Genomic DNA, 136,182 nt, shown 5'->3' on the forward strand with positions numbered 1-136,182 from the left:
CAAAATTTTGAATTGATGCGCGCTATAATTCAATTGAAGAGAGCAATAATTGATATAATGCGTGCATTAATGTAGGTCACGGGTTTACAGACCTTTTTTTTCTCACTCGAAAACCTCATCTGAAAATTTGACCGATGCATCTTCACAATGTAAAAAATTATTTTTCATTCAACAACAGAATTTCTTTTTTTAGTAATTACGTCTTCAACATACCACTGTTTTAACGGTAACGACACTGTTTTTCATTGAATTATATAGAAAATAATAGTGATAGACTTTATTCATTGCATAATTCAACTTAAAATGGACAGAATTTGGTGCTGTTCATCTTGATAATATTAATATCAAAGCGAAACAAAAACAGTTTGAAAATTATTTATGAAAAAAAAAAAATTATGGGGTATTCGAGTTCGTTTTTTAAAGAAAAAGATGCCAAAATTTGATAAAAACCATCAAAGCAACAGTTTTTAGCAAATAACGTTACAAATATTCGCGACGTCATTCAACAACGTTATTCATTTACTTTTCATGCATCGCTTAATTAAAAAAGAACTCAAAACAACGTTATTTACTCCTGGTTTTGAAGGGGAAATCAAATATGTATAGACAAAATAATCAATTATTTACAAAATGTATATCGCAAAATTTCTTACTATATATAAATGTGGACTTATATTGCGCTGTATATCTAAATTGTGTTGCGCGGCTAATAATTGAAATGCTTTTCTTCTTTTGCGATCGTATGCTCGCAGTAACAATGAATAAACTAATATAGCCTACATGTAATAGTATAATTTAATTTTGAATTCCATTGAGGTTAAATTTTTAATTTAAGATACATGTAGGTTAATCATGTCTTAATATTCTAACCAGAAATACAACTAAAGTTGTTTCTATTTTACGATGTATTTATGTGTATCTAACAACCCCCCCCCCCCCCCCCCCCCCCCCGCTCACAAATAGAAATGGTCACTTTCCCAAGCCAAACAACCCCTCTAAAACATGAACTCGGTTTAAAACTATAATTATTTTAACTTGTATTGCTGATTCAATTGAAACGTCAGCTACTTTTTCTAATTTTCGATCAACTTCACATTCTTCTTCTTCTTGAGCCCGTTGCAGTGTTTGAAATAACCGTACGCCCGACCGCCCGAGACGCATGTATTTTACCACGGGCGAATAAATTTCTTGGTATAGTCACCCGATCGGGCGTGATAAAATTTCCGCTAAATAAAATTTAGATGAATCAACTTCATTATTGTACCTGTAACTAAATGGACAGACCTCGTCAATTTAGTACATTTTACTGCATATTCTACCGTATATCAGAGTTTCAATAAGATATAATGTACTAGAAACGAATTAGGTCCATCGTATTTCATTAGAAGACAGATACATGTAGTAACACATGTAAAAGTAATTTTAAAATATGTAGGGCAAGTAGGTCTTTGGCAGGGCTAACAATTTTTACAAGAAGTCGGCAGCCCCGCATGTCTAGCTGTGTAAAACACTCCTTGATGTGGGCATTTGTAACGTTCAACTTTGCTAGAATACATGTATTGTTAGTTTGCTGTTCCCCAATACAGGCATTCATTTGTAAATATGATCAACTCTCTCTCTCTCTCTCTCTCTCTCTCTCTCTCTCGTATAGGCAACTCCTGCTCAATTTTTTCCAGGGGTTCTGGAAATGTTATCAGAGACACTTGCAGCAGGATACATTGAAACATTCCTTTATAGAATATCCCTGCCCAACGCTTTTAATCATTCAATGTTGTCCGATCTTCACGTATGATGGGGTAGGAATAAAATTGATAACTCGCCATTTTCAATAAAACTTTCATGAACTGGTAAACTCCCGTCCGGTTTTTCCTGGGTTCTAAAAACGCTTATAAAAGCATTCCCAACATCGCCAGCTGTCTTACATGTACCTCCCAAAGTTGTCCCTGCTAAACTTTATACAGCAACAGGATAAAACATATTACTAGCCGAAATTTTGCACCGGAAACGAAAGGAAGACAACAAAATCAAACGAAGCATGTTCTACTTCGATAATAACTGTTGGTAATATTTATGTGATATCGGTAAAGTATTATATGTTCTTTATATTCAGTAAATGACCCATGTATACTTTATTCAGACAACTGCATTACGTCACAATTGAATGTGCACGTAAAAAGACGTTGAGTCGTAGGATTTGCGTACCCGAAAACGATGACGTAAGGAAACCCGCGACCTACGTTAAATCAATTGATGGGAGCAATATAATTGAATTGATGCGCGCATTAATTCATTTGATGAGAGCAATGATTGTTTTCAAGCCAAAGGACCTTGATATTCAAGTTTTATTACAAATGCTGTCCTGATTAATTGAGCATAAACACTGGCTGCATAAGTTCGGGTTTCTTCTGATGCATGCACATTAGTTGTCATTTCTGTCATATACTTTAAAAATGCATTTAAAATGATCGTCTTAATTTATCATTATAATTTTCATTTTACATAATAGCACCGATATAGATACAAGTACATACTGGCATGAAAATAAAAGTAATCGGATTAATAAAAAAAAAAATTAAAACAATTTTCTCAGTCCTTTCCTTGAAACACAATTGAGGGCTGGGTATCTGATATGGGTTAGTTTTAAATATCAAACATAATCAGTACATTACTAAAACATGCCACTATATATAAATCTTGAAGAATCTAAAATGGTTCAAATTTTAATGTTTTGACACGTTATAAATAGTACTGTGTAGGCTACAGAATATATTTGAATTGATGTTCGCCAAATATACATTTCACATATTCCATGCATATTTGACTGTCGTAAAACAGGTGCGTGGTATTCCTCGTATTTTATATAACTATCGTGTAGTTCTATCCAAAAACACATACACTTAAGGGATATAAAAGAGTTACTACCGCCTATATACTAACATTGTCGCTAGCCACGCTTAAATTACTGGGTCCGGTAGTACCTACATTTGTACCCTACCTCAATAACCGTAGTGTAAACGGAGACAATAGGCGTGGCTTGCGACAATGCTATACTAATAACCATATTTCCTTCATCCAGATATTCCCATATAAGCTTAGTGTTTGAAAACTGTTGGAAACAAGCCATGTCTTTCAGATTTTTTCAAATGAGTGAAAAAAGATATATTTTTAACTTTAAAAGTCGCCGATACCGACGAAAATATGTAGGCCTATTTCTTCAAGCTCGACATATTGTATCTATTCTATGTACATACCCTTGATCGAATGTTCTATCGTTAAAGTGATAATGTCCTACGGACCCGGTTTGTGGCGAGGACCAGCCCCGAGACACAATTAGATTATTCTAACTAGACATTCCCCATATCAACGTTTATAAAATGTTATGTACATACAAACTGTATATGCGTACAGTGTGGTCCTGTGACTAACAAATTAAACAAAATACACACACTTAACTAATTGTGGTTCACATCTGAATCCATCCTCAATGAATATTTAGTATATACAATATGTATATTTCTTAAAATCAACAAATCCACCACCACATATATTCGATACATAATACAAAAACAATAATCAAACCCCCACTCTCTAAAAAACTATAAAGATACACAAAAGGCGTCCTTGCTAGTTCGACATTTTTATCAACTTTTTTAATGGTAAAAATAGTTTATAGTCACTCTAATTTAGAATTATTGGAAAAAAAATATGCATTTTATTATATCGTTATTTCATTTTTTATTTTATACGCGTATTCTTTGATCAAGCATATTAACCTATCGCAATATCTGAATTTCCTCATGCAGTTGCGGATCCCGATAATTTTCAAACGGAGCAGGGGTACCCAGTTTGTACTTTTTCCGCCCAGGAAAGGGAAGGGGGTGTTGAAGACTCCAAAATGGCAAAAATTACCTTTTTGAACAAAAGTAATGTAATTGGGGGAGGGGGATAGCAATCCCACAACTCCTCTCAATAAATCCGACACTGTACGTGGCAGCTCAATCTAATTCAAATTAGATGTCAGATCCGCTCACATACTCGCTACATAAACTTAAAATTAGATGTTAGATCCGCTCACATACTCGCTACACAAACATCGATGTTTGAGTAGCGAGTATGTGAGTGGATCTAACATCTAATTTTAATTAGATTGGTGGCATCTTTACAATGTAGGGGGTACCTGCGTCTAATATAGGAAGAGCTCTAGCGACATTACTTCTAAATGACATGAAACTGATTAGCAAAAACGATTGGCTGGTAAAAATTATTTCCCATTTACTTTCGTCTACGATTTAATTTCCATTTTTAAAGATCAAATATATATATTTGTCTTTTTTAAAATGAATAATCGTATTATTCCGTTCCATATTGCACAAAGAAGGATGGAAAGTGGCGGTGGAAGGTGAAAGAAGGGGGACTGGAGAGAGAGAGAGAGAGAGAGAGAGAGAGAGAGAGGTGGACCATCCTCCACCCCCCCTCTAGATCGGCACATGATCGTGAATTCTAATGATGTACACCAACACTAACTTGTATTCGCCTCCAACAAATACTCCCGACATTCGCTACTACACATGTACATATTATCCATAGAACCAGACCCTTAGACATGGTGGTGTGCCTTTAATGTAAAATATGATATTACAATTAATGATACAATGGGCGGTCCTTTCACTGCAGGAGACCACCATAAATAGCAAGTAGTGACATGTTGACAAGAACACACACACCCCCCCCGCCATTGTTTTATTTATTTATCCCTTTTTTATGCTCGTCTACTAGTAACCCCCCCCCCCCCCCCCCCCCCATGCTACGTGCCTATTACACCAACTATAAAAAAGGCTACTATGACTTTAAATCCACATAATTAGATATTACCTGTATATTATATAAAATTGTATTTGGATAAACAGTAAATATGGAGTGCCAATTAAACGCAAATAATTGAGTATAGAGAAGATAAGATAAGATAAGAGGGCATAACAGTAAGACAGTTTATAAAGAAGGAAATTCAAAAAAGAAAGAAAGTTTACAACATTAACTACAGGTTACATAGACTGCAAACTGCATGTGGATGCAGCATGTTGGGGAAACAAGTACATACATATATGAATTGCTAATCATGTGTATACACAAGTAAATGGACAGTATATCATTAATCATTTCAAGATACCATTAATTCAATTATTGCGCACAATAATTCAGACGATGCGCGCATCAAATCAATTATTGCTCTCATCAGATATCAATTGATTTGATACGCGCATCAATTGAAATATCGCGCAATAATTGAATCGCGCACCAAATTACCACTCCCATTAATTAAAATTTGCGCATCAATGTGATGAAATTACTGCTCGCAAAATTTAATTTGGAGATCAGTAAAAGGGATTTGATGACCTTTTTAATTCACTTGAAGATATCTTTATTATTTACCACGATTTTGTATTAGAATATATTGCACGCATCAATTCTTTTTAAGAGAGCAATAATTCAATTAATTTCTTTAATTCAATTACAGATATGTTGAATTAAAGATATTTATTATCAAATAATTGCATAGGCGTAGCTTGCAATTGGGTTCGAATATTACCGAGGCAGGGGGTCTGTGCCCCCCAGAAGCTATCGACATTTTAACAACGTAAAAGGTGTTTTTTTTTTTTTGTTTTTTTTTACCGAGGCAGCTGCCTCGGTTGCCTCAATGGAAGCTACGCCACTGAATTGTTCTCTCTGGAAGCATTGCGCGCAAAAATTCAATTCAATAATAAAATTTGCGTGCATGAATTGAACTATTGCTCTCTTCAATTGAATTATAGTCCGTATCGATTCAATTGTTGACATCATCCATTCATTTGAAGAGAGCAACGATTTAATTATAGCGCGCATCAATTCAGCTGAATTCATGCCATCAATAATTCAGAATTGAAGATATCATTGTTTAATAGATCTTTAATAATAGCATTAATGCGCGAATCAAATGAATTAATGATATCTTCATATAATTAAATATATCCTCAATAATGCGAGTTTACATCAATTTGGCTCTAGACACGACTGAAAGAATGCCTGGAGGAGTTGGATAATTGAGGAGTTTGTCTAGAAACAGGTGGCATGATGGACCCTAACAACAGCTTATACAGAGAGAGAGAGAGAGAGAGAGAGAGAGAGAGGCCGCAGACATGAACAGCCACAAACAGGACCACTGGTAACTACAGAGGTTTTTTTTTATGCCACTGTTTTACGTCCCAATCAATAATTTTTCACTCGTGTAGAGAGATCACCAGACTTCAAAACTGACGAATTTTAACTCTTTTTGAAAGGGATTTTATTTTCGTCTTTCCTAGCCTTGTTCCTCTTCTTTATCGGAGTGGGAGTTGATCTTCATCTTGACACACACTTGAACAGATCACCTGTAAATAACCAAGTATTTACTGCAGAAACCGTTACTAATTTGAATCGTCCTTGCTTACATGGTGTGCTGGTAATCTATGTGCAAGTCATCAGATTCTCCAGAAAGCAGTACAATTTTTTTTTACTAGTGTCCTCTCTTTCCTTTCGGTATCATTACAGATGCACATTGTGCTTTTAATCTGTAGACATAAAATTGATTGGATACATGTGCTAAAATTCCATCTGTCTATTTGTCTGCACATATGAAACCAACAAAACGATAATAATTTTGTTAAATTCATTTAATAGGAATTCACAAATTACCATGACAACAAGATATCAAAACAGCCTGTATCATCTTCCATTCTCACACATACTATGGTAAAAAATATCTTTTCTTCCCCAAATCGTGGCAAATTTCTGCTTTAAAAACATGTACGGTATTAAAAGTCACACATGAATCCATGTATGAAAATTTAGTTCCATATTTGGAAAGAAAAACAAGTCGAGTACCTACAAGCAATAAAAAATTATAATCACTAAATTCTAATTTGATTTCCTTCAATCCTTAAAAATGGTCAACAACATTCAAAACAGAGATCTAAACACTGATCATTTGGACACTATTGCAGTTCGAGAACTGTTACATATTTTAAAAAATACATTTTATCATTTTTTCTTCTTTTTTTACCCCTCAAGATTTCAATTGAATTAAATCCCATTCTAATAACAATTTCATTAAACTTCCCAGTGAAATCCAAAAGTTTTTAACCTTGTATTTACGAGTATTAGAGAGTCAAAGTTCCCCTATATATAGATATGAGGACTAGCAAAAAGCTTTCCTCAATGTTCTTTAAAACAATATTTGTCTAGTTATTCTTAAGAATGAAGCAGTTGTCTTACAACATCACCATGTGGTTTGTTCCTGTTTTCTATAAAAACATTAACAAAATCAATATTCAAACCCAATCTAAACAATGGACGATGATAATTGATTAATTTCCCCCCTAATAAAGTAGCACTTCATTTAATTGGTCAAATGAAGTATTTTCACTCCATAACCAATGTCAATTTAAAAAGATTTTTTTAAATTTCTATGATGATAAAAAATGAGCACATGATGTGGATGTTATTATGCCTCCCCCATCTCATTCTTTAATGGAGTCCTGTTCACCCCATTGGGAATAAGATCCCCTCCCCCCAACCCTTTCTCACTTAGGTGATCCATTTCTGGAGTGCTGTCTGACTGGGGAGCATGTTTGTTTGATCCGTTTAAATCGTCTTTGGTTTGTGGGTAAGGACTGGACCAGCCGTCTTGTGAGCTCTCGTAGTCTGAACACTTGACTCCTCCCTCTGCTGGCTGAAGTCTGAGAGATATGTGATTAACCTCCGGCACATCCCGAGAATCCTGGTCCGTGTCCATCATCTCCTCTTGACTCGACCATCTATGTAGAGTTCGTTCTGAAGCCTCCTCAAACTCCGTTGTCCGTTCACACTTAATTTCCTGCGTGACAGGGTTTGTATCCATTTCTTGTTTGATGTTCTTGATGTCTAGAGAGGGACTGGTTGAAATAACACTATTAGAGGTCTGAGATAGAACACCTGCCTGTACAGAGGATTTCAGAGTGGAGTTTTCTTCCTCTAACTTAGTAATTTGTTCTTTACTCTCTTTAAGTTGCTGCTGTAATGTATAGATCATGCTTTGCATGCCTTCTACATCTTCTTCTAAATCTCCAAGAAACTCATCTAACTCTGCAAAAAGATGAATCAAAACTGTTATTTCCTTTCTGTATTAATACATATCTGCATTCTTGAAAGTGACAACACCAATTTTGCTTGTCAATAGCCTTAACTCCCTTATATACTGTATGCATATTCTATCATTCTTTTATTATCATTAGCACAAAACAACTATAGTTTAGAGGTGCATAAAAATAACTCAGGCATTCAATAAGGAGCGACAGGAGGCAATTTTTCTACATTTTAATAATCTGAATTCACCACTTCAAATTTCATGATATGCAAAAAATAAATTATTGGAAATTACCAATAAAAACAGCCTCTCCAATTCATCACTTTAAAATTATTGAAAGCCCTGAATCCTTGTTTGGATTCCTCTTAATTTTCATTGCTGCCCGAAATAACACAAAACTAAATCTGAACCCAATTTATACATCCATAATGCTACCAGAAATATTGATTCCTGCTTGAATTCTGGCAGTTTTCACCTCAGTCCTCTAAGTCCAAGGGACATAACTCTGCAAAATAATTTTTAACCTGACCTATATATTAACTTGTCTTGTGAATTCTGAAGACCTCTCTATATCCTTAACTTCAATTCAAAATGCCCAAGTATGATTGAGATTGTTCAAAAATTTCTTTAATCCAAGGGGCATAACTCTGTCAAGAATCATTCTACCACTCGACCTGGATATTCTAATTTATGTATCTATTTATCTGAATATATGAATCTGTAGCAGAGATAATGAACAAAAACTGAATTATGAATGCAAGGGTAGGGAAGTGCAACACCACATGTATTTACCCCAGCGAATTCAAGACTGGGGCATTAAAATAATACATGGGATTTAGGAAAGATAATATACTATGAATTATAATTTGATGGGTTCATGATTTAATTACAAGAACAACCCATTTTTAAGAAAAATTGTGACAAAATCGCTTTTTCCCTCTTGCCCTGTATACTGAGAAAATACTTTAAATTCCAGGACCTATTATTCAAATTTCCCTCAAATCAATCGTCTCTAAAGCAACATTGTGCTGCCTGAATCATCTTCATCTGTATCATGGTGAAATTTGTTAGTTTGAATTGTCTCCTTCAACAACTTATCATGTGTAGTGTTAAATCTAAAGCAAACTAGCATGGCGCCACGCCATGCCCTTTTTAATTGCACCATGCCCTTTTTTCTCTTTAATTTTTTTGAAAATATTTGTTAATATAAACAATTGTTCTTTATTTCACAAGGTTGATTGAAAAGTTTAAAATCAAGACAGCAGGTATTAACTTTCAAAGAGGCTAAATGATTATTCTATTACTATCATAATATGATACAATTAAAGTGCCCCGAAATTGTCTTGCCGCGACGAAAAGTGCCCTTTTGAACATATGATATGTGTGCCCTCTCTAGATCCTAGATTTAACACTACATGTGACTCCAAATGAAGGACAAAATAAGTGAGATGTCCCAAAGGCTTACCCAAATGGCAAGCTAGCTAGAAGATTTTTAAAACTAGGCACCACAGTCTGTATATTGGAAGAGAAAGAAGCACTACCTAGCTGCCAGACACTTTGCCCGATACATAGAGAACAATCCTTTTATAAACACTGATATGAACAAGACAATGCCAAATTGGAGTTTCCAGATCCTGATAATATTTTTATGATTATCATTGACCTACAATTACCTGATTGATTGCCTTTCATTTCCTGCACAAGCTGTTTCTGAACTGCAATCTCTCCTTCTAATTTAGCAGTCCTTCCCGAGGTAATAACTTTCCCTAGTTCCTCATTTTCCTGTAGAAGCATCCGACATTTTGCCATCAACCTCTTTCCTGTTTGGCTGTAAAAGAAAAGCAGGACATGCTCTAAAAATATTTGTGAATCAAAGATTGGAGGATTTTCTGCCATGACTTGTAACCAACCATCACCATTAATTATAAGTGTTCCAAGGGTTTCCCTTAACATGCAAAATAATCTCAAAACACGTCCCTTCTCTGTTCCCTGAAATTAAATCATGCATCAAAGTTGAAATGTCGACTGCAGCAATTGCAAGTCACGTGATTAATAAATCTTATCATCAATTTTGTCTTTAAACCATCTTGATCACATGTACGAATCCTGGTTATGACTTTTTCTGAATACAGTAATTATCTAGGAACATTATGTGCTAGAGTGCATTCTGGAGCAGGTGAAAGCTTTGCCAATATAAAAGGATCATTGGTTTGTGAGTAGGTGTCCTAGGCTTCATAAACATAATAAAGCAAAACAAACTTAATTTCAGTAAAGCAAAATCAAAAGATGACAAAGGATAAATCTCCACGCAGTAAAGAAAATTTGATATGGCATGTTATCATTGTGTGTGAAGTCTTTATGCTTTATTTAATTCCTTTCCCCACGGCAATACCTGCCCCTTTCATGTTTCAATTAGCTACAAAATCAGTAAAATATGATCATGCCATTATCTTTTTCTCAATAAATTTCTCTTGCCCATAAGAGATTCTGGAAGACTGGCTTCTGCACTGTTTTGGGATACGTATCTGCCATAATCTATCAATCCTTGATATAAGTGTTGGCATGATTTTGGATTTCAAAGTAGCATTACAAAATATAACAACATTCACTAATACTCTGTTCTGAACCATCTCTTCAGGAATTTTTCCAAACACAATTATATTATTTAGATTATTACAAGAAGATTGCAGAAATTATGTAATACTTCTAAATTGACACCCCCCCCCAAAAAAAAATCAAAAAAGAAAGAAAGAGAGAATTACAAATAAAGTAAAAGGATAATTCAAATTGAACATATATGGTGGGCATCCACATAGGAGAATTATAAATAAAGTATAATGGTAAGTAATTTAAATTTCAAATTCAAATAGGACATGGATGGGGTCTTTTCCAGCTGGGTTTCATTTCCACCTGCTCCAACACTGTCTGCTGCTAAATCCGTATTGCAACCATTTTTCCAACACCAACAACTCATCGCACCAACATTGACTAAATCATGTTTTGTCTTTATTAGTCAAAATATTGGTCAGTGAATCTTTCAATGAATCACTGATGTACCAAAAATATTCACTTCCCTTTTTTATTCTTAGTTTTCTTTTTTCTGCATAAACAGCAAATAAATACCTAAATGTCTGTCATACTATGAGATTCCATCAAATGCTTATGTTTTCACTCATTAAAATGCATGTATAATCAATCATGATTAAACTTACAACATCATCTGATCTAATTCTGTAACCCTCAACGTCAATTCATAACAGCACATTAATTAAAACTAGTATAATTAATTTTCTAACCAGTGACACAAAAATACAGCGACTGGACTTAATATTGGCGAGTGACATAAATCCTCCTGAAAATGAATTGCAACTATGGATACCGATTATCAAATTGCAATGCATATATTCTTTTTTAATAACATCAATCAAAACAACAGGAATAGCAGCATGTAGTTCAAATCTTATTAATTCTACATATGTAAAAGAAAATATATTAAAAATATCACAGAAAAATAAAACATGTCCAGATAAAAATGAGTAAAAGCAAACAGCTTGTAAATCTGCAAAAAAAAAAAAAAAAAAAAAAACCAAACTAACATTACATCTGAACTCTATTACTACAAATCATATTCAGCAAATTAACATCACACAAAACTTCTCTGATTTTGTTTTCAGAAAACTATTTGCTGGAAGTGCTGGCCTTAAAAAAAATTAATCCCAGTTCAAATGTTCACCACCGATGAAGACAACTTCACATGGTAATCGTAAACTACTCTAAGTAACCAAACCTAAAAATAATTTATATATTATCATAGCAATAAACTCTGAAAATCCTTTTTCTAGACTGCCTTTCTTTCCTCCGAAGACAAATTCTAAACAGTCCACCAAAACATAAAGAATAAGATTCTGAGATGCAAGAGCATAGTACAAGTTTGACAAAGCATCAACATTTAATATAGAATTACTATCAAAATACATGGACATATAAAATTACCAGAAATTGCTCTTAAACAATGTAAAACCTCACTTGTAAAATATTGTGGTTTATTTTACTAACGAATTTAAGTAATTCTGTATTCAATTTTAAATCAATTTCATGTTTATTTTTTCATAGAGATCAAATTTTAATTTTTCATCCAAACATACACTAACCAGGACCCAGTGGCAAAAAAGTTAGGAAAGTTTAATTGACAGTTAACATCACTTCTGTAAATATTGCAAGCAAACTGTCAGATAAATTTAACTAACCTCTGCACAACTGGGTCCTTCTATAACTCAGCATACAGTAAACTATGCCCAATCAAGTTCTAGAGTGGTCCATGAACTTTGGACATACACAATTGTTGTCTAATCTACCGAGTCTGAGGTATTTTTAATGAAGGTGTGAGCAACTCTCTCACTCTGACGAAATATGACAGTTCCAAGACTGCTAAACATTGATTAATCTCCCGTCCCCGCCAAACATACTAACATTCACACCGAAAGATTAATCTCCTGCCTAGCCCCCATCTGAACAAAAGATAAATCTTCTACAAAGAGCTGATAATAATGCAAGACATTTTGTATCAACATTCTAAGAGTGTTCAAAATGAATAATGCTCTCTATAACACAGTCCTGCACCTCGGGAATTTTGTATGACCTACTGAATTTTTGCTGAAACACCTACTAACACCCCCCCCCCCCCCCCCAATATAAGCAGATAAATGTTTTGCGTGGCAATTCGCTATTATGACTAAGCTGGTTCAGTAGAGTACTGCTGATGGAAATAAAAAGATATTAGCTTAATCACAACCTCAGAAAAAACACCTCAAATGTGTTACGACCATTGGAGATCAGCAACACAGAAATTTCCACGGAGTGTGAAGTCACCGATTGGTAATAATTAACATACTTACAAAGTTCTACTGTAAATGGAAATCTGATTATTTCTGATTTAAAATAATTGTGCAAAAGACAATATATCATATTCTATAGTTGTATTTTAATATCATCAAAAAATCTGGAGGATGTTTTTTTTCCCACTTGAAGAAAATGCACGAGTTGTGACACAATCAGACAAGTACCCCATATCAACGTCAAGTGTCACCGACCACTGCTTCCAAAGAGTTCAAAAACACTACAAAGCAGAGGTCTATGGACCACAATGCTCAACTGATCTAGGGATAGAGAACCACAAGTTTAAAACAGTAAGAGCAGGTCAGTCAGCACGATAATGGAAGGAAAGCATTTGAAGTATTAATGCATGAGGAAAATTCCATACCAATGAAGTCTTCTACTTTTTTGTGGTCCTTGAGAGGAAGATTTATGTCCATCTCTCTCTCTCTCTCTATATATATATATAATAATGATATATATATATATAAACTAAATCATTCCTTTGAAAACATTCAATCCCTACGGCAGTCATGTTCCAAGACCCATGTGAAATGGTTCGAACTAACTTGTATCAATGAAGTTTGTTCAATTGTACTACTCTAGTTCTCGAGATTTTTAAAATTGTTTCCAACAGTCCAATGATAAAACCCTTTAAACCCCTATTGCAGCCTTAAGGCATATGATGTGAACAAACAAACTTGAGTTTGCACTACATACCGCTTACAGAATGTATTCTATAAATAGTAACCTTGTTCTTGTGGTTGTTGAGAAGATAATTTCTACAATTTTTCTTCTAAATTTCTATATGAACATTGAACACCTGATGTGGCCTTGCCCTAGCTGCATCTACACTACGCAAGTTTGACCTTTTGTACACCTGTGGTTATTCAGAAGATTTTTCCTATACATACCATGAGTAAAATTCAAACACCTATTGCAGCCTCCTCCTGGCTTCAGAACCATAAAGCTGAGACAAGCTCACTTTTGATCTCAGTCCCATTATTTCTTCCCTGTATAGACTTCGATAAAGAAAACGAACCCATCTAAGTTATATGTCTCCAAGCCAGGTGTCACGATTCGAACCAACTTGTATCTAAATTTTGATTTTTCTGGTTCTGTCTCCTTTTAGAAAGTTCTTCACTTGAACAAACTTGAATCCCCTTAGCTAGAGATGCTTAAAACCAAGCTGGGCCCTTTGGTTCAGGAAAACACTTTGAAGATGTGTAATGTTTCCAATATAATCACACAGATGAACAAAATTTGATCAGAAAATCTCACCTTCAGCTCTGGTGAGCATAAATCAGTTGTACAAGTATGACATACATGTAGCTTGAACATTTTCAATGAGTATTAGGAATTGACACCATATTCTTTACAAGGCTTATAAAAATTCTGCTCCATCAGTCTAACAGTTTTCAGTATCTCTGTGAAAAATACATCAAATTGTATTGATGTTTTAATGCAATATCAAATGAATGCTTTAGATACATATCAAATATCACTCTTTAATTTCTTAAAACTCAAAACTTTGAAAACTTAAGATTTATTTTTTAAGTATTTGTGTTTGTTTCATCTTGACACTTTGAAAAAACTTCTGTGCATTTTATGTAATTTATATTTAAGTCTGCCTAAATACAGAAAAGGTGAATGGACAATACATGTAGCTGACACATGGGATTTTGCTGTGTTTCGAGTATATATGCATACCTGCATGTCAAATAAAACTTTCTTAAGACTTAAAAAAAGAAGCCTGAAACCTCTGTGCGTTCTCGAAGTCAGCAAATGTAAATCAAGCTCAAGTGGTGAATTGAAGTTGATGCAAAATAGATTACAGAAAAACAAAGCAAAGTGAAATTTGATTATAAGCAAAACGTATTTTCGTAGAAATTCTTGACTATCGCTTTCTGATTCATCTTTCCAATATGCTGCAATACGAGCACTAAACTGTCCTGAAAACATCAGACTTCAAACAATCGTTTATTCATTAACACAAATAAATAATTACCTGATATACATTGACTCAACTTCTCTGTGTACTAAGACAAAAGTTCACACAATGTCTATCTTCAGTCGGCAGTCGGTACTTACACTCGCCCGGTACATAGTCACTGTTTGTCTTAAGTAATAGTGTTAAACAAGAATGTTAGACAACCTGAAATAAAGTAATGTACAACAACGGTGACAGTTTGGATAGTCATGGCAGAAAAAAAAAAGCTCACACACAATTCATTAATCAACCAGATCTGTGTCCGAGTTCATATGGACAAACTCCAAACGATCCGACTTGATCAACACTTTTTATGGATCCCACCACTCAGTGGAGGTCTAGAGTTAAAGTGTTACAAGTCTAATCACATTGTCTCATCACAATGCAGAAAGTGTGGGGCAGTAAGAAATAAAGCAGGGTAACCTAAGATGTTTCCAAATGATCCCAACTTTCTTTTCTGACCAGCCTTAGGAAGCCAGGAATTTTAAATAACCGTTTCATGTTCTTACTCCCTTCTCCTTGGCCCCAAATAAATCAGCAAAGAATTTGAAAAACAACATCGCCTGAATGTCAATGTTCTTACTGACATCCAGCCCAGTATTTCAGATTTTGGTGAATGTCAAAACGGTCGACATCCAGGAGGGAGGAGATATTTTTGCCGGGATGGAAAAATATTGAGTCGCGTAAAGTGTTCAAGCCTTATGTGACTGCGGGATTGCATTGGACAATTGTTACCCATGAACGAAATAAGCACCTGTCCGGGGTGAACTTCCATGCACTGAGTTCATTTTGTGTTTGTTTCAGTTTCTCTTGACATTCTTCCATTTCCTTTGTCATTCTTTGAAATACTAAGTTGACTGCAGGATCCAATAGCATTGATTGAAGCTGTGCTTTGTTCTGTGTTTGTGACTGTTTAAATTCTTGAATTTGATTCTGAAAGAGAATTTCTCATTTTACTATCATTTGTAAGAAATTGATTTCACCTTCCTAGAAGATACACTGTTAAATTATTATACTCTGTGATTCTAAGCCAACGTCTATTAGCATGAAATGTAAAGTTTGATCTCATAAAATATATAATCTGTAATTTCGAACATATTAAATCTCCCATTAATCAAGAACTATATATATAATGATAATACCATTTACAATGTATTTCAGTTCAGGAAACCACAATCTTATTTACGATTTTCACTTACTATGTAGTCCTGTAGTTCTTGTTCTTTGGTTGTCAAACGATGAACAAGTGTATTTTCTCTCCGTGCAGCATCTCTTTGATGCTGTTTTAACTTCGCCTCTACTTCTTTTAAGTCTTTATCATCTACAACAGTGTAGGATATCCTTGTAAGATTACAATAAATTTCACTATACAACCTATCAAGCTAGAAATCACACCATCCTTTAAAATTGTTGATTTGCTGGACCAAGACTGACTGATCCCCCCTTTGTCCATTAAATCTATTTTCATGACCTAAATATCATGCTTTTTAAAAAACAAAAAACAAACATGCTATCGAAAGTTGCATTGGTATTAGTCGTTTTGTCAGTGTATAAAATTTTAATGCAAACATACTTGTTTTTCATAGATATTAATGTTCAATATTGAGTTGGACGAGAAAAAAAATGATGAGTCGCGTTATGGTAAATCAACAATTGATCAAAGATGGCCTCTGCCTCAGACCGAAATATTGCGCATTCCACTCATTTGTATTTCAATGTGCAAAACTAATGATAGACCAATACATGTATTCACACTTTGCACAAGTTACATCCCTTGTCCGCCATCTTTCGGGTAAAAATACATATCAAAAACTCTAGGTTAGAATTGTGACTTTTTCATCTGTAGTTTTGACATTTGATATTCTTTCAACTATTGCAGTCAATTACAATAATACCCTATGGTTGAACAACCCATAATCCGGTAACTTGTATGGAAACTTAATTAGCTTTAATTCCCAGAAGTAACCTCTTACATTTGGTAGGGTAAAGAAAGAAGTCTCGATTTTTCACTGATTGACCTTAGGTTGACATGGCAACACGGCAAAGTGTTGATACATGTATGGACAAAACAATAGAAAATTTGTATGGTCTGTAGCAAGTCGAATATTTGATGACCGATGGGTCTATAAAGTGAATGCAGCTTTCAAGTCACATTTACATAATACTTCTGTGAAGAACCATGATTAAATGGATGCTTACAAATGTCCATGTGATGTCCTAGAGTGTGCAGGTCATTTTCTTTAATTTTTATAAATCAAAATACATGGCAGATAATAATGGAAGATGCCCGAGAAAGAAACTTGAGGAAGAAACAGAGAGCGACAGGCTGATATTGTATAAAGTGTGAAGGAAAATGATACTATGTTGATGAAAGAAATGGAACTAGATATGGAATATGAAGAAAGTATACCATAAAACATTAAGAACATAAATGTTATGTTGTTGTTGGTCTAAAATAAATCAGTCTGGTCTATCCATTTTGAAAGATAAATTTCGCACACTGGTATTTTCTGCAGTACCTGATTTTAGGTTTCTCTGTTTGTCTTCCAATAGTCGAATAGTTTTTTCTTGTTCCTTAATTCTGAAATTAAAAATATCATCACAATACTGTAAGACAACATTCACAACACCAAAAACAAACAATCAGCATGAAATTTATCTCCCCTTACCTATTTATTAATTCTTCTTTAGAAAATTCACTCCAATCAGCATCTGACCTCGCCTGTTTGACAAAAGGAACAAAAATAATTTGAAATAGTTCATGCCATTTTAAATGTTCAAAAATAATTACGTAAATGACAATAGGCCTATATAAAATCTATCTATTTTCAGTTTTATTGAATTCTTACCCGTTTGGGTGAAGATGGCGACTCCATCTTAGAGCATATACTGCAATGTAAATAAAAAACAACATTAACAAAACTCGTTTTCTTGTATATAAAATCCTTTCTATTATCAATTATGACTATGCTAAGGTAACTTCGTTACATCTGATTAAATATGTGACCCAGGAAGTAAAATCGTGTACATTTCCAGAAAATCAAAGGATTTAGTTTCATTTTCGTTTCACTGAGGACGTTTCATTGAATAATGATGTACCAGTGGCGATCAACGCAGCACTGCATTGACAACGCCATTTTCGCAAGGAAATGAGATCGAAGCTCTCCATGTCTCCTTTCCAAACTCTTGTCGTCTGTCTTTGCAACGAGGCGCGAACCTCCAACAATACAGCGTAAAATGGCGTCCCAGCCACGCCTTGTGTTTTTCCAAAAGAATGCTAAATTTTAGCTCACCTTACACTATCTCACAATTATTTAGCATATATAACACTTTATCTTCATCAATAACACCATCAACAAGCCCGTCTACCTTATTTTCCTTAAAATATCTCCAATTCAAATCTTGCAATGTTCAATCACTTGGACGCAGGAGGCAGCCATATGTAATTACTAAAGCATTCTGGGAAATTGATTATTAGAAAAAAATCGAATACTTGTTGTTTGATTTTTAGTTTTGTAGCAAGTTCTGATTATCCTTTTTTCGCAGTTTGTATGAAGACGTGATGCAATTCGAAATTCAATTTCAATCGTTGCATAACACTAAAATTTATTTAATTTTTCTTCGAGAGTGTAATGTCAAGGTCAAACTTTCATAAAAAACGACACAGATTACAACAGACTCTAAGAAGCATGCTGTCATCAAAGTTTTCAGCGGTTAAATGGTAATGTCATGAGTAAAGGTTCTGTGTTTTATTACAGTGGCATATGTAGAGAATGCTCTACTAGTTTAATCTTTTTTTTACTTAAAGTTAAAAGAAAAAGAAGAAGAAAAATAAAATGGCCTTGGCAAATACTGAAATAGACCGCATATAATCTATGTTCTGCGTTCTACACGCCATGGCTGTTATATCTACAGTGCTAGACTCGTATTGTCCAAATACTTGAAGAATTTCAAGAAATCGTTCTTGTGTATCAGTGTGAAACTTTATTCAATATGACTTTCAGATTAAAACACTTGACAGATCCAGCACAATCTCTTGATTTAGCTATATACATGTAGCACTGTATAATGCTAATTGAAATAATTTGATTAACCTAGTTTACATTGAATCAGATTGAATTTCTTAAGTACAGCGGTGTAGCCAAAAAGTCGCATGATAATTTTTGAATGTGTTTATACTTTTAACAAACCACAATATTATTCTAATTAGGCTAGAGTTTAACAAAATGTTCTATACATGAAAAGATCATATTGTTGACTGTCCAGTACCCTGTGTGCGTGGAAGCATAGAATAGTATGATGACTTTACAATGTCACATGTGGAATCTGATTATTATTCCCTTGATTCTCTCGTTAGACACTCTACGAATTGATCTTGGCTGACCTGACAGAATAGAATGTAACTGTTTTAAATATCTGTATTACATAAATTTTAAGATATACGTAATCAAAATTTGACTTAAGTCTACTCTCAGTTTATTGTCTTGAGGCCAGGATATGAACCCAGAATCCCTGATTCTCTATCTCTAGTCCGGTGTTCTTATCTGGTCCACTAAATGGTCAGACTTCTGCAACACATTTTGGCCTGTAAGACAACCAGACGCTCCTCTGGCTGGCATTTATCTGTTAATTCTAAACACTAAAGCAGTTGACGTTGATATCATGATTGTAAATGTGGGTTCCTCTTTTCCATTAGTGCTCTTTCGAAGTCAGTCGGTGCCATGGGCAGCATGGCGGTGAGAACAAAGTACACTCTGCCTGACCTGCCATACGACTACAATGCTCTGGAGCCCTACATCTCAGCTGACATTATGAAACTTCATCATATGAAACATCACCAAACATATGTCAACAATCTAAATGTTGCAGAGGATAAACTTGAGGAGGCAATCCAGAAAGGTAACAAGATATTGAAGAGCTATAGAGGTGTTTATAAATTACATATAAGGGCTTGATAAATAACAAAACCGAATGGGTTTTTTTTTGGTTTGTGTTTTGTTGTTGTTGTTTTGTTGTTGTTGTTGCATTTTTGCACTCTTATCAACACTCTGACTTGGACAATCATGCATTACTTAATACCGACCTATTGAAATTTTTAATGGAAATATCAAAGACTTTGTGTTAAATTTTATTTCATGATAAAAGGTCATTTAAAAGTTTTTGAGGTAGAAAATGGATTATTATCATCAGATTAATGCACAAATGCATATATAGTATGTGTGCTCTTGTATCAAAATTGACTATTTCATTGACATAAGAAATCAGAAAGTGATAAAAATTCTGTGTACTCACAGAGGATGTAAATGCCATCATCCAGCTGCAATCAGCCATTAAATTTAATGGAGGAGGTCATCTGAATCACAGCATTTTCTGGGAAACACTCAGTCCAAAGGGAGGAGGAGAACCGGATGGAGCCCTTAAAGACATGATCCTGCAGGAGTTCGGCACATTTGATGCCCTGAAAAAAGCAATGACAGAAGCATCAGTGGGTGTCCAAGGGTCAGGCTGGGGCTGGCTTGGGTTTGACAAGGCAGCTCACTCTCTCAGAATAGTCACATGTGCCAATCAAGACCCCCTGCAAGCAACTACAGGTGAGATTCACTCATTGTGTACAACTACAGGTGAGATTCACTCATTGTGTACAACTACAGGTGAGATTCACTCATTATGTACAACTACAGGTGAGATTCACTCATTGTGTACAACTACAGGTGAGATTCACTCATTGTGTACAACTACAGGTGAGATTCACTCATTGTGTGACAGTGTACAACTACAGGTGAGATTCACTCATTATGTACAACTACAGGTGAGATTCACTCATTATGTACAACTACAGGTGAGATTCACTCATTGTGTGACAGTGTACAACTACAGGTGAGATTCACTCATTGTGTACAACTACAGGTGAGATTCACTCATTATGTACAACTACAGGTGAGATTCACTCATTGTGTGACAGTGTACAACTACAGGTGAGATTCACTCATTATGTACAACTACAGGTGAGATTCACTCATTGTGTACAACTACAGGTGAGATTCACTCATTGTGTACAACTACAGGTGAGATTCACTCATTGTGTACAACTACAGGTGAGATTCACTCATTGTGTACAACTACAGGTGAGATTCACTCATTGTGTACAACTACAGGTGAGATTCACTCATTGTGTACAACTACAGGTGAGATTCACTCATTGTGTACAACTACAGGTGAGATTCACTCATTGTGTACAACTACAGGTGAGATTCACTCATTGTGTACAACTACAGGTGAGATTCACTCATTGTGTGACAGTGTACAACTACAGGTGAGATTCACTCATTATGTACAACTACAGGTGAGATTCACTCATTGTGTGACAGTGTACAACTACAGGTGAGATTCACTCATTGTGTGACAGTGTACAACTACAGGTGAGATTCACTCATTATGTACAACTACAGGTGAGATTCACTCATTATGTACAACTACAGGTGAGATTCACTCATTGTGTGACAGTGTACAACTACAGGTGAGATTCACTCATTATGTACAACTACAGGTGAGATTCACTCATTGTGTGACAGTGTACAACTACAGGTGAGATTCACTCATTATGTACAACTACAGGTGAGATTCACTCATTATGTACAACTACAGGTGAGATTCACTCATTGTGTACAACTACAGGTGAGATTCACTCATTGTGTACAACTACAGGTGAGATTCACTCATTGTGTACAACTACAGGTGAGATTCACTCATTGTGTGACAGTGTACAACTACAGGTGAGATTCACTCATTATGTACAACTACAGGTGAGATTCACTCATTATGTACAACTACAGGTGAGATTCACTCATTATGTACAACTACAGGTGAGATTCACTCATTATGTACAACTACAGGTGAGATTCACTCATTATGTACAACTACAGGTGAGATTCACTCATTGTGTACAACTACAGGTGAGATTCACTCATTGTGTACAACTACAGGTGAGATTCACTCATTATGTACAACTACAGGTGAGATTCACTCATTGTGTGACAGTGTACAACTACAGGTGAGATTCACTCATTGTGTACAACTACAGGTGAGATTCACTCATTGTGTACAACTACAGGTGAGATTCACTCATTATGTACAACTACAGGTGAGATTCACTCATTATGTACAACTACAGGTGAGATTCACTCATTATGTACAACTACAGGTGAGATTCACTCATTGTGTACAACTACAGGTGAGATTCACTCATTATGTACAACTACAGGTGAGATTCACTCATTATGTACAACTACAGGTGAGATTCACTCATTGTGTACAACTACAGGTGAGATTCACTCATTGTGTACAACTACAGGTGAGATTCACTCATTGTGTACAACTACAGGTGAGATTCACTCATTGTGTACAACTACAGGTGAGATTCACTCATTGTGTGACAGTGTACAACTACAGGTGAGATTCACTCATTGTGTACAACTACAGGTGAGATTCACTCATTATGTACAACTACAGGTGAGATTCACTCATTGTGTACAACTACAGGTGAGATTCACTCATTGTGTACAACTACAGGTGAGTACAACTACAGGTGAGATTCACTCATTATGTACAACTACAGGTGAGATTCACTCATTATGTACAACTACAGGTGAGATTCACTCATTATGTACAACTACAGGTGAGATTCACTCATTGTGTACAACTACAGGTGAGATTCACTCATTGTGTACAACTACAGGTGAGATTCACTCATTATGTACAACTACAGGTGAGATTCACTCATTATGTACAACTACAGGTGAGATTCACTCATTGTGTACAACTACAGGTGAGATTCACTCATTGTGTGACAGTGTACAACTACAGGTGAGATTCACTCATTATGTACAACTACAGGTGAGATTCACTCATTGTGTACAACTACAGGTGAGATTCACTCATTGTGTACAACTACAGGTGAGATTCACTCATTGTGTACAACTACAGGTGAGATTCACTCATTGTGTGACAGTGTACAACTACAGGTGAGATTCACTCATTGTGTACAACTACAGGTGAGATTCACTCATTGTGTACAACTACAGGTGAGATTCACTCATTGTGTACAGTGATCAAACTTACATAATCGAGTATATGGAAAATTTCTTAATAAGAAATCCATTTTTTTTTTTTAAAATACATGAGGTTATGAATTGCGACACTTCCAATCTGATTAAAATCAGCTCCTCGATACGCTCCTTTATTTTTTTTGATTCAAAAGAAATAAAGGAGCGGATCGAGGAGCTGATTTTAATCAGATTGGCGACACTTCATGCTGTCGGCTCTTCATGTAAACTATGCTGGTGTGAAGCGTTGCAGTTCATACCCCCATGTATTTTTAAAAAAATAAAATTTGTTACTTATATTTACACTCTACTATTATTTAATTTTGAATTCATAACAGTTAAAATAGACATGCTATATTCATCAAGTAGTTCTTTATTGATATGCTCATTGTTTACAACTGCAGCGCATTCAAGAGGAAATGGCCATCATTACAATTTGTAAAGATATCAAAGACAAACATTGGAAATGTAATTATTTAAGAAATAAACAACATTATTCAGTGAACATGGCGTTATGAATAGCTATTGCTCTGATGGCACATTCCATGATACGCATTAGTGCATCATGGAAAACAGGCCAGCAGAGCAATTGCTGTTTTACATAGAAATATATAGGGAAAATCTTTAAAAAATCTTCTTCTCAAGAACCACTGAGCCAGAAGAGCTGAGATTTACATGACAGCTTCCTGACATGGTGCAGATTCAAGTTTGTTGAACTCATAGCCCCCAGGGGTGGGTTGGGGCCACAATAGGGGATCAAAGTTTTACATAGAAATGTATAGGGAAAATCTTCTTCTCAAGAACCACTGAGCCAGAAGAGCTGAGATTTGCCTGAAAGCTTCCTTACATAGTGCAGATTCAAGTTTGTTGAAATCATGGCCCTCGGGGGTGGTTTGGGGCCACAATAGGATATCAAAGTTTTATATAGAAATATATAGGGAAAATCTTTAAAAATCTACTTTTCAAGAACCACTGAACCAGAAGAGCCAAGATTTACATGAAAATTTCCTAACATATTGCAGATTTAAAATTGTTCAAACCATGGCCCCCAGAGGTAGGTTTGGGCCACAATAGGGGATCAAAGTTTGACTCCACTTTTTTGACACTCTGTTTTCCCCCAAAATAGCTCTAAAACTTCATTGTTATTTCGGATTTCAAACATTTCGGTTGAGTATCACTGAAGAGACATTATTTGTCGAAATGCGCATCTGGTGCATCAAAATTGGTACCATATAAGTTTTACATAGAAATATACAGGGAAAATCTTTAAAAATCGTCTTCTCAAGAACCACTGAGCCAGAAGATCTAAGATTTACCTGAAAGATTCCTGACATTGTGCAGATTTAAATTTTTTCAAATCATGGTTCCCGGGGGTAGGTTGGGGCCACAGTAGGGGATAAACTTTTACATGGGAATGAATAGAGAAAATCTTTAAAAATCTTCTTCTCAAGAACCAATGGGCTAGAAGAGTTGACATTTACATGAAAGCTTCCTAACATATTGCAGATTCAAGTTTGTACAAATCATGGCCTCCAGGGGTAGGTTGGGCCACAATAGGGACTAAGGTATCACATGCAAATAGATATTGAAAGGCTTCAGATATGGGCCAAGGTGACTCAGGTGAGCGATGTGGCCCATGGGCCTCTTGTTAAAATATGTGTGTTTGGGTTTATCTGTGGTAACATAAAAATTACAGTATGGAGTTCAACTCAATACAAAAGATAAAGTTGATGACTGGCAATAGCCGATTAAATTTTGGGAGCCATCTGTGCATGAAAAGAGTGCTGCTAGTCAGTTACGCAAGTGGATGATATTGATAATGCATGTTAATCAATTGTTATCTGATCAGTCCATGGCTGAGTGACTGCATCAGTCAGTCCAAGCTTTAGGAGAACCTTGGTGAACTTTTGCCGTCTTTGAATGTTGATGTATATTTTAATCTTTAGAAGTAACTGTGTGTTGCATATTTGCAAAAATACACATGAATATGTGAATCTGTTTGTTTGACTTCAACCCCACATTATGTACATGGTCCATTTAATTATCATACAAAGCTTTGATGAAAGTAGACGTGATTATACAAAAGGTTTTTATTTTTTTCAAACAGGTCTCGTCCCCCTCTTTGGAATTGATGTTTGGGAACATGCTTACTATTTACAATACAAAAATGTCCGACCAGATTATGTAAATGCCATTTGGAATATTGTGAACTGGAAGAATGTCACGGAGCGATTTAAGGCGGCACTATAGAGCAAATCTCTGGGAACATGCAGGGAGTTTGCACTCTGTTGTATTATATTTACACTCTGGTGTGTTTGCTTACGTGAATGTTTAACATTACTAGACAGTATACATATATAGGAACAGCATAATGCAAATGAGAGACTAAGAGAATGTTTAAAGCTGAGTGATGGCGTAATGATACAAAAGTTTACGGGGTTCAAGTTTTGGTTACACATTTTTTGACAGCATCATGTTTTTGAATTTATGAATGTGTGATTATTTCAGTGGCATTAAAATGTTTTTGAAATGTATGATTTTTTTAATGATTTTTAGCTCTTGCACCAGAGGTGAGCTTTTCTGATCACTTTTTGTCTGGCATTCATTTTTCTGTAACTTTAAACATAGGTAAAGAGATTCAGGTTTGTTCAAATGCAGTGTGATTAAAATCAAACCTCTCACTTTGTTTGATATACATGGGTGCTGCGATTGTCTGTATATCGAGTGAAGTGAGGTTTGATTTTAATAAGACTGATTCAAATGAGTGTCACTCTCTTTTGTCGAGTATTAAAGTACAAATTTTGTGGTATTTCATAAATTTTTTCTCAAAAATCACTTGTCCAATTTCAATCAAACTTGGCACAAATAATTCTTGCATAAAAGGGATTCAAGTTTGTTTAAATAAAGGGTCATGCTCCCTCTTAAAGGGAGATAATCAAGAAAAGACAAAAATTCGCTGGAGTCATTTAGAGATCTTTCTTAAGAACCACTGGGCCATAAAAGTTGAATTTTACATGAAAGCTTCCTGACATAGTTTAAATTCAAGTGTGTTCAAATAATGCCCCCTTGGGATAGGGTGGGGCCACCACAATAGAGGATCAAATTTCTACATGGTAATATATATAGTAGAAAATCTCAAAAACAACAGGGTCATGACTACTCATATTAATATCCAACCATGTTGAGAGAGGTTGGCATGACCTGGGGTGAAATTGAAAAGGCTGCAAAAGACAGGAGTGGAAGAAACTAGTCCTAGCCCTATGTGCCCACGGGCGCAACAAGGACTAGGTAGGTAGGTAGATGTTCAAGTAGTAGATATTTAAATTTGTTTAAATCATGACCCCCGGGGGTAGGGTGGGGGCCACAATACATGATCAAAGTATTATATGGGAATATATAGGGTAACATCTTTAAAATTCTTCTCAAGAACAACGGACAATGATTAGTCCTATTAAGTACTTAGATTCCTTATGGCAAGAAATATCATTTGATGCCATGATGTTTGACTTTGTGACCTTTACCTTGGACCAAAATTCAAAATTACCCTTGCTCATAACTTTTGAATGATGAGCGATACATCTTTTATATTTCATGTATGCATTCCTTGTGACAAAACTTTTTGGTTGGTACCAGAGTTTTTAATCTTATGACCTTGGATTTTGATTGACTTTTAAGAAAAGTTCACTTGAGCAACAGATCTCCTGAACTGTTTAATGTAGGGATTTCATATTTTGTAAATGATTCCTTATGACACGACCTTGTATCAGGTGATGTTTGGGGTTAGAGTGTGGTCAATTAAAAAATCTTTTAAAAATTGCAACAGCTTAACAACTGGTTCAAGCTCTCTGGCGACTCAGGTGAGTCGTATTGAAGTTCTCGGTAGAAGAAAGGCTGAACACAAAGAGTGGATATCTGTTGATACCAAGAGGAAACTGGAGGTGAGGAAGGAAAAGAAAGCGGCACTGAACACAAGCCGGACAAGAGCAGCAAAGGCAAAAGCTCAAGAGGACTACACAGCCACAGATAAAGAAGTCAAGGAAAGCATCAGGAAAGATAAATGGGATCACATAGACAATCTGGCCAAACAAGCCGAAGAAGCAGTGGGACAGGGAAACTTGAGAGAACTGTATATGATCACAAAGAAGTTCTCAAACAAGTTCCAGCAGACAGACAAGCCAGTGAAGGACAAGAACGGGAACCCTCTCACAACAACAGAAGAACGAGTGAAGAGATGGCTAGAACACTTTGGAGACCTATTAAATAGACCAACACCAGATACACCTCCACACATACAACCAGCCAATACAGACCTCCCGATCGACTGCGACAAGCCAACAAAGGCAGAGATCAGGAAAGCAATTGCCACACACAATGGAAAAGTGGCAGGGCCTGATGAGATACCAGCGGAAGCCATTAAAGCTGATACAGAGACAGCTGTTAACATCTTGCACAACCTCTTCAAGAAGATCTGGGAGGAAGAAATCGTCCCGGAGGAATGGAAAGAAGGCATCCTCATTAAACTACCAAAGAAGGGAGATCTGAGGGACTGCAGTAACTACCGGGGAATTATGCTCCTGTCAGTGCCTGGCAAGGTCCTCAACAGGATCCTTCTCGAGAGGATGAAAGAGGCAGTGGACCCAAAGCTCCGTGACCAGCAGGCTGGTTTTAGATGCAACAGATCATGTGCTGACCAGATAGCCAGTCTGCGCATCATCATCGAACAATCACTGGAGTGGAAGTCGCCCCTCTATGTCAACTTCATCGACTATGAGAAAACGTTCGACAGAGTGGACCGTGAGACACTGTGGAAGATACTGAGACACTATGGAGTACCTGAGAAGTTCGTCTCCCTGATTCGCAACACCTACCAAGGCATGACATGCAGGGTTACCCATGCTGGCCAGATGTCCGAGAGTTTTGAGATCAAGACAGGAGTTCGACAAGGATGTTTGCTGTCACCATTCCTCTTCCTCTTGGTTATTGACTGGATCATGAGGACTACCACATCAGGCAGGAACAATGCTATACAGTGGACACTCCTGACGCAACTCGTCGATCTCGACTTTGCCAATGACCTGGCTCTCCATTCACACAACCACAGTCAGATGCAGGACAAAACAACTCACCTTGTAACAACATCAGTAGGAACGGGACTCAAGATCAATTTGAAGGAAACAGAATTGATGAAGATCAACACTACTGTCCAATTACCAGTCACAGTTGGTGGTGAGCCCATCAAAGAAGTTGAGTCTTTCATCCACCTGGGGAGTGTGACGGACAGACAGGGTGGTACAGACCGTGACATCAAGTCAAGAATCGGCATGGCACGAGCAGCGTTTACCATGCTAAAGAACATATGGGCCTCAAGGAACATCCGCATAACTACCAAACTGCGGATCCTCAACTCCAATGTTAAGTCCGTCTTGCTGTATGGAGCAGAGACATGGAGAATGACCAAAACAACCCTGCAGAAGATCCAGACATTTTACAACACCTGCCTCAGGCGCATCTTCAACATCCGATGGCCTGAAAAGATCACAAATGAAGAACTATGGAAGAGAGCAGGGCAGGAACCTATAAACATACAAATCAGACGTAGGAAGTGGGGCTGGATTGGACACACCCTAAGGAAGCCACCTTCCAGCACCACACGCCAGGCCCTGACCTAGAACCCGCAGGGCAAGAGAAAGAGGGGACGTTCAAGAAACACCTGGAGGCGGGACTCAGAAGTGGAGTAGCGCAGGACATGACCTGGCACGGCGCCGCAAAAGCAGCCCAGAATCGTGTTCGTTGGAGGACTGTCGTCGATGGCCTATCTTCCTCACGGAACGACAGGCCTAAGTAAGTAAGTAAGTAACAGCTTAACAACGGGGCCAAGCTCTCTGGCGACTCAGGTGAATCGTATTGCCCATGGTCCCCTTGTTTTAATCTACACATAATTATGTAAATGTTGATGTTAGCAGTTCTCTTTAAAAGTTCTTGCATGGATTTGGATTAATACCTGAGAAATGCCATGTTGAAATTGTGTCTGGACTAAATTTCGATTCCCTCTGAACTTGTAATTATTTCATATTGATGCTCTTGACCTATTACAAGTAATGTCCTACTCTTGAATGAAGGTCAAGACAGAAATATTGACACTGTTTGCTTCTTGGAATGATATCTTTTTGTTTCGATTTAAAGGTGTTACATTCTTGAATCAAAGGCATGTGACAAAGGTCAAAGTCACAAAAACTTTTGTCAGGCTACATAACTTTGACGTCTTGACAACCTGCCCTTTATTTAGGTGCAATCTTAAATCAAGGTCATGTTAAGATCACAGGAGGCATAATTATGAGCCTAACAGTCACCCGAACATTATACAACAAATAAGAACTAGATTATAGATGTGTTGCATGTTGATTTCAAAATCTATGATTTGATTGAATTAAATGTAAGCCTTCATCAGATTTTTGGGGGGTGGGGGTAATAAAAGCAATGAATATTACTTTTTATGTTATTCCTTGAACAAATACATGTTCCGAACACAGGCACTTATATCGCTCGGGGCCTAATTTCTACTCTTATATTTAGTAATTAGGCCCCAAGCGATATAAGTGCCTGTGGTTCAAATGAAGAGCCATGCCTCCCTTCAAAGGGGGAAATAATCACAAAAATAAGCTGGGGTCATTTAAAAATCTTCTTGAGAAACACTGGACCAGAAAAGTTCAAAATTACATGGATGCTTCCCAATATTGTGCAGATTCAAGTTTGTGAAAATCATGGTCCCTGGGGGTAGGGTGGGGCCACAATAGGGGATCAAAGTTTAGCATACAAATATATAGTAAAAATCTTTTAAAATCCTCTTCTCAAGAACCAATGGGCCAGGAAAGTTCAAATTTACACGGCAGCTTCTGGGCATAGTTCAGATTCAAGTTTTTAAAATCATAATCTTGGCTTCCGGGGCTAGAGTGGGGCCACACTAAGGGATCAGAGTTTTACTTGTGAATATATAGGGAAAATCTATTAAACATGAAAGCTTCCTAGTATAGTGCAGATTCAAGTTTGTTAAAATCACGGCCCCTGGGGTAAGGTGGGGCTGCAATAGAGGATCAAGGTTTTACATGCGAATGCCTATAGAAAATCTTTAAAAATGGTCTTCTCAAGAACCACCCAGTCAGGAAAGTTGAAATTTACAGGTCAGCTTCCTGACATAGTGCAGATTCAAGTTTGTTCAAATCATGGCCCTCAGAGGAAGGGTGGGGCCACAATAAGGGATCAACATTTTACATGCAAGAATATAGGTAATAAATTTTAAAAAATCTTCTCGAGGACCAGCCGGGCTAGAAAAGTTCAAATTTACATGAATGCTTCCCGACATAGAGTAGGTCCAAGTTTGGGCAATTCATGGTCTCTGGGGTAAGGTAGGGCCACAATAGGGGATCAAGGTGTTATATGCTGATATATATAGATATTGTACATGTATATATACGAAATTTTTTTGAAAATATCCCTCAAACTGTTTAAGCAATGGCTTTCATATTTATACATAAATTCTTTACGGAAATACCTTTCACATAATGCAATGTTGTGATCTTGATGTGGAAATTTTACCTACGTTTAATAAAATCTGACCAAAACAATATGCCCCAACTATTTAAGGCAGATCTTTCATATCTTGTATATATATTTCTTGTGGCAAAACCTTTCAATTCATGTCAAGATATTTGACATTGTGTACTAGAACTAGGAATTTGACCTACTTTTAAATAAACATAACCTATTAAATATATAATCCGAAACTATTTTAGGTAGATCTTTCATATTCTGTGTATAATATATATTAGGTTCTTTATAGCAAGACCATATGGTTTTGTGAAGTCTGACCTTGTACCCACCTTTTAAATATCTGACCTATTCAATATCTCCTGAACTATTCAACTTCAAGGTAGATCTTTCATATTTTGTATATAGATTTCTTATGACAAGACCTTTTTGCACCCCATGCAACAAAGTTGTGGAGGGTACAATGTTTTTGACCCGTCCGTCATTCCCTTTCTTGTCGATGCAACTCCTCTGAGACCGCTCAATAGAATTTCATGAAACTATGTAGTTACCAAGGACACAGTGTGTAGATGTGCATATTCCCAGGAAATTCTGATTCAATATTTTTTGTGGAAGTCGTGCCCCAATTGAGCTTTGAATTTTGAGTCTGTCTGTCCTGTTCTTTCAGAGCATTACCATACGTTATGCGAGGCATTGTTGGAGTGTGGCATTTGCAAGCTTGCTCACCTCTGCTTTCTTTTCATTTTTTTTCCTTCATACTATGACCTTGTGATTTGACCTACTTATAAGAAAACACAGCCTATCAAATATTTTCAGAATTTTTCTAGATGGGGCTTTCAATTTTGTATGTAATTTTTGTGATACAATCATATTTGATCTTCTGGCCTTGACCTACTTTCTTTAAAAACCTGACGTAATCAATATCTCCTGACTATTTAAAGTAAAGCTTTTATATTTTGTATTTATAGATTGTTTTTAGCAAGACCTTGGTATACTTTGGTGTGTGACCCTGTGACCTTGAAGTTTTACCTACTTTTAATAAAAATCTTACCAATTCAATATCTTGATATACTTTGGTGTTTGACATTAGAGTTTAATCATTTAAAGTGAAAAACAAAATGTGGGAGGAAATTATGAATCAATTATCCCCCCTTAGAAGGACTCCTTGATTTGCACAAATATTGAATCTTATATACGATCTTTACCCAAGGATGTTTTGAAACAAATTTGAATGAAATTAGCTGAGTGTTTTTCAGGAGGTGAAAATGTGAAATGTGCCACATTGATTGACAGGCAGACTGTTATACATGTGCAAACGCCGTGAACAAATCTATAATCATGTTTATTGAACACACATACCACACACTTAGCTGCAATAATGTAGCCCTCTCTGATTTTTTTTTTTTTTTTTTTTTTTTTTTTTTTTTTTAGGAGAGGGCTACAACTCCTTAGGATCTCCGTAATGGTGCAAATGCGGGAGTGATTCACTCCCGCAACATTTGCGCTCATTCTAAACATTTGCTGACTTTCTTTACGTAAATAAAATGATATTCTATGTTTCTTAGTCAATATATAAATTTACAACCTGCAACTTAAGGTTTGTGAGGCTCTATTCTACCGTTTTCAACAATTTCGATAAATTCCAATTTCTCGATTCACATTTGTGCGCCATGTTTGATGTACTGAAGTATAAACTTCCGATTGTCAAGTCATTTGCATATGCCATATAAGGTAGTATTTACATCAATGGAAAAGTATGGAGGCGAAAGCTATTTCGTCGGTATTGAAAAGGTTTGAATTTAATATCATGTTAAAAACCGAACAGCCGAGTGTAAATTCTTTCTGCAACAATATGATTTTCCTTTCTTTGTCGAAGTGGCTCGAGTAACTACATTTTCGCGCTGATTGTCAATGCTTAGGTTTTTCATTAGATCCACCTACGAGATCTCGCGATAACAAGCATGGCGGAGCAGACGAAGAATTTTGCATGCTGTACATTGTATTTAATGAAAAACACCTTTATTAGACATGCCCGAGCACAACGTTGGTACTCCTTTTGGTGTAAACAACATTTGGGACTAATACACAGAGTTTATTATCGGTTATTTATAAAATTATTTTGCACCATTACGGAGATCCTATGGAATTGTAGCCCTATCCCGAAAACGTCAGAATTAAAAAAAAATGTCTAAGTTTAATAAATGTATGCCCTGCACATACAGTGAATCCCTTGAGAGTTGTGTTCATATTTCTGCTTACAAGTTTTAAATGTATCGTACATTTTTTGTATCCTTTATGCAACATGTGCTGTCAATATTCAAAGGGATACATCATACAAGGATCTTGGTAGACATATCAACTTTTAAGTGTAAAAGCTATTTACCTTGAAAGGGTCAAAGTACAATATCTTTTTTTAAAAATCAATTTAAAAAGTTTAACACTTTATATAACCAACATCTATGCATTGTTACATGTATATTGTCAATACAGAAAATTTCATATCATGGATATGCAATGTATTTCATCTGAAATTGATTGGCATTCTGGGCAGAAACTTAGGCAAAAAAACATGAAGAATCATTTGCAGACTCTAATGAAATCATGAATACAAAAAAGATTCTGTATAAAAAAAATGAACTGTCTCGATAAATCATTTAGAAGAAACTTTTACACAAGTTTGCATATATGCTTCCACTTTACAGCAAGGATAACAAGTATGGCATGAAAAATTTATCATAGAATACATCAAGCTTTGGAAGAAGAGAATTCTGGCAACATTCTATATCAATATGTACTTTCTGGATGAACAAATCTTTGAAAGTGTATACAACAAAATAGCAAATTTGTTTTTTGGCAATAAGCATTTGGCCTTGTATTTGGAAAAAATATTTAGAGGTGGGTTTCAATTTCATTTCACCAGTTACAGAGTCCATTGTTAGATATGGGAAGTACTTTCCAGGCTGAATCTTCTCAAAGCGACCAGCAAAGGGACATTTGACTTCAATTAGTGCATCATTGCCAACGAGTCCATCCGGTGATGCCCCCAAGTAAGGTCGATCCATATCAACAAAGAAACCACATCTTTGAACACCTTGGCCGGTCTCTCTTTCAAAGGATCTGTAATGAGAGATAAAAATAAGAAAAGGCATATAATATATGTAAATAATAATTTACTGATTTGACCAATGCTTATATAGAGCGTTAAGATTTACAAACCAGGTCTCTGCTGTACACGTGATTGTCTGACTAGCTCACACTAAAACATACCTAATAGCACGTGTCTCGTAGGTACTTCCATGGACTAGAGCTTCACTGCGAAATACAGCAGCAGAAGGCTGGTATAGGGACTCGCAGAGTTTCTGCCTATTACGCCTGTCTGTAGCTAAACAGATATCTCCAAATCTTGAGGCTGTGATCCGCCATGATCTCTCCTTGAACCAATTATTTGAGCTGGCTTGTCCACGTGTCTGCTCCTCAATGGCAACTACTTTATCTGCTGTTACCTTTAAAAAATTGTATATAACAAAAACCATATATCTTGTACTGTGTTTTGTAGTATAAAATTGCATGGTATTAGTAATACATATGAACATGAGAAAAAATCCTTGCAATCAATTTACATTGCACATTATATCTTATTTTAACACATATACAACATTTGCACAAATGTCATAAAATTTAATTTTGTTGAAATGCAGTTTAAGCCAATTAACAAAAGACCTACCTCAACAGCTCGTTGAACCCAATACTCTGTGAAGGGTCTTTCCAAATAATCATGGTCCAATACTGCTGCCTAGTGAAACAAAAGGTGTTACAGTTTGTTTGTTATTAAACACTTTATTTTATATGTGCAGTTTTACCCATCACTACTTACTGCTTTAGATTAACAGACTTATAATTTTAAAATCAACATTTTATATGCATTACTAATATAGCTTGCTATAAGTTCACTAGCGAGATACTTTTGACTTGACACTGCTTATAATTAGCGATGTACAGGGACATTAAGTGAGATTCTTGCTTGTGTGAGTAATGCATTTTCATGCTTATGTTTACCTGAATATTTGCTTTCTCGATGAGATATCTGTATGTCAGATTGTCTGAGGTCTCTGCACAATGGTTTAAGACCATATTGCGAACCCTATCCGGGTAACCAGCTACACCTTTTAGATGTTCAGGGCGGGGATCATTTAAAAAATCATCAGTCAGATTCCGCTTCCTGGGCAGATCTTCAGCTTTGACTGGTGAACCTATATCAAAATTTGAATATGTTAAACATGTGGAAAAAAAATAAATTATTGTACTTGATTCAATATATGGTCATAAAACTATTGCTTCTGTTCATCATGGAACATCACATAATATTCATGTATTTTTACCTGAGTATGAATGTTTGGGTTTATGAAATGTCTGCAGGTTTTCTGTGCATGATCTCTGAATCCTCAAACCTTTTCCTTCAGAACAAGAGAGTAAAACTATGGCAACAGCAGCAAGATGCTTGCAAGTTCCATGGGGACCTCGTCCTGCAGGACACTCACAATGGCTGTTCAAGATGTCTCCCGAGTTTTTGTCAAATTTTAATTTGAAGTTGTATGTTACCTTTAATTTGAAATACATACATGTATTCTGGGTAATATAATTTTTTTTAGTTATTTTTACAAAAATATCTCAGTACAGAGTAATAAAATAAGAGAAAATAACTGATAACATACATGGTACATGTACAATTAGTACTACAATGTATATTATATCCACAAATTAAATGTAATACTTGCCTTTGTTTTCATGGCTGCGCCAACAATGCCTGTAAAGAAAGGGAATTATCTTCCTTTAAATATGACACAGCCAAGACTCTATCACTTTCAACAAGCAGCCTTCCTTTCTCGATAGCCTTGACATCACCAGTGCTTTGTCTGTCACCTACACATAAGTACAAGCTCATGATTTTAAAATTTATTTACTTATAAACACATAATTATATATATGTACAAATTATTCTATAAGATATTTCACATTCATTAAATGACTCCTAATGTTAGATGTATGTTTTACAAAAATGTTGTTCTTAATCATACAAGTAAATTATAAGAACAAACCTGCTAATCTATGTACAAAATACATGTCTATCTGCTCAATGCCTATCTCTGGGATTTCTTCTTTATGTGATTCCTGGAGCTGTTGAAATCCCCTCGTTGGCCAATCAACTTCCAAAGGCTCAGGTATATGAATTGGGTCATTCTTGAAATCTTTATTTCTATCATATGCCTTAAGCCTACAATAAAGTACTGTACAATGTCCACTTCCCATAAAAAAAATATTAGGTACCAAGACGTACTAGTACATGTCAGTGAATGCTATTGTATAATGTATTACAATAACAATAGTCCGTATAGTACTATAATTATTACGTATAATTGATGACATAAATATAACTTATATCACATTAATTTATTGAATTTTGATGCATTTTGATAAAAGAATTGTCGCACTGAGCATCAAAACAATATTTAGGCATAATCATGCCGGCGTAAACATCCTCCGTCGTCTGCATGGGTGCAGAGCTACGAATTTGTTGAAATATTACAAACGAAAATAACGGCTATGAGGTATGAAACTACAAACCTGTCTATAAGGTCGGCTTTTCTGCCTCTCGTGGTGGCTCCTTTTTTCTTTAACTCGTCTTTGAGTCGAGAGACGGAAAACTTTACGTAAGTTTCTCTTTCCATTTCAGTGTTTACAAGCGTCTAAGTGAAATAAAGCGTTTTAACGTATCCCCCATAACGACATAATTTTTAGAACCGGTAACGGTCGTCGGCGAATACCATTGTAGCCCTATCCCGAAAACGAAAAAAATTGGATAGGGCTACATTATTGCAGCTAAGCACACACTGTGAACTAATATATAACCGTGTTTATTGAACATGTAAACAAATCTATAATCATGTTTATTGAACACACATAGCAGACACTGTGAACTAATCTATAACCGTGTTTATTATATAGCTAATAAATAGTCTAATATAAAATCTGCGTAAAATCTAGAGAATGTTAGCGTTCAATATCCTGAGAATTTATTGAACGCTAATTTTACATTGCGTAAATTGTATGCGCCCGAAACATTCCGAGTATGAGCGTTCAATATTGACGTTACCGTAACGACGTAAACAAGCAAAAATGGCAGACGACGGTCCTCCGAATCTGACAGAGCCGGTATTTGATATTTACTTAAGCATTATGTTTTACTCTACATAAATTATGATGTCCCCATTTACAAAATCAGTTTGCTTCATGCATTAATGACAGGTTAAATATTGAACAGTTAAGAAATGCATGCTGTTATTGCACACTGGCAATATTGATGAATTCTCGTCTATTTTGGAGTAGTTTGAGTTAAATTGGATATAACTTAACAACCAAATACTTTAGCTATATAATAAAAGGGTTATTGAACTTATATAGGTGAATATTGGCACTCGTTGGCTGTCAAAATGCACTCGCAAGCTCGTGCATTTTCACAACCAACTCGTGCCAATATTCACCGATATAAGTTCAATAACCCTATATTATTGAACACAAATAGCACACACTGTGAACTAATCTGTAACCGTGTTTATTGAACACACATAGCAGACACTGTGAACTTATCTATAATATATTTTGAACACAGAGTGGACAGTGTCAACTATAATCATATTTTGATTAACATACATAGTAGACATTGTAATATTAAATTTTCTGTCATCCATTTTTCAAACACAAAAAACTTTTCAAAACAATGAACTACTGGTAATGGTAAATCAAACCTCCAGAAATATTGCAAAACAACACTAACAGTAAAACTAAAAGTAAAACAGTTAACGATGATTTTCAGAACTAGTCTACTGCACAATACAAACAAGTTCCTTAACTTTACAGCAACTTTTACTACTAATAGGATCTATAATGAACTTCATGTGAAAATGCTATACTTCCAGTATACGAGAACACTTTGTCACTTTTTAATGCTGTTTTATAGGCTATTGGTTAGTTTTGCTGTCACTTTTTAATGCTGTTTTATCTAGGCTATTGGTTAGTTTTGCTGTCACTTTTTAATGCTGTTTCATAGGCTAGATTGATTAGTTTTGCTGTCACTTTTTAATGCTGTTTCATAGGCTAGATTGGTTAGTTTTGCTGTCACTTTTTAATGTTGTTTTATAGGCTATATTGGTTAGTTTTGCTGTCACTTTTTAATGTTGTTTTATAGGCTATATTGGTTAGTTTTGCTGTCACTTTTTAATGTTGTTTTATGGGCTAGATTGGTTAGTTTTGCTGTCACTTTTTAATGTTGTTTTATAGGCTATATTGGTTAGTTTTTCTGTCACTTTTTAATGTTGTTTTATTGGCAATATTGGTTAGTTTTGCTGTTTCATAGGCTAGATTGATTAATTTTGCTGTCACTTTTTAATGTTGTTTTATAGGCTAGATTGGTTAGTTTTGCTGTCACTTTTTAATGTTGTTTTAAAGGCTATATTGGTTAGTTTTTCTGTCACTTTTTAATGTTGTTTTATGGGCTAGATTGGTTAGTTTTGCTGTCACTTTTTAATGTTGTTTTAAAGGCTATATTGGTTAGTTTTTCTGTCACTTTTCAATGTTGTTTTATCGGCAATATTGGTTAGTTTTGCTGTTTCATAGGCTAGATTGATTAATTTTGCTGTCACTTTTTTATGTTGTTTTATAGGCTAGATTGGTTAGTTTTGTTGTCACTTTTTAATGTTGTTTTATAGGCTATATTGGTTAGTTTTGCTGTCACTTTTTAATGTTGTTTTATAGGCTATATTTGTTAGTTTTGCTGTCACTTTTTAATGTTGTTTTATAGTCTATATTGGTTAGTTTTGTTGTCACTTTTTAATGTTGTTTTATAGGCTATATTGGTTAGTTTTGCTTTCATTTTTTAATGTTGTTTTATAGGCTATATTTGTTAGTTTTGCTGTCACTTTTTAATGTTGTTTTATAGGCTAGATTGGTTAGTTTTGCTGTCACTTTTTAAATGTTGTTTTATAGGCTATATTGGTTAGTTTTTCTGTCACTTTTTAATGTTGTTTTATAGGCTAGATTGGTTAGTTTTGCTGTTTCATAGGCTAGATTGATTTAATTTTGCTGTCACTTTTTAATGTTGTTTTATAGGCTATATTGGTTAGTTTTGCTGTCACTTTTTAATGTTGTTTTATAGGCTAGATTGGTTAGTTTTGCTGTCACTTTTTTATGTTGTTTTATAGGCAAGATTGGTTAGTTTTGCTGTCACTTTTTTATGTTGTTTTATAGGCTAGATTGGTTAGTTTTGTTGTCACTTTTTAATGTTGTTTTATAGGCTATATTGGTTAGTTTTGCTGTCACTTTTTAATGTTGTTTTATAGGCTATATTTGTTATTTTTCCTGTCACTTTTTAATGTTGTTTCATAGGCTAGATTGATTAATTTTGCTGTCACTTTTTAATGCTGTTTCATAGGCTAGATTGATTAGTTTTGCTGTCACTTTTTAATGTTGTTTTATAGGCTATATTGGTTAGTTTTGCTGATCTGTCTCCACTTCAAATACAGTACAAAATCTCACATATATGCAAGACTTACATTTCCATTCCACTAATCAAGTACAAACTCCCACTGCACCTGTTTCATTAAATATCAGGTCTATCATTATATAGACATCTTGTTATGCCCTGTTTCCAGTGCTGTTAATTATCATGTAAACACATCTCTTTATGGCCCTGTTTCCAGTGTTGTTAATCATCACGTAAACACTTCTGTTTATGGCGCTGTTTCCAGTGCTGTTCATTATCACGTAGACATATCTCTTTATGGCCCTGTTTCCAGTGTTGTTAATCATCATGTAAACACTTCTGTTTATAGCCCTGTTTCCAGTGCTGTTCATTATCACGTAGACATATCTCTTTATGGCCCTGTTTCCAGTGCTGTTAATTATCACGTAGACACATCTCTTTATGGCCCTGTTTCCAGTGCTGTTAATTATCACGTAAACACATCTGTTTATGGCCCTGTTTCTAGTGCTGTTAATCATCACGTAAACACATCTGTTTATGGCCCCGTTTCCAGTGCTGTTAATTATCACGTAGACACATCTGTTTATGGCCCTGTTTCCAGTGCTGTTAATTATCACGTAGACACATCTGTTTATGGCCCCGTTTCCAGTGCTGTTAATTATCACGTAGACACATCTGTTTATGGCCCCGTTTCCAGTGCTGTTAATTATCACGTAGACACATCTGTTTATGGCCCTGTTTCCAGTGCTGTTAATTATCACGTAGACACATCTGTTTATGGCCCTGTTTCCAGTGCTGTTAATTATCACGTAGACACGTCTGTTTATGGCCCTGTTTCCAGTGCTGTTAATTATCACGTAGACACATCTGTTTATGGCCCTGTTTCCAGTGCTGTCTCTGACACCCGATACAACAGTATCTAGATAACCTACAACTTCCACAGTATAGAAACTTCTCCTTCTCCATTTCTTGTTTCCGACAGGTAGGGGACGAACAGAAAATGTACACTTCCTCATACTGTTCCAGTTCCTCTGCCAGCTTCTCTTTAGGATTCCAGTCTTCCTGTTTTAAGGAGCTAGTTAAACCATCATTAATAGATAACAATTTGACACGGTCATAAAATTCCCACACTTCCATCATTCTTTCACACTCTACTTTTGATTTTTGCAGCTTTACCATGTACACATCCAATTCATTAATAACATTTGATTTCAGTATAGTTCTCCTTGTAGGGCTGTCAGCCAACTGTAATAAAGCTGCTAATATTTTTGCACAATAGGAAACTGTTTCGAGAGAATTCACTCCAAAGGATGCTTGCCGACATTTGATATTTTGATAAATGTGTCTCACAATTCCTCGCTTCATGTACGGCGTTACCAGAGTCACCTTTCCAGCAATAATCAGTCTGTACAACACAGATAGACATTTCCTCACAAGGTGTGGATACTCCCTCTGCTCCAAGCCTGAGAAAACTACAGCTACTACATTCCTCCTGTGGGTGTTAACTCTCTTGATCACAGCCACTGTTGTCAAACACTCATTGAAGAGTTCCATCACATGCAGTAGTTGTAAGTTGGTGCATTTTTGATCAGATGCATTGAGGGTATTGTCTACCATGTACACAAGTCTGTCCGCTGCCACCTCTCCAACACACTGCAGAACCTTCCAGTAGTTCAAATAGTGTTTACTTTTGAAGCTGGCTCTCATTTTCTGAAGCGTCTCATAAACGGTATTCATGTTTTTGTAATGCAATTCATCGATATATTTGCATATATCTGTAACATAGCTTTCAATACTTCTAGTCGACATATTTCCTGAAAGAAAATGAAAAAAGTTTCATCTTTTAAAATTCCTTTGCTACACAATTGTCGCACACAATACCCTACTGTTTCCATTTACACTACGCCAAATGCCAGTTCAGTGATTTTTTTCTACCCACTGGTACTGGTACCCATTCAATTGGGAAAAATAGCGTCAAAATCGAACAAATTGGGAATTTTCTACCAATGTAACGGCAAATGATTTTAACTAAGAGAAAAGAAAAAAGAGAACAAAACAAGAAGTAGTGAATTGGGAATTTTTAGTCTCAAAATTGGGAAAAATCAATGGTTTTTGGCATTGGGAATGGTACCGTTTATCGGTACCAGTTATATAAGGGAAAAAATCGCTGCAGTTTGAGGTAGGGTAGGTACTACCAGACTATCAGTAACCGTGGCTAGTGAAAATGTTGCTACACAAAATATACGATATACTTACGCTTACCTTTTTACCACTTTGAATTTGTTGGTCAATTTTGTTCAGATTTATCTGTCTTTTAAATTACAAACAGGATGTATTGTTGTTGTTTATAATTGTTTGATTTATAAGAGGGAAAAGTTGAGGCTAAATATGACTTAACACGACAGTTTACGTCGGTTGGCGTTATATTCCCCGCATTAAATGAATAGGTGGATCCTGTAGTTATCCTCCTTTAAAAATATTTAGATATTACTGGGCGTTTAGTGCAAGGGCAATTTCATAAATAATATATGTTTTTAAATGACTTATAATTTACCATACTTAATGGAATTATAATTCATATTATCACTTGGGACACGCCAATGACCATTTCATGCTTCTCTCAGTCCTACGGTCCTACCTTATATACATATTAGATTGCATAACAACGCATCGCTAACCAAAATAAAATGCACTAAACTTATCGTCATGATTAGGATTATGTAGGGAATATACATGCATGTGCATCAAAAGAACAAATTTTAACAAATGCTTTGCAAACGTGGGGATACCCTCACAATGTTAGGTGACCAGTAAATGTAATCTTTTTAAGGAAGTCCCATAGTGCAGGGTTCAAAATTACCTCATGTCCGTAAGTCCGAGACTAGTAAAAACCATGTCGGACTAGAAAACTCTTTATACCACTAGTATGGACTAGTGAAAATCCGGAAATCAATCTTGAATTGTTTAAGATTTTAGCAAGATTTGTCTGAGTCTCTTAGATGTTTAAACTTACGGTCGATTGCTTGCAAGGTTAAGTGTTTGTGTGACTATGACATTCTGATCTTCCAAACACATGGAGTGCTTTCAAGACCGACGTTCTTCGAACGAGCATAAATTCCTGCCGATTCCGAACTCCGAGTGTGCATCACGAGTTCGATGTGCAAGAACTGCAAGTAGTGTGATCTAAGAACAAGCACGTTTTCGTCGTTCGCGACTCTAACACAGGAGTTTGTAACACTATAGCTAGAGTGAATTTTATTGACTTTATTGATAAAATTTCAAACTCCTGTGACTCCAAGAACTGAGCATGAAAACAACAGGAACGTCGATCTCGAACGAACTTATTGACATTTATAAAAGGATTAACTCGGAGATTACTGTATGCTTCTAAAGATCTTGAATGCAAAATAAAGTATGGTGGTCTTTTTCTTCAGTAGGTGTCAAAAACTGAATTGATTGCACTGTGATGTGTTTGATTTCATTAAATACCATTGAATAAAATGAAGATCATCAAATATGATATATACTTGTTTGCCCAACTATCTCTTTTGTATTGCTTATAGGAGTTATTCACCTTTCATACTGGACGGACTAGTGAAATGCTTTACGGACTAGTGAACATCAATAGTGACTAGTCCGTACAGACTAGTGCTTGAAAAAGTTAATTTCGAACCCTGTAGTGACCTTGACTTAAGGGCCCTCAAATTAATAGAGTTCTTCCTCCCTCTCTTGATAAAAATCCTACATGTGAAATATCAAATCAATTGAGATAAATATGAGGCCTGCAGGGTGTCTACAAGGTTTTTCTATAAAGTCACATAATGACCTTGACCTTCAGACCAAAAGATCAATAATAAGGGTTCTTCCTCTCTTGACAACAAAACTACTTGAATTATTAAACCCACTGAGCAAAAAAGCGTCTACAACTCAAGAGTTACACAAACATATTCAAACAAATAGACTTATTAGTGTCAAGTCCTGTGGAGATCCGGGTTAGAATAGGTCCATAGATAGTACCCCCTTGCTTATCGTAAGAGGCGACTAAATGAGGTCGTCCTTCGATAAGACCGCAAAAACCAAGGCCCCGTGTCACAGCAGGTGTGGCACGATAAAGATTCCTCCCTGCTCAAAGGCCATCAGTGCTGAGCATAGGCCTAAATTTTGCAGTTCTTTACCAGCAATGATGACATCACGATTTGAGTGAGAGATTCTCGAGAAGGACGTAAACAATATACAATCAATCGAACATATAGTAACCCACACACAGTCTCGTTACTATATTACCTCTGATAATGAATTGACCGCTGCGGTGGTCTAGAGGTTAGAGCGTTCAATGCCGTTCGCCCCGCATGTGGAAGGCCTGGGTTCGAATCCCAACCCCTACAGACTTAATTTGTTTAAACAGGTAGTGACAGTTCCATCGCCAAACACGTAGCATCAGGTGTGAATGTCACCGAGGCAGGTCCTCGGAGATGACCTTAAAAACGGATGTCCCATGTCACAGTAGGTGTGGCATATGCTAAAGAACCCTAAAATTTGAAGCCCTTCGCATGGTCTTGATGATGTCTCCATATGAGTAAAAATTCTTGAATGAGACGTTAAACAAGATACAATCAATCATACTGAATTGCGAGGGGATAATTAAAGATGTTTATAGGACTGGACACACCCAAAGCTGTGCAAATTTGAACAAGAATACCGCAAACGGTACTCCATACGCCCGTCAGACAGTGAAATTCAACCTGGAAGCATATTATGCACTCTGAATTGATACAACACACATTCTGAATAGAAAAGCCTTAAAGTGGGTCATGGTGCACCAATCCATCTGGCATTTTAACTGATTACATATTTCTCTAAGAAGACAAATGTCAATGCAATATCTGTATCTATGATGAGGAAAAAGTCCAGGAAACTATTTGAATCAATCTACTTTTAGCCCTAAAGTAGGTCATGGTGCACCAATTAAGTTGAAATGTGAACTGATTATGTATTTCTCTGAGAGGGAGGGTGTGACAAAATCTCAGGGCAATACTTGTGACCATATCGAAAAAAAAATCATCTGGAAAACTGTTTGACCTACTTCTAACCCTGAAGTAGGTCATGGTGCAACAATCCAGCTGAAATGCTAACTGCACTTATATTTCTCCAAGAGGCAGCTTGTGACTAAACTACCAGGCAATATCTGTATTCAAAATGAAAAAATGTTGGAAAACTGTTTGTTTGACCTACTTTTATCCTGAAAGTAGGTCAAGGCGGACCAATCCAGCTGAAATTCAAACTGAATTTGTATTCCTCCAAGAGGAAGCCTGTGACTACCTAAATTTAAAGGCAATATCCATAACCGTAATGAAAAAAGCCTGGAAAACAGTTTGACCTATTTTCAGCTCAAAAGTAAGTCAAGGACTGACTAATCCAGCTGAAATGTGAACTGAGCTTATTTTCCTCTGAAAGGAAGCCTGTGATTAAATTTCAGGGCAATCTCGAGGGATTGATATTAACAGAATTGTCCGATTGCCTGAGGCAAGTGAAACCCCAGTTCAAACAATGAAACTCAATACACACTTGCCAGATGGGGCAAGTTATTTTTTCAGTCGGAAATGTGATTATTATAATAGATGTGTTAAGCTTGATGAATATCAAAGATTAGAAAGTTAAGTCCAACTCCATATATTGTTTTCTTTACCGAATCGTCAGATTATAGCGAAGGTCCATTCTAGTAGATCGTACTGTGTCCTATCAGTACGTTGTTTTGAATAACACAAACTATCCGACATACAACCTGTTCTAGTCATGCTTGTGCCAAAATGGGGGCTTCACAACCGTCTCTCCAAATATTTTAGTGAGGTAAACGCCCAGAAAGAAGACGACAAAAAGGGGGTGTTGAAAATAAGAATAAATCTGAATTAAAAAGAAAAGTGGGTGACAATCCTAAAACATTGATCATTTTAATCAAATACATGTATCAAAACTTCGCCTCATGTTACATCCCTAGTCTGTGTTTTTTGTTTTTGTTTTGAGGTGAAAAGATCTCTTTCTCTTCATTGAGCTTTGTAATTTTCTTACTTATAACATTCAATGACATTTTTCCCATCGATTGCATTCAACTACAATAACGCAACTTGTATGGCATAATTCACAAATATAAACTTTTTACATTTCGGGGAAGAAGGAAAAACTTGAAAGAGGAAAAACTGTTAAAAAGAAGGGAAAATTCAGTTATTCACCAATTGACAGAGGGAGATAATTAGCATTACTGGTTGATATAGGCTTATTAGAGTCTAAAATATTTCGGGCAATTAAGGAAAATTTCATTCGGGCAAGTAAAACTTCGAGTTTACTTGCCCAAAGTTAATGTCTATCCCTGTTATGCATAATGAAAATATCTGGAAAACAGTTTGACCTATTTTTATCTCAAAAGTAGGTCAAGACTGATCAATCCAGCTGAAATACAAAATGAACATGTATTCCTTCAAGAGGAAGCCAGGGCAATATCTGTATCCATAATGAAATATGTTTGACCTATGTTTAGCCCAAAAGAAAGACAAGGATAGCCCAATTTAGCTGAAATGCAAACTGAACTTGCATTCCTCCAAAAGGGCAACATCTGTATCCATAATGAGAAAAAGCACGGAAAACTGTTTGACATATTTTTAGCCTAAAAGTTGGTCAAGCATGGCCCAATCCAGCTGAAATGCAAACTTTACTAGAGACGTCAATCTACCTGAATCGAGTCCGATATTCGGCCCCATTCCAAATCCAAAAAATCCGGGCTTGAAAATAACTTTTTATGTCAGACTGTTAGGGTATAATTCCAACCAGTCTGCAGAAAAATTTAACAGTCCACCAGAGTTTTTCAGAAATAAATAAACATATTTCGTTCATATTATTAAAATAACAGAATTTAACTTGATATGCCTTGGACAATATTGTAACACTTAAGTGAGATTTATATTTACTAATCTGGTTTCTCTGATATCACATATATGTCAAATGTGTGTTAGGATCCCATAAGTATATTTTCCAAAATGACATTTTAGAAAATTGACTACTTCCATCGGACTGACTAAAACAAATGTCAATCCATCAGACTTTTAACCAGTCACAGACTGACGGGCATATATGTTAATTTTGATCCCTGAAAAGTGTCTTTTTTCCCAATTTGGTTGTCAAAAATTCGCAAATCAACCAGCCTTCAAAATCAAGAAATGTTCATTTATTTGATAAAGAAATATGAAAAACACCACCGTCGTTCGTTGTTTGTTTACGTCTAAATGATAATTATGCGTGTAATATGAAGTGCTTGAACGATCCTGAGTGATGATAATGCACATTGTACTTGGAAACTTCGTTTAATAACGCTTAGTATAAAACATATGTACAACAAGTTTTGATTTTAAAAAAAGAATTGTTCAGTAATGTTCTTAACATTTAACTCGAGTGTCAAGAGTTTTGGTATGCTACAGTGAAGTGTTTGTTTTGTGTTACTGTAACGTGGTCTAAAAATTACTTGCGAACGAACTAATTAAAAAACCATATCGTGCAGTCGAAGTACTATAGAAAAATGATTGATCAGAAATCGAAATCAGGGTGCAAGCGCATCGATACAATGTTTCGTCAGCAGTAGGGCTGGGACGATTCAGGGTTAACTCAATTCGGTTCGGTTTCGATTCAGAACAGCACGATTCGGTTTTTTTTCGATTCGGTACTTTTTAGGTCCAATTTACCTAGTGACAGCACAAAAATTTTACAATTTTAATGAGTAGCATACATGATTTCATTTTATTCAAATTTTGTATAATTATAATTCGCCATTTGTAAAGATCAATATCTATTTGTAACTGCAAATTATAACTTTGATAAAAAAAAGAAAACATTGACACTCTATCATATTTGTTATATATCAATGTGCTGCATAATTTTAGGATTATCAAACAAATCATTATAAATCTATCGTCAATCGAAAATATATATGATATTGTTTTCATTTATATGTAAAAATTCAACAATTTCATCAACTGATCTATCCTTTATTGATTTACTTCTCTCTCATATTAACTGTCAAATAATTTAATCTGTGTCCTTATCAATGATGTTGATTTCACGCCAGCACTGACAGAAATGCTATATGTCATTAAAAAGATAAACTGCATTGATCTTACAGACCATATTTTGCTGGTGTCTGAGTGGTGAAAATGCGAAATCTCAACACAGTAGTGATTTAAATCTATGTTGCATAAAAATCCACATGTTCTGAACTTAACTCGGACGCCATATTTGTTGTTTTCAGTGTATGTAAAATCTAAACCGAGCCGAACCGAAATCTGGAATTTGTAATCGGTGCATCGAATCGAATAGTATGAATCGCGGTGCACCGAAATTTTCGGTGCACCGCACAGCCCTAGTCAGCAGCTAGTCCCTCAGTTCATCAGCACCTCCCGAGTGTGATGAAAACACTGAATACAAAAGCCAAAATACAGAAACGAGTGCATGTAGCAAGTGTGTTGACGAGTCCCATGTTTGAATACGTCCTCTGAAGTATGGGATCTTCATGCAAGGTACTCAATAAAAACGGGATCAGCAAGGTGCATCAAGATCCATACTTCAGAGGAAATATCCAGCTGTCATTTAGTGTCATTGGCTTGCCTGATCCCCTGCTCTACAGCTTGTGTTGAAAGACTATTCTCTTTGATGAACACAATATGTACCCCGCTCAAATGAACACTCAGTTAGTCCAACTTTGAGAGCATGCTCAGCTTGAGGGAAAAAATTGAGACAGCAATGACAAACACTGTAAATCCCGCCCCCACACTAATTAAGGTTCTGAAGATCTTTATCATGACTATTATATTTTTATTATTGCCTGTCAGTAAACAAGCCATGTGCAACTTCCAACTTCTTTGGCGCCCCCTCCCACACATCCATAATTTTATGGATCTGTGCAGATATGGAAAAATTCACAGGCATCTGTTCAAAGTATGGACACCACTACCCCCTCCCCCTTCTTATTTTTGGGCAGCAATTATTTTTCAGAAATGTGTGGATTCCCCGTCTATCCCATCCTAATTTCGATTTTATGTAGTCGTGAACATGCTTTTTGTAAGCCTTATATTTGCCTTATACTGTTATAAATAATACTGAAGTATTTTATTATACCAGTCCAGTAGAAGGCCAATCTCTAAAGCTAATAAAAAGCGTGAAACGACTACATAAATCGAAATTGGTATGAGACAGACAAGGAATCAACACATTTTGGAAAAATTGTCACCGCAAAAAAAACAAGAGGTACTGTGAGCAATGCTCACTAATAATACCCCCCGCTTACCCCAATCTCCCAAAGGGTGTTGGTAATAGGTATAAACTACCTCTTTTCTGAGTGTAAAAAACAAATGGCATGACAAACCTTGGGTATTCTCGTTTGTAGGGAGAAATGGATTATCTAGGAACACAGCATCTCCATGCGATGAAAAAAGCCGTTAAAGAATTTAAATGGAAACCATATTGCTACTTCGATGTCCAGTGCACGTGACCTTTGACCCCCAAATCGATAGGGAACATCTTCATCCCATGGGTAGTCCATATGTATGATATGGTGACTGTAGGTGGAAAGGATAACGCTTTAGAGCCCGGAAACCATATTGCTACTTCAATGTCCAGTGCACTTGACCTTTGGACCCCAAAATCCATAGGGAACATCTTCATCCCATGGGTAGTCCATATGTATGATATGGTGACTGTAGGTGGAAAGGATAATGCTTTAGAGCCCGGAAACCATATTGCTACTTCCATTTCCAGTGCGCTTGACCTTTGACCTTTTGACCCCAAAATCGATAGGGAACATCTTCATCCCATGGGTAGACCATATATATGATATGGTGACGGTAGGTGGAAAGGATAATGCTTTAGAGCCCGGAAACCATTGCATCTACAGACGGACGGACAACCCGATTCCAGTATACCCCCCCCCCCCCCCAACTTGTTGCGCGGGGGTGTATAAAAATCAGAAAGGGGGGGGGGGGGGAGTACTTATATCTATATATCAGGTGTCTTTGAAAAAAAATGCAGGGATCGAAATTAACATATGCCCGTCAGTCTGTGACTGGTTAAAAGTCTGGCGGACTGACTGACATTTGTTTTAGTCTGTCCGGTGGGACTGGTTAATTTTCTAAAGCATCATTTTGGAAAATATTCTTATGAAATTTTATACACACATTTGGCATGCTTTGATCTGTAGATATCAGACGAATTTGATTCGTAAATTATATAAATCCCACATTTAAGTGTTATAATATTGTCTGAGGCATATTCATTTTTTGATTTAAATTTCATTTTAATTACATTAACGAAATATGTTTAATTATTTCTGGAAAACTGTTGAACTGGTCAATTTTTCTGCGGACTGGTTAAAATCATTCCCCATCAGTCCGGCTGGACTGGTGACAAAATGTTAGCTTCAAGCCCTGAAATGGGGGGATGGAGCCCCCTTTATTTTTTGTAGCATTTCCCCCTAACGTCAGTAACTAAATAATATATAAAATAAGATCAATTGACATTATTATGGTCAATGGTCACCATTAAAACCATCCTTTTTTGTCTGTTATTTTTAATTCATCTCTGACTCTTCATCTTTCTATAAATAATTCTAAAGAATTCCAAACGTAATTTTAGAAGGGCATGCTAGCCAGTCAAAATCGCGCACTTATTCTGTGCAGTATCAGTACAAAGCACTTCGTGGTATAAAACGGAAAATTGAGCTGTAGACCCATGTTTTGTTGCAGTTTTCGGAGATAATAGGCAATAAATGCAGTCATGCCATACACGGTTTTTTAGTTGAATGATTGTACAAGAGAATGGTAGTAAGTACATTTACATAGCATATTCCCTGGAAGCTCAACAGGCCGACATTCTCGGGGGGTGCCATTCGGTGTCATTTGAAGCTAGGTACCTTGTGTTATTATTAGTATACAGAGGTCGTAAGTTATTTACAGAAATAAGTGCCTGTGGTCCAAGACACACTTGTGCAACAACACACAATATATAAACTACTTGTCATAGATAAGTTTAATTAATAACTTGATAAAAGCATAAGTAATTTATTCCAATTTTGGTCCCAAAGCAAAAGGCAAAGGAAGAAGGTACAAATCACAATTACTTGAACACCAAATACTGAACAAATAAAGAACATCTAGCCACAGGCACGTGTATTAATTATTATTATATAGTATAGCTTGTGAAGTCTATGAAACAATCGCCTATCTTAGTATCCACTAGTCTGGAAGTTTTAAAGTAAAGACTAAAGTACGTAGCTTCGTTTGCTGGCCTAGACCTTCTAACTTTCAAAACGTTACTGTGATGGGGTAAACCACAACGACATTCAAAACGAATTGCTTGGATAACATCCCGAATCATAAATAATCAATGAAAATCACACAAACCTTAAAAATTATTTGCTATAATCTGTCGTTTTCTAGCTTTCGCCTCTACAACAAGAGATAAACCGGAAGTAGATCAATCAATAGTAAAGTTTTCGCGGGAAAAGAAAAATAGGCGGATCTTTAAATTGTTTCCAAATAATTTTTATGGACTTAGTATTTCAGTGAAATACTGATCTCCGAGTTAGGCCTACATATGTTTGTTACGATTCAATAATTAGAATTGAACTTAGACTTAAGCCATCAAAGGGCGGATCCATAAAATTTACAAGGGGAATGCTCTTAAAAATGGTTATTTTCTGTCCAAAAAAAAAAAGAAAAAAGAAGGGAGGATTGCGAACCCCAAAATTGCACAAAATTGTTTAAAATGATCTATGAAAGGGCTTGCCATAAACCCCGCTACCTTCCTCCACACCAGCCCCTATGTATAGATGACTGATAATGAACACATTGTTCAAAAACGTATCCATAATGAAAAACAAGATGTACGTATTTGTGAAACACAAATGCCCCCGATAGTGGCCAATTCCAAAGATGGCCAAGGTCACAAGGAGAGATATAAATCTTTTTTCAAATGTTCAGGGAGGTGGAGGGGGCGGGGAGGGGGCAACAATTTTACAAAAGCGGCACACGATTGCAGTGATGCCTGTAACTCGGACCTATAGGTGATTGCTCCTGTCCTAAATGAGGCGGCATGTACATAATCCTCGTTTGAGGATTAGCGTCTCATGTTCAATGAAATAAGTGTCACCTAAGTGCACATTAATGGCTAAAACCGGCCGAAGCTGGAAATAAATAACCAGACATGAATTATGAAGGCGTCATTCCAAATATTCATCTCAACCGAGATTAGGGCGGATCTAGAAAATGTTCAAAGAGATTGTGAGTCAAAGTGGGGGTACATGCAAAAGCCGAAATAGCACAAAATGACCTTTTAGTGGATAACAAAATTCAACAAAAGGGAGTAGTACTGTGCATGTAACGGATTGCAAACCTCATACCCCCCCCCCCCCCTCTAATTCAGCATCTTTGGCATAATGGGCCATTGAATATGGATTTTAAAATGGTCTTGGTATCTGGTGATGTCGATCGCGCGCTCGTGCAAAACAAAACTTTTATACCATATAGAAAGTACATGCAGTGTAATGAAATCTTGTCACAACTATTAATTATACATTTCCTTTATCATAAGACACAAAATGAATTTACTTTCGTACGCATATATAAACTAATTGATATTTAATATTTTCGTATCTTAGGTTTATAAGATTGCTATATATGTGTGGCTCATTCATTCATCCTTCCCCCCCCCTCTATATCATAAAGATTATAAGACTCTCTTATGGGTAGCCATGAACTATAAGGCAATTCTACCCGAGGGTTGTAAAAAAAAAAAGCGGTAAGCCTCGGGTTTTACCGCCTTTTTTTTTTTTTTTTTTTTTTTTGGAAACCCGAGGGTAGAATTACCTTATATTTCATGGCTACACATGAGAGAGTATATTTTCTCTCATATTTCTAACACAGGTGCTTGGCTTCAGGACCCCCCCCCCCCCCCTCCGAATGATCTCCATGAGTTGATTTAAATTTTCGTTGTTGAAAATCTCTCCGATGCATACATGTCAACAATGTATTGCATACCCTAAAGTCTGAACCCCCTCTAAATAAGTCCTTTAATAAAATACCTTCACTGGTTAATATAACAGTTCTGTTAATAACAACCAATGAGGTGTTGTTTTTTTTAAATATACATGTATATAAAGGGCTTATTTTGGACTTCAGGGGTATGCAAGACATTGTTGACATGATTTAGAGATATTTTCACCCAAAAATTATAATTAAATCAACTCATGTAGGTTATTCGGAAGGGATGGGGGGGGGGGGGGGGGGGTCCTGAACCGAAACACCTGTGATTTCGCCACCACGTTGCTGACAGATAATCGATTGAGTGAAAAGTAATAGAGTTATTCTTCATTGAATAAAAAAAAACCTAGAAATTTCAGTGGCGGATTTAAGGGGGAGGGGCGCAGCTGGCGCCCCCTTAAAATTTTCAAATTTAAGGTAAATCGTGGTATCTTGTTTAGATAAAAGTAAACGATAAAAGAAGCAATAATTTCTTTCACTCACAGAGGAACAAATGACAAACTCTTTATTTACTGAATTACTTTTATTAATAGAACTTATATTTTTTTCAAAAACTCTTAAATTTTGCGTCATTTTATTAATTTCACCTTATCAAAAATGACAGAAATTAGTAAAAATTACTACATAGGACACATATTTCAAGTCTTATAGAATCTGTAAAATCCAGGACTTCAAGGCGGCCCCTAGACCCCCTGCCTCAAAAAAAAAAGTTGCGTAATTTCTGGATCCGCCCCGGGATTTGTACTTTGCTGCACACACATATCGTTTGCAGGAGTGGTTGTAACATCTCTGCATACTTTGTTGGGATAGCTTTGAATGCCTCAGGAGGGATACCGTCTGGACCGGCGGCCTTTCCATTTTTTAATGTCATTATGGCCTTGGTGATTTCTATTCTAGATGGTGGTCCTGTATTGATGCGAAGTTCCTCAGCTGCTGGTGGTATGTTTGCGAGACTAGGTGGTGGTGGTCGATTTAGAACTTCCTTTAAATGCTCTTCTTTCATAGGATATCTGTATCTTACAAGCTTAGATATGATAGAATGATTGATTGTATATTCATTATCAATATCCCGCCCGAGATTGTTACATTCATATATAAACCTCACCATTGCTGGTGAAGGGCTGCATAATTTAAACCTATGCTCGGCGCTTACCTAGGACCTATTCTCCCAGATCCCCACGAGAGTTACCATAAAAAAGGATGGAGTTTTTCTCTATCATAGAGAGTCCCGTGGGGATCCAGGTTAGAATAGGTCCTCAGTACCCTTGCTTGTAAGGGCGACTAAATGGGGCGGTTCTTCGGATGAGACCGCAAAACGAGGTCCCGTGTCACATCAGGTGTATCACGATAAAGATCCCTTCCTGCTCAAAGGCCGTAAGCGCCGATCAAAGGCCTAAATTTTGCAGCCCTTCACCGGCAATGATCATATAACGCGCATGTGCGTGGAATGTGTTTCACTAAATTAAGGAGGCTGCAAAATGTCACATATAGGTAGATTTTGTCGATAAATAGAATCGCATTGAAGCCACAGGTTATATCGCTTGGGTTCGAATTTCAAATTCACTATTAGTAGGACGTCTCCATATGAGTGAAACATTCTCGAGCGAGATGTTAAGCAAGTTACAATCAATCAACCAATCACCATTAGTAGTTCGTCCTTCGATGTTGAAGATGATTATAATATCATCTCTCCTAATTTCTGCGTTTAGTGTTGTGCGTTCGAAGATGGCTGACATGTCCATTCCTTGCATGGAACGTCCTCCCACATTCCGGACAAGTCGGGCGGATGAAGCTGCATGCCGTCGATGATTTTCTCTCCTTTCGCATAGCTCTCTTCTGATTTTCGTCAGGCAGATACAATTCTCCTCATGAAAAGTGAAAATTACGAACAGTGATCAATTTCATAACTCCTATAAGCAATACAAAATAGAGAGTTGGGCAAACACGGACCTTTGGACACACTAAAGGTAGGATCAGGTGCCTGGGAGGAGTAACCATCCCCTGTCGACCTGTCACACCCGTCTTGAGTCCTATATTTTGATCAGGTAAAAGGAGTTATCCGTAGTCAAAATCAATGTGCCAATAACGATCTAAAATCGGTATGAAACACGTTAGACATTATTTGACCCAATGGTAGTATGTATTGGCAAACTATATCGTTATAACGACCATAAAATTTGCGAAATGCTGTCGTTAATCGAGACTAGCTTTGCTCTTATCTTCATGCTAGAGCGACAGGCACTTCGGGCAAGAGCTAGATCTTCCTATGTGTCAGGTTCGATGTGCAAGAACTTGTTGGATACTTTAAGGGAGTCTTTGTCCGCTATTTCTGACCAACTCTTGGGTGTGAGCCATATTCTAGTTCCCCGTACAAGAGCTGTTTCGGGATGTCATCCATTATTCGAACATGACCTGCCCAGCGGAGTTGGCCTGACCGCAACATGGTGTCGATGCTGTACATGTTAGCACGGCTTAAAACTTCAGTATCTGGGATCTTGTCCTGCCATCTGATGCCCACAATTTTCCGTACGTATACTGTGTGGAAGTGGTTTATTTTCTTGGTGTGGTTTATTTTCTTGGTGTGTCTCTGGTATACCGTCCAGGTCTTACTTGCATAGAGTAAGGTTGCCAGTACAACTGCTCTATACACGCTGAACTTTGTCGCTGTGGTAATGCCTCGACGGTCCCATACAGTTTTGTTCAGGCAGCCAAAGGCTGAGCTTGCTTTAGCTATGCCGGAGTCATCAATGTGGACGTTTTTGGATAAGGTGCTTCCAAGGTATGTAAACTTTTCCACAGGGTTGAGGCGCTCCGACTTAATGTAGATGTTCAGGCTTGTTGGAAGATGACCTCAGTTTTCTTAGTGTTTAGCGTCAAACCAAAGTTGTCACAAACATCTGAAAACCTGTTCAGGCTTTGTTGCAAGTCAAGCTCTGTTGAGGCATTAAGGTCGCAATCATCTGCAACGAGGTTTCTCAGTCTTTTGAAGTTAACTTTGATTTTGGCTTTCAGGCACTGCAGGTTGGAGACTCCTCCATCCGTGCGGTACCTGATGCCAATGCCTGGGTCACCGGAGGAGGCATCTGCTAGTATAGCAGTAAACATCATGCTGAACAGCATTGAGGCTAAAACTCAACCTTGCTTGACACCGTTTGTGACCTCAAAGGGAGAAGATTGATTGCCATCATCGCGAACATGGACCTGTATGCCACCATAGAATTGACGTACCATCGTGATGAACCTTGGTGGGCAGTCAAATTTCTCAATGATTAACCATACACCAGTCCTGTTGACGGTACCAAATGCTTTCGCGAGGTCTGCAAATGTTGTGTAGAGGCTGACGTTCTGTTCTTGGCATTTCTCTTGCAGTTGTTTAGCAGCAAAGTTCATGCCCACTCTTCCACGACCTGCGCGAAATCCGCACTGATTTTCAAGGTGGCGAAGAAGTCTGTTCAACTGTTTGCAAGCATCTTTTCAGCGATGGATAAGAGTGAAATTCGTCTGTGGTTGTCGCAGTACTGTATGTTTCTTTTACGTTTGTAGAGGTGAACTATTGAAGCATCCTTTAGGTTTCCTTTGCCCACATTGACTGGAAAAGTTTGGTCAGTTTTTGAATCGTCAAAGGACCTGCGGATTTATAGATCTCGGCTGGAATGGCGTCCGCCCCCAGACATTTGCTTTATAGCCTTTACGGTCTCTGTAGCAGAGGGAGGGTCGTCAGCTGTTGTGTCAGGTGTTGTGTCAGTTGGGGGTCTGAGGTGGGCGATAGATTGACTTGTTTAGAACCGACTCGAAGTGCTCTGCCCACCTATCAAGAATGTCAGGCTTGTCCTTTTCTCTTCAAGCAGATTGCCTATGGCGTCATTAGTTTCAAGGAGATGAAATGAGACAGTTAGACATTATAACTCTCTTTGAAAACCTTGCTTTTGTATGTTTGAAAAAGTTTAAGTCAGAGCCAAAGACGATATCATTTGCGATAAGATCCCCCCCCCCCCCCGAGATTTTGAAGAGACAACCGTGATCCTGTACAGAGGCACTGACTAATAAATTAAGGTTGCCGCAGTGAAGAATATATTCGTTCGTAATATTGTCTGCGCCAGGTGCTTTCCTAAGCTTGAGATGTGGCGGTAATATTGTTATCATGTGACCTAAAAACCAGATGTTCCACTCCACTGCATTCTGCCTCAGTGCGAGTATATATGCAGAACCAATGAGATCTTTGAAGGCTGTTATATGCGTTGTTTTCGATCTGGATGTAAATGTTTTTGTAGAAATATGCTAAGGTGTTTGTGATCCCGTTTGGGTTCGAATGAATTTTACCGGATGACACGCGGATTTCAGGATAAAACTAGATCTTGGGTGCCTTTGCTTTACTAGTCCCCAGAATAGACGCATGTCTAATTCTGCAGCTTCATCTATCTCGCGGTGACCATCCAAAGAAAGGTGTATCCTTTATCGTGGCTATTTCTAGATGCACGTTTAGAACGCTTGTTACCATTTTCCGTGGAAGACTGTATATACAGTTGTTTCTATCTGTCTCCGGACTATGCAGTTTTTCTTGATATATTGATTGGTGAAAAATATTTTCATATTGGTTGAAATGATGTTGTTTGCAAGGGAGATAATATAGTGATGATCTAATTTACGTACAAGTTAATTTTAATTTTTTTCCCCCAATCTTTATAAAACCCGAGAAAACAAAAAGCAATCTCTTATAGAATCTTTCCGGTAGATGGAGAAACGATCTTACGACGCCTTTCCTGAACTTGCCGTTACAAATGTTGGAAAAGTTGCAATTGTTGTGGCTACACTAAAGGGAACTTACATTTTAATTCTTTTATATCTATTTATACTTTACCATATATGCTTGTTAAAACTGGTATATAATTATCACACCCCTTTCCAAATTTATAGCCCGGTCATATAATTAAATTTTAAGGTTCTCTTTCATACATTTTTTAAAAATATAATATCATGTCCTTGTGAATAAAACATTATTCATATTTAGGTGACAATTTCCTCGCCTGAAAGACTCGCTTCTTTCACGCACATGTACTGGAAGATAATGAAAATTTTATATTTTGTGTATAGAAGAAATGTACTTTTGAACTATGTTGTGTAGTATACTTCTTTAACATATAATTGTTCATAAAAACGGAACGCTTTTTTAAATAGCTATACTTGTTTTGCCGTATTCAGTTTAATTTGGTGCAGAGACGACACATGACTTTGCATGTTAAGTGAAGTTGTTTGTCTAGATCGGTTTAAATAGACTATTTAATCTGGACCAAATTAAACTGAATACGGCAAATTAGTGTGTGCGTTAAAGTACAGTTGGTTTAGTTTTAAACTCTTTAAAAATTTGCTCCACGAAAACTTTGTCGCGAGTATTGGGCCATTTTCGACAACTGATGCCGTAAAGTCTGGCCGTTACACAATGTCTGTAATTACACAAGTAAGCATCATTGAACCGTCAATCTTTATTTCTTTGAGCCAAATGACTTAGCCTATCAGAGTATCTAAAGAAGTACAAAAATAATTACTAGTAATCCAGAGTGAAAGAGAAAGTAAACAAATAGGAATTAAAATTACGTTACAAAGTTACTAAGTTTACGTCATACATGGTGTCTGCCTACTTCGATATTTAACAAGCATTCTGAGAGTATTGCATAGCAATACGTAGTCCCCTACCGGAGGCAAAAATTATTGGATCGCAACAATATTCAAAGTTCATTATGAGACCAAGGTTATGGTAAAATGAAAGATTGGGAAACCAAGATAGGAATGGTTAGAAATCAACTACTATTCAGGTACAAAGACTAGACAAGGAAAACTTCAAAATCGATCTGTAACTTGTTATGGCAAAGCAATCATCATGATGTACTGAATATCAAATGAATATCTGCAAGCACATTAAAAAAGTCCAGAAAACTGATAATTCATGTTATTTTTTCAAGTCCAAGTGCCATAACTTAGTGAAAAATCAACGGACCGAGACGACACTCGAACTTGATCTGTAATTTGTTATGGCAAAGCAATGTACCAAATAGATTTAATATCAAAGGAATATCTGTAAGCACATATAAAATAAAGTCTGAAAAACAAATAATTCATCCTATATTTCTAAGTCCAAGGGCCATAACTTAGTGAAAAATCAACGGACCAAGACGAAACTCAAACTTAATCTGTAACTTGTTATGGCAAAGCAATGTACCAAATATCAAATGAATATCTGCAAACACGTAAAAAAAGAAGCTATTTTCTAAGTCCAAGGGCCATAACTTAATGAAAAATCAACGGACCGAGACGAAATTCAAACTTGCTCTGTAACTTGTTATGGCAAAGCAATGTACCAAATATCAAACGAATATCTACAAGCATGTCAAAAAAAGTCCGGAAAACTAATTTGCAGGACTGATGGACAGACAGACAGACGGACGAAGCGCAAACCTAAAGTCCCCTTCGACTTCGTCGGTAGGGGACTAAAAAGATGCTTAAACATCGTGTAGGAACACTCAAAATGTGTCCAAGTTTCATAGGATCGTTGGCATTACTAGTACTTAATGATTGAATTGATTTAAAATGCATCCGACCTAGAATAATAATACTTTATCAAGCTTCATATGCACCTTGTTCAATTTAAGAGGAAATGACTATCGTTGCCATTATTTGTAAAGATAAAAAGGCAAGACATTGAGAGAGAGAGAGAGAGAGAGAGAGAGAGAGAGAGAGAGAGAGAGAGAGACCAACAATACTCAACATCCAAAGTGTCAGATCTGATTCTAGATACGATATCAAATAAATAAGGATTAAAAACTACTAAAAACGACCATATTCGATTGTCAAATTTTCTGGAAAAAGAAACAATGTAGCACTAAATCTAACTTACAAAGGCCAGGGGGAAATAGGTTGTCTACATATTATTGAACCCTGACGATTTCAATATGAAGGCACCCTGTCTCTCTCCCCCCCCCCCCCTCCCTGCTTTTTGCTAGTCATTTGTTATTGATTTGCTACCTCACATTAAGTGCGAGGACTTGTGAAGATGGTGTTAATTTGTCTCTTTTTTTTAATTAAATTTATTTCTATGTAAATACCCCTTCTCTCTCTCTCTCTGCATAAAACTCTAGATTCCAACAATATTCTATAACCGAAAGTGTAAATTCAAGGTCAAAATCCTTTTTTTGCACTAAAATGACCAACGATAAGAATAGTATATTGAAAAATTCAGAACAGCCTGTCCCTCCCTCGGGACGCACGAAAGCGTTTTAATTACAGGTAAGAGGGCTAAAAAGGGATGTTAAAGGAATCCATAAAGCTAACGCTAAACTTAAATCTACACTGATTCTACTAATGTAATTTAGATTACACGTTCATTGTTTTTGATTTGCTATTCAATATGATATCTATGGAGTACATTAGGGCACGTCCTATTCGTCCATCAATTTCAGGGGATAGAGGATATATTAGCGCGTGAGAAAAATCTAGTGTTTTAAAGAGGAAGTAATTAGGCAATATCAAAAAGACCAGGACATGTTTGTAAAATGCCTGAAGGAGTCGATAGGTAAGTACCACATTAGCGGAGAAAGCTTTGTAAAGATACGTGGACTGAATTAAACTCGGGATACAGATAAACTCGACTGGTAAGTAGGACAATGTACACCATCTTCTTTAAAGCAACACAGTCTGGTCATTATAAAATTTCAATTTCAATCAAGAGTACATTTAGTTTCCGTGTTAAAGGGAACATTCTGATATAAATATATTCAAATCTTATTTCATGCATTCGAGTTAATTATGATAAATTTGAATTTTAATGTTTGATATGTATATGATGCTGTTCTGTCATAATGCATCTCTCTCTCTCTCTCTCTCTCTCTCTCTCTCTCTCTCTCTCTCTCTCTCTCTCTCTCTCTCTCTCTCCGTTGGCGGACCTAGAGAGGTGGGAAAAGGCCCTCGCTGGTCTGTCCCAATATTTTTCAGATAGCCAAATTTCAGCAGCTAAGGTCGCAACCACCCCTTTAAAAATTAATATTTTTCTGGATCCACCAATATTTTTTTAAATATAAACGATGGAGATAACTATAGCCTGATTGAGTGATTCATTTACCTTACAGCAGTTATAGATAATAATAAATTTGCAACAAGTGATTGGATCAAAGAATGATATAACACTGTAGTTCTGTAGTGAATCGAACATGGAAGAGGAACATGGCTACTTGAAAGTGGAGCGCGATTCCACACACCAATCGACATATGAAGGAGCGGTAGACACTGTCTCTTCAACTCTCACATACACGAGACACACAATGGACACGAAGACATTGTATACAAGAAAACATGGATTGAACAAAAACGTGTTCCGTGGTTCATCTAGAGTTTCCGGAAGTGAACCGGTAGAACATGATGAGGAAGGGGAGGGAGTTCAATTAAAGGAACACCCCTCTAATTACTATTTGGGTTCCGAGAGTTCTGGATACGCCGAATCCTGGGACAGCAAACGAGATCACCCAGTGCTGGACCAACTCCCCCATGATCCTGATAGTGTAATGAGGTCTTTCATTCTCCGATCATCTAGTAGTAACTCATCTAGCCAGATTTCCGATTTGTTCACGTCGGAATGTGAGTACCATAAAAAGAAAGAGTGATTCGGGAATACATAATTTATTGCATAGATCCTACAACATATAAAAATATACCCTGACTAGAATTAAGGTCATGGGGATTTTTTTATCTTTACTGACGATGAAAAATATTTAGATCTGCAAAAATAAAACTTTAGAGATTATCTTCCTATAGGTTCAACATGCAAGATGTTCAGAGAGACATGTCCATCGCAAGAAACTATAGATTTCTGGAACGAGGTGGAAGCCAGTGGAAATAACAGAAAAACGAACTGCCATTCCAAAGTATTTTGTTCATCGTTCGTTAGATTCAGGAAATAAGAAATAACTATTGTTCATAAAAACAAACAGCCATTTAAAGATATTTAGATTCGGGTGTGTTTTGATGTATATCTTCAAAATGTTGATGATGTTGTAGGCCAACAATATCAGTATGATATCATACTGCTTAAACACCAGTCACGTGGTCGCGTTGGCTCAGTGGATAGCGTGTTCTCTTCGTGATCGCGGGAGGGTTCGAACCCCGCTCGTGTCGAACCGCGGCGGTTAATCAAACTGTAGAAGCGAAAGTCGCGGGTCTTTCAGATGAAATCTTATAGAAACGGATATTCCTTGTTGAGTCAGGCGTTGGCACGTTAAAGAACCCTCACTGCTACAGCATCGAGCGTCATAGGTTTAAATGATGTTGATGCAAGCATTACACGATTCCCATTGGACATCTATCATGCTACAACAAGAAACGGTTTGCAGACATTTCTTACCGCATCAGCGCGCGTTTAAAAAAAAAGAAAAAAAGAATCATTTTAAAAATATCTATCGGCAGACTTCAAAAGCAAGGAACATTGTAGATGAGGAAATAAGAAAATAAATTCTTGTTTTGATATTTTAGTTTTGGATAAAGTTCTACGAGAAACTGAAAGAAAAATTTCCCTTGGAAGAGGGGCTAAACAGCAGGCAGACTAAATACTTACTGAAGACCCTCCTGGGGGTAGACGGGGCAGGTAATGTATTGTAGTTAAGGAAATACTTACTGAAGACACTCCTGGGGGTATAGGCGGGACAGGTAATTTATCGTAGTCAAGGTAAAAGTAGTAGATAATTCTTTAAATTTAATGTACCGTTGATCATTTAGTTTTTTCCCGACGATCAGTTGTATTTCTTCCGTGACAAAGTGCTGCGATTATCTACAATGAGCACTCGAGGTTTTTTTTTTTTTTTTTTTTTTTTTTTTTTTTTTTTTTTAATAAGCAGTGGAAACCCATCCCAAACTGCCGGGTTCTTTGAATGTTCATTTCTAATAGGTGTGACACGTACATGTTTACTACTAATAAGCAATCTTTATTTTGAGTGAGATACGGAAAATATTACTTCGTTTATAATGGTGACTAATTGAAGGAAGAACAGTTTTGCTTTGCTGAGTTGTTATATAGCAATCATACAATTTTACACATTAGGTGAAGAGACACGTTTTGTTAAATGGGAAACTACATTCTCTGCATACTAGAAAATAATGACGAAGAAATAACCAGGAAATGTAAGATGTATACACTAACGCTGACGATGTTTTAGATGATAGGGAGGTCAGCTTGTCAAACTTTCTGAAGATTGTGAGGTTCTTTGGGCCGGTGAAGACAAACGGCGAATCTGGAAAATGCTGCTTTGTGGATCATGTAAGAAAAGAAATTTTTAAAAATAAACTTAGGATGAAAATTGTCAATATTCAGAAATAATTTCCCGATATGTCTATATTGTCAACTAAAACAGGTGTACCAGGTCTCACATATACCACAGGGTGTTTTTTTTTTTTACCATCTATTCTACTAGTGAACACTTTTTATAGACCTGAACGCGTATTGAACATGATCTCTTTTTGAAATAAAGAAAATTGAATCTTTCTTTGAATCTTTGAAACTTTTACAGTTTTACAGGGATCCAGAAAGGCTGTTCTTATATATATATATACGCTTTCACATATTTTGCCTCTGATTTTTACAATCATGATGGCCAAACATAAATCGTTTCGTAAGCTCTAGTTGTTTAATTTATTCAATCATTCAATAATCAATTATTGAATTTGCTCGGTCAATACAATGCTTTAACTACACTCCAAGTACAGTACTCACCTCGTCCAATTATGGGGTTGATGCATATTGTATTTCTCAGGTTGCTAAACATCGTAGTACCCCCCATCCCCACCAAATCATTATTTGTGTAATATTTACATTTCCTTTGTTTTTGTCTTTGATTGTAATGAAAGCCATTTCCTCATGAATGCACTGAAGTTGTGAAAAATGCGTACATTGTATATAGATTCTGATGAATATAGACTCGTACGTCTATTTTAATGGCTGGAACCGACAGAAATGAAAGTGAGATATATAGATTTATATACCTGAAGGTGTGAACTGAAATTTCATGAAAGATATCCAAATTTTCTACGGCTAGGGGGTCATTTTTCGATGTCGAAAAATGACCCCGGTCATTATTCTATGCGAGTCCAAATTTGCCTCTACACCGGCGTGAGGTCATGCTCCATTATTTACAAAAAATTAAATTTATTTTTAAAATATAACAGCGTATTCACCTGAAAAGTTATCAATTGTAAAATATACATACAGAATTTTTTTAAAAAAAACTACTACTTATTTTGAATTACAAAAACCTGTTTATGGGGATCATCAAACTTTGAAAACGTACTTTGACGCGAATCATACCTTGTTAGGTGAATAACAGTTAGAACACGGCAGACGTCCGGAAAACGATCATGAAAATCTACGAAAATTGGTACATTTCCATTGCAGTATATCAATATGCGACGTAGGTAATATGAGTAGTATATTTTTTCTTGTCTGTGTAATCTCGTGAAAAAGTGAACAGTCTATTGTGTCCTATGGTCAATTCAGGTGAGACAACATCAACTATTACCGCAGGAAACAAAACATATCCGATTATCATCTTTTGTCTAATTGTTCTAAAGAACGGTCCATCTCAAATGGTACTGACTAAAACCCGGTCTCGGTCCCGGTCTTCGGTCTCGGTCCCGTGACTAAAACCCGGTCTTCGGTCCCGGTCCCAGATTTTTTTATTCGATAAAAACAGAATACATCAGAATATTTTAGCCCCAATTTCTCGTTAATTTAGAAGTGACATATCATGCCTGCATTCTGATAGTTGATTGATAATATTATTGTCGTCTTTCGTAAAATAATATGTGAAAACTCCGGGACCGGTGGGACCGAGAAGTAAAAACAGTGCTAAAAGCCGGTCCCGGTCTCGATGTTTTTTATTTTTCTAAATAGCCGCTTTAATCTACCTTTTTATGAGAAAAAGATAAGAGTGTTATATTCAATGACATTCCTTTGTATGCACATGTATGTTTCTGATTTATTGTATGTTTGTGCTTTATTCCAATTTTCCTTTTTAATGTCAAAATCGAACTCAACTACGTGATTTTTCTCTCCCAAATGAACGCGTTACCATACATTTTCATAAAAAGATAAGGGTGTAGAAGAGAAATGATATATATGTACTTATCCTGGTGTATTTGTTTGTAATTTACTGTTGGATGTAGTATTTACAAAGTCTTTTTTATATTTCATTTAGGTCAAACACCTGACCACACGATTGATAAAATTTTCAAATTCAATGTTGGTGTATTCCGAACCGGGTCTCTGTATATGTACATGTATTCTCTCTCTCTCTCTCTCTCTCTCTCTCTCTCTCTCTCTCTCTCTCTCTCTCTCTCTCTCTCTCTCTCATTTACGAGTGTATCGTGAGAATCGCATTAATTTGTTAAATTATGATGTTATATTAGTTGTTTTAATCAGGGAAGAAAAGCCTCTATGTAAATATTAGAATAATACGTGCAAGATATGAGTCCAGAATGTACGATGTATGAAGTACTTTAAAAAATTATGTTCATAAGTGAAATGAAAAAAAAAAAAAACCAAAACAAATATTGTTCTTAAATTTTATTATGATTATTGAAATATGATGAATAATTGTTGTTGATAGCGAAACAAAATTAATGTGGGCTCTAGTCAACAATCCCTCCCCCGCCCCTTTCCAGAAAGATTCTGAATACAAGAATGATGCTTTTGAAAAGCAAATGTTATACCGCCGTAATCGGATATTCGGGGCGCATTTATATAGTTTGTCAGCAAAAACTTGAACCTTCGGCATAACTTTTGAATGCATGTTGATAGGGTTTTCATGTGTACTCCTTGTGACAAGACCTTTCTTTACATGCAAGTCTTCACTTTTCAAATTTGACCTACTTTTGAAATTTTTTAGCTTTAGCCATAACTCTTGAATGGTTAGTAAAAATACACGAGGGTATAGAATGCTTCACGCAGGCATACTTTTCATGAAGCGCTAACAGTAGGCCTATTTGTATTTTCAAAACTGAAATTTATTTCTTAAATAAATTTACATGTATGTCTTGCATATTTATAAATGTAGATTTCATTGTTTGTAAATTTATCAGTTTATGTCATGCACTTTGAAATATAAGATATTTTGAAAATAGGAAACCAACAGTTTTTGTGCAGCATAATTAATACATATATGTTTGCACATATACGTATATAACTATTCACAATGAATATAGTTACCACATAATATTACAGTAAAACATACCATAGAGTATTTGAAGATCATCTAAAGTCAGAGGGTATCTTCTGTATAAGTATACAGAATCTGACATTTTTGGTAAGCATGTGCTCTATGTATGACACACTTTTATAGATACTATAAATATATTAGGTGGACCTTTTTAAAAGCATTGTATCTAAAAGAACCACAACTGAAAAAAAAAGAAGAAAACTAAGTATGAAATAAGAAAGAAAAAAATATTTTATAGTTATTATTTATTGGTTATATATATACAACTATACCCATATAAAGAGATCGGGTTCGGAATACCAAACATGAAGCTTTGAAAACTGATTTTGACAGGAATAGAAGAAAAAAATAAATGAACAAATAAACTAACTGTAAATTACAAACAAATACACCAGGATAAGTACATATATATTATTTTCCTTCTACATCCTTATCTTCTAATGAAAAGGTAGTGTAACGCGATCATTTGGGACAAAATGTCACGTACATGTACATGTAGTTGAGTTCGATTCTGACATAAATACATGTATAAAGAATATTGGAATAAAAAACCTATACACACAATAAATCAGAAATATATGTATACAAAGGGATGCCATTGAGTATCACGTCCTTATATTTTTTTTTTATGAAAAGGTTGATTAAAGCGGCTATTGAGGAAAAATGTCGAGACCGGGACCGGCTTTTAGCACTGTTTTTATTTCTCGGTCCCACCGGTCCCGGAGTTTTCACATATTATTTTACAAAAAAAAGAAGAAAAAAAAGAAAAGAAAATAATATGATCAATTTACTATCAGAATGTAGGCATGAGATGTCATACCTAAGTTATTGAGAAATGGGGCTCAAATATCCTGATATATTCTGTTCTTATTGAATAAAAGTATCTGGGACCGGGACCGAAGACAGGGTTTTAGTCACGGGACCGAGACCGAAGACCGGGACCGAGACCGAAAACCGGGACCGAGACTAGGTTTTAGTCAGTACCATATCAAATAGTTTAAATGCATGCTTTTATTTTGGTATATATATCAGATATGCGTTTCTGCGTAGGACCAGAATACCGAATCTAGCCTTTGCGTTGGAGCGTCACTCTTTCGTGTTTTTAAATCAGCTTATTGATCCAGATATGTCCTCGTCTTTTTGTCTTTGCCTAATTACTTCCTCGGTTTTGTTTTGATGTTTTTTCGCCACGTTCAACAATTTTTCAGTTATATAGTGGCGCCCAGTTTTCGTTGGTGGAAGAGAGAACCCAGATACAATTATTTGTAACTGGGAAAAGACCACCGACCTTCCGTAGGTAAACTGGGAAACTTTCTCACTTTCAGGCGCGAGCGGGATTCGAACCCTCGCCAACCAGAGGTGCAATGTTCTGACCACTCGGCCACGGAGGCCCCTTACTTCCTCGTTAACACACTGTAGATTTATCTACTGTGCCAATATTCGCTGCCCCTTGATATGTTTGTATTTTGTGCGTGCGTATGTTTGTATACATTATGTATATATAAGTAAACCATTTGTTAAAAAAAAAGACTTGTATAGACATTGAATGTTAATCACTGACTTATGATTATTTTTGCATAAGCTGCACATGATCGTGACGAAATCATTGAAGAAAGAGACACACAGAGATAGGTTAGTGTTTCACGTTCATTTTGGAGAATAAGCTTGAAAAATATTTAATTTGAATATCGGAAATGGTCAACGATTTCCATGTCTTTCCAAGTGGAAAAGGACTAAAAATAAATTAAAAATAGTATCAACCAATCCCTTTTTAGCTCGCGTGAGCTGAAATCTCAAGTGAACTTTTCTTATCACTTATTTCCGGCGTCTGTCTGTCTGTAAACTGTTTACATTTATCGACTTCTTCTCCTGAACCGCTGGTCCAATTTCAGCCAACCTTGACACACAGCACCCTTGGGTGAAGGGCATTCAAGTGTGTTTAAATGAATGGCCAGATCCACTGGGCAGGAACGTTGAAATTTACATGAACTCTTCCTGACAGAGTGCAGATTCAAGTTGGCTAAAAGCATGACCCTCAAGGGTAGAGTAGGGTCACAATAGGGGATCAAAGTTTTAGATGCGAATATATAGGGACAGTTTTAACAATCTTCTCCTCAAAAACCACTGGGTCAAAAAAGTGGAAATTTAAATGAAAGCTTCCTGACATAGAGTAGATTCCATTTTGTTCAAATCATGGTTCCCAGGGGTAGGATGGGGCTACAATAGGGATCAAAGTTTTGTATGCTGATATATACATGTATATTATAAAGGGAAAATCTTTTAAAATATCGCTTGAACTATTTAAGCTACCGTTAGGGCTATCATATTTTGTATATACATTCCTTACAGTAAGTTCCAACGGTGTGTGATCTTGACCTCGACGTTTAATGTACTTTTAATAAAACTCTGACCTATTTAATATGTCCTGAACTATTTAAGGTAGATCTTTGATATCTTGTATATAAATTTCTTATGGCAAGACCTTGTATTTGATATCACCTTGTAACTTTGAACTGGGAGTTAGATCGACGTTTAAGAAAACATAACCTATAAAGTAAAGTTTTAGGTGGGGCTTTCATATTTTGTATGTAGGTTCGTTATGGCAAGACATTGTGACTTAATAGTGTTTGATGTTTGACATTAGGGTTTGACTTACTTAAAAACCCCATGACCTATTCAATATATTCTGAACTAATTATGATAGGGCTTTCATAATTCTTACATAGATTCACTATGACAAGACCTTATTATACTTTGGTGGTTACTTGTGTCACTATGACAAGACCTTATTATACTTTGGTGGTTACCTGTGTCACTATGACAAGACCTTATTATACTTTGGTGGTTACCTGTGTCACTATGACAAGACCTTATTATACTTTGATGATTACCTGTGAACAACGGCAGGTCCAAGGTGGCTAAGGTGAGCGATGTGGTCCATGGGCCTCTTGTTTTGTGCATTTATTGTGCTTTTGGTATTTTGTTTTTAGACAGTCTTACTAGTACAAATCTGCAATTAATTGACAGAAATACCACTTTTATACCATCATGACGATAATAATTTGCAAATTTGAATGAGTGGAAAATGAAGACAACACGAAATATTGATTGAATTTAGTTCACCAGAGTTAAAGACTCTAATGCGCTTCTCAGATCAATGTTTGTCCACTGTCTGCATGCCGGTTTGGTGTAAACTTTTCATATCTTCCCAAGAACCATTGAGCCAATTTCAATTTAACATAGCAAAACATTATCTGGCTAAGAGAATTAAAGTTTGTTCAAATAAAAACAGATGTTCCTTTCTAGGCGAAATAATTCTAAGAGTATTGAAAAAAGAATATGCTGACTAAAAAGAGAAATAATCAAGATTCAACGTTGTTCAAACCTTGAGCCCTTAGTTTTGTTTAATACTAGGTATATCATCAAAATGCTTCTTTAGAACCAGATGAATACAATTTCATCAAATTAGTACACAAGCATCCTCGTAAAGTGTAGATTAAGTTTGTTCAAAACATGACCGCTTGGGTTATGGCTAGCTGCAATAATGTAGCCCTATCCAATTTTTTTTAAATTCTGACGTTTTCGGGATAGGGCTACAATTCCATAGGATCTCCGTAATGATGCAAAATAATTTTATGAATAACCGATAATAAACTCTGTGTATTAGTCCCAAATGTTGTTTACACCAAAAGGAGTACCAACTTTGTGCTCGGACATGTCTAATAAAGGTGTTTTTCATTAAATACAATGTACAGCATGCAAAATTCTTCGTCTGCTCCACCATGCTTGTTATCGCGGGATCTCGTAGGTGGATCTAATGAAAACCCTAAACATTGACAATCAGCGCGAAAATGTAGTTGCTCGAGCCACTTCGACAAAGAAAGGAAAATCATATTGTTGCAGAAAGAATTTACACTCTGCTGTTCGGTTTTTAACTTGATATTAAATTCAAACCTTTTCAATACCGACGAAATAGCTTTCGCCTCCATACTTGTCCATTGATGTAAATACTACCTTATATGGCATATGCAAATGACTTGACAATCGGAAGTTTATACTTCAGTATATCAAACATGGCGCACAAATATGTATCGAGAAATTGGAATTTATCGAAATTGTTGAAAACGGTAGAATAGAGCCTCACAAATCTTAAGTTGCAGGTTGTAAATTTATATATTGACTAAGAAACATAGAATATCATTTTATTTACGTAAAGAAAGTCAGGAAATGTTTAGAATGAGCGCAAATGTTGCAGGAGTGAATCACTCCCGCATTTGCACCATTACGGAGATCCTAAGGAGTTTTAGCCCTCTCCCTAAAAATAAATAATAAAAAAAAAAAATATCAGAGAGGGTTACATTATTGCAGCTAGGGTTATGGCATGACCAAAAATTGGGATAGATCTAAAGTTGTACGTTCGAATACATTTGGAAAATTCATCGAAGCTCTTCTTCTCAGGAACCACAAAGGTAAAATTGATCAAATTGTTATGCAATCATCCTCATTTTATGTAGTTTCTTATTCAAGTCGCATCAAATCATACCTCCAAGACAAAGTCTGTACAGGAATAAGATTATAAAGGTTTACATGGGAAACTGCAACTTGTGAGGGAAGCGATGTGACCCACGAACCGTTTGTTTGATGTACATTCCCTGGGCTTACATAACTTTTCCACAGTTATCTCTAAGTGATATCTCTTATGATAATCGCTGTAAACTAGTGAGCGTTCTCTTGTGATAGTTTGGACTTTATAATGCTTTAATTCATTTTGTACTTTCACCCCAGCTGGTTTGCTGGTGAGATGACAAGAACTGAGGCTGAAGGTCTACTTATGAAGCAAAAGGACGGTACATACCTCGTCAGGTAAATAGTGTTGACATCGGAGAGGGTGTAGGAGGTCAATTTGTGAATATTTTTCAACTTGAGAATCCATGAAAAAATAATCCAAAAACTCACCAAACGTATGTTTTGCAACCATTTTATCATTCAATGAATACATTCAGCTTCTCCATCGTCAACTTCTCATATTTATGTAGCAACATTCCATTATCACCTGCATATGGTGTTTATATCTCTCAACTGATTCGATACGCAAGAGCTTGTTCTGCGAATGATCAATTTTTAAATCGATGCAGGCTACTGACAAACAAGTTCATGTTACAGGGGTTTCAACAGTCTCGATTGAAGTCAACATTTCGCAATTTATTTGGTCGTTATAACGATCTAGTTTGCCAATACAACCTGTCTGTAGGTCAGAGGCTGTCTGACGTGTTTCTGACCAATTGTTAGGCCGTTCTTGTCACTCTGATTTTACTACGAATTGCTCCGTTTGTCGGATCGGGATATAGGGCTCAAGGAGGGTCTGATTGTTCAAGAGGGGATGCTTACTCCTTTTAGACACCTGATCCCACCTCTGGTATATTCAGGGGTCTGTGTTTGCCCAACTCTCTATTTTGTATTTCTTATAGGAGTTATGGGATCACAGTTTGTTGTATTCACCTTTCATTCACCGCTTTCAAACTGCTTCCAACGAGCAACAGATATGTAACGATTTCATGATTCCTCTAGTACACCTCTGATCCAACTACGCAATGTTGTGTAACGTTGGTTTTAAGTGAATTGGTGGTGGTGCAACGTTGACCAAACACAGTTTAATGTTGACTGAAGATGTCAAATTTTTACGCCCTAACGATCTGTCCTCGTGGGCCTCTGTTTTTTGCGGTCCCACTTAGTTGCCTCTTACGACAAGCAAGGCGTAGTGAGGACCTATTCTAACCCGGATCCCCACGGGATGAAACAAAGCTGAAGAGTGACAGTTGTGTGTATTGTATAAAGAACAAATACATTGTCTTCATGCAGATCTTAAGAAATACCTGACTGCAGGGAAACACTTACCACCCTTGAAAGGCCTTATCTATAGATTATTGAAATTCAGTTGTATTCAGCAATTTTCCTGCTTTATTTAAGAATATTAGAAAAATATCGATACACTAGATTTTGGAGAAATGTTTTCCTATGAATGAAATATGTGAATCAAAACTACATTTTGGAATGCCAAAACAAACGTTATTTTGACATTGTTGTGATATTGAACCATATTCGTATAATCAAAGTACCTGTCATGTCTAATAGATACACCTCGAAATAAGGACCCAAATGACAAAAATTCATTATTCTGAGAGGGAGAGAGATGCTACTGACATTTTGTAATTATTTCACTGCTAAATTATGTTTAAAACCATTCACATACATTGCCAAATAATCTTAATTAGATTAACTAAAGTAACTAATTAATGTCTCCCAATAGGATGAGTCAGAGTGGATCGGATAACGGCGACTTCGTGGTTTCTGTGAAGCATGACAATGAATGTCATCATTTTGCAATTGAGGTAAGTGAATTTGATAAAGACCTAATAGTTGTTTTCAAAGTTGCCTTGATGACCCATCGTTCAAACAGGTGTTTTGTACTCACTCATGACAACTTTACGAAGTGAGCCACTACCTTCAAATGAGAGTAAACGACGTCTATTTTCAGTAGAGACCGGTTACAGGTTTTGCACATAAACGAAATATACATTGATGTATCGGTATTTTGTTAATATCGGGAGGTTGTCTTTCCCCCCAGGGTAATCCACTAGAATCTTCCAGAAGTCCCACCCTAAACTGTCACCTGACCTTCCTGGGTAGGACTTATAGAAGTCTTCCAGAGGCCATTGAGGACCTACAGACCACCCCTCTGCAGGAAGAAGAGAATGAGGAGGATATTTGGTGTACAAGAATGTGTCCCAGTCTGCCATTGAACAGCATCGTTACACCGTATAAACGAACTAAATGAAGAAAATCAAAACACGGCCGTCTCAAGCAATTCAAGAATTCTAAAAGGCAGTTTGGGATTTCCACATTATTTTCATGTTTAAGCACAGACAGGAAATCAAGTTCTCAAGGAAGTATTTTTTTAATGTCATAAGAGTTAATGGTAAGAGTTATACATATGAGGATATTCGGCACCCACTTGATAAAAAGAAGTCAGGTACATTATTGGTATTTGATATATACAATTTTTTTGTTTCCGTCATTTTTGCGGCTGGTTGGAATTCCTCAACCTTTATCGAAGTAGACATTTTTGTGCTGTGCTTTGATTTTTAAGACTGCGTTTATATTCAATCTTTAGTAAAAAGGAAACCCTTGTACATGTATAGAGGCTAAAGAAGAATTCGTGAGAAGTATGATAATGGGAATGAAATCAATCATCACGAGGATACAATAAACAATTACAGCGAAAACTCGATAATGAATGAAATTGTAGACAAAACTATTTTGATATGCATATACATGTATTGAGATCTGACGATAAACTTTTAATAAAATAATAGTTATGTATGTTAAGATTGTCACTTCTATTCAAACATATTTATAGCTATTATCTAAAGCGTTCGCTTCGTGAACAGAGGGTCTTTGGTTCGTGCCTTGCCCGTATCAAGCTAATGAAAAATAGGTAGCCATTGCTTCTTCGTCAGACGCTCGGCATCAAGAAATGAAAGATAACTCCCATAAGCAATAAAAAATAGATATAGTTGGACAAACACGGACCCTTGGACACACCAGTGGAGATCAGGTGCCTAGGAGGAGTAAGCATCCCCTGTCGACCGGTCACACCCGCCGTGAGCCCTATATCCTGATCAGGTAAACGGAGTTATCCGTAGTGAAAATCAGTGTGCCAAGAACGGCCTAACAATCGGTATGAAACACGTCAGACAGCATTTTACCCAATGATAGATATATAGTTATTGTGAATAATAGGCTTGAAAGTTCCCATTGATTTCTATGGCATTTAATCAGCGTCTGTCGTGCATTAACAATTGAACCCTTTTATCTTTAGAGAACTGCCATTATGAGTCTTTTCAAAATTTTAAACACGGCCAAAACTTCACCATACTAAAATTACCCCACCCACTCTACAACCTCAGAACTGTACAAAGTCGTATAGAGGTGGAAGGCCTTTACTGATCTTGTAAATTTTATGATCTTCGGGATAGAGGTTCTGACTCCAGGATGAAGCCAAACTTGATATATAGTGTTTATGTGTAAAACATTTCAATCACATCTTCTTGAATGCTATTGATACTAAATATATTTAGAAGGAGCAGGTAACCCTTTACCAAAATTGTAAATTCCATTGTCCCAGGGATAGGGTTTTAGTTCCTGGGTGAGGCCAAAATTATTATAATACATATAACTTGTGTTTATCAACGTCAGATATAGTTTATATTTCAACATGGTAAACAGTTTCAGAACATTATTTCCCATCCATACATGTTATATTCTTTCAGAAAGTAAATATTTAATAGTTGTGTGTAAATGAAGAATAATGCATGAACTTCTTTTCTTGTTCCTCGTCATTAACATTACAGACAGAATTTATCAAATCAACTTTGCACTTTTCAGTACTTTCAGTACTTTGATTTATTTTAAAGCAAAAATAGTAGAATACAGATATAATCAAAGTACTTAAAGTACTCATGGGAGTTGAACATTGTGGAAATTCAGTTAGAGAAGATAATACTGGAAGGGTAGGGGGATAAATGACTGAAAATTATCATGATTTTAGATACAAATCAACTGTTGTTGTTTTTCAAAGCGTTACAACAGCAAACATGGATAATGGAAGGCCCATGGGCCACAACGCTCCTCGAGTAACTGAAGTCGTGTTGTTGTTTTCTAGAATTTCACCCCTTTATATTCTCATGAAAAATGTGACCACATATTATGGCCCAAACTTTCAAATCAATATGGTTATCAATGCCTTGCAGTTATGAAGAAGTTTTTCCCCTGTATATATACATTCAAGTTTAATCCTAGTTATAGCTAATTCTAAGGATTCATTACTTGAAAAGGTAGTCCAATATGCTAAACTGTCACCTGAGTATACTACAGTCCTGTAGAGGATCAATGGAATGGTAAATAATTGTATAATAACTCAAAATAAATGAAATGCAAAAAAATTAAAAATTGTCGGGCATCGGAAATGCACAAGCCAAGTTGCGCAAGGAATGGGCATAGAGGGAACCGGCAGAAACGTTTTCAAGAATTATCAAGCAGGGAGCAAAATTTTGCGTACATAAATTTCAGCCGACTTCAATCCTTTGTGACCTTGACCTTTAACCCTTGACCAAAATCAATAGGCTTCTTTGTCTCATCAAGGGCGATAATCCATCTATGTTTAATTGAGATCCTATAATTTGTTAAACAATTATAGTGCAGAAAACAAAATATTCTCCAAATTTCAGTCTATTTATAGCCACTGTGACTTTGACCTTGTGACCCCGGAATCGATAGGCTTCTTGTCTTACTTAATCGATGTAAGTTTGATTGAGATCCTATAATGCGTTCAAGAGTTATGGTGCGGAAAACAAAATTTTCTCCAAATTTCAGTCTATTTATAGCCAGTGACCTTGACCTTTGACCTAGTGACCCCAGAATCGATAGGCTTTCTCATCTTACTGAGGGTGACAATCCATCTAAGTTTGAATGAGATCCTATAATTTGCTCAAGAGCTATGGTGCGGAAATGAAATGTTGATGCGTGCCCGCCTGCCCGCCCAAAGGTACTTCATCAGATCATAAGCCGAGTTCGACTTCATCTCAACTCCGCTAAAAATGAAACACTAGTCAAATAATGTTATTTGTTGCCAAGGTATTTGGGATATTATACTGTGGCTCAAACAGGGGGTGAATGAACCTGACAGTATGGAAAGCATATAGTGGAATCAGACTTGTGATGCTGGAAATCTATAGTGATTAATAAACTATACATGTACAAGATCCATAACTATATTTTTTTCAGTTTGTGAGGGAGAATCCTCATGTCTCTTTCATCTGTAGACAAATAAACAATGTGTTTTGACCAGAGCAATTTCCAATCCTGTTTGCAGCATAAATTCAACATTGTGGCAACTGGGTTAAACTTTGATAGTGAAGTAATACATGGCAGCACCTTATCCCATGCTCTTAAAATTTCTGTTTGACACACACTCATGACATCCACTCAAACATTACAGAGTGCAGCAAAATCCCATTGTAATAGGGGATTCAAAATGGATAACTGGTACAAAATATGGTACATACTATTCAAAAAGGATAATGAATTTGACATATTGATGTCTTGGAAAAGGAAATTCTGACATCGGGGCTCTAAGCGTTTTCAAACATTGTCATTTGATAAAAGTGTTCTACATTTTTAAAAATAGAGATTAATATGTCTTTACATACATAGGTGAGAAAGTTTCCATTATTCCTAGCCGAGACATACCATGTATGCGCAAAAAATTCATAAACAAATATAACACTACTCACGTAGAAAATGTGGACCTTACCGTCATCAAGCGCAGCGAAACACGCCATTTCCAGATTATAGTCGACGAAAGCTCGGTAACAGTAATGAATAAGGTACACTCATTTTGTATCTATTTTGTGACTTTCTTTATTAAAAGGAACAGTTCTCTAATGTGTAACGTGCAATTACTACGTAATTCAATAACTTGAAGCATGAAGCAGTTTCACTTTGCCACCGGATATAAGAAATTTTATTTCGTATTCCGATCCCAATCGAAAGTTGTTGACTGGGAATGACGTGTTTTAATTCAATCTACATGTAACATATAAGCATTTTTTATATCACATTAAAAAAAAACCCCAAATATATACACATACACAATGTTGTAGAGTTATTTCTTGTAAATTTTCTGAGGTTTCGCACCATATTCGATATTTCGCGCCACGGTGTCAATAGGGCTTGTGTGCAGTTGTCGTTCGTTTCCCTATCAATGTTTATAGGTGACGCTGCGCTACAAACGACAATTTTCAACCTTATCTTTTATTTTTCTATGTCTATCAGTATCAATTTGATCGAAATCTTGTATTCAAATTGATTTGAATACAATATCATTGCATTTATTTACATATCAATTACCAAAATTAGATTAATTCAGAAAAGTTACATGGATTATTTAATGGCGGATGTTTATAAAAGTTTATGTTGATTTACCTAGGAGTAAATCAGCTGACACAGAACCCCCGCTGACGACCACTATACAAATCAATACAAATTACTGCGCAGAAAAGTGCGTGATGACCCAGGGAGATTGAACATAGTTCAACTCCCAAAAATCATATATTAAAATTCGAGACTAGTCACAGATAAAACAATAGACACTACATACGAAATCTACGTTCACAGTACGCTGCTTTATCTAACCACACCAAAAATTTGATCGGAGGAGCCACCGATTTAAAAAGTAAAGTGAAAATGAGGCTAGTTTGTACACAGTGGCTAGTATTTCATGGACGTTTGTAAGTGCGTTGACCTAAATGAATTTATTGCAACATAATATTTATTGCAATATATTAAAGTCTTGTCTTACCAAAAAGGGGTAAATAATAATCTCCGCGCAAGGAACATTCCAATTAGATCATTACATAGATAAATTCTTTTATCGATACTGGATAACACAAATATTATCAAATGACTAGTTTACATTGTGGTCCTTTATAAAACATAAAAAAGAGGAAATGGAAAGGATCAATTGAAACATATACATAAAGTATAAACGTGACATCACTGAAAAATATAGACCGGCACAGCACTAGTATATTTGTTCTCTGCAATAAAAGCCAAGATCATTCAAAAATAACATAATTAAATTATGATGTTGCAAAAGATTCAATAGAACTACAAGTTAAGAATAACACACCTAAGAAATATTATATTGAGGGAAAGTGAAGGATATGTACAATACTGTTTTGAAATTGAAAATGTTCAAATTCACCCTATTTAGTTGAAAATATAGTTTTAGTATAAAAAAAAAAAAACACCGCACGAAATTAGTATGCTAATGAGGTCATAATGCGTTGTTAGGTCATAAAAGTTGGTCCGCCTTGATTAATCCATATTTGGATATGCATACACAAAACTGTATTCTAAAAATATATTTACCTGAACTCAAGTTTCAATGATTTGACTTCTGTAACAGGTGTTATAGCTTTATAACTAGAATTAACCCGGTGAAGTTTATAGCTTTTGGTTGTAGTCGCATCGCTTGGATTCGAATTTCGCTGACAAACAAACAAATGGTATAAAATTCTACTTCGTATTCTGAAACATTCATACATAGTCAATCTACATTATTACCAAAGTTCATTTCGAAACTCCATACATTTCCAAGATATGCATAAAACAGAAAAATGCAAATTATTTTTTATTACTCAAAATTGACCTGGGTCCAAACACTGTGCCACTAAACAGAATGTTTGTGAATTGCATAGAATTCACAAAATTATCTAGTTACTGACTGGGTTCGAGGACAACAGCGGTTTTGCTTGACCCGAGAACATATCTGTTGCCCGAAGCTGTAGGGTCAAACAAAACAGCTGTTGTCCGAGGATACAGTCTATAACTGTTTTGTTAAGGAGGTATTCTACATCGTCATAATGGCTGACTTCCTTTAAAAACATGGAGGAAAAAAATCAATATCAGCAATATTTGACTTTTCCTTTTCAATTTAGATATCTAGCTAAGTAGCTCAGTAGGTTAGCATACCGACTGCTGAACTGTAGGTCGCAGGTTCTAATATAGCAGAGGTTTTAATCCCCCCCCCCCCCAGATTATCTTCTTCTAAATCTGTATTTTTGGACAAAATAAAGTACATTTGAAAATTTTCAACTTCAAAATATTGTTGTACATATCCTCCACTTAAACACCTTCATTTTTAAGGTTGTTTTATATACCCCAAATCCTGAATAATAATAATCAAAATATGTTTCCATGTTTCTGTTCTGCGTTTCATCTAACAAATTCTGTATTCCATCATCATCAGTCAAATCAACAAACCTCGCCATTACGTAGCAGCAGACAGTAGAATCATGTGACTTGTGTAGCCAATAGAAATTGGCAGACTATTGCTCGGCCAACATTTGTCAATTATGAATCAATTATAGAGTCTATATATCATGAGTTTTCTACTGCACTAAATTGAGAGTGAGTAGAATTATAGGCAATATAAAACATAGAATCGACATTATACCCATGTTGTGATATTATACACTTGATTTCATTTATTTCATCAATGTGAAGCGGGGTTCCTTCTAGTTTGATCAAATTGTTACTTAAAGGTTTGATGCGCAGTATTTGAGCAAGGAATCCGATGAAAACATCATCAAACGGGAAATATGGGATGTAAGGCAGCACACCGTAAAAGCCCTGTACCGCATGCTGGTTAAGGAATATACAGGCACCAGCAATGTATGGTGGGTAACAATCAAAAGGATATTGTTCTTCAGAAATATAATGCTTACTTTTGACATAACGGTCGGGAAGGGGTTCTTGAAGAAAATATCCACTGTAAAGATAACGATCCTCGCCTACACCAGCTTGTGAAATATAACCTACAGCGTTTTGAATATTCAAATACATATCGTCGTCTACTATTATTATATATTGTGCACGTTTGCAATAGTTAACTACCCAATCAAACGCCATCTTTATTTTGTGGGTATTGTTGTGGTAAGATTCCCGGAAGTCCTGTTGAATTACGTCACCGTAAAACTCATTTTCATAATCCACAAACACTTTATCCAACTTGCTATATCCAAGAAGAAATGCAACTTTGTATCCCCTTTTTCGAGCATCTTTGCCCCACGTGTCTCTGATGTATCGCCGCTTCCGGAAGTTACCAGCTTTTGATTTCACAAGAACGAGCAGTAGCAGCACCTTGGAACTAGTTTTACACATTCCACGAGGGTTGAAAATATATTTAAATCTGTTAATTTCTGATCCTCCACGGGAACGTATTTCTTCTAGCCATAAGTACGAATTGTTTTCAAAATAATTCCGACAAAATGGTGGATAAGGTCCGGGAATCAACTGGGTCAAAACAAAAATCATCACGAATAGAAACACAAATGACGTAAGCAATGGAGATGGAGAGCGATGTCTTAACATCCGTTGTGTGAAGTTTAAAAACGTGTACCTTTAATGAAGAAAGATAGAAAGAACTGAATTAAAAACTAAATGACGACAATATATAGTTATTTTGTTGTTTTGTTTTGTCGGTTTTTTTTTTTTGCACTTCAACATACGTATCAATTGAAGATCCTTATCTTATTTACGAATGATAACTATCATACGGGAATTACAAACAGCATTCTATTTGTTTAATCATACACATTTCACCTATACTTTTCATATGACGTCTTCGTGCACTGTTGAAATGCAGAACACTGAATTCTTAATAAGAAACTGGTCATTTTAAAAATTCTTAGCGGATAAGCAATATATTTCTTTTATCAATGCAATCATTACATATGTCTTTCCAATCATTGGAGCTGGTAGTTTTGAAAAAATCATTGATATCATTGGAAATATTACTAAAATATTCAAACTTGAAAATCAAGCCTAGCCAGAAGAAAATTATTATTCCACTTTCCATTATCTGATTTCTTAATTATCTTCTTTTGTAAGATTAAGGTACGGTAAATTATCCAAGGACGTTGTCTGGCAAGTTGGGTTGGCATTGATAGGGTTTTTCAAAAAGAAATATTGAATGTTTAGTCATTGGAGCCTTTGGCTAGTGTGCGATAAAAATAAAAATGAGCTTTTCACTCTACATGCAAGAAAAGGAATAAGACCTCACCTCATCTCCCTTACTTCCTCGTCTGAAAAATATGCAATAAAAAATTCTACAAAAGACAGTTTATATTGTTTTACAAATTTTACAGAATCATGAACAAGGCGTTTAAGACTTACCCGCTAATCAAGACTTAACGGCTAATTAAACATCACCAGCAAGGAATCGCGTTGAAGACATTTGTACATCGATATTTTTGCAGACGATGCCGCGTGCAGCTTCCTGACATGACTTTCAAATTCTACAAAATCAAGACATCTAAAATGATATGATATTCCCTACTTGTTTTCATCAACAGTGTTATATATAAAGCGACAAACGACACGAACAATTACAATTTTCGGTACAACATATTACAGCCCATTGAAGAAATACAATTTTTGTAGCTCGCTCCCCAAGTCAACTGTTTGTACCTTGTGTGGAAAATGTCTCGCCACAATATCTTGCCTGAAAAGTGCAAAGAAGGTGTTGCACGTCTCATGTTAATTTCCCTAAAGGTGTTGCATGAAAGATAAAAAATAAGTTATTCAAATATATGATAAAACCAATTGGAACGTACATGTATGTCTTGATTCAATAATTTTTGAAAATAAGTTTAAAAGACGCATATTGACAAAATTAGCCAAAATATTTCGAGTTTAAAGCAATACAAGCTGTAACTGACGGAAAATAAATAAAAAAATAAAAGAACAAATAGTCAACATATATGTGATTGAATATACATGTATATAACTTAGTAGAACCAGAGTGAATCTGAAGCAATAAACCCGTCAAATCAGCAGAAAATATAGATTCATGAATTATTGGCATCCTGTCAGTAATTCCTGCTCGTAACCTCCGATGTGCATTGACCTTGGAGGTCACCAGTTCGGAAAAAGCGAAAGAGAGGCACTGAGCACGTGTTAGATTTGTAAACAGTTAAAACATGCCAATTTTATAGAAAATTCACGATCAAAATTTCATTTGAGTGGCACATTTGTCGTAATTAATACCTTTTTACACTTGCATAGTATTTCTAGTCATTCATGAAACAACGTAATACTTTAAAACAAACGACACGCGTAGTTGCTAGCGTCAGTTTCCGTCTTTGTATATGGCCTCGGTCTCAGCAACCCGATTATGTTCGGCAATAGGGTCTGTAAGTCTCGTCATGTGATTGCCGAGATTTAGCGAGATTATTAACTTCCGGGTATATCAACATCTCAGATCATCAGTGTCTGTCAGCTAACATCCCAGACTGTACTCGTCAATGCTGGTACCGGACACCCATGACTGTACCTGCACACTAATGTCAAAGTCGGAATGTCAGAGCAAGATTTTCCGAAATGTTTAAACGTCTAGTAAATATGTTAATAATTTCGGATGGTTTTTTAATGAAAATACCCCATGTGTAAATATTAAGAAAAGAAGGCTGATTTCTAATAAATCTATTGTATAGAAAGCTGTGATCGCCAAAAGGTAATATTTACTGGTGGGTGAAAATATTGAGGAAAATGTATCATAGACTCTAGACAAAGAGAATAAATTTAATTTCTATGCTTAAATTCATTGTATAGATCGCCATATTCGCTAACAGAAACATTTACCACAGTAGTCAAAACACAAGTAAACCCGATATTATCCAAGTTTCTTTTATCAATACGAAGAAACAGGAAATTGAAATCAGGGTCTACATTATCCATCTCTGTACGCTACCTGTCCTGAAATCATAAGATATTTTTCATCCATGAGTGTACATTGTGAGTGTGCCTCAATTACAAAATCTACGACTTCATCTGTCCTGTATTCACAACGTATTCTACATCCATGACTGTACCTGTGCCTGATTAACAACATCCATGACTGTACCTGTCCTGTATACACAAGATAATCTACATCCGTGACTGTACCTGTGTCTGATTAACAACATCCACGACTGTACCTGTTCTATATACACACGTTATTCTACATTCATGACTGTACATGTGCCTGACTAACAACATCCGCGACTGTACCTGTCCTGTATACACAAGATATTCTACATCCGTGACTGTACCTGTGCCTGATTAACAACATCCGCGACTGTACCTGTCCTGTATACACACGCTATTCTACATCCGTGACTGTACCTGTGCCTGATTAACAACATCCACAACTGTACCTGTCCTGTATACACACGCTATTCTACATCCGTGACTGTACCTGTGCCTGATTAACAACATCCACAACAGTACCTGTCCTGTATACACACGCTATTCTACATCCGTGACTGTACCTGTGCCTGATTAACAACATCCACAACTGTACCTGTCCTGTATACACACGCTATTCTACATCCGTGACTGTACCTGTGCCTGATTAACAACATCCGCGACTGTACCTGTCCTGTATACGCAAGATATTCTATATCCGTGACTGTACCTGTGCCTGGTTAACAACATCCATGGCTGTACCTGTGCCTGACTAACAACATCCACGAGTGTACCTGTCCAGTATACACAAGATATTCTACATCCATGACGGTACATGTGCCTAATTAACAACATTCATGACTGTACCTGTCCTGTATACACAAGATATTCTACATCCATGGCTGTACCTGTCCCTGATTAACAACATCCACAACTGTACCTGTCCCTGATTAACAACATCTATGACTGTACCTGTCCTGTATATACAAGATATTCTACATCCCTGCCTGTACCTGTCCCTGATTAACAACATCCATGACTGTACCTGTCCCTGATTAACAACATCCATGACTGTACCTGTCCCTGATTAACAACATCTATGACTGTACCTGTCCTGTATACACACGTTATTTTACATCCATGACTGTACCTGTCCTGTATACACAAGATAGTTTACATCCCTGCCTGTACCTGTCCTTTATTCACAACGTATTCTACATCCATGTCTGTACAAAACTAGGTACATATCCATGTACGATATAATATGATTTAAGTATTATAACAGTTAATCAGATGATTACAATGTAATGGTGGCAGTTTGAGATAGTATTGCAGAAAAATTACAAATAATATACTGCCTACCTGAACCTGGATGACTGTATGAATAGTACATGTAAATGTATAATGTAACAACTTTATCAGAGAGAAATTCTCAGTAGCATTCCTATAATGAAAGAACCTCATTTAGAATAGCTGAATAGATATCAAAGTCAAGCAGGACGCATACAATTTTAAATTTAATGAGATAAACTCTAAAACTTGCAAGCAATGAGGGCAATGTTATCAATTAACAACAATGTCGGGCTTTTTTTCTGTGGACTAACTTCTCTGTTTTCTGAGCTGTAAATAAGATGAAAAATATTTAGTCTTCATGTAGCCACTATGAATACAATGTTGTTAACTTTCAAACAATACTTGTTCAATTCACTCAGATAAGATGAATCGTTGATACAAGTGTAAACAAGTGCGAGACAATTATTATTAGATATACACTGTAGTTATATTAGAGTTATAATCTGAAACAAATTGTAAAAAAAAAAATAATAATTGGCATAAGGTATAGTAATTGTACACCTTTTACATATTTCGATTGCATTCTTTTATCGCTTTTGATGGAAGTGTCCTGCTAAATCAAGCACTATAGATACTGTCTTGGAAAATCTGCCAGAGCCCAAGTGCATGGCAAATATGCACCCGCCTAATCTACCAAACTCGGGGAAACTACACATGCCTTTGTTAAAACCATTCTTTGTAAAGTTATGATCCATATTTTAGAGAGATAAATGTCCCAGTTCGTTGAGATATTTACCATTAAAAGTAAAATTCCTAGACGAATGTTTAAATTCCTATGGTAATTTTGAAATTCTTACGGGAAAAATATAAATTCCTGCAGGAAAATAGAATTTATATTATCAGACAGGAAAATTGAATTTCCAGTAGGAATGATTCTAAAATTCCAATCGGAGAAAAATAAATCCCGTAGAAATCTCAAATTCCTGCAGGAATTTAAAAATTCCCATGAAGATGTAAAGGTAAATAATTCACCTAGGTGCAGGAATCCTAAAATTTACAATTTATGTCCCCCTTGTTCCAAATATGTTTCATACCAAATTTGAAAAGAGTTGGAATGAAAGTAATAAACGTATAGAGTGTCTGGTGCAAAGAACAGCTACAGTTAAATAAACGTCATTCTCATACTGTACCCCCACCCCCTTTGGGGGGGGGGGGGGGTCATATTTCTTTTCATTATTTATTTATCAATTCTTTTGATTGTCATTTAATCATTGAATTGTGAAGTGTAGATACATGTAGTATGATTGCACTAATCATTTCCAATAGGTCTTTGTTTTTTAACACAATAAAATGCACTATTCTATCCCAAAATGTTTTGAACTGTGTTTTGATACATTATTACACCTAATTCTTTAATATATCATGATCATCCATAATTCTTTGATCCAAGATTATAAATTATTTCTATTTTTCTTTTAATCCGCCAACACAGTTGCGGGTATTATCATATTAGTTTACAGTTGGTCATGCATGTAGGTCAAAGGTAAACGACAAATTTAAGTAAAATTAATAACGGTAACTTGGTTATGAGTAGACTCATTGTTGTCCGTTTTGAACTGATGATTGTTAATGATTCTTATACTGATTTTCACGGTCAAATTTCAAAGTTCAAGGACACTCTGAAACATAAGAATCTGTGAGTGAAATTCAAATTTGCTGAATCATGGTACATATACTTTTAAATTTTACAGTACCTCTTAGACCCTAACAAGTTTAAGGTCAAAGTTCACAGGTCAAAATATCATCTTGAAATCAATAATTCTCTTTCTTGATTATTGCGTGTAAAGGTTTCTTTTTTAAATCAAGATTTTATATTACTGGTTTGATTAGTCTCAGAAATTAGTTTAAGGCTAAAATAATAAAAATAAAATTTTCTCCCGCATGTACTCATTATCACCACTTTGCAAAGTGATATTGCAAAATATGATGATGAAATACAATCAATGTTTTTATGATTTTTATGATTTTAATCTATTTTGAACTTACCATATTAATATCCCTTTAAAGAGTGAATTTAAAAAAATGCAGAACAATATATAAATACAATATAGAAATATAGCAATTTGGTAAACAAACTTCAAAGATACTGAAAGGAATGATGATGGGTCTCTAGGGACTCGGAGTCAACATTTGATGCAGCAGCCTGAAGGGTTAACTTGTCTGTAATGTATTCTGTCATATAAGACAGTGATTAATGAATAGAATTATCTGAGAGCAACTAGCAGCTCCTTAAAGTTGGTAATTGAAGAAACATTTCATTAAATAGGATTTAAAAAACTAATTATCTTTATGTATTCACGAATGTCTATTTTTAAATATTGTTCATGATTCCAACACATTTAGCATGTCTTGGTTTTATGGCTTGTGAAATATATAGGACTTAATAATAAAAAATAAATAAATGAAAGCAAATACGATGAAGAAACATGCTAATTAGATAAAGGGCAATGAGAAATAATCTAACTGGTCTCTTGGGTTCAATTATCAACACTGGCTGCATGCAGCAGCTTGTAGGGTTAAATTGTCTGTAATATATTCTGTCAAATTACAGTTTAATCAATTCATAAACATTCATTAATAGCTTTTTCTTAATTTTATTACCATTGGCCATTGCTGAAAAAGATATATAGATCTATAAGTTACTGTCGGCGGGTAAATAGATTGCCACGTTTGAGTTGCTTTTGTTAATATTTTCTAATATCATGTTTTCTTCTATCCTCCTTAGTATCGTTTTTTTTATGTTGGTCTGTTGATATTTGGAAAGAAGTCACTTCCAGATTTTCCTGGGGAACCGCCTTATCATAATGACACAGCCACAAGTGGAAATACGGTACTTTCATAGATCATGGCTTTTCCAAATATGCTCACAAACTCATTAGAAGTTGTGCCATCATGAAATTTAATATGATATCCGGATCCCATTCCTGGTTTACTTCGACTCACCTCTGTAATTCAAATTTAGTCCAGACAAATTGAATAAAAGAGTGCAGGTGATGGTCTGTTTGTTTAGTGTTGATACTGCATACATGATTCGTTTAGTCAGTTTTGATGACTCGCTCTCGTAGGCAAAACATTGTTAAAATACATTATTGATTAAACCAGCTCCATAGATGTTTATCTCCCTATACTACCAATTTCCTCCCGACGTCTGCGAGTAGTTCATATGCATGGGACGTGAACTTGTAAAACTGTTTTCAGTTCAATCTTTCTTTTGAAAACATGAGATAATTAAGTAAACAATCAAGTAGAATTGTTAGTTTTTAATTTTTTTTGCTTTGCTTTCACCACCCATTCACACCCATACATGTAGAATAATACGTGTTCAAATTCATTGTTTGCAGAGTACTTTTTTGAATTTCATATACAGTTATACATGCAGGAATTTATAGCTGTAAAAATAAGTTTTTCGATATTAACAATTTATCTGCCCCCCCACCCCCCTTCCTTTATGGAATTTCTATATCCGCGCCTGAGTCCCAAGTATCAGAATTGCATTGAAAAGTATATTATATTCATAGAACATAGTGAACAACATGTCCAGAATCACATTTTTCCCGGGGAAAGGGTGGATGTTCCAATCCCGCTCTATACAATACAGTAAATTTATACACGGCAGCTTTACTACCTTGGTCAATGTTACTTTTTGGCGATAACAGCATTCCATACAGGCGATCTATGCATAGAAATCAAATCAAATCCAAAAATTATACACGGGGGTATGTATTCATACAATTTGTCATACATATTTACTACGTTGAACAATCCGGAAAATCTTACTCTGACATTTCAATTTTGACATTAGTGTGCAGGTACAGTCATGGATGTCCGGTACCAGCATTGACGAGTACAGTCTGGGATGTTAGCTGACATGGAACGCCGCAGCTGTCTTAAGGCTATAAAATATGCAGTATATTGTCATTGATATATAATATCAAGTTTATTCCTTATTCAATGGGTCTATTCTCTATACCATTAAGGCCATTTTTTATATCATTACGTCTACTTGATATAATATGTAGTGAAAAACCAATAACATGATGTCAAATCAATGTATTACATAGTTGGGTATACATAATATTCAATCTAAAATCTATAATATGTTGTCGCGGTTGTATTTCATTAAGTCATATTCATAAATCGGAGGGTTCAGACGTTATAAGATGACGTCAAAACAACATGTCACTCCGTCGTTTTAAACAACGACATCAAACACACACAATATCAAGTCTATCCTCTGTATCATCAAGTTCATTTATTATGACATGCAGTGAAAACACTATAATATGATGTCACAACAATACATCATTAAATCCTTTTCACATGACATGTGGTTCAATGTATAATAATTTAAGTGAAAATTTTATATCAGTTTCTCATGTTTACTGTTATTTACTCTGTTTTAAATGACGCGCTGTGAAATATTTATAACACATTGTCAAAGTTAGGTTTCATTTCATCGTTCATAAGTTACATATACCGCTACGTTATTATACGATGTCAAGACAATACACCGTTATGTTGGTTTTATATATTATGTTGTTGTATTCCGAATGATTTAAAGTGCATTCGGAGTTTCTCTCGCCGAATCCTGGTGGTTTCGCCTCAATTACATGTTCGCCCCAGTCACAGTAGTCGAGTGGTATCGCCGATTGAAATTCCACACAATTCCTATCACACATTTTGCAAATTCTTTTCCCTATTTCCTTTAAGTATAACTTTCTTTCCGTCAGTGTTATTCTTACCTCTCACTTTCAATTCTGAGATTATGAGCACTTTTTCTAATTTCGCAGTTTTAAAAACCTTTTAAAAATATATTTTTCATTTTCGAAATTTGTTTACAGTCAAAATATGTAAGAGATTCTACACAGGTAAAAGGGGGGGGGGACCCGACTATATAAATAACGCAGCAGGCGCGGATCCAGAAATTTTTTCCAGGGGGGGTGGGGTCGAACCTATTATATATAATATAATAACAGTCAACTCAATTTTCTTATAAATCGTTATATTGTAATTTTTTTTATCTTTGCAAATTCCGGGGGGAGGGGGAGGGGGGGGGGTCCGGACCCCCCACCCCCTCTAGATCCGCTCATGCGCAGTGTTCAACTATATACGTTACCTGTATTAAATTGGGGCGAAACCACCTATGGGGCGAAACCACACGATCCTCTGGCGCGAAAAGTCATAAAACATGGAGGACCTACGCGAAATACTTGAAGAATTAGGTATACCTAACGTTCTTGAAAATTTCGAGAGGGAAAACGTTTCACAAGAAATGATATGTATGTTATCGGACGATGAATTAAAAAGGTTGGGCATAGAAACAATAGGATTGAGGCATAAACTGAAACAACTTCTCGATTTAAGGAAACATCAACCTTCAACTTCTGTCATTTCTGAAAGATCGCGCCTATTCAGCCCTTATTCTCGCACTTCAGCAAGTAAACCTGGGAAAAGATCACGTAAGAAAGAAAAGTTTATCACGCTGCATTTTCTCTGCTTGGCACACACAGGACAGAAGAGTGTCCCAAACGGCAACGAAAAAGAAGTTTTGAATAAAGCAGGACTAGGAAAGAAAAAAATTCTTTTGAAAAAATCTGATGATGAGAAGGAATTAGCAGAAACACTTATTTCGAAAGAAGTAAATGAAGATGATGATTTTGTCGGCTTTCCAAAATTAGCAGATGGGGGTGGTTTTGAATTACTTCGCAGTACTCAAAACTGCAGAGATTTAACTTTAATAAACTGTTCATGGTCAGCTAAAGAATTGCAGAAAAATGTGAACCCACAGGTTACCATATACATTAGACCAATACAGAAAAATTTATCGACTGAAGCTATCGTTAATCGTCCTGAAAAATTGGCAGAATTGAGCATTGAAGAAAAATGTGTGACATGTGGAAGAAAATTTTTAGTAAGGGAACTACGAAAACACACAGAAACATGTGACCAAGCACCCTCAGTTTCTACAGATGTTGATACTACCAGTATAGTGCCAGTAACACAAATCGTGCAAACTGATGTACCAGTTGATGTTAATGGAATGAGTTTTTTTCAGGGCCTATTCGAAAGTAATGACATTACCCTTACAGTGGCCCCAACAGTTGATATCGAAAGTGTTGCAACCCCATCGATAGAGTTTGAAAATGTTACAACCCCATCCATCAAGGATGAAAGTGTTGCAACCCCTGTGCATGTTGAAACTGTAACAGGTGTGACAAATAGAATAGTTAATTTTTGCAAAACACAAAATATATTGGACCCTGTTGAAATTTTGCGTAAAGTTCAAAATGAAATGGTGACTGGTAGACCTTTGGAAGTCGTTGAAGTTACAAATAGTTCTGAAGGCGACACAAACTTCATTTTGGTAGACAGAACTCATCTTTTGGAGACATCGTTTGATGAAATCAAAGGAATTGAGGATCTTAGAAAGACTTTAGAAGTACAGTTTTATGATGAGGTTGGTATAGATATTTAAGAAATGCATATAGAGTGATGATAAAATTTGAAAAAAATGGTAACAAATTACTTTTAAGAACAAATGTGGGGTGATTATGACATCAAATATGGCATCTTTGGTGGCCAAGGGTTTATGATCCTCTCCGCTTCTCTACAGGTGTAGAAAAGCGGAGCGGCGGATCACAAACCCTTGGCTAGCGAAGATAACAATATGGCTGAAGAGTAGAGAAACAACCTAGGAATGCTAAAGTTTTATTATATGAAGTGTGACTGTCAAAATTCTAAAGGATGAAAGCACTAACAGATGACAATATTGTTGAGTTTAGTGAATATTGACTTTTGGGAGGGGGGATATTTTATTATTGTATCAAGATTTGGATTTACAAACTATGTAATTATGCATAAATTTATATGCATATATATACTTTTTGTTGTAGACGGCTGTAGATTATGGAGGCCCCAGGAAGGAGTTTTTCAGATTAGTTTTGCAGGCCATCAAGGAGAAATATTTTGACAGTGGACTGAGAGAATTACTTCATGAAGATTATGAAGTTGTTGGAAAGACTTTTGGTTTGTATTAAACTTTTAATTTATAATAGTGTGCTAATTAAGTAACTACATTTAAACGAATGTCAAACAAGAAATTTCAGTGCAAAGAGCCAAGACACTTTGGCCTGAAAACTGTCATCCAAAAGACCAAAAGGGGAGGGGGATTTGCCTTATAAATTTTGTACCCTCCCAATTTTACTATAAATGTAACATATGAATAATCAAATGTTACAATATATTGAATAATCATATTAAAGTACTCCTGGTGTATAATATCATGATTTTAATTGTTTTCTCTTTCTTTTTAGGGGGTTGGTGGGGTAGCGATATCTAATAGAATTATATGTTCTTGTTATTGTATGAATAAAATTTTGTACATTTATTAACATCTACTTTTACACAAAAGTATAGAAATATTTCATCATCAACACTAGAGACAATGATGCCTTGTTATGATTCTGTAATAAGCAATATTGTTGAGTTTTTATAGAAATAATGTTTAAAATGTGCTTCTTTTTGTTAATAATGCCTTCCGGGGCCCTTGATTGGTCGATGAAATACCTTGTTCAGGGAAAGTAGGGTTTTAAAAAAGACTTATCATAAATTATGATACAGATACTAAGATGTACAATGTAAATTAAAGCTGATTTCAGAATTTAGGGAGACTCTTAAGTTAAGCTAACAGGAACTCTTTTACATATAAGCTTGAATGTTATCTTAATGTATTATAAATGATAATGTTACAGACCTTTGGAGTTTAAATGCATGTGATTACAAGTATGTTTGTATTGCAGCTTTAAGTATTCTACAAAATGGCAAAATCCCAACTTTTTTGGACCCAGATGTAATCCAGAAGATATTTTCTGATTCCACAGACAATCCATGCATAACAAGCTTGAGAGGAGGGCTTGAGACATTGGGACTGTATACAGTAATACTTCTAGTATAATTTTGATTTCAAAGACCTTCATAATTGTGTGAATATCAAATTTACTCATGTACTGGAAAAAGTGCTATGGATATATGTACATTAGGGCTGTGCGGTGCACCGAAAATTCCAATACATTGAGTTTTATACCATTCGATTCTATGTACTGATTACAAATTCCGGATTTCGGTTTGGTTTAGATTTTGCATGCACCAAAACAACAAGTATGGCGGATGTGCAGACGTGTATTTTTATACAACAGAGAATCAAATCATGACTGTTGAGATTTAACATTTTCACCACTCAGATACATGTACCAACTGGGCAACAGAATATGATCAGCCAGATCATTGCAGTGTATCTTTACATGATTTATGACTTTTCTGTCAGTGCTGGGGATCGTAGATGATGACACAGATTAAATGATTTGACAGTTGATATGAGAGAGAAGTAAAGATTTTCAAAGACTCAATTGATTATGATAGAATTGTTGAATTTTGACATAAATGAAAACAATATCATATACATTTTAGATTGACTAATAGATTTGTATGATAATCCAAAAACTATGCTGCACATTAATATAACAAAATTTAATAGACTGTTAGTGAATGTTTTCTTTTTTTATCAAAGTTAAAATATGCAGTTATAGATATGATGTTTACAAATGACGGCATATAGTTAAATAAAACTTGAATGAAATTAGATGAAGTATGCTACTCATTAAGAATATAAATTTTTGTACTGTTATTGAATAAATTGGACCGAACATGAACTGAATCGTAATCTAACTTAATCGTGCTGCTCTGAATCGAAACGGAATTGAACTAACCCTGAATCGTCGCAGCCCTATATGTAATGAATTTGCCATCAATGCTGTGTACATAAGTAATTGTGTGCTATTTTGGAATCGATCAACAGTTACAATCAATGAAAATATGTGCTGAAGGTTTATTAATATGTGAGATTTTTTTAACACTTAATGATTGATGTCTACCCATCTGTCTGTCACAATCTGTAAACTTCTCACATTATTAGATGTCATCTGTAGATTGAACCAAACTTGCACACATATGCATTCTTGTGTATAGGGCTTTAAAAATTACTAAATCATATCTACATGTGTACCATACCCTGGCATTTAGAAAGGGAGGAGGGATTATTGAACATAGGTACAATGTAGTGATCATTCGAAATCTTTCACAAGAACTTACAAAACTTCTGTGAAAGAATTATTGTACATTCTAAATTGTTCAATCAGTGGACTCGGGCTGCTCCCACAATTGTCAAATCAATATGAAAACATCCTTATACTGAGTATAATGCAGATTCTGTATATTTCACAAACTATTCTCTGGGGCCACGAAGGGGCATAGATTTTAACATAGATTTATATTGGAAAACATCTTTAGAATTTTCTCAGTACCAGTAAATGCCCAAACTATCAGATAGATATGAAAGCTTTTTGAAAATATGGCATTAGGGAAAAAATATAGTGTGGGTTTAAAGATATTCAAGTTCATGCTGTTTGAGATTGATTGACATAGTAAATCCCCAGAAGATTGCATGATGACGACTTTCATCAAAGGTAGTATATTCTTAATTCTATTGCATTTTTCTTTTAGATTTGTATGCAGCTTCCAAGTTTTCTGTACCTTTTCCAAAAACATTCATTACCCTTGACATTTAGGATGCTCACATTCCTTCTAAAGCCTCAATTTTCTCAAGAGGGCAGCAACAACTTTGAAGTTGAAAAGAAGGTTTACGCTGCATTTGTTCGATATCTAAGAGAAGTCGCAAGTAAGACATGCAAGTCTGTGTAACGGTTTTGAGAATGTTTTCCTGTTTTAAAGAGTCCAGGTAGACATTTTGGTTTTTAAGCTCACCTGAGCTGAAAGCTCAATTGAGCTTTTCTGATCGCCTGTTGTCTGTCTGTCCGTCTGTCTGTACACTTTTTACATTTTTGACTTCTTTTCCAGAACCACTGGACCAATTTCAAGCAAAGTATTCGATATGCAAATTTGGTAAAAGGCATCCTTTGGTGAAGGGCTTTCAAGTTTGTTCAAATGAAGGGTCATGTCCATTGCAAAGGGGAGATAAACACAAAAATGCAAAAATAGGGTGGGGCACAGGGGCTAAGTCTGTTTGGGCCCAAACTCTGTGATACCAAAAATGTAGAAAGGGGTCTAACTTTAACCCAGATCAAAAACTACCCACTCACTTCAAATGCCCAAAAAATCAGAAAATGAGTGCAGTATGCATAATTTACCGGTCTCCTTGCATAGATTAATGTCTTAACTACTTGCATGCCAAATTTCAATCCACAGGTTCTTAAAATAACAGAGATATACATCATTGTTCTCTCGATTTCACTTGTTTATTTTTACTAAGACATTTACCAGTCCAGTTCACCAGGTGGTTTATCACCTAAGACAGCAGCAAAATTCAGACTAGTGTGGAAGATTTTGGACCTATCAATTAAAATTTCACATTGATAAATAAAAAAGCCAAAGGTGCACAGATTAGGTCCCACGCGAAATGGATATATGAAGGGGAAACGAATTTGTCCTTTTTTCTCAAACATGAATCTTCCCACCAAGAAAATAATATTATTAAATGTATCAAATATGAAGATAATATTGCCACTATTTGTAATGATATTTAAGGTAAAATGTATAATTTCTACACAAAACTATATAAATGATCAAATATTGACGACAATAACATGAAATTCTACTTAGATAGTACCACTATATTGTATAAAGTTAACGACAAACAGAAATTAGAATTAGACCGGTAAATTACGCATATTGCACTTATTTTCTTATTTTTTTAGGCATTTGAAGCAAGTGGGTAGTTTTTGATTGGGGTTAGAGTTTGACCCCTTTCTCTATTTATGGTATCACAGAGTTCGGGCCCAAACCGGCTTAGCCCCTGTGGGGTAGGGTCATTTAAAAATCTTCTCAAGAATCACTAGGCCAAAAGAGCTAAAAAGAGCTAAAATTAGTCTAGTCAATCTAGCTCATATATGAGCAAAACCTCAAACTAATTGCAACAGAAATTAAATTTTGATTATTCATGCAAGAAAACACATGCAAACAACAAATTAAAAATCGGCTTTTGTATTTCAATGGGAAAATTGGAATTTTGGGGTAAAATGATGCGCTTACCATTCCAGTCCTATGTTTCACATATTTAAAACAGTGTATAGTAAAGCTTACGTTACCAATTCTTTATTAAGCTGAGTTTTATAATAGTTTGTACTACATCTATGACGAAACAAGGTTCAGTTTCTTCGATTTTATAAAGAAATCTTTAATACGTGCACTTCGTCAAATTCTAGAGTTTGGGAAAGAGGGAGGGGGGGTATAGCCGTATTTGACATAGTTCTATCCAAATTATTGTGCAATTAATATCGAGAATTTCAGAAGTAATCTGTTTTAAAAACAATGGACACATAGAATTAAAAGCAAAATGAATCAGGCACGAGCATCGTAAAAAAAAAAATGGGTTGGGGTGGGGGAGTTTGAAGATAATTTCACAATATTGCCTGAAAATTGACAAGTAAATTTTAATCCAAAGTTATGAAAATCCTTGATGGGGGGGGGGGGGGGGGGGGGGGCTAAGGTTGTTTTCTCAGTTCAATTTTACACTTCCACTCTGTACAGTTCACGACAATGCTATTTTTTTTAAAAAGAGGAGGGAGGGCAACCAATCTGTCTAAAAATCGACCTCTGCGCCTAAAAATTTATCAACTTTGCATGTAATGATAAAAGGGGGTAGAGCCATTGTTGCTACATGCCCGATAATTATATAAGTGATCATTTTAGTAATTGCAGTACAGTTCAGTCCATGTTTTTACAAGTACAACGGCTAGTGTCACAATTTACCTTGCATTTACAGCGAATAACGTTCAAAAGTTTATCTGGCGCGACTTGTAATTTCGTTAACGGATACAAAAATTGCTGAAAGCAGTGATAAACCCCAGTTCGAAGGATCCAAATTAATTATTTCTTTAGTCCACTGTATGACTTAAAAAAAATTCTTGCAGTGCTCCTCTTCTGCAGCTGTAATTAGTAGTTAGTGGCAATGACTGAACTTATAAAAATGATATTGTGTTAGACAATACTTCACAAAGCAAATCTCCTATAGGTGTCTCTATGGTATTCCATCGTACAAAGTCGATATGACATCGACACCAGAAGATATCTTTTTCTCTATGGAATCCTCATTAAGGAAGGTGAAGATAACGAACAGTGATCCATCTTGTAACTCCTATAAGCAATACAAAATAGAGAGGTGGGCAAACACGGACCCCTGGATATACTAGAAGTGTGATCAGGTGCCTATGAGGAGTAAGCACCCCCTGTTGACCGGTTGCACCCACCGTGAGTCCTATATCTTAATCAGGCAAACAGAGTTACCCTTATTCAATACCATTGTGCCAAAAAACGGCCCAACAATCGATATTAAACAAATCAGACAGATTTGACCCAATGATGTTGTATTGGCAAAGTAGATTGTTATAACGACCCTAGAATTTGTGAAATGCTGACTTTAAACGAGACAGTTGAACCCCTGCACCATCAACTTGTTTGTCAGTAGCCTGCCCCCATTTAAAAACTAATCATATACAGAATTTGTTCCCGATTTATCTACATTTTGACATTCCATTGCTTTCTTAAGTATACAGGACCCGTTCCGATGCCGAACATTCTTGACGTGTCGCATCCTGTGAATGCATGTAGAAATGGCAAGGATTGACAAACTTCGTTTCCTAAAAAGACGTCTTGTTTTAACGATATTCTTCACTTAGGGGCAATATCATTAAGGAAATAATTTTATAATTCAATTTAAAGTTAGGAAATACAATATTCTATTATTTGTATAATTAAAAGTTCAATTATTTTGTATCTTTAATTTTTTTTGTAAATCTACCAGTTGGTAGAAGTTACATTGTATCGTCAATATATATGTTGTTACAAGGTGAAGGTCAGTTGATCCGGGTGTGTATTGAATTTGAAGAGCAAAACAGAATGTATGCTATAGGCCTACCAGTGCTTATAGCTTCGATATATCCATTTTCTCGCAGTTTATCAGGGTCTCTGTCCAAGCGGGTTTTGAAAAGGTGACTGGGTGTGTTTTAGCTCACCTGAGCTGAAAGCTCAAGTGAGCTTTTCTGATCGCTTTTTGTCCATCGTCTGTCTGTCTGTCCGTCTGTCTGTTAAACTTTTCACATTTTCGACTTCTTCTCCAAAACCACTGGGCCAATTTCAACCAAACATGGCCAAAAGCATCCTTGGGTGAAGGGCTTTCAGGTTTGTTCAAATGAAGGGCCATGTCCCTTTCAAAGGGGAGATAATCACAAAAATGCAAATATAGGGTGGGGTCATTTAAAAATCTTCTCAAGAACCACTGGGCCAGAAGAGCTGAAATTTACCTGAAAGCTTCCTGACATATTGCAGATTCAAGTTTGTTCAAATCATGGCCCCCGGTAGTAGGATGGGGCCACAAGGGGGGATCAAAGTTTTACATACAAATATATAGGGAAAAACTTTAAAAATCTTCTTCTCAAGAACCACTAAGCCAGAAAAGCTGAGATTTACATGAAAGCTTCCTGACATAATGCAGATTCAAGTTTGTTCAAATCATGGGCCCCTGGGGTTGGATGGGGCCACAATAGGGGATCAAAGTTTTACATACAAATATATAGAAAAAATCTTCTTCTCAAGGACCACTGAGTCAGAAAAGCTAATTTTTACATGAAAACTTTCTGACATAGTGCAGATTCAAGTTTGTTCAAATCATGGCCGTGGGGGGGGGGGGGGGGGGGGGGGGGGGGGGGGGGGGGGTCAAAGTTTTACATACAAATATAGGAAAAAGCTTTAAAAATTTTCTTCTCAAGAACCATTGGGCCAAAGAAGTTGACATTTACATGAAAGCTTTCTGACATAGTGTAGATTCAAGTTTGCAAAGGGTAGTTTGGGCCATAATAGGGACTAAGGTTTTACATGCAAATATATATGGAAAGTCTTCAGATATGGGCCAAGGTGACTCAGGTGAGCGATGTGGCCCATGGGCCTCTTGTTTCATGATGGTGCTATTAATGTAATGTTAATCACTGATTGAAAATAATGACAGTTTACTTTATTTTTTTACACAGATATTATGATATAATAACATAAATAAAGTCTAGTAAAGTTCTTTCTTCTCCAGGTGGTCGGAGAGAACACTTGTCCTTAGCAAACGTACTACAGTTTGTGACAGGAGCTGATGAGGAGCCACTACTGGGGTTCAAAATCCCACCCACTATCCAGTTTCCAGAAGTCATGAACTCATTCATTCCAACTGCCAACACATGCATCAACTCTCTCCAGCTTCCAAGACCAAAACCAGACTTAAATGTGAACTTTCCTTTAGATGAAAAGCTATTTGAATTATATGATTATGCTTTCTTAAACCTCTTTTATGGACTGCATTAAGTTTTTAACAAAGTTTTAGTCATTCTCTATCACCCAATCAAGTCTCAATTTTTTTTATAAGAATATGTAACACAATTATACAAGTATCACCACATACTTATTACAAAAAATTCTACAGTTTGTATGTAGGGTCCATGGGTACAGCTTTAGGGGATTTGTTTCATAAAACTTGCTGAATTTAAAAGAAATTTGTTATATCAATATAAAATAATCTTCATATATAGTGAAGAACTAGTAAAGTGCACTGGTCTGGGTCAGGACAGGACTATTTTTAGTGCAAAGTTTGATGTAAATTTACACAATGTTTCTTAAAAGATCTTCCTTCAAAATGTGTAGTAAGAACCTGACCAATTGATATGAAAGCATTCTTGTATAATAATGCACATTCAAGTTAGTTCAAATATTGGTACCAGGGGAGTTGATGAGGCCACAATAGAATTTCAAAGTTAAATGTATAAAATACCAAAGTTGGCACAAAGCATCCTTAGGTAAAGGGAATTCTAAATTGTTAAAATAAAGGCCACCTTCCAAGGGGAGATAAGAAAAGGTAAAAATAGAGTAGGGTCATTAAAAAATCTTCTCAAGAACCACTGGGCCAGAAAAGATGAAATTTATAGATGAGCTTTATTAGGTAGTGCAGATTCTAAATTGATAAAATCATAGCCCCCGGGGGTTGGATGGGGCCACAATAGGGGATCAAATTTTTACATACAAATATATAGGGAAAATCTTTAAAAATCTTCTTCTCAAGAACTACTGAGCCAGAAAAGCTGATTTTTACATGAAAGCTTTCTGACATAGTGCAGATTCAAGTTTTTCAAATCATGGCCCCCGGGGGTAGGATCGGGCCACAAGGGAGGATCAAAGTTTTACATAGAAATATATAGGAAAAATCGTTAAAAATCTTCTCAAGAACCATTGGGCCAAAGAAGTTGACATTTACATGGAAGCTTTGTGATATAGTGTAGATTCAAGTTTGCAAAAATCATGGCCTCCAGGGGTAGGTTGGAGCCATAATGGGGACTAAGGTTTTACATGCACATATATATGGAAAGTCTTCAGGTATGGGTCAAGGTGATTCAGGTGAGCAATGTGGCCCATGGGCCTCTTGTTAACTCATCTGAGTCGAAGGCTCGAGTGAGCTTTTCTGATCAAAATTTGTCAGTTGTCTGTCAACGTCGTCGTAAACTTTTCACATTTTCCTCTTCTCCTGCAGAACTATTGGGCTAATTTCAACCAAACTTGGCACAAAGCACCATTTGGTAAAGGGGATTCAATTTTGTTCAAATGAAGGGCCATGCCTCTCTCAAAGGGGAGATAATCACAAAAATGCAAAAATAGGGTGGGGTCATTTAAAAATAGTCTTCTCAAGAACCACTGGCAGGGCAAAAACTGTCCAAAATCAATTAATTTTCAAAAATCCTTTCTTTACAACTACACATCTACATGTATATGAAAAGCAGGAACACCTCCACCAAAATTATAAATTCATAATACCCTGGATAGTAGTTTTTGACTCAATTTATTATCAATAGCAATAAAGATGATGTTATTTAAATGTTTTACACAAATTTCATAATCACAGGGGTAGGGATTTTGGTTTGAGGGTGGGACCAACATTATCATAATGATTATTGTCTTTACTTCTTAAATTTTACTGAAACTGTATAAAAACTAAATGTATAATAAAAAACAGCAGAAAAGTACGCACTAATTTTGAATTTCATAACAAGGGTTGTGACTCGAGGGCTGGTCCAAAATAGCCGTATAGTGGGTTGGTAACAAGCCATCCGATGCGATTTTGTAACAATTTAATCCGTCATGTTATAATGGGGAATCGCCCCATATGGGTGTACTTCTGTTTTGGGCAGTATGTGGTTGTCTATATTGTAGCAGGTCGAAGATTGTTTTTCCTTTACATTTAACATGTGTATTATTGTCAATGCCACATGTAATTGAAATCCATTACTTTATGATTTTTTGTATTCTACATCTTGCCATAAGTTACAGGTATAACTCTGTTTCAAAGTCCTTCTAGTCAAAAGTCTGGTCATTTTGTACTTGTAACATTTTTGCTCTTGGTGTGAATTACCATATATGTCTTCTTCATTATTTAATGATTCTGTGTATATATGTTTACATTTTGTCATTTATTGAATTAATAAATGACAGTTTTAATCACCTTCATCTGGTGTTCACGTATGTTGACATAAATCATATAATATGTAGTTTTTCAGTAGTATGGGCAGTTTTGGGGTAATTTATGTTTGCAGAGCACATCTTGTTTAATCCTGTTGCCGAATATTAGAATTTAGCTTTGATATGCTGAACAAAAATTCCTCTAGATTTCATGGCCCTTGGGACTAATGATTCTTTTAACTGATCCTCGGGTGATCGATAAGACCTTTGGGCCTCTTGTTTTATGCTCGTCTTTAAATCAGACATATTAAGGTACTGTAATGTCTTTGTCTGCATGTTTGTCCCCCCAACTCCAACCTAAGTTTTCATGTTACAAAGTTCTTGTATATGTTACAGAATGTTTGTATGAGTATTGAAGATTTGAATTACATTAAGACTAGGAATTGTTTTGGCTCAAGTGAGCTTTTCTCTTCAAAATTTGTCCGTTGTCTGGCATCGGCGTAAACTTTTCACATTTTCATTTTCTTCTCCAGAACCACTGGGGCAATTTCAACCAAACTTGTCACAAAGCATCCTTGGGTGAAGGGCTTTCAAGTTTGTTCAAATGAAGGGCCATGCCTCCTTCAAAGGGGAGATAATCACAAAAATAGGGTGGGGTCATTTAAAAACTTCTTCTCAAGAACCACTGGGCTGAAATTGACATGAAAGCTTCCTGACATAATGTAGATTCAGTTTGTTCAAATCATGGCCCCTTGGAGTAGGTTGTGACCACAATAAGGGATCAAAGTTTTACATGGGAATAAATAGGGAAAATTAAAAATTCTTCTCAAGAACCACTGGGCCAGAATAGCCGAGATTTACATGAAAGCTTCCTGACATAGTGCAGATTCACGTTTGTAAAAATCATGGTCCCCGGTGGTATATTGGGGCCATAATAGGGACCAAAGTTTTAAATGCAAATATATATGGAAAATCTTTAGATATGGGCCAAGGTGACTGGTGAGCGATGTGGCCCATGGCCTCTTGTTTAATTTGTGAGAAAAATTGCAGGGTTTTGAATTACGTAGTTTGCCTGTTTAACTCCTCCTAAAATGAGTAAGTTAAAAAAAATCATACAAATTTAATGTATTGGTATTAAAGAGCAGTAAATTGCAAGAGTTTTCATTTTCCCCATTTTGAGAAAATAACTGCTTGCTAAACTTCGTCATTTTAGATGAAATATTACTTAAGGAGACAAGTGTTTTTTTGTTTTTGCTTCAAATATGTTGTGAAGTATCACTTTTTTATGCACCTTGTACATGTAAAGACCATCACATGGTTGTGCAAGTCAGCTTTCAGCAACAGGCTTCATTTTGATGCAGGATATATTTTTTGTCCATTCATAATAAATTTTCATATTCATGTATATTTCGGACCTGTTTCATACTGGGTTTTTTAAGAGCAATATGGTCATTTGGTCTCTTCTTTATTTGTACATTTATAATTGATAGGAAGCACAAGTATTTAAGTTATTAGTGTTTATGATTTTTTTATATTAACTAAAAAAAACCTTGTCATAATTGGGGGGGGGGGGGGGGGGGGGGGGTAAATAACTTACTGACAATTAATTGAACTTTCTAATGCCAATACATGTACTTTGTATGAAGTGAATGATTATAAATTTTATTTATGAGGATACCATCCTATGGGAGGAATAAAAATGTTTCATCTACACACATTGATAGAAATTGCAGCAATGTATCAACAAGCCAAAAGTAGATGAAACTCATTTGAGTTGATCATTAGGTTTTGTTTGAATAGAAAACTCTGTGTAAGCTACACTATTGATTTGTTACAACATTAAATATAATTCTAAAAGTTGTTGTTTTGTCTCTTTATTTTCATTTGTACAATTTTACTGATGGTTCTTTATTATATCAAGGACTTTTAAGTAAACGTCAATTCCAAAATTTGTAGAATTCCAAGAACTAGTTATTTCCTGGTCAAGTTGGTGTTTGCAAGCGGAAGTGATCATGCTATCTGAAACGGAGGTAATGATTGGTCTGCCATCTACATCATCATGATCATTGGAATTTATTCCAAAACCCTCAGTTCCATATTCTGCATTGACAAAGTCTATGCCCGTAGGATTCTGAATATGTCCCGAGGTCCATAAAGCTTTCGGGGACGATTTTGTTGTTCTCATTCTATGTCCAGCCCAAGCATCTTGCCAAATTTTTAGTTTCTGATTTATAAATGGAATGTATGTATAATGTAGAGCTGCTATCTGCAAATCATCAAGTGGATCCAAAATCCCATCATCTTCCATGTAGTAGAATAATTTGTAGAAAAGAGCCAACACACCAGTATAGACATCTCTCCACAAGCGCTCTATTCTTTGATTGTGCACACTTTTACCAGTAAGCATGCTTCCTCTGCCAATTCCTCGATTGGCAATCATAAAATCAGCAATTGCAGTATTTTCTAATCCCTTATCTGAACGAACTCTGAGTGGAAGGCCAAATTGAGAAACACCCTCAGTAAAACATTTCAACAATGTTCCAGCTTTATTATTGTCGAGACAGTTCAAGAAAATTATCAAACGACTGAAACCATCAATGCATCCTGCGATGATCAAATGCCACCGAATGAGTTTATGGTTGGTATCTATATGCCATAGATGATTTGGTCCTCTGACATCATAGACTCTGCGTTTTAATCTGCCCCTTTTTCTTTCGTTCACACCCGTCTCATTCACACGATGCAAACTATCTCTGAGACGCCAGCGTGGGACAATTATACCTTTCTGTTTTATTATTTGTCCTAAAATGTTCTCTCCGCAATATGGAAAATTGTTTGACGCATCCAAAACATAATTATCTAGCTCAATGTCGTTTATATCGGAAAAACTTTTCTTGGACATTCCAAACTTTCTCATTCTGCGATATACCGTGCTTTCGGAGATTGAAAGGAGTCTTGATATTTCTTTAATTGAAAACCCGTCATTTAAGAGGTTTTCTAGGACATTCTGCGGAACTACAAATTCCTTTGGACCAAATCTAGAAAAATCTTGTTCGGGTCTTCGAGGACCATATGAAACACATGCATATCTTAGTTTAACCATGTCAGACTTGTTACCAATTCCCAATGACTTCATTTCTTCAGCTGATAATAAACCCACAATGTCAGGAGAAATGTCCTGCTCTTCAAAGTGTCTAGAGTATTCTCCAAAGCCCAGCTCTTCCAGAATGTGGCGCATTTCCGACATTTTCAAATGGATTTATACAAAGCATCGACTCTTGTGTGAAAAACTTCAAATGCAAGTCTTCGAAACACATGATATACATACACGACATTATATATCAAAGTAACTACGTAGTGTATAGTTTTGACAGTGTATTAAATGATGTAGCTACATTTTATATGCAAACGATTGTATGATATAGAATTAAAACCCTATATTTTAACGTTTTCGCAATTTATCATATAAAAATGACTTAATAACATACAGTCACATCAAACTGTTATAAGAAAATGAAATGATAGTAAGGTGTTTTGACATCATGTGGATACATTTGAACCACATGTCATGCAGAAATGACTTATTGGTATATAGTTTTCACAAGTTATATCAGAATTCAAACTGTATAATTATTGTTGTGACATCATATTATAGTGTTTTCACTGCATGTCATAATAAATGAACTTGATGATACAGAGGATAGACTTGATATTGTGTGTGTTTGATGTCGTTGTTTAAAACGACGGAGTGACATGTTGTTTTGACGTCATCTTATAACGTCTGAACCCTCTGATTTATGAATATGACTTAATGAAATACAACCTCGACAACATATTATAGATTTTAGATTGAATATTATGTATACCCAACTATGTAATACATTGATTTGACATCATTTTATTGGTTTTTCACTACATATTATATCAAGTAGACGTAATGATATAAAAAATGGCCTTAATGGTATAGAGAATAGACCCATTGAATAAGGAATAAACTTGATATTATATATCAGTGACAATATACTGCATATTTTATAGCCTTAAGACAGCTGCGGCGTTCCATAGACCCCACTCTCTCAGATTGCACTGTGTAGAGAGTGGTATACATAGATATAGCGTTATCAATCGAGTATGTGGAGGTTTTAACGAGATAAACATGGGAATTGAAGCATTAGTGGGGTGGTCGAGGATTCTTCGCTTCGTGTTTGACGAATTACGTGTAATAACCGCCAGTGTACAAGCATCGACGAGGGTACGTCTTGCAGATAAAGAGCAGGTTGGTAAAAGCATAATCTATGAACTAGAGAGATGTACGATACGTTTTTATATTCTCAAATCATTACAATTGAAAGTATATTAATACTTTAAAATAAAAACGGATTATGCATAAAACTTGCTTTGTATTTATACGAACGTACTGGGGAGATCGGAAAGGGGGGGGGGGGGGAGGGGGGGGGGGGTGGTGGTGGTGTGAACAACGATACTACATTTACGTACCTGCAGTGTACAGTTGTATATTCAATAAACAAAGCGCATTAAATATGCCTATCTATATCAGTTACATCACAGATGGGTTAAGATTGTTTAATATTTTAAAAATATTTTATAGATATGCCTTGAATCTGAGGATAAAGGTGTTGTGCATTGTGCAGTCATCATTAATGTGGATGTCTGATGCCAGTATGCCCATAATGGGGCAGAATAAGTGTCGATCTTCATATGACAGCAAATTTTCAAAGGCAGGTACACAATTTAAAGATAAAATAATGTCAATACATGTTTGGATCTATATCTATTATGATTATAATAATTATAAGTTTATATGTTGTAAACTTTCTTTCTTTTTAGAAATTTCTTTCTTTATAAACTGTCTTGCTGTTATGCCCTCTGGGCCCAAAATTGGAATAAACTTATCTTATCTATACCCAAAGTAGGTAATAAATGGGTTCGAACTGTGAAGATAAAATTTTTACATGTAGATATATTGGAATTTTTCAGATATAAGAAGGCAAATAAAACCGTTCAATGTAAAATACGCCAGTAGTTGGATAAAACATCCAAAGTCGGCACAGTCAAAGTTTACAACAACAATGGAGGAATTAACTGCATCCTCATTCGATGATTCCGCAGGGCAACAGACCATTTTCAGCAACCCCTGAAATTCTTAATTGAGGCTAAGTGCTCATTTTCAGCTCGAACAATGACAATTAAAGATGCCTGTGCAAATGTTGGGATTTCCTTCTTGGTAAGTCAGCATTATAGATTGAACAATTATGTGTATGTGTACCTAATACATGTACATTAGCTGTACATATATGTATTCATATATATCATTATGGATGTATCCAAGTTTATTATAACTTTAAAGTAACATTTTATGAATGAAATACAAATACTACATAGGCTTCATTGTGATATTGAACTGTTAATGTTCTTTATAAACTTTACTTGCATCAAGTTTTGAATACTGCAGTACATCTATGTCAAAATAAGTATGCGTATTGCAGTATAATACTTTCACCACTAATCAGAGCACTTGTAAATCATGTATATTTTATCAATACATGTAATGACATTTGCCATTTTAGAATGTGATGCAAGGGATGGTTCGCTGCACCTCAAAACAAAATTTGAATATTGGCATCAGATTCAAGGACAACACCACCTGAAAGACACCCAATGCTGTGATTTGCTAGTGTGGATTCCAAGTGACACTCAAATAATTCACATTGACAATTATGTATTATGGTCAACCTTTTAAGCGTGATAGAGTTTAATTATAATAATGAAGTATTTTTGCAGTCTAAAACACACACACATAACCACATGTACATATACTTTATTATGATATCAGTGGTGCATCTATCAAAGTTATGTTTATTGTATATTTATTGAATAAACATTATAGACAGAGTTTTTCTTATTTTAGATGAACCTAATCCGAGATTCCTCTGACTCTTACCCCCGCTTTTATATTTGACATGTGCGGGGGAGAGTCAGAGCGGACTCCATATTGAAAAGTGGGAATTCAGCGACACCAGCTGGTGTCGCTGCTTTACCTACCTCTTACAACTTTATTTCGCGGATCTATCTTCCAAGACGTGAGAATTCAGTTATCGGAAGATTATTCTACAAATACATCATGATTAATACGATGCTATCGCCGTTTAAACGGCCCTAACACCGACAAATGGAGCATCACTTGAATTAGGTCGCCGCCTCGCCATTTGATTTCTTTGCGCATGACGTCAGCACATGTAAACACAAAATTCCATCGTTTAAACGGCGATAGCATCGTATTAATCATGATGTATTTGTAGAATAATCTTCCGATAACTGAATTCTCACGTCTTGGAAGATAGATCCGCGAAATAAAGTTGTAAGAGGTAGGTAAAGCAGCGACACCAGCTGGTGTCGCTGAATTCCCACTTTTCAATATGGAGTCCGCTCTGACTCTCCCCCGCAGAAGTCACAAAATAAAAACGGGGTTAAGAGTCAGAGGAATCTCGGATTAGATGAACCAAAATATATGTATGTATAGACGCAGTGTCCAGCTTTACAAAAATCATTCAATTACATGCATTTACTAAAACAATGGATTTTACTTCTTTTTTAATAATGCAGATTTGAAAACCTTCAGAATGAGAACAAAAAGCTTTATGTTTGATTGTATATTGTTTAACGTTCCTCTCGAGAATATTTCATTCTGATGGAGACGTTCCAAAGGGCTTTATATTTATGTAAATATGTAGAAAAGTTATATTGCATATATGGTATTCATTACTTTTAACTTTAAAAATTCAATGTGGCAGGTATGTGCAGATTTAAGGTATATATATACATGCAATTAATCTAATAAGTTTGTAGGATTTATCTACAATCTCCTTCAAAAGGGGAACCTGCAAATTCACATGATCCACACAAATCTGAAATATTTTGTCATATCAATATCTATACTATGATAGAATATGGCTAAGGAATTTAAAAAAAAAATTATTCTCTCATTTTCCCATCCAACATGGATTCTGCATCTGGAAATTTTATAGCAAAGTTGTGCATCCTCTTTTGAGAAGTGGGATTTATTTGTAAGAAAGAATGGGATATTAAGTGTCATGTCATTTGGAAGTTTGTCAAATATACAAAATCCTTTGTCCGCCAGGAATATATCACCAACTTGCAACTTCTCTAAAATGCCACAATGGTTCACAATTGCCAAATTAGATTTGTATCCAGCATACAGATTAGAAATAAGCTGCATTAGGTGTAATACACATAAGGTCTTTTCTTTGTGGCGACTCTTGTCATTACTGCAAGCGAAAAACTGGCTATTCATATCAATTTGGTCATATTAGGTCACTTCTGTTGCATCCATTGCAATCTTCAATTCTTCTGACTTTTATATTTCAGTTGAATGGACACTCCCAACAGTATTCATGATCCCTTCAAACAAAATTTCATGAATATATGAAAAATATCCACAGAAAATGGTGTATACAGCAACATTTATACCCCCCTGAAATTACTAGGTAATTGAATATTGTGAAATCTGCGCTGACCTGTGAAATTGATAACTAGTCAGTGTATAGAAAGTGCATTGTTCATTTTTCCTTAACGAACCGCTAAAACATACCTTTCCAGGGTCTTTCAATTATGATGTTCCCAATTGTCAAGGATGGTTTCCTTTAATTAAGCAGGTATATTTCTCACTGCAAGTTTACAACATCCTAGTCTTCAAGGGAAGCTGTAAGAACAAAAGCAATACCATTATAGTATTTGGTGTGCATATAAATTTAGATAACACTGAAATGAGAATGAAGAAAATACAGAAAAACCACCTGACACTAAACTTAACAACCGTTGTAACTTCCTGGTTTGATGTACTAGAATACTTGTATCGTACACTGTACCTTTTTAATGTTGAGGGTTTGGTGCTGTATACTCGTGGTCATGTAGATGCACTTCATTGTTGTCTGGTACAGATATATTGGTAGCAGTATCAACTTCGGTTCCTACATGTACGTTTGAAGCAGATGCTTCTGCTTCAGCAGGTTTCGTAACTTTGTGTCTATGAAAAAAAGTAATATACCAAAAGTTTCTGTTTGTATTGACTTAAAGTGGCTCACTACACAACAAAGTTGTAGTTTCTGAAATAAGCACAGAATATGAGTGTTACAATCATTCTTTTGAAGACCATGTGTCACTTTTACATAATTATACAATAAAGATATATGCCAGTTCTCTTGAAACACAATACAAAATTTAATCATGCTGGAGCCTATATAAAGGCAAGTAGTATCAAGGGTGTCCTGTCAACCCTTTCCCCTTTTTCCTTAGGCAAGGTTATTTTTTCTATATTGATACAATAAATAAGTGTTCCTTCCCCTTTTCAGACAGAAGAGAATTATGTAGTAAAAGATGTTAATAAATGTTGAAATCAATAACGAAGAAAAACTTACCCCCCCCCCCATTTATGAAATTGTAGTACATGTAATTTTTTGCTCTTATTATTTTATTTTTATCAGTTCGTCTGTCAAAATCTTTTGTAGGCCTACCCCCTCTGAAATATCTAAACAACACGTCCAGTATATTCTGTCAGTTTATACACACGTGTGTTAATTTGACATGATTATTCGTTGAATTGTGATAATATTACGTACCTACATCTTTGTATCCACCGCTTCCTTACTGTAGCATCGACTAGGAACCTAAATAAACTACATGGCAGGGTTTTCCCAGTCTCATGTATGCAGCCGATCGCTTAACAATACACCAAATTACATATTAGCGCCGATTCTCTGTTACGACTTTATATATTCCACATGTTGTTGTACCCGGAAGTAGTAAAACCGAAAGTGAAACAAAACGAAACTTACAGACCCTATCATCGTTCCCATGTCCGTGTATACGACACAATGGCGGTTTATACGAAACACTCATTGTAGGCGTGCACTCAAACAATATTCCTTTGTTTATTTTGCAGAATTTTTCTTCAGATCTTGGGGATTATATTAGTTAAACCGGTAGGTGTTATTTGGTGAATAATTAGATAGTTGAAAAAATACCGCCAGTTACAGCTTGTATTGCTTTAAATCAAGCAATTAGCAATTTATATGATTTTTAGCGTTGAAATGGAGGGGTATCCCCGACTTCCAGAAAAACTGCCTCCGTGAAAGAAAACAAATTTATCATTAACATGTTCTTCGAGTTTTCCTCTAAAAAAAACTGTCGCTTTGAAATTTTGTTTCACGAGAGCATTTTATGTATATTAAGGTAGTATTCTACATCGTCATAATGGCTGACTTCCTTTAGAAAAATGGATGACAAAATCGATATCAGTATTATTTGACTTTTCCTTTTCTATTTATTAATCTAGCCGAGTAGCTCAGTAGGTTAGAATACGGAATGCTGAACTGTAGGTCAGAGACTTCCGGTCTACTTGTTGTAGTGAGCACGAGGAAATTTTGTGTGTCGGAAAATTTACCTTTTTGCGTCTACTGTGAGTAGTATATTTGCCGACTGCTGTTCTGCAGAAGGCTTTATGTATATATGTTTCAATTTTCTGTGTAAAATAGTTAGACTTTGAGAACATTGTAAATAATTGTGCATAAACGTGAGATGGCAGCCACGTCGGGTGGCAGCCATCTTGGCGGATCAAACAATTTATTCAAAGACAGAAAGTACTGTCGTGAGAATACTGTGGTTGTAAATGTTAGAGACAATTCTCTCATCAAACCCGAGGGAATAATACAATTCGTCAATGAGAACTGTGGTTTGGGGTCTCTTTATGCATGTGTGCCTAAATCAGGTAATTTGTATGAACTTACTCTTGATGGAAAAGCACCAACACAATATTTGCTGGAAGGAATAAGACTTGGCAATGATTTGTTTGAATGTCGTGAAGTTGTACAGACTTCACTGATTGTTAGTTTTTTACACCTTCCTGCTTACATAGATGATGGAGAGATTGAACAAACTTTAACATCAATGGGTGTTGAATTGCTGTCACCTATTAACAGACGATTTTATCCTGGAACTACAATTGCTGACGGAACAAGGTACGTTAGGGTGAAACTACCTCCTCATATGCCCTCTTTTCCATACACTGTGAAATTTCAAAAGGAGTATCATAGGTGTATTCATAACGGTCAAATGAAAGTGTGTTCGCTGTGTTACGCGAGTGATCATTTATTTAGAGCATGTCCAAAATTTGTGTGCTTCAAGTGTAAGCAGCAAGGTCACTACGCGAGGGCCTGTAAAAATCACTTGTGTGAGCAGTGTGGTGAATGGACATTTAAATGCCAGTGTTGCATGAGTGATCACAGTTCTGAAGAAAACAATGAATTGGAAGTGTCTGAGGTGGAGAAAGAGGACGTGTTAGAGGGTAACACAAATATGGAAACAGAAGAGGCGAACGAAGGGGTGCAACATGAGAACGAAAATATAGACGAATCACTTATTTGTGCGGAAACAAAACAAAAGAAACATACTGAGACGACAGAAAATCAAATTATTGTGAATAAAAACGATAAAGTGAATATGTCTACTAATAAAAATGCCCCTAAGGATGGTGAAAACGAAATTCAAGAACGGGAATTGAATGAAGCCTCTCAAGATTGTGAAAACATGATTCAAGAACGGAGTGAGAGTGACTCTAATGTAGGAACAGATTCGGAAAATGAAATCATCATCGTAGAGGGGAAAGGCAAAAGAAAAAAGAAATTGAAGAAGAAGAGAAACGCAAAAAAGAATAAATGAAATGGAAAGAATGGACAAACTCTTATTCTTAATTACAATCATGGTGATAGTAACTTCGTGGAACTGTAATGGATTGTGTAATGTAAATAAGATGAAAATGATATTTAGTTTATTGGATGAAAGGAAGTATGATATCATTGGTTTACAAGAAACTCATTGGCGAGATGACTTCATTGAAAAATATAAACATTTATGGAAAGGAAGTATTATGTACAATAACTCTGAGACGTCGTCAAAGGGTGTAGCTTTTTTGATTAGAAATGAATTAAAAGATAATATTCAATATGTAAAAGGGTGCGATGGTAGATTTCTACATATAAAATACAAAGAAAATGATGAAAATTTTGATATTATAAACATATATGCACCTAACGTTGCAAAAGAAAGGGCCAATTTTTTTCAAGATATGTCTAGTATCATTCCATATTCAGTGAATCTTATAATACTAGGTGATTTTAATAACACACTTGCAGAGATTGATAGATGTGGTAAGACACGTCATGTATATGACCAGGGTTACAAAGCCCTGTTCAATATGATGAATCAACATGGTGTAGCAGATTTATGGAGAAGTAGAAATAGAGGAGAAAAAGTTTTTTCAAGAAAAATGTTAGTAGGAAACATGTTAGTTCAAAGTAGAATAGATTACATTCTAGTTTCACACGTTATAAGAACATATGTTAGAAATATATTTTATGTTGAAACTACACTAAGCGATCATTCGATAGTCGTGATGTACTTGAATAATACTGTTTGTGAAAGAGGACCAGGGTTGTGGATACATAATAATTTGCTATTGAATGATGATACATATAAAACAAAAATCATAGAAATTATTGAAAGAGAAAAAATTGTATATTATATGAAAATTCAATGTTGGTGTGGTGGGATAATTTGAAATACAAGCTCAAAAGTTTTCTCAAAGTTTTAGCAAAACTAGAGCCAGGGAACGAAATAAAGAATATTATGGTTTACAAAACAAAATGCAAAGAATTTCACAAAATTTAGCAAATGGAGTACAAGTTGATATTGAAAAATATGAAGCAATCAAACAAGAATTGTCAGATTTTGAAAATGAAAAGTGTCAGGGTGCAATACTTAGATCAAAAGCACAGTGGGCAAATGAATCAGATAAATGCACGAAATATTTTTTGAATTTAGAAAAACGAAGACAAGAATCAAATTCAGTAAAAGAATTGTTGAGTGACACAGAAGAAATAAAGAAGGATATTGATTCAATTTTAGAAATAGAGTACAATTTCTATTCTAACTTATATTCATCAGTGCGAATTGACTCTGAAAGTAAGGCACAGTTTTTGTCATATGTGAATAGAAAAATTGAAGAAAATGATAAGGAAATGTGTGAAAGGGATATTAACAAAGAAGAAATTGAAACTGCAATCAAGGAAATGGCTAATAATAAAAGCCCAGGATCTGATGGGTTGACTGTTGAATTTTATAAAATGTTTTTACCACAATTAAGAGATATTCTACTCAATTTATTTAAAGAAATTAACAGAAAACAAACGATGTCTAACTCTATGAAAATGGGTGTTATTACGTTGTTATACAAGAAGAAAGGAGATAAGAAATTGTTGAAAAACTGGAGGCCTATAAGCCTGTTAAATGTAGATTATAAGATAATAGCAAGAGTTATGGCAAATAGACTGAAACAGGTATTACCAAATATTGTGTCTGAAACACAGACTTGTTGTATAATAGGAAGAGATATTGCAGATACTCTAGTTAGCATTAGAGATGTGATTGATATGGTAGAGATGGATAATTTAGAGGGTTATGTGGTTAAAATTGATCAGGAAAAAGCTTTTGATAGAGTGAGTCATGAGTATTTACTTGATATATTAGAAGTATTTGGTTTTGGAACCCAATTTAGAAAATGGGTACAGATATTTTATACGGATATATACAGTAGTGTAAAGTGTAATGGACATTTAACAAAATATTTTCCTATTAAAAATTCTGTTAGACAAGGTTGCCCAATATCTGCATTATTATATGTTTTATCAGCAGAACCTCTGAATTATGTCATGAAACAAAATACAGTAATAAGAGGCATTCCAATACCAATGTCAGAAAAGAATGGGTTGATGTTTCAACATGCTGATGATACTACAATGACAGTGTGTGACAAAAATTCTGTTTTTGAAGTTTTCAAAGTATTTGACATGTATGAAAAAGCATCTGGTGCCAAAATAAACATTCACAAGTCTGAAATAATGTGTATAGGAACTGGTAGAAGTTTTGAACAGGAAAAGATATCATTGAGTGTTTCTGAGACAAGTGTCATGAAAATTCTTGGTATTTATTTTGGCAAAAATGGAGTAGAGTGTGAAAATTTAAATTGGAGAGACAAAGTTAGAAACATTAAGCAAACTCTTAATTTATGGAGACAGAGATCCTTAGCAGTTCAAGGTAGAGCCACTTTAATTAATACCTTGTTCATGTCTAAATTATGGTACTCATTGTCAGTTATATCGATTCCACAATGGGCTAGAGACAGTATTCAAAAGGAGTGTACCAATTTTTTATGGAATTTTGGCTCACACTTGGTATCTTATAAAACAATAATTGGTGAAAAACACAATGGTGGTTTGAAAATAGCTGATATCTATCTAAAAATGTTATCATTTAGACTAAAGTTTCTTGCAAAGCACTTTTGTTGTAATAAAGATTTTCTGTGGAAACATATTTTTAGATATTTCCTATCAAAGATTCAAAATTTAGGAGCAGGAATGGAGATATTTTTACTACAGTTTAAGAAAACAGATTTAGAGGGTCTACCACAGTTTTACAATGAATTATTTTGTGCATGGTATGCCATAAAAGATTATATCATTGTTACAGAAAAAGAAAATGATGTTTTTAATTATTGTCTGTTTTTTAATCCGAAAGTACAAAGAAGAAACAAAATGTTGAATTGGAAAGATTTTATTAGTGCTAGTATTACACATGTCAAGGATATTTCATATGAAGTAATTCCGGGATTTTTACCAATATCATGTATTGTGGAGATTTTTCAAGAACAAAATTCAGAGGTAAACGTCTCACTGATTACAAAAAATTATAAGGATTTGTTATTATCTATTCCAGAAGAATGGAAAAATTATGTTCATGAAAATGAGTACAAAAGAACATGCTTTCAGCCAAATTTTGATATTTCATACAGAGATCAAAGGATAGTGTTCCAATCCGGTACAGTACAAATATTTTATAATTTGTTAGTTCAAAAAATGTTTCAAGAACCGGTGTCAAATATTTATTGGCGAGATAAACTTGATATGAATGATAAATCATCCATTGAAAAGCGATGGGAAACGGTATGGGTGTTATACAAAACACCAGATATTACTGAACTGGATTTCAAAATTTTTCACAATATTATATTTACATATGAGAAACTTTTTAAGATAGGGAAGTCTGATTCTAAAATATGTCCAATTTGTATGCTAGAATGCGAGGATATAATGCATTTATTTATTAGATGTAAAGAGTTGGCTGAATTTAAGAACAATTTTGTTATTTATCATCTTGAATCGTTATTGAAAGATTGTGAAAGTGATGTTTTTAACAGATTAAACTTTGAAGAAATATTCATGACAGCATTACATAAGGGTATCAAAAACGTGAATGTATTTTTTGTAAATTATTTTATATCAGTATGCAGATTTTGTATTTATAGAAGAAGACAGATTTTTTTGCAAAGTGGAAAAAAAAATAGATATTGAAAGGCTTTGTAGATATACATTGAGACATTACATTTCATATAACCATTATCAATTGACTGTTTTAGAAAAGAAAATGAACCTGTTTAAAAAGTTTTTCTTACATAGAAATCCTCTATTGAAAGAAACAGAGGGAATATTATTGTTCATATTTTAGATACAAAGTGTTTTAAATGTGATTGTAACTGATGATTAGTCTGTGATATCTGTTTAAATGTTAATCAATAAAAGAGAAAAAAAAAAGAATACGGAATGCTGAACTGTAGGTCGCAGGTTCGAGTCCAGCAGGGGTTATAATTTTTTTTCAGATTACCTTCTACTAAAACTGTATTTTTTGACAAAATGAAGCAAATTTGAAAATTTTCAATTTCAAATTATTGTTGTACAAATCCTCCACTTTTCATCTACGTCAAACTTCTCTGGTGTAGCATACCCCCTTAAAATAAATTGAAACGACTTCACTGGTATTATTTTCAACTTCACCTGTAGGTTAATGTTCCATAGCAGTGTATGGACTCTGGCGTGGTTCAGTGGATAAGATCGTCAACTCTAATACACTATTTTTAAAACGACCAGGTTCGATTCCCTCACGAACACATCTGTTTTTCATATTACGATTTCCATCTAAATATTTTTTTCTCATGTGAAAGACGCTTCTAGTCTTTATAAATGTTTCATGTCAAATCTCTGTTTATAACCATGTGTCGAGTTTTAAAATTTTAAAATTTCATTTAGCGAAACGACTTCATAATAGACACACGACAACAGAAAACAAAGACAATCTTAAAACAATGAGTAAAAACTACAAACCTATAATGGATAGTTGTATAAAAAAGTATAAGTTTGAAATAGCACGTAAACTGTCTGAACTGTGCTCTACAAACTCTAAAGAATATTGGAAGATCTTAAATTCATCAAATAAAAATAAGAAATGCGCCGTCGATATTAACGAAATGTTCCAGTTTATGAGGAATCTTAACTTAGGTGATTTTAATGACGATTTAACAGGGAATTTTAATAATTTTGATTTTGTTCCAAACGATGGAGATAACTCTGATGAGTTCCTTAACACTGTTATTACTGACGACGAAATAGAAAAGGCTGCTAGAAAACTTAAGCACGGTAAAGCACCTGGTTATGATAATGTATTAAATGAACATCTCTCATCAACTTTGTCAATATTTTTTCCTGTGTATAAGAAACTTTTTAATATGGTTTTTGACAGTGGCTTTGTTCCAGATGAGTGACTACTTGGCGTTGTTAAACCTATATACAAAAATAAGGGTGATCCAACATCACCGGAAAATTACCACCCTATTACTTTGTTAAGTTGTCTCGGTAAACTTTTCACATGCATTTTAAATAGTCGACTGGAGGCATACGCCGAGGAAGTTAATTTGATTAATGAAAATGAAGCTGGGTTTAGGAAAAACCATTCAACATTAGACCATTTTATTTCTTTGCAGTTTTTGTCACACACTCTAATGAGTAAAAGAAAAAGAAATTATTTTGCGCATTTATTGATTTTAAACAAGCATTTGACACTGTGTGCAAAAGTCGTCTGTGGAACAAGTTAACTACAAACGGTATCAAAGGAAAATGTTTTACTTATATCAGAAATATGTATATGGGAATTAAATTAATGATTAAGATAAATGGCATGTCAACTGACTTTTTCACATGTAATGTTGGGGTAAGACAGGGCGAAAATTTATCCCCATTTCTGCTTGCTTTGTATATTAACGATCTTGAATATTTTTTACAAGAGAAAGGCATTATTGGCCTACAAAGTATTACTAATTCAATTGAAGAGGAACTTATGTTGTACTTGAAACTTTTAATTCTGCTATATGCAGATGATACAGTTATAATGGCTGAATCTGCTGATGATTTACAATATGCGTTGAATGAATTTTTTATATACTGTACTCAGTGGAAATTGAATGTTAATGTCGATAAAACAAAATTTTTGATATTCTCAAAGGGTCCATTGATGAAAAGGCAATTTTACTATAATGGGGGTGTTATAGAGAATGTAAAAGAATTCAAATATCTCGGTATTATATTTTCTAGATCAGGGTCTTTTTGTAAAGCTAAAAAACATTTATGTGAACAAGCCCAGAAAGCTATGTATGGAATTATAAGGAAAATTAGATTGTTTGATTTACCAATTAGTTGTCAATTTGACCTGTTTGACAAAGTAGTTTTACCAGTTTTAATTTACGGATGTGAAATATGGGGGTATGAAAATTTACAAGTTGTAGAGCGCATTCACTTAAAATTTCTGAAACACATCTTTCAGATGAAAAGCTCTACGCCCTCATTTATGGTATATGGTGAAACAGGTCGTTTCCCAATCTATATTAATGTGTATAGCAGAATGATTTCATACTGGGCTACATTATTGCAAGGTTGTGACTTTAAAATTGTTAATGTACTTCATAAATTTTTGCATACACAATATCTTAACGGTACTGTTAAAAACCCCTGGTTTGAATGTATTCAACGAATTTTAAGCATGTGTGGTCTTTCAAATATATGGAATCAACAAAAGAACATAAATGGAAAATGGATAACAAATATTGTCAAACAAAGACTTCAGGATCAATTCATTCAAACATGGTCGAGCGATATGTTCAATTCATCTAAAGGTAAAATATACAGAACTTTTAAGATAGACTTTGGACCAGAAAAATATTTAGAAAAATTGTCAAAAAAATTCAGAGCTAATTTTCTTAAATTTCGCACCACAAATCACCGCCTCCCTATAGAGACTGGTAGATGGATTGGTATTCCATATAATGAAAGATTTTGTGTTTTGTGTAACGAATCGAAAATTGCAGACGAATTCCATTATATATTAGAATGCAGTACTTTGTCAAATATTAGAAAAGAATACCTACACAGTAGGTATTACACAAGACCTAATGTTATTAAATTTCATGAAATTATGTCAACCATTAAGGTTAAAACACTTAAAAAACTCTGTATGTATATCTCAAAAATCTATGAGTTAGTCTGTCCTCCTTAATATATTTTGTAAATACTTTTTCAATGCATGTATATTGTATATTAGTACATACTCTGACCTTATTCTTACTCAAATGTATGTTTACTTAATGCACCTCATGTACCATATATAATGTGGTTTGAGTGAATAAAATGAACTTGAACTTGAGTTTGAAATATACGGAAGCCGATAAGTGCCAGGGTATATAATTAATATTTATTTAACTGGCGGTCGCCACTTAATTTATGTGGCGGCCGCCACTTAATTTAACTGGCGGCCACCACTTATTATCTGGCGGCCGCCAGTTAATTTATGTGACGGCCACCAGTTAATTTATGGCAGCCGCCTGTTGATTATCTGGCGGCCGCCACTTAATTTATATGGCGGCCGACACTCAATTTAAATATTTTTTATGGCTGTCACCAGTTATTCAACTCCTCTCTCTTTCTCTATCTCTTTCTCTTAAAATGAAAGGGGTCCAATTCCTCCACAATGCTTAGTAATATGTATGTGCTATATATATATATATACACATACATACATATATATATATATATATATATATATTAAAAGAAATAGAATAAACAGTACACAAAGTTAAAGATTTAACGTTAAATCTTTAACTTTGTGTACTGTTTATTCTATTTCTTTTAATATTTTATACCGGACACTGTGATTTTTTTTAAAAACACAATTTGGATATATATATATATATATATATATATATATATATATATATTCGATTGTACTGTTAAATACGTAGAACCACGGGGCTGACCCTCCCATGTGGAATAAGATTAATTGGCGGATTGGCCCCCACCCCACTCTTTTGGTGGTAGTAATGACTGGTAAAAATGTAATAATGAATGAACTGATCAATTGAAGGATGAACGGAGCCCCCTCCCTCCAATTTAGGAGTACGAAGTTCGGACAAAAAAGACATTTTAGGTTCCTTTTCTGCTTGTCAACAATTGTAGAAGACAATTCTCCTCCGACTGTCCCTATACACTTTGAAAAACGATGCTGTGTGTTTGCGTACTATTCTAAATCTTTCCAAAATAATCACTCAGTGATACGAATTACATTGTTTTTGCAATTGGCAGTCGCCATAGATAAAGTGGCGGCCGCCAGATATAGATTAAGAGGAAGTAACCTTAATAAAGCACGTTTCTGCTGTTATATTGTTTCATTACTCCCAATAATTGATACAAAGTTGAAACATGCATTTTATCTGCATATATTCAAAGCTTCCGCTTCTCAAATCGTCACTAATGACCTATCTAGTCACGTGATGCGTCATGACGTCATATGTGTCAATGTGCTGCAGCATCTATGTATGTGTGTGTGAATAGATTCTATTGAAAGTCATAAATCATACAGAATGGATAGTTAATGTTCCGACATCGATGACATCCCGTTAGTATTTAATATTCCGCCATACATATTTGAACCTGCCGCTGAGCCAAATCTTAAAGAAATTCCCTCAGCAAACATTTATGTTAGCCTAATACTACATCGACATTGGCCACTCGGACGGAGATCCCGCTCACAGAAAGGATGGAACGTTTTCAACTTTTGGTAAATATCTGAATGACACATTTCGTTTGCAAACATTTTGACTGTTCCCTTGTAGATCACAATATTTTAAAGCATTAGAGGTCTGTATGTGTAGAGTGTAACATGCATTAGCCAATGCTAATCTAATTAAAATGAGTTCTTCTCTAACCGTTACACTGGAGAAGGTAGAGAAGATTTGTTATTAATTAAATTGATGCATTGACCTACAATGTGTCGAAGGAAGCAGTCGATTTACCGATATCGATTAAATTTATAAATTTATTTTTCAAGGGGTGGGGGGTGGGGTGGGCAACCGGATTTTAAAATTAACAATCTGATGATATCGACTTCTTAAATCGTATAGTGTGTGTTTAAGAGGGCGGAGAGAGAGAGAGAGAGAGAGAGAGAGAGAGAGAGAGAGAGAGAGAGGGAGGGGGCATGGGGCCAATAGTCGTAACCTCTACCTTATAATCATCCCTCTCATTACTTTAAAAAATATGGGGGGGGGGGGGGGGGGGAGACTGTCATTAAGGTCTTCCGTAACAATGGAAGGAAGACCTTCTACTGATTGTGCTGGTTAAGATTATTCTTATTATTTTTTTTTTATTTTTCCTAACTTTGAAGCTTCATATCTCACTCATTTCTGCATGGATTTTGCTCAAATTTTCAGGGTTTATAAACTTTACAGAAAATTTTAAAAATCATGTACTACATTTCAGAAATTCCCTTCTGTTCACGAGTTATTCCCCTTTGAATGAAATTTTAGGGGCTTTGGTTTCCAGACAAAGGCTCCGAGACTTATAAGCTTGGGCAGAAAATGAATTGAAAATGAAAAGTAGGAGCATTGTAGATGTGCACATCGTTTTTTGGTTTTTTGATTACAGCGTTCGAAATGGTGGTTGACAGGGTTAAAAAATTAGGACGCCTAAAGGAGCAAAAAATTACACATATTTTCCTTTGTATCTTTTAAACTAAAAATATTTTGTTAAGACGTGTAGAACAAAAGTTGTGCGAAATGTTAAGAGCTTTCTTTTGATATCCCTAAAAAGGGGCTGACCCCTTCAATTAGGGATCTGGGGATCTTCAAAGTTTTCGCTTTATAACTCAAAAACGGTAAATATTTTGATATGGCTTTCGCTGGAAAATTTGTTCTATAACATCTTATTGATCTCATAAACATAATATTTTGCTCGAGTATTGTGTTATATATGAGTAAAAAGCTTGACCCGCAAACAGGTAACCGTATCATTAGGTAGGTGAAGGGGTGAAATATGCGTATAACTTAAATAAACTTGCTTTAATTGATAAATCTGACTTCATGAAATGCTAATATTCTTTTAAAATAAGGTTTTAACGTGATCTATGGTTCCTTTACAAATCATCTATCGACAACTTTCTTTTTTTATTAGTAGCTTTAATATAAACAATCGTTCCAAAGAAAAAAAAAAAGAGGAAAAAGTTATCTCTTCTACGTTTGTTATTAAAACAACGATATATTTAATTGAAGAAACAAACCTTCAAGCATAGAATAACTCAGTCATTAACTACACGCATCCTACATACACCGCGGGGTTTGTTTTTGTTTACAATTACGTAACCGCCTCGAGGAACCATCGCGTGTGAACCAGGGCATGTACACAAAGTAAACATTGTCGTCCTAAATATAACACAGAATGTTATGTTTTTGATCATATTGGATTTTTCGAATAATTCAGTCTTTCCGGTGATGTATATACTTGTTTATACGTCCCTGGTTTTACGTTTGATTTGTTTTAAATTCAAAACTCTAGAGCATTGAGTCAGGCATCAATTTTAAAATCTGCAATTTAATAGACAGCTCGTTTCTCAATCATGTCTAATTGAATGTGTGTTTAATATCGGAGATTCATCGCTGCTGGACTAGCGATCTGTAATTTCACACTACTTTAACTGAACACACAAGCTTTATTCAAATTCTTCGTTGTGAAAAAGAAAATAGATACATTTTACAAACATAACGAATTATTTCTGAACATGTTTTGAAATCAATAGTTTATAATCAGGATTAAACCAAATCTAAACATGCGTATAGAATATTCAGAAACCCATGGCCGAGCAGTCTCATTTCAAATGATTTGTTGTTTTATTGTTTAAAAACAATGACTTTAATTAAACATTGATTCAGAACTCCTGGTCCAAATCATGTAACTTCGGCACGTGCCCCTGGCGTGAAATTCATACGCGTCTTCTGTGCGCACTGTGTACATGATTTTCCTACATGTATTTACGCAGATAGATATTAGAGTTTAATAAAATACATGTCAAGAAATCCCGTCCAGTCTGAATTAGTTGGCTTCAATAGGGCCATATTACATGCTGATTAATAGTAGCCGTCGCTTATCTCTTAATTGCGGTCACTGATATATAACGGTTTTTCTATACCGGAGATTTTGCTAAGAAATTCTTGGCATGGTAAACGAGTACGATATAGCCGAGTTTGGAACGGAAAATTTGAAAGGGTGGGGTGTAGGGGGGGGGTAGTAAAAATAATTTTAAAAATATGAACTACTGTATCAATACACATTCTGCAGACAGAAAGGTATATTCAATATTCTACAAAATATGCCGGGATCGGGATCGATCGTCTAATGTGTAAAGGTATCACACCGGTAATTGTCCAATCAAAAAATGGTAGTTCCATATATTTAAAAGAATGATTTTTCCCCATCGCGATTCTTCTCATTTCCTCTTCTTTTCTCTTAATTTTTGTACCCCTGATTAGGAAATTTTGTGTAATTTTCGGAAAAAATCAGTTGTATACAAAGGAACTATTTGATGTTGGTAGCTGAGGCTACTTCCTGAGGTGCACTCAGGCTGTTTACACACATGTGAAAAACATGTGGATTTGAGTGTAGTCTTGTTTGCGGGTAAAAACTTTCGAAAATTCTGCATAGGATGTTGTTTTACGGTAAGACGAGACGGGTAACAATGAACATTTCCAACAGCATTATTCGGCATTAGCGCGTTATTGGCATCCATTTAAACAAGTGATAAATTACAACGTTCTAACGATTCATTCAAAATATGTGATGAAGTGCAAGGGGGGGGGGGGGGTCACAATTTGTAATTTTTGCCATTAATGTGCAAAAATAATTTTCAAAACTGACCAAATAAGCCGGTATAGGGTTATTTGAGTGTTGAATACACAAAAATCATGACCATGCCAAGAAATCCCGTCCAGTCTGAATTCGTTGGCTTCAATAGGGCCATATGACATGCTGATTAATAGTAGCCGTCGCTTATCTCTTAATTGCGGTCACTGATTTATAACGGTTTTTCTATACCGGAGATTTTACTAAGAATTTCTTGGCATGTCAAGATTTGAGAGCAATTTATTTGATTTGTATGTATAAATAATTCAAATTCGTCGAATTATTCTCTTCAGTCTGAATATTATGCTATCATAATTTTGTTGTATGATAAAATATTGGTAACAGCAATAAACCTTTATTGTATGTCCTGAGCCATAAATTTCATAAATTTAAATAGTAATTTTTTCTTCATTATTGGGACTGAAAAGTTAAATGCTGAAAGAATTTAATCCCACATACACGCGCGCCTCAAAAGACTGATTCGTGGAATGAGATCATACACGCATGAGTAGTATAAATTTATTAAATACCTTACGATAAAAAATTATAGTACACCTTTATTCAAAGTTCAAGGTTTTTATATCACACAGTTCCGACGGAAGACCTCTTGTTGCTTTGCAACGAGCTTTTCTCTAGTTCATTATATTGTTGCAATTTTTTTTTATCACTACGTTGGCACGCACCGTCATTTTAAAAATAAAGCCGCCGTATTTCAGCATTTTTGACGATTACTAACTGGCATTTTTTCGACCTTTTCATTTCTTACAATTTTAATCGGGGGGGGGGGGGGGTAGTCTGATAGACCGTGTAGTCATTTCGTACATGGTGTCAATACTCAAAACTTCAAGGGGATGGGGGGGGGGGGGCAATATATCGTTTCGTTGCATATGAAATCAAAGGTGCATATATATATATATATATATATATATATATATATATATATTTACACACAAAGCACTAAAATGACCAACGACACGAACAACGAGATTGTCAAATTTTCGGGACGACCCGTCCCTTCTTCAGGACAAACGAAAACAATTACATAATGTGGTCAAATTGTTTTCGTTACATAATGTGGTAATTGTTTTCGTTTGTCCTGAAGAAGGGACGGGTCGTCCCGAAAATTTGACAATCTCGTTGTTCGTGTCGTTGGTCATTTTAGTGCTTTGTATAATTTTTTGTATTTGACCTTGTATCCGTGTTGTGGATCCGACACTTTGAGGTATCGGGTGTTGTTGGAACTTTAGTGCTTTTATATATATATATATATATATATATATATATATATATATATATATATATATATATAAAGTGCAGTGTATGCTACACAGTTTTTGTGGTTGCCAGACACGCGGCGACTTAAATGATTGCCTCAATACCTGGTAGGCTATAAGAGTTCCCAAACTGAAGGCAGTCTCTGATTATGTCCAGTCTGAAGGACAACGAGCCTATTAATTTGTAAACAGAAATGTCGATATCATGAATTAAATGGGTCAGAATGCAATATGTAAGTTCGTCATTGAAGATGGTTTTCCGTTGGTTTGATGTATTTCTAAATTTAGTTCTAAGCTCACAAAATTTCTCCGACTTGCCTCATTGGAAAAAGTAATGAAACTGTACTGCCTAGACAAGACGCAGTCAGTTAAACCACTTTAATGAATGAATGAATCAATGAATGGTGAAGAGCTACAAAGAAAAGTAAAGATTCCATGTACACAAGGTTAACACATCATATAAATACAAAAACATAATCACACAAACGACTTCCAACTGACAATTGAAACGTGTAATAAAAGTTGTACATCACGATTATGACACAAAGTGCGTTCCATAGTTTAAATTTTCAATAAAGGGCTGTGTTTAGATAAACGTGAAAATCCAGTAAAAATTAACAAACCAGACCAAAGAAATTACATAACAGAATAAAGGAGTAAATATAAGCCAGGCAAGATCATATCAGACAAGCAAATAACTATAAATGCATGTTTATAAGTATACCACGTGACTAACCGAAGACCGCATGGAAATCGCAATATACGATAAAATACATGATGTGCATTCCTAAAATAGCTAGAACTTGTGAAATAAATCATACACAATGTACTTAATTAATGCATGCTTACATTGTGGCCAGCCAAGCTTATGGCAATTTCCGAAAGTTGAACGTAGAATTCTGCGTGGCACAAATATACCAAGGGCCGATAACTCTAAAGTTATACGTATGGAAGGCAGTGGCGGCCAATACACAAACATGCCAGTTATAAAACAGATGATTGTAAATCAATGAAAATTGAATTAATAAATGAACGTTTATATGGATTTAACCTTATCTAAGAAAATATCCAAATGAAATACATATATATACATGAGTGTATATATCAACAATATGTTCCAGTACAGAAACTCTTCTTTTTGTGCTGATTATTTCAGCTATATACTGTACAACACAATATAATGGGACATGTAACTGTTGAATTTCTCCATTTTGTATCAATAGCTTGCTGTATGTGCTGTTCACAACTTCATGCTTGCTCGCTTCACCGCGATTGACACGTATGACCTCACATACTAATGGCGCGAAAATCTCTAACGATAATATGCATATCTGGGTTTTTGCACTTTCGATACAAAATAATCACTAAAGCACGCTTTATATCGAAAAAAATAATAATAGCACGATTCAAAACACCACATTTTCATATAAATTTACAAACAATAAAAATCGTGGTAAAGACCCTATGGCAAATACGCAATGAGTATAAATATGAATGAAGGTCAGCTCTACGTCACGAGTGCTGGCACGAAGCTCTGATTAGGGAAAATTCCCGCTTCGGTCTGAATCAATATATTGTTGGATTTTAAAAATCCTACGACAAAGTACGACATCTGAATGTGATTTGTGTTGTTCGATAATCACAGCGAATTTAAAGCTGTGTTTTCAATGAACATGTCCTCGTTATATTTACAATCTAGTAAAAGTTCGCCTGTACAGCGAATTTAAAGCTTAGTTATGTGTTTTCAATCTTGTAAAATTTGTCAAATCAACTCGCCAGTATGTAGTGTGGCATGTGTCTCAAAAAGGTTTTCAAGACTGACATAGATATCAATTTATTTTTTCATCAAGAAATGAATCGTATGCGTCCATGTCCGATTAATTTCATGCTAAGCGAATGGTACTACTTAGACATTTTCTGTTTCCATTAATTACTATTTATATTAAACTCTTTTGGGTTACATTCCCGTCTCATTTTTAGGTATATTTTGGCTGTTTTTGTCTGAAGTATCCATGTAGGTGTCAAAGTGGTGTTTGAATTGAACAGAGACATGTATGTCTCAATTGAATGATTAAAATAAAAGAATGGAATCTTCGGAGTCCCATCACTGTCGACTCTCCGTGTTTCACGACAAGCGTGTCTGTTCAATGCATGTCAGACTGAAAGTCAATATATCACAAGAGACCCATCTACCTCCCCGGACCATGATTCAAACCTACCTATACCTCCCAAGACCATGATTCAAACCCACATCTACCTCCCAGGACCATGATTCAAACAAACCTGAATGCGAACTACCCAAGGATGAATTACGTCGTAAGCATGGCCCTGGTGTTACCGAGACGATTTTCAAATTTTCATGTAAAACTATGACTCCCTATCCTGGGGCGTTGATCTGAATTTGTTCTACCTGATGATGCTTGCATATTAATATGACTATGGACTAGCTATTCTTCCAAATAAGATTTTAAAAGATTTTCTTTTATTATTATGTAAAATTTTGATTCGCTATTGATCCTGCCCCCATGTGGCATAATCTAAACAAACTTAAATCTGCACCACCTGAGGATGTTTGCGGATTGAATTACTAATCACGGTCTTGCTAGTCTTGAGGAGAATATTTCAACATTTTTTAAAGTTACAATATATTCCCATTATATAATGTTCCCTCAATATGACCCCAACCTACCTCTGGCGACCGTGAGTTTCACGAAAACAAACAAGAAGTGGGACTACCTAAGGATGCTTGCAAACTAACATGACTAATCAAGGCTTTGTCGTTCTTGAGAAAAAGGATTTTTGTCCTATATCTCCCCATGTGAATTGTTTATCCCCTATTGGAGTTCTATCCTATCTCAGGGGACAATTATTTGAACAATTTTGAGTCTATACCCATTAAACAGCTATCCTAAACGTTTGGTCTTTTCTGGTTCAGTGGTTCTTGTGAAGATTTTAAAATATTTCACCACATATACATGCATACTACTTATTAATCATAGCCCCTTTGAGAATGGCATGACTCTACATTGGAGCAATTGTGAATCTCCTATATCTAATTGTGCTGTGTAGCAAGTTTGATTGAAAATGACGAAATGAAGTAAATAAAAATGTGTCAAGTTTACAGACCGACGGACGGACAACAGAGCAAATCTCACTTGAGCTTATAGCTAAGGTAAGCTAATACAAGTACATATTGCAGTATATTTTAAACTTACTGCCGTAAAATGGCTGATATATTGCTAAAACGGCCTAAAACCGCAATAAATCAATCGATATATTTTCTTGTTTATGATATATCCCAAGTATTCCCAACAAGTGATTATTTCAAGGTCAGTTTAAAAACACGTACTTTTCACTCACGTGTACTGAAAATACTATATTTTATGCCAGGTAATTCATAAAACGGTACAGCACGGGAGTGATATCCCATGTATTTGCAGAGGGCGATACTTGATCATTTAGTTATCGTTTCGAATCTTGATTATTTAAATTCATTGTTACTATGCCGATCATCTGGCAATTTTCAATGACCTAAAGCTTCGATGTTTTCAATTCAAAAAATTATTGATTGTGTACTACCTGTCCATCAGATTTCCCTACGCCCTCTTTCCTGCAATGAAATTCACCCATCGCCAATCATGTACAAATAAAACCCAGATCAGTATAGACTAAAGAAACACACGGGATGCATTTGGAGATGTTTGCAATACACCCCAAAATAATTTTATTCTAAAATGTCTTAGTAAGTATTTTAGAGTACTTTTAAAAGAAGAACATATACCAATAGGTATTATCTAGGAATCGCAAAGTGCATATAATGTGATTCGTATCTACCTAGGACATACAATGTTTACACTTTTATACATACCGAAGCCAAAAATATTCCGCTTCCAACAGTGTTAAAAGATTAAGCATAAACCGATATAGCGTTAAATATAGATCTCTCTCTGGCTCTCCCCATCTCTCTCATACATGTGCTTACCTGAAACTCCAGTATTTTTGTTGTTCCTTTGAAAATGGCATGCAAGAGACGAGATAATTTTAGATTGGTGCGCAGATGGTTCCTACATGTTTCTGAAACATTCAGGACCCGGTTGTATCAACGAGTCATTAAATTTAGTGTGGGATTAATCACCTAATAAGTCATTAATCCTTAAGTTGGCATGAGTTTATGGGTTCATTAAATACCGTTGTATTTTAAAAACCTTTGTTAAACTCACATTAGTTAATATGACATTAGATATCGAAACTCTCATTAAACACTGATCATATGTCTTACGGCATGACCGTGTTTGAGGGCGAAGCAAACAATATTGGCATTAGTATTTAGATCCATAACAGGACAAAAAATATACCGAAATATTAGCACCTAACGTGTGAGGACAGAGCTCAATCAAAGTATTCTAACTTTAGACATTTTTGATCATTTAGAGAGAAGAGGTCTTAGTCGTGATGGAACAAAGAGTGAATTGGCCGCACTATGTTTTGCTGCAACAAAAATGCAAGTACCAGTCGTGCCAACTTTCGAAAATTCAGTGAAGGAGAACAATCGTCAATATGACAAGATTTTAACCCTTGACGATAATACTGTTCTGCCAAATCCATTTAAATTATGCAAGGGTTGGTTTGGGGAGAAAGAAGGGGTAAAGTTGTGGCCACCCGTGTCCATCAGTGACATTTCTCTATATTTTATGCATAGAAATGACCCTATGAGCTGCAAGTATTTAAATGAGTACAAGGTGGGGAAAGCCTATGGGTATTTTGCAGCTGGGTGGCTCAAAGAAGTGTATTTCCATCCTATTACTTCCAATTCCCCTTATTGTTTGTTGCGTGCTGCCTGCACTCCTTCAATGAAAGTGGCAGATGTTGACCGTTCAGTGTGGTGCTGCATCAAAAAGACAGAGGGAACAATAATGAGGGCTTATTGCTCCTGTACTGCAGGGTAAGTTGTTCTTTGATTCTATATTTCTTGGTGTTTTTCATTTAAGTAAAAAGCCGCATGTATATTTGACAGCAAGTACACAGACAGTTACAGTATTAATATTTATTAATATTATTTGAGCAAATAATATTTTTAAAAAAAAACCATGCAGATTTTTTTTCTAGTTGCCTATCAATATTTCATACCATGCATATGATACACAAGAAAAAAGATATGACATTTGACCACCATTACAAAATTGGGATTGCGAGACAGATGTATGAATCACCTACAGCTCACGATGTAATAGAAGCAGAGGCTCTTTTTAAAAAAAATGTATAGCAAATATAAATAGGGTTCTTCGTATGGTTTGTTTGTGACATGTTCCTTTCATATCTCCTACCCAAAGTAGGTGTGTAAATGAGTAAGGGGTTTTGCTTTCGCCCCCCCCCCTCACAAATGAACTTCTATTTTGGAAAGAAATATGACAGGAATAAACTCACTACCCAAGTGCATTATTAATTTCAGATTAGGCCAGACTTGTAATCATGTGGCTGGACTTGTATTTAGAGTAGAACATGCAGCTCGCATGGGATTTTCCAATCCTGCCTGCACTTCCCTTCCATTTAAATGGACAATCCCTTCCGATAAAAAAACCCACATGGTCCAAGGGAAATATCAACCATGTTGGTGAAGAAATCCCAATATGGAAAAGCAGGTTGGTTATATATAAAATGTTCAGGTTTTACAAATTCTAAAAACAATTCAGTAAATGGGTGTACTTATTTTGTTAAAGTTATTTCAACAAAGGTTTCCAATAATCTGTATATTTATGAAAACATGTACATCTAAAATAAAGAGTGAGATATCATATTAAATTTGATGATAATATGTGTTGTATTGGATGTAGAGATTCTAGGATTGTACTTTATCATGTTTTTATAGAAAAGGAAATGTCAACTGATTCAGTGAAGAAATCTAAAGTTAAAAAAACAACTATTTCAGACAAAAGACATTTAGTTTCTACGACTAAAAGAAAGTTTCAGCCACTGGCCGAGTACTTAGACACTGCTGACAAGCACAAGAAAAGAGACCACCTGCAGTCACTTGGATCAGCACTTAAAGATGTCCTTCCCAATGCTTGTTTGTTCAAAGGTAATACTAAACATAATTGAAAAAGTGCCGAAAACTTATTAACCTACACACACAGACAGATAAACAACCTGAGTCTCGTAATCCCACTCCAACCTTATTGTAGCGGATATACGGTGTAGAGTAAGGGTTAGATTCTGCTCATTGAAATAATAGAAAGTGAATGCTCCTTCACCTCAGGTATTAATTTAGTAATCACAACTATATTTTTCAGGATTACAAGTCCAAACAAAACAAGGCAGTGAACAAACCCAAAGATCCAATGAAGAACAGGTCCTTAGAAGTAGCAGAGAAAACTCACATGATAAAGAGACCCAAATTGATAATCAGAATGGTAATTCTGAAATTACTGACATTAATATGTAACGAAACAATGATCAATCAATTTTGGTTCAGTTGCAGAACTTAGACTCTTAATTGATCTGATAAGGGACGGGTGGATGGGCAGATGAATGAACAACTTGGCATAGAGTGTCAAGAATTTCTTTTCTAAAGACAAATATGCTTCACTCAAACATGATACATTTTTATTTTAAAGTTTATAATGTTACAAATTGTTCTATTTCTCCAGGATTACAGGTGCAGACAAAAGGTCTGGAACAGGTCGTTTGCTCAAAAACTGCAAATTCACAGAATGAAGAGGACCACAATGATACTCAGAATGGTAATTCATTTACTGATATATTGTTGATAGATGAATTCATTACAGTAAACACAAGATAAATAAAATTTGAGAGATGTACGTTTCTCTCCTGGTCCTCCATAATTAAGTATAAAGAAACTAATTTCTATAACAATTTCAGAGTAAGGTCAATGACCTATATATGTAGGTCAGAGTTGCTGTTATTGTTAAAACAACAAAGTTGAATGAATAATTTGATTAATTTCAGAAGTGTTGGGGAAAATATCATTGTTAGATATTGCAAAGGAGTGCAAAGATGTAGACGACTTCATAAAAAGTATCCCCATGTACACAGGAAATGAGATTGATTTAATTTCAAATCTAACTAAAGACCAGTCCAAGTCTGATTTATGGAAAGCTGCTAGAAGGGGGCGTATTACAGCTTCAAGGTACAAAATAAATCAATATTTACCAAACTTTAAATTTATTATACAGTTAGAGATCTAGTATAACAATGAAATATCACAATTAGATTACACTTATTAAATATAGTATGTGTACCTCATTTACATTTCCTTAAAAATGTTGAATTCCTGGCAAAAACTTTTGATACTATTCTGATTTGCTTGCATTGATTGAAAAACGTAATTTTCTCTATGACTGATATTCACAGGTTTTATTCAGTTCACACAAAAGTAGCCAGTTTGAGAAAAAAAACCAACAACAGACACCTAATCTCTCCTGACGCAATTGCTTGCAAAATCATCAATATCAGGTGGGGAATATACATACAATTTCAAAGTATCTCAATACATGATCATGTTTACACTTTCTATATTTGTGAGTAAAGAAACTAATGCAGTAGAACATAAACAGTTTGGGCAAAACTATGACATAATTTACAAATCTTATTTTTTGGAAATAATTGAAGATTTATAGATTTTGTTTACAATGCTCATACAGTCTGTCTTGAATCAAAGGAGCAAAAATTATGAATGGACATGTAATACATAATATTTTGTGTACATTCTGTCAATTCCTCTTAGAGTGAACAATAGTACATGTTATTTTTTATATCACTTATAGATGACAATTCGACCTGTCCAAAAGCACTTGGGCATGGAATAACTATGGAGCCTTTGGCAAAGGCACAATATGTCAAAGAGGCCAGTACCAAACATCTTGGATTCCTAGGTTCTGAATGTGGGTTATTTATCCATCCCGAAGTTTCTTACATTGGAGCAAGTCCAGACATGCTTGTTACATGTACATGTTGTGGAGATGGGTTACTGGAAGTTAAATGTCCTATGTTAGATCCTTGCAAGTCATGCATGCCTAGTTTATGTAGATGTAAACATTCCCTGAAATATTTGTGTCATAAGAATAATGTAACAAATTTGAAGGAAAACACTGCACACTATGCACAGGTACAAGGTCAAATGGCCATTACTGGCAGAACATACTGTGATTTCTATATTTTCACAGACCATGCAACCTTTTGTGAGCGAATAACATTTAATTCACAATACTGGTCATCTATTTTGAGTAGCCTGACATATTTTTTCATGAAGTTTATGTCAAAGGGTATACTAGAATGTGATAATGGCCACAAAACTTCAGATGAACCTATGGATGTTACAGCCATACAAGGCAATGTGTGTTTTTGCAAAATTTGTAATCTGGTTGTTAAAGAGTCAGAAAATGTTTTTTCTTTCCAGGAGCGTAGCATCTGCTGTGACAAATGTGACAATTGGTATCATTTTAAGTGTGTGCAAATGACCGAAGCACGCTTACAGAGTGCAAATTCATGGATATGTAAATTTTGTGTTTAAGTACCAAATGTGTTTGATTAACCATGCATGTACAAGCAAAGATCAAAATGACCTTGAATGACCTTTGTCTGAAACCATATCATTATGCCAGTTACTTATTTGTGCGCTATATGATCTACTTGTTCAAAACTGCTGAGGTAAGGACAATTTTAGTTTTGATTGACCTTAACCTTTTCAAAATGACCTTGAGAGACCTTGGTCCTGCATCAAGTATATCTAGGTAATGGTGGGTAGAGATTACAAAGACCAGTAACAATTTTCACTATATCATCTAAGTGATGTAACATAGTAAAAGGTACCTCATTTTTAATTATGCGAAAAGTTTTCATTCTGCAAATAGCCTGTTCAATATGGATCCCTTTATTTGCAATTTCTTTTGTTTTCCTCACTTCTTGTGTGGTAAATTGACTTGTACCTCTTCTACCAGGAGGAATAATTAATTCTGCATGAAGTAGCAAGAGGTCCTCAGCTATAGTAAAGCCTCTGTCAGCAAGAACCTTGTCATGTGGTTCAATGAGGTCTAGAAAGCCAGAATGCTTCGTTATGTGTTTGTCACTGGCCCGCCCTCCCCAACCATTGGACACAAAATTTATCATTCCTGAGGGAGTGATACAAACAAGGTACTTAGCAGTATTGTGCTTTTTGTAGTCACTCCATGTCTCTGCTTTGACTGAAAGGTCATTTGGAGTTTCAAGAAAAATCTCAGTGCAGTCCACAATATGTCTAACAGCACTGTATGGGATTTTCTTGAATGAGGGGGGCAGATTTTCTTTAACTATTTCTGAAGGGGGATTAAACACAAGGGATCCAATCACCTCTGACAAAATTTTGACCCATGTAGTGAAAATATTAAATTGTTTTTTCAATTTCTTGATAATGGCATCCTTGCTTGTACATGATGAACATCCAGAACAGTCATCATAATCATGCTCATTACTGATATATGAATGCATAATATTGTTTTCAGTTTGGGCATTCTCTGACACAGTAAAAGAGAGTGCAGAATTTGATGTATTAGTACATTCATTTTGGGAAAGTTCAATGTCCATGAAAGTTTTATCATTTGAAACTGTTTTTAATTTTTTCTTTGGACTAGGGAGATGAATCATTTCCCTTTCTTTTGGGGTTTTTCTTGGAGTTACAACAAATTGAATATGACCCAAATGTAAAGTAGGATATGGATTGATACTTGTAGGTTTACTGTCTATGAAATGCAAAGAGCATATTCTTGAATCTGATTTGGGAGTCCATATTTTTGTTGGGTCATTTAGATTTTTTCGATTCACAGCTCTCACCCAGCACTGTCGTTCCACTGCATTATCCTCAGATGGAAAGGTAAATAATCTAAATGGTGGGTCACATGTTCAGGGATATTTCCCATAATTTGTATTGTAAAGAACACATATCCTGCTCTTCCAAATTCTCAATCTATATCCACTGTTTGAACATCCAGTTACACAACATATTCTATTAGACATGACTGTCAATCTATATCCACTGTTTGAACATCCAGTTACACAACATATTCTATTAGAACTGACTGTCAATCTATATCCACTGTTTGAACATCCAGTTACACAACATATTCTATTAGACAGGACTGTCAATCTATATCCACTGTTTGAACATCCAGTTACACAACATATTCTATTAGACATGACTGTCAATCTATATCCACTGTTTGAACATCCAGTTACACAACATATTCTATTAGACAGGACTGTCAATCTATATCCACTGTTTGAACATCCAGTTACACAACATATTCTATTAGACATGACAGTCAATCTATATCCACTGTTTGAACATCCAGTTATACAACATATTCTATTAGAACTGACAGTCAATCTATATCCACTGTTTGAACATCCAGTTACACAACATATTCTATTAGACATGACTGTCAATCTATATCCACTGTTTGAACATCCAGTTACACAACATATTCTATTAGAACTGACTGTCAATCTATATCCACTGTTTGAACATCCAGTTACACAACATATTCTATTAGACATGACTGTCAATCTATATCCACTGTTTGAACATCCAGTTACACAACATATTCTATTAGACATGACTGTCAATCTATATCCACTGTTTGAACATCCAGTTACACAACATATTCTATTAGAACTGACTGTCAATCTATATCCACTGCTTGAACATCCAGTTACACAACATATTCTATTAGACAGGACTGTCAATCTATATCCACTGTTTGAACATCCAGTTACACAACATATTCTATTAGACATGACTGTCAATCTATATCCACTGTTTGAACATCCAGTTACACAACATATTCTATTAGAACTGACTGTCAATCTATATCCACTGTTTGAACATCCAGTTACACAACATATTCTATTAGACATGACTGTCAATCTATATCCACTGTTTGAACATCCAGTTACACAACATATTCTATTAGACAGGACTGTCAATTTGATGGTAAGTTCAAAAATAAAAGAAATAACAGAAAGTAGGATATACAAATTCAGTGCAAACATAAATACAGACTATAGTTCTATTCTGTGCAACAAATTGTGAAAAATATTAGTTTAAGCTGACAGTTAGTGATAACGCATAATGATAATAATAGTGCAGACATATAAAATATATTGCTTATGATAAAATATTAATGACATCTATAAATTAATTCAATTTTTCTGCCACTGAAACACAAACATTCACATACATTAAAAGCATAATCAGTGCATGTGCTACTGCAAATTGTGAGTTCATATATTGCAAGGCAATATTGATTGTTACTTCAAGCTGACTATTAGCATGGTTAGTGGTGAAACATTGGGTATGTGATAGGATATAAGCAGCATGCAGACATTTTGTAACAAAGCACAGGATGGTTATGGGAGGTGAAGCACATAATGTTGAGAATGACAGTGGGTAAATGATGCAGATTAAGATGCAGCAAAGTGGCTCAAAATTAGTAATCCATCAACATTCTGTAATAAAATTCACATCCTTCAGTAAAATCTGCTAAAAATTAATTCTATATCATTAAATGGATACTGTCATACATAAATAAATATATAACAAAATTTAAAATCACTGTCTGGTATGGGATATTGAAATAAATAAAATAAACAACACACAAAGATAAAATTCGAATGCAAGTGCTTCCATTTTAATACCTCAGGTGTTGCATTTAAAAACAATTTTGGGTATGTGAAATATTACCTATTTTAGAATTATTAACTATTTTAAAATGTAACGCCTGAGGATTTTGAAAGGGAGGTGCTTGTGTTAGAATTTCAACTTTTTGTGTTGTTTATGCTATATATATCTTTTAGGCCTTAAATTGGAATAAAACATTATATAAATAGATAGTAAAATTATGTTTCAATTTCTTGGGTTGTAATGTATATATAATACATTTGTGCATGTATTCATGAATTATTGAATGTAATGTGATGAATCATTTTGTACCTCTGCTATGATTGTCCTTCACTTTATCATGTTCATCAATCTTGTTCTTTTGTAAAATGGATACATTTTTTGTTCAAATTTAGTGTAATTCATACATGTAAATAAAAGTTGAAGCAGTTTCATAGTACTTAATTTTGTGATTACTTCAGTACAAATAATAATAGAATCCTGGGAATTTATATTATTATAAGTATGTAAACTGTTTGACTACATTGGTGACTGTACACATAATATTCAAACAAATAGTTTTTCATATATCTAAACCCTGCTTTGTAATTCATTTTATTCTTTTGAGCCTAGACTCTTTAATTTCTGTAATATAAATTTCTATCTAATTAATGCAAGGTGAAGATAACGAACAGTGATCAATCTCATAACTCCTACAAGCAATACAAAATAGATAGTTGGGCAAACACGGACCCCTGGACACACCAGAGGTGGGATCAGGTGCCTAGGAGGAGTAAGCATCCCCTGTTGACCAGTCACACCCGCCGTGAGCCCCATATCCTCATAATTAATTACTTTAGAGGAAAACAGAATATTATTCGAATGGTATTTCACACGTTAAACATGCATTGAAAGCTAAACCGGAAGTGCCTTTTAACCGATAAGGAAAGGTAACTCTTATAAAAAACATGGCGGCCGTAATACTGGATAGGTTTGTATATGACTAAGAAAATAAGATTTACATGGTACCGTATAAGTTTTACATGCTTTTATGGATTTTATGTAACATCTCAGAATAACGTGAACTTGGGTACACGAGATTCAAATGGAGAAATACATGTCCACGCGATAGTATTTGAATCGACGCCATTGGAACCAAAATTTTCAAGTTCCATAGGTATGGTTTAATTTTTCATTAGGCCTAGTTTTCTATATTTTCCTTTTAAACATTTTACCCAATGATAGATATATAGTTATTGTGAATAATAGGCTTGAAAGTTCCCATTGATTTCTATGGCATTTAATC

At 35.4% G+C, this 136,182-nt stretch overlaps 9 protein-coding genes and 1 long non-coding RNA gene across 14 annotated transcripts in view; 4 read left to right on the forward strand and 6 right to left on the reverse strand.

Moving 5' to 3' along the window:
- Nucleotides 1-6,671: 6,671 nt before the first annotated feature.
- On the reverse strand, nt 6,672-18,457 carry LOC125673855 (pre-mRNA-splicing regulator WTAP-like). Of its 2 annotated transcripts, none has more exons than XM_048910747.2 (8): nt 18,369-18,457; nt 17,849-17,888; nt 17,669-17,721; nt 17,519-17,580; nt 16,199-16,320; nt 15,754-15,932; nt 9,811-9,965; nt 6,672-8,136 (listed from the first exon to the last, which is right to left on the reverse strand). In XM_048910747.2, the coding sequence occupies exons 2-8, from the start codon at nt 17,873-17,875 to the stop codon at nt 7,517-7,519; spliced, it is 1,218 nt and encodes a 405-aa protein (XP_048766704.1). In that variant the 5' UTR covers nt 17,876-17,888; nt 18,369-18,457; the 3' UTR covers nt 6,672-7,516. The 2 variants fall into 2 exon arrangements, with proteins under 2 accessions (XP_048766704.1, XP_048766703.1); XM_048910746.2 differs by lacking the exon at nt 18,369-18,457 and adding an exon at nt 18,099-18,267.
- Nucleotides 18,440-25,635, forward strand: LOC125673856 (superoxide dismutase [Mn], mitochondrial-like). Of its 2 annotated transcripts, none has more exons than XM_048910752.2 (4): nt 18,440-18,720; nt 19,696-19,898; nt 20,294-20,590; nt 25,209-25,635. In XM_048910752.2, exons 1-4 carry the CDS (start codon nt 18,632-18,634, stop codon nt 25,349-25,351), a joined length of 732 nt encoding a protein of 243 aa, XP_048766709.1. In that variant the 5' UTR covers nt 18,440-18,631; the 3' UTR covers nt 25,352-25,635. The 2 variants fall into 2 exon arrangements, with proteins under 2 accessions (XP_048766709.1, XP_056016186.1); XM_056160211.1 differs by having other exon boundaries at nt 18,561-18,720; nt 20,294-20,876; nt 23,051-25,269.
- Nucleotides 25,636-32,904: 7,269 nt separating this feature from the next.
- LOC125666791 (uncharacterized) lies at nt 32,905-36,486 on the reverse strand. Its single transcript, XM_056160213.1, has 8 exons — nt 36,269-36,486; nt 35,743-35,918; nt 35,422-35,566; nt 35,026-35,245; nt 34,703-34,896; nt 34,371-34,439; nt 33,914-34,149; nt 32,905-33,763 (listed from the first exon to the last, which is right to left on the reverse strand). The coding sequence occupies exons 3-8, from the start codon at nt 35,431-35,433 to the stop codon at nt 33,343-33,345; spliced, it is 1,152 nt and encodes a 383-aa protein (XP_056016188.1). The 5' UTR covers nt 35,434-35,566; nt 35,743-35,918; nt 36,269-36,486; the 3' UTR covers nt 32,905-33,342.
- A 729-nt stretch (nt 36,487-37,215) lies between these two features.
- LOC125677301 (uncharacterized) lies at nt 37,216-51,579 on the reverse strand. The gene is made up of 2 exons (XM_048915309.2): nt 50,618-51,579; nt 37,216-40,996 (listed from the first exon to the last, which is right to left on the reverse strand). The coding sequence occupies exon 2, from the start codon at nt 40,989-40,991 to the stop codon at nt 40,029-40,031; it is 963 nt and encodes a 320-aa protein (XP_048771266.2). The 5' UTR covers nt 40,992-40,996; nt 50,618-51,579; the 3' UTR covers nt 37,216-40,028.
- Nucleotides 51,580-59,326: 7,747 nt separating this feature from the next.
- LOC125675552 (uncharacterized) lies at nt 59,327-72,883 on the forward strand. Its single transcript, XM_048913274.2, has 9 exons — nt 59,327-59,898; nt 60,373-60,877; nt 61,055-61,164; nt 61,769-61,880; nt 62,449-62,549; nt 67,085-67,134; nt 70,288-70,365; nt 71,810-71,891; nt 72,128-72,883. The coding sequence occupies exons 2-9, from the start codon at nt 60,454-60,456 to the stop codon at nt 72,335-72,337; spliced, it is 1,167 nt and encodes a 388-aa protein (XP_048769231.2). The 5' UTR covers nt 59,327-59,898; nt 60,373-60,453; the 3' UTR covers nt 72,338-72,883.
- Nucleotides 72,884-77,686: 4,803 nt separating this feature from the next.
- On the reverse strand, nt 77,687-79,375 carry LOC130046479 (beta-1,3-galactosyltransferase brn-like). The gene has a single exon (XM_056160214.1). The coding sequence runs from the start codon at nt 79,285-79,287 to the stop codon at nt 78,505-78,507; it is 783 nt and encodes a 260-aa protein (XP_056016189.1). The 5' UTR covers nt 79,288-79,375; the 3' UTR covers nt 77,687-78,504.
- Nucleotides 79,376-79,391: 16 nt separating this feature from the next.
- On the reverse strand, nt 79,392-81,365 carry LOC125674751 (uncharacterized). Its single transcript, XR_008801808.1, has 4 exons — nt 80,596-81,365; nt 80,302-80,423; nt 80,189-80,210; nt 79,392-79,525 (listed from the first exon to the last, which is right to left on the reverse strand). It is a non-coding gene; the product is annotated as an uncharacterized LOC125674751 (long non-coding RNA).
- Nucleotides 81,366-87,036: 5,671 nt separating this feature from the next.
- Nucleotides 87,037-101,333, forward strand: LOC125661196 (uncharacterized). 2 transcript variants are annotated; one of them, XM_056160215.1, is made up of 6 exons: nt 87,037-87,112; nt 88,570-89,662; nt 90,099-90,231; nt 91,005-91,141; nt 92,764-92,938; nt 97,355-101,333. In XM_056160215.1, exons 1-6 carry the CDS (start codon nt 87,108-87,110, stop codon nt 97,618-97,620), a joined length of 1,809 nt encoding a protein of 602 aa, XP_056016190.1. In that variant the 5' UTR covers nt 87,037-87,107; the 3' UTR covers nt 97,621-101,333. The 2 variants fall into 2 exon arrangements, with proteins under 2 accessions (XP_056016190.1, XP_048749085.2); XM_048893128.2 differs by lacking the exon at nt 87,037-87,112 and having other exon boundaries at nt 88,236-89,662.
- Nucleotides 101,334-108,668: 7,335 nt separating this feature from the next.
- On the forward strand, nt 108,669-130,110 carry LOC130053469 (uncharacterized). The gene is made up of 6 exons (XM_056160777.1): nt 108,669-109,175; nt 114,524-117,163; nt 129,096-129,305; nt 129,517-129,636; nt 129,874-129,966; nt 130,106-130,110. The coding sequence occupies exons 2-6, from the start codon at nt 115,879-115,881 to the stop codon at nt 130,108-130,110; spliced, it is 1,713 nt and encodes a 570-aa protein (XP_056016752.1). The 5' UTR covers nt 108,669-109,175; nt 114,524-115,878.
- A 286-nt stretch (nt 130,111-130,396) lies between these two features.
- LOC125674752 (beta-1,3-galactosyltransferase brn-like) overlaps nt 130,397-136,182 on the reverse strand; it is a 17,973-nt gene continuing 12,187 nt past the window's right edge. For both annotated transcript variants that reach the window (XR_008801809.1, XR_008801810.1), the window contains exon 4: nt 130,397-131,213. The gene's annotated coding sequence lies outside the window, so the exon portion shown is untranslated. The remainder of the gene's footprint in view (nt 131,214-136,182) is intronic.

Source organism: Ostrea edulis, chromosome 3 (assembly GCF_947568905.1).
Source record: "Ostrea edulis chromosome 3, xbOstEdul1.1, whole genome shotgun sequence".
NCBI lineage: Eukaryota > Metazoa > Mollusca > Bivalvia > Ostreida > Ostreidae > Ostrea > Ostrea edulis.

Bases quoted from the DNA above. Each gene is read 5' to 3' on its own strand.
- LOC130046479 (XM_056160214.1), bottom strand. From the start codon at position 79,287: ATGTGTAAAACTAGTTCCAAGGTGCTGCTACTGCTCGTTCTTGTGAAA.
- LOC125666791 (XM_056160213.1), bottom strand. The intron at 34,897-35,025 runs GTAAAAATACAT...ATTTTGATATAG, and splicing joins ACCCAAACATTCATACTCAG to GTTCACCAGTCAAAGCTGAA. The intron at 33,764-33,913 runs GTATGTTTTAGT...CTCTCATTACAG, and splicing joins TACGAGACACGTGCTATTAG to ATCCTTTGAAAGAGAGACCG.
- LOC125673855 (XM_048910746.2), bottom strand. From the start codon at position 18,136: ATGGCGTTGTCAATGCAGTGCTGCGTTGATCGCCACTG. The intron at 17,581-17,668 runs GTAAGGGGAGAT...TTTTAATTTCAG, and splicing joins AAAGAAGAATTAATAAATAG to AATTAAGGAACAAGAAAAAA. The intron at 9,966-15,753 runs GTGCTTATTTCG...TTTCTTTTACAG, and splicing joins TGGAAGTTCACCCCGGACAG to CCAAACAGGAAAGAGGTTGA.
- LOC130053469 (XM_056160777.1), top strand. From the start codon at position 115,879: ATGTATATGGGAATTAAATTAATGATTAAGATAAATGGCATGTCAACT. The intron at 129,306-129,516 runs GTAATACTAAAC...TATATTTTTCAG, and splicing joins CAATGCTTGTTTGTTCAAAG to GATTACAAGTCCAAACAAAA. The intron at 129,637-129,873 runs GTAATTCTGAAA...CTATTTCTCCAG, and splicing joins CCAAATTGATAATCAGAATG to GATTACAGGTGCAGACAAAA.
- LOC125661196 (XM_048893128.2), top strand. From the start codon at position 88,394: ATGGAGGACCTACGCGAAATACTTGAAGAATTAGGTATACCTAACGTT. The intron at 90,232-91,004 runs GTTTGTATTAAA...TTTGTATTGCAG, and splicing joins AGTTGTTGGAAAGACTTTTG to CTTTAAGTATTCTACAAAAT. The intron at 92,939-97,354 runs GTAAGACATGCA...TTTCTTCTCCAG, and splicing joins ATATCTAAGAGAAGTCGCAA to GTGGTCGGAGAGAACACTTG.
- LOC125677301 (XM_048915309.2), bottom strand. From the start codon at position 40,991: ATGTCGACTAGAAGTATTGAAAGCTATGTTACAGATATATGCAAATAT.
- LOC125675552 (XM_048913274.2), top strand. From the start codon at position 60,454: ATGGAAGAGGAACATGGCTACTTGAAAGTGGAGCGCGATTCCACACAC. The intron at 61,165-61,768 runs GTATTTTGTTCA...TTGATATTTTAG, and splicing joins AAACGAACTGCCATTCCAAA to TTTTGGATAAAGTTCTACGA. The intron at 70,366-71,809 runs GTAAATAGTGTT...GTCTCCCAATAG, and splicing joins GACGGTACATACCTCGTCAG to GATGAGTCAGAGTGGATCGG.
- LOC125673856 (XM_056160211.1), top strand. From the start codon at position 18,632: ATGTCAAGGTCAAACTTTCATAAAAAACGACACAGATTACAACAGACT. The intron at 18,721-19,695 runs GTAATGTCATGA...CTTTTCCATTAG, and splicing joins AAGTTTTCAGCGGTTAAATG to TGCTCTTTCGAAGTCAGTCG. The intron at 19,899-20,293 runs GTAACAAGATAT...GTGTACTCACAG, and splicing joins TGAGGAGGCAATCCAGAAAG to AGGATGTAAATGCCATCATC.